Genomic DNA, 144,179 nt, shown 5'->3' on the forward strand with positions numbered 1-144,179 from the left:
TCCAAACTTGTTGTCTCCCACTGTCTGATGTCTGTTGCATTCCATCGTGCCTGGTAGTGAGCTTCAGCACTGAGTGAACTGTTCTCTTGAAGATGTCAGGGGTTCATTGGTCATCAGAGGCTGGTAGTGCCTAAGCAGAAGCTGGTTGAAAGTTTGAGTAGAAACTTTCTGCAATTGGGTTTGGAAGAACTTCATAATGCAGAGTAAGAGGGTACAAGAAATATATTGAAAAATAACAGTTGTTGTTTAACCATAGTTTAACCATATAACCAGCTTACACAAACCTTTTTTATCACTTACTTAAACCCTCTTAATTACTTAATCACATAGACTCTCTTATCCAGAAACACATTTTCCCTCTATTAAATCCATATCTAGAACCTTTTAGTTTCTCTTTTCCATCTGTTAACCTCCTTCTGTTCACATTTTGAAACAATATCTGTAAATTTCTGAATTTAAGCAGATTATTTTATAGATATCAACATTTTATTAGGGTCTTTTTGAACACCGAGAAAAACTTATAAGCTTAATTTTAAAGACATCTTTACTTTTATCTGTTTACCCAATTTAAATTGAACCATTTGAATCACGTGAATCAAAGATATTTGGATCCATTTTTTTAATTTTTTTATGAGCACTCCTCATATATCTGCCAATTGTCATATAACTGCATGATATATGGACATACACACATACAGACATACTGACATACAACACATAACACAAGTGTGCACACATACACAAGGCCTTGTAGCTGTTTTTTTTTTTTTTTCCAGGTGAAATCTCCATTGCAATGTTTAAAAACTCCACAGTTGATCAAAAATAGAACTGATCAGAAAATATTAACCCATCTGCAGGATCAAAATCATGAGCTCAAAAAAATACAGAATCTAAGAAAAAGCAAGAGTCCTAAAAAAGGTGACTGGCCATTAATTAGTAAATATCATATAATTTACTTTTTGGTTGGGGTCTAGTTTGAGTTCAGGTAAAAAGACACTTTTACTCTTCTTTTTTCCTTGGGCCTGAGATCTGCCTCCTGCTGAGTGCTGCAGGCTTCTTTTATTTGCATATCAGCTTAAGTCCTGGCTGAGGTCTGGAAGGAACTGGGAAAACTGGAATTCTGAGCAGAAACCTCATGCCTAAGGCATTTTAACCATAAGTCACAATTTCCAGGTTTGGATGTTGAAAATTATGATGCAAGTTTAAGATACAATTTATAAAATTTCATACCTTTACATATTCCTACACTAGAAAAACTTGCTCACACAAAACTGAAAATAGGATCTTAATAATAAAAAAGCTACCACAGAAGAAATTTCTTCAGGATCATTAAGACACTTTCTTTGTTCTGAAGTTCCTAAAAGTAGTATTAAGTTACATTAAATTACCTGAAAAATTTTAAAAAGAACCATACACTACCATGTGTATCTAAAATTAAGCTTTAAAAGTTCCCAGGACTGTTGTTAATTAATGTCATTTCAATAAGCCAGAACAACGTTTTAATTTATTACCTTTTTTTCCCTGAATCTTACACACTGAGGGGAACAGATATCATATCATAATTTATTATCTTTGCCTAAGTTAATGAACTGGAATAACTAGTGAAATCTTCTCAGGCTACCCAGTTCAAAATTGAAACTCTTTAATTTTTTTTATCCTAAGGATTTAAGTTTTCTAGCATGAACTATCTGAAATCATGCTAAACAATTGCTTAAACCCAACTTTTAACTGTAAGATAGTGCAATGCTTTAGAAACCCACTCAGATACCAAATTGTTACAATTAAAAAAATCATCTTTTAGATACACATTCAGCCAAGATCATCCCTAAGAAACAATCTATAATATCAACACATTACTGCATTCATTGTCCCTTTTGTTAAGTAAACAGAGGTGGAGTAATCCTTAAAGTGCAGGTAAGGAATAAGGGAGTTCCCCAGAGCAAAATGGCTCTGGCAGCTGCTGGGAGTCTCTCAGCCCCACCTTTTACTTCCAAGATTAGTTCCTCTGGTTTGGTTTGACCCCAGGCACTAGGCATTTTTTTTTACATCTCCTAACTTTTCAGTAGTCAGCTCCCAAAAAGCTGATCCTCTGTTTGCAGTTGTTTAAAATGCTAGGCTTCCCCAAGAAAGCAGAATGGGGACTCCTTAAAAGGCCCCTTGGGGGTGTCAAAATTTGTGACTGAAAATTTGGTTCCTATCCCCCAAAGCCAATTAACACCAATTTAATAATGAGGACAGGGCTTTGAGAAAAGTCAAAGCGAGATGTCAAAGTTGTTAAATCCCCAGTAGGCATCTCCATTTGTACTCAAGCTGATTACGTGAGGGAAAGAAAACAATTGCTTTCCTAATCTCACTTAGCAAAGGGAAGTAAAGTTTACCACCCGGTTTGGGCTGCATTTCCAAGCAACCCGACTCTGGGAAAACCCGTTCGCTTCTTTGGCCCCGGGATTTGGTGATCTCTGCTGCAGGGGGGGGGCAGTCTCCCGCCAACTCCACCTCTGACCCCGCCCGCCCGCTGTGGTGGAAATACGCCCAGTGGCAGCCTGTTGCCGGCCAGGAGGAGGGGGAGGGGCGGTCCCCTGCCAACCTTACCCCCACCCCTCCTGCCCGTCCCTTGTGCCCGCTGGAGCAACCCCCCCTCTGGAGACGGGAGACAGCGAAGGGGCGGAGAGGACAGATGGGTGGAGGGGCCGGGAGGAACGGGGGCCAGAAAGATCCGCAGTGCCGCCGAGTTGAATCCTCCGGGCAGACTGCGTGGACCCCGCCCATGAAGGAAGAGATTCGCAGGGTTCCTGCCAGGTTAAAACACATGGCTGTAGATCTAGATGGCCACGTGGCCCGGCTGAAAGACAATGTCTCTGACTTTGTGGATTAGAGGGAGTTACTCAAACAGAGATGATACAAACCTGACATGGACACACAGTAAACATTTAACTTAAGTTCAGAAGCAAAGATTAAAGACAGACAGTGAACTCAACCTGAGAAAAAGAATAGCTGGCAAGACCTGACAGGTTGGCAGCAGAATCCCTTCTCACTGAATGAGGGCCCATCCATCCCTCCCCGAGTCCTCCAAGGTGTCCCTTGCAAGGACGTGGCCTGTGGCTTCAGGACACGTCTGTCCACCACTGCCAGGGGGAGCTCACACTCTTCACTGGCAGCCACTCTGCCAACCCAAACCGAAAAACCGAACCCGAACAAAAAAGCTCTGAGAGCTCACGCTCTCCACTGAGCCAAAAACAAATCCTGAACCAAAAAGCTCTGAGCCATTGCAAAGGAAAAACAAGAAGGAGAAGAAGGAGGAGAAGAAGAGAAGGAAGAAGAAGAGGCGCCTTACTTACCCCCTAAAGGAGTCCGTTGGGGTCTCCTTGTCCGGCGATGCACAGTTCCCAGCCAACACACCAAATGTAAGGGTCCGGAGAAGTGTCGGAGAAAGAGACCACCAAGGGACCATGACTCATGCAACAGCAAAAGGGGTTTATTGAGATTCCAGCATGCTGGGGCTCCATGCCCACTCAAGAAGGGAGAACAACCCGGAGCCCAGAACAGGGGTTGTTCAATGTTTAAGTACACTTTTTGGGGAGGGTGGGACTTTACATACATCACAGTCTCCTTTAACAAGTCATCATACACCGTGGGAAAGTCAAACAACAATTCTTAGACTTGATTAGTACATACATTGGTGGGAACAGGTCGGGCGGGGGTGATAGGTCAGTTCTAAAGCGGGGTACACATTCAAACTGTTTGGTTTAGGCCCTGCGATGCCTACGTGCAAGACCACACATTGCCCTTAAGTTATTAAACAACCAGGCAGTCAGGGGAAATATTTACTGGGTGGTTCCAAGCATTGTCTTAACAGCTACAGGAATTTCAGGTTTTGCATGTAGCATAGGAACTTAACAATACCTAATCCTTTACATTTTAACTCAGGCCTTGAAGCTTAGAAACTTTACAATGCCCAGTCTTTTACCCTTTAACTTTTACACTTTAACTTCGATTTATTTTACCCTTACAATTTAAATAATCTGGTACCTTTTTAATAACAATTGCTTCCCTGAATGCTGAATATGACACTAAAGAAGCATGCCCAGGCAGTGTAGAGTATAAAGTAGAAAGCTTTATTAAAGGATAGCAGAAAAGACTTGCTCCCAGAGGAAGAAGGGGACCAGGAATACATGGAAGGAGGAGGTCTTCCTTTTTTTTTTTTTTTTTTTAGCTAAGGTCTTCTTTTAGTCCTTCCACATTTCTGTCCTTTGTTTTCCTCTATCCTGCAGAGATAGAATACAGATGGGGAGGCCTAAAGGTGCGAGCAAGGTGGTCTGTAGGAGTAATCTGGGCTGTAAGAGCCTGGGGTGGTTTGATTAGCACCTTGCTGTTTTCTGGGAGCTACTTCATTAACAGTTCTTTAGGATGCATTCCAGACCTTGGGGATATTAACATTTCAATATCCCCAGGTGTTCTTCCTAGGACTCCCTTCTGGATAATGGTCTCCAATTTCTTTATCTTACACAATATTAGACCCAATTTACCTAACTACACTAACTACCTATCTTTAAATCTGACTTCACTGTTTTAACATTAATATTAACCAGTAGCTTTAATACTTTTTAAAATATATGTTTGGATTGAATCAATAACCCAAGAATCATTGAAGCAGAGAATCTAATATTATCTTCAATTGCGGTTTCAGTTATCACAGAGTATGAGTTAAAATTCTGCATTGAAGAATTTACTGTGGGTTGTGTTCTCATTCCAACCTCCCATATTTGTTCAGTCCTTAGTTTTAGAACAGTCTAACATAAGGTGCCCACAGATACAAAAGTCTCTTGGAATAATTAGAAAATATCAGTTTCTGAGTCTTGCCTTCTAGACATAAGTTTGACTATAAGTGTGTAGCCTCTAAGTGGAGTAGTTGTGAAAGACCTAGGCAACTTCTCTTTACTTGGGACCCCATTTTGTTCTGAAACTTAACCCCTGAACTTCTGCAGTAATAAAGCCAGGAAATACCACAGAAAGCTCAGCTCAAAGAGTTCTCAGAAAAGCCACAGTTTGTGATTGCCTAAGATAAGCCAAGATATCAAAGTATCTGAAATTCCAGACAGCCCCCACCTAGGTGTGGTGACCAATATTTAAACCAGAAGCCCTGCAGCTCAGCACATACCTTCCTTGTGACACCTTCATGGTTTAAACCAATCATTTTTAAGTGTGTCAACCCCTGGAGCTAAACAATAATCCTTTCCAGATTCTTTCCCACCACTTGATACACTAATCATGTTTTAGAGTTGTTTTTTGATTTTCCCCTGGTGTGATTTGCTATGATGTATGTAAAGTCCCTGCCTTTTTCAAAGAGTGTATAAAACTGCTGCAAACCCTCAGCTTGGGGGCCCTCAGCATCACCAGTTTCTGTGTGTGCAGAGGACTGAGCTAGCTCACAATAAAAGGCTCTTTGCTTCTTACATCAATCTTGGTCTCTCGTGGTCTTTTCGGGGTCCTGAACTCAGCATATCAGTTGGATGTTGTGAAGCTGGAAGAAATTTTCTGATGTTTCTTTCATCTAAAAGGAAGTTCATTATGGGGTGACAATACCAAGAATTCAACTCAGAGGCATTCAACTACTTAGTCACATCAACCGCCCTTGTTAAGCTTGAATTTGGACAGGACCCCCAAAAGACCACCAGAGACCAAGATCGATGTAAACAGCAAAGAGGTGTTTATTGCTAGCTAGCTCGGTCCTCTGCGTGCACACAGAGCAACTGGTGATGCTGAGAGGCCCGGAACCCAGGGTTTGCAGCAGTTTTATACATTCTTTTGAGAAGGCAGGGACTTCACATACATCAAAGCATCTCTTAGCAAATCATCACACACCGCTGGAAAATCAAATAACAACTCTAAAACATGATTAGCACATCCACTGGCGGGAACAAGTTGGGTAGGGGTGATTGGTCAGTACAAAACGCGTATTCATTTGAACTGATTGATTTAAGCCAAGAGGAGTGTACGTGCTGAACTACATTATTTCCCAACATGTTATCAACCACCATAAACTACTGGGAGGGTCATCTGGCATTCCAGTTATTTCCCTGTCTCATGCTGATTGGTGGCTGCTAGGGGGTCGCTATGGATCCCCACCTAGCCTGACTGAGTCAGGGACACCTGGCGCAGCATATCTCTACTGTCATTTGTAGATAAACAACTTAGCATGGTGGGAATGTGCCTAGGAGTGCTCTGTGGGTCTTTCCAAGGACAAAGGTGATGTCCCTTCCTTGGATAGGCTTTGCTCTGAGGTAGAGGTTGGTTTTTCACCCTATTTTACATTTTATTTAGAAACAGTTCATTAGTGCCTCACTATTGCTGAGGCTGCTTTGAACTCCCCATCCTCCTGCCTCAAACTTCCAAGACCCAGGGATTACAAGCATTCCCACCATGCGTAACTGAAATTTCATTTTTTTCAAAATTAAATACTGTGAATAAAGCTACAATAAAAATTTAACTGCAGTTATTTCTTTGAGAAAAGTTTCCAAATTAATTAACTTATATACCCAGAAATATTATTACTGGAGTTTATGGCATTTTTTTAAACCCAGGTTTATTAGTATTTCTTTTTTTTTTTAATTTTTTATTGTTGGCTGTTCAAAACATTACATAGTTCTTGATATATCATATTTCACAATTTGATTCAAGTGGGTTATGAGCTCCCATTTTTACCCCATATACAGATTGCAGAATCACATCAGTTACACATCCATTGATTTACATATTGCCATACTAGTGTCTGTTGTATTCTGCTGCCTTTCCTATCCTCTACTATCCCCCCTCCCATCCCCTCCCCTGACCTCCCCTCCCCTCCCCTCTTCTCTCTCTGCTCCCTCTACTGAGATTCGTTTGTCCCCCTTATATTATTTTTCCCATTCCCCTCACTTCCTCTTGTATGTACTTTTGTATAACTCTGAGGGTCTCCTTCCATTTCCATGCATTTTCCCTTCTCTCTCCCTTTCCCTCCAACCTCTCATCCCTGTTTAATGTTAATCTTCTTCTCATGCTCTTCGACCCTACTCTGTTCTTAGTTACTCTCCTTATATCAAAGAAGACATTTGGCATTTGTTTTTTAGGGATTGGATAGCTTCACTTAGCATAATCTGCTCTAATGCCATCCATTTCCCTGTAAATTCTATGATTTTGTCATTTTTTAATGCAGAGTAATACTCCATTGTGTATAAATGCCACATTTTTTTTATCCATTCATCCATTGAAGGGCATCTAGGTTGGTTCCACAGTCTAGCTATTGTGAATTGTGCTGCTATGAACATCGATGTAGCAGTGTCCCTGTAGCATGCTCTTTTCAGGTCTTTAGGGAATAGACCGAGAAGGGGAATAGCTGGGTCAAATGGTGGCTCCATTCCCAGCTTTCCAAGAAATCTCCATACTGCTTTCCAAATTGGCTGCACCAATTTGCAGTCCCACCAGCAATGTACAAGTGTACCCTTTTCCCCACATCCTCGCCAGCACTTGTTGTTGTTTGACTTCATAATGGCTGCCAATCTAACTGGAGTGAGATGGTATCTTAGGGTGGTTTTGATTTGCATTTCTCTGACTGCTAGAGATGGTGAGCATTTTTTCATGTACTTGTTGATTGATTGTATGTCCTCCTCTGAGAAGTGTCTGTTCAGGTCCTTGGCCCATTTGTTGATTGGGTTGTTTGTTCTCTTATTGTCTAATTTTTTGAGTTCTTTGTATACTCTGGATATTAGGGCTCTATCTGAAGTGTGAGGAGTAAAGATTTGTTCCCAGGATGTAGGCTCTCTATTTACCTCTCTTATTGTATCTTTTGCTGAGAAAAATCTTTTTAGTTTGAGTAAGTCCCATTTGTTGATTCTAGTTATTAACTTTTGTGCTATGGGTGTCCTATTGAGGAATTTGGAGCCCGACCCCACTGACTGTAGATCGTAGCCAACTTTTTCTTCTATCAGACGGCGTGTCTCTGATTTGATATCAAGCTCCTTGATCCATTTTGAATTAACTTTTGTGCATGGCGAGAGAAAGGGATTCAGTTTCATTTTGTTGCATATGGATTTCCAGTTTTCCCAGCACCATTTGTTGAAGATGCTATCCTTCCTCCATTGCATGCTTTTAGCCCCTTTATCAAATATAAGGTAGTTGTAGTTTTGTGGATTGGTTTCTGTGTCCTCTATTCTGTACCATTGGTCCACCCGCCTGTTTTGGTACCAGTACCATGCTGTTTTTGTTACTATTGCTCTGTAGTATAGTTTGAAGTCTGGTATCGCTATACCGCCTGATTCACACTTCCTGCTTAGCATTGTTTTTGCTATTCTGGGTCTTTTGTTTTTCCATATGAATTTCATGATTGCTTTCTCTATTTCTACAAGAAATGCCGTTGGGATTTTGATTGGCATTGCATTAAACCTATAGAGAACTTTTGGTAATATCGCCATTTTGATGATGTTAGTTCTGCCTATCCATGAACAGGGTATATTTTTCCATCTTCTAAGATCTTTTTCTATTTCTCTCTTTAGGGTTCTGTAGTTTTCATTGTATAAGTCTTTCACCTCTTTTGTTAGGTTGATTCCCAAGTATTTTATTTTTTTTGAAGATATTGTGAATGGAGTGGTTGTCCTCATTTCCATTTCAGAGGATTTGTCGCTGATATACAGGAATGCCTTTGATTTATGCGTGTTGATTTTATATCCTGCCACTTTGCTGAATTCATTTATTAGCTCTAATAGTTTCTTTGTAGACCCTTTTGGGTCTGCTAGGTATAGAATCATGTCATCTGCAAATAGTGATAATTTAAGTTCTTCTTTTCCTATTTTGATGCCTTTAATTTCTTTCGTCTGTCTAATTGCTCTGGCCAGTGTTTCGAGAACTATGTTGAACAGAAGTGGTGAGAGAGGGCATCCCTGTCTTGTTCCAGATTTTAGAGGGAATGCCTTCAATTTTTCTCCATTCAGAATGATGCTAGCCTGAGGCTTAGCATAGATTGCTTTTACAATATTGAGGTATGTTCCTGTTATCCCTAGTTTTTCCAGAGTTTTGAACATAAAGGGATGCTGTACTTTGTCAAATGCTTTTTCTGCATCTATCGAGATGATCATATGATTCTTATTTTTAAGTCTATTGATGTGGTGAATAACATTTATTGATTTCCGTATATTGAACCATCCTTGCATCCCAGGGATGAATCCTACTTGATCATGGTGCACAATTTTTTTGATAATTTTTTGTATCCGAGTGGCCAGAATTTTATTGAGGATTTTTGCATCTAGGTTCATTAGAGATATTGGTCTGTAGTTTTCTTTCTTTGAAGTGTCTTTGTCTGGTTTAGGTATAAGGGTGATGTTGGCCTCGTAGAATGAATTTGGAAGTTCTCCCTCTTTTTCTATTTCCCGAAGTAGCTTGAAAAGTATTGGTATTAGTTCCTCTTTAAAGGTTCTGTAAAACTCTGCTGTATACCCATCCGGTCCTGGGCTTTTCTTAGTTGGTACTCTTTTGATGGTTTCTTTTATTTCCTCAATTGATATTGGTCTGTTTAGGTTGTCTATATTCTCCTGACTCAATCTGGGCAGATCATATGACTTAAGAAATTTATCTATGCCTTCACTATCTTCTAATTTATTGGAGTATAAGGATTCAAAATAATGTTTGATTATCATCTGTATTTCTGAAGTGTCTGTTGTGATATTGCCTCTTTCATCCCGTATGTTTGTAATTTGAGTTCTCTCTATTCTTCTCTTCGATAGCATGGCTAAGGGTCTGTCGATTTTGTTTATTTTTTCAAAGAACCAACTTTTAGTTTTGTCAATTTTTTCAATTGTTTCTTTTGTTTCGATTTCATTAATTTCAGCTCTGATTTTAATTATTTCTTGCCTTCTACTTCTTTTGCTGTTGTTTTGCTCTTCTTTTTCTAGGATTTTGAGATGAAGTATGAGATCATTTATTTGTTGGTTTTTTCTTTTTTTAAGGAATGAACTCCAAGCAATGAATTTTCCTCTTAGAACTGCTTTCAATGTGTCCCATAGATTCCGATATGTTGTGTCTGTGTTTTCATTAATCTCTAAGAATTTTTTAATTTCTTCCTTGATGTCTTCTATAACCCATTGATCATTCAGTAACCTATTGTTCATTCTCCAAGTGATGTATTCTTTTCCCTTCCTTCTTTTATCATTGATTTTCAGTTCCATTCCATTATGATCAGATAGGATGCATGGTATTATCTCTACTCCTTTATATTGTCTAAGAGTTGCCCTGTGACATAATATATGATCTATTTTTGAGAAGAATCCATGTGCTGCTGAGAAAAAAGTGTAACTGCTTGATTTTGGGTGGTATATTCTATATATGTCAATTAAGTCTAGGTTATTAATTGTGTTATTGAGTTCTATAGTTTCCTTATTCAACTTTTGTTTGGAAGATCTGTCCAGTGGTGATAGAGGTGTGTTGAGGTCTCCCATGATTATTGTATGGTGGACTATTAGACTCTTGAACTTGAGAAGAGTTTGTTTGATGAACATAGCTGCACCATTGTTTGGGGCATATATATTTATAATTGTTATGTCTTGTTGGTGTATGGTTCCCTTGAGCAGTATGTAGTGTCCCTCTTTATCCCTTTTGATTGACTTGGCTTGAAATCTATTTTATTTGATATGAGTATGGATACTCCTGCTTGTTTCCGAAGTCCATATGAGTGATATGATTTTTCCCAACCTTTCACCTTCAGCCTATGTATGTCTTTTCCTATCAAATGCATCTCCTGTAGGCAGCATATTGTTCGGTCTTGTTTTGTCATCCATTCTACTAGCCTGTGTCTCTTGATTGGTGAGTTTAAGCCATTAACATTTAGGGTTATTATTGAGATATAGGTTGTTCTTCCAGCCATATTTGTTTATTTATGTTACTAAACATGGTTTGTTTTCCTCTTTGATTATTTGCCCCCCTTTAGTGTCCTACCTCCCACTGTTGGTTTTCATTGTTATTTTCCATTTCCTCTTCCTGTAATATTTTGCCAAGGATGTTTTGAACAGATGGTTTTCTAGCTGCAAATTCTTTTAACTTTTGTTTATCGTGGAAGGTTTTAATTTCATCTTCCATCCTGAAGCTTAATTTTGCTGGAAACACAATTCTTGGTCGGAACCCATTTTCTTTCAGTGTTTGAAATATGTTATTCCAGGATCTTCCAGCTTTCAGAGTCTGTGTTGAAAGATCAGCTGTTATCCTGATTGGCTTACCCCTAAATGTAATCTGCTTCCTTTCTCTTGTAGCTTTTAAAATTCTCTCCTTATTCTGTATCTTGGGCATCTTCATTATAATGTGTCTAGGTGTGGGTCTCTTATGATTTTGCACATTCCGCGTCCTGTAGGCTTCTAGGATTTGGGGTTCTGTCTCATTATTCAAGTCTGGGAAGTTTTCTCGTATTATTTCATTGAATAGATTGCTCATTCCTTTGGTTTGAAACTCTGTCCCTTCCTGTATCCCAATGACTCTTAAATTTGGTCTCTTGATGTTATCCCATATTTCTTGGATGTTCTGCTCATGGTTTCTTAACAGTCTTGCTGAGCTGTCTATGTTCTTTTCGATTTGAAATACTTTATCTTCATTGTCTGATGTTCTGTCTTCTAAGTGTTCTACTCTGCTGGTAGTATTCTCAATTGAGTTTTTAAGTTGACTTATTGCTTCCTGCATTTCTAGGATTTCTGTTTGTTTGTTTTTTATAACCTCTATTTCCCTGTATAGTTGATCTTTTGCTTCTTGGATTTGTTTATGTAATTCATTGTTGAAGTGATCTTTCATTGTCTGATTTTGCTGTCTGATGTCTTCCTTGAGACTCCAGATCATCTCAAGCATGTATATCCTGAATTCTTTATCTGACATTCCATCTGCTGCAGATATTACCTCTTCTAAAGTTGAGTTGACCTGCAATGACTGTGGTCCTTTCTTTCCTTGTCTCTTCATACTGTTCGCCTTCCTTTCTACTTGGTGAAACTGTTGTGCTATTGAATTTTCCCCCTATATATTTATATTGGTCTTGTATAGTTGCAAAGTCTCCCTCGCAGGCGCGGGCGGCGTCTCTGTCCCTCTGCGGGCCGCTAGGCTTGTTCTGTCGGTGGTCACAGTTCTGTCCACTTTGCAGGCGCAGGCAGCGGCACTGCCCCTCTTCAGGCCTCTGGGGCTGTACTTCCAGTGGTTCACAGGTCCGCCTACCTTGCAGGCGCGGGGGGGGGTGGCTCTACCCTTCCTCAGGCCACTGGGCCTGTTCTGTCTCTCGGTTGCAGGTCTGGCCTGTTCTGATGGTGGTCACAATTCCCTCTACCTTGCCGGTGCAGGGGGAGGGGGCGGCTCTGCCTCTCAGCAGGCCGCTGCTCCTCTTCTGCCGGTGGGTCGCAGGCCCGCCTACCTTGCAGGAGTGATTGGAAGCTCTGTCCCGCCTCGGGCCACTGGGCCTTTTCTGTCCGTGGTCACAGTTCCACCTACCTGGCACGCGCGGGGGGTGGGGGCTGGCTCTGCCCCTCAGCAAGCCGCTGGGCCTGCTCTGTGCGTGGTCACAGTTCCCTCTACCTTGCCGGTGCAGGGGGGGGTGGCTCTGCCTCTCAGCAGGTCGCTGCTCCTCTTCTGCCGGTGGGTCGCAGGCCCGCCTACCTTGCAGGAGTGATTGGAAGCTCTGTCCCACCGCGGGCCACTGGGCCTTTTCTGTCGGTGGTCGCCTGGCAGGCGCGGGGGGTGGGGGGTGGCTCTGCCCCTCACCAGGCTGCTGGGCCTTTTTTAGTATTTCTTATTATTTTAATTTATTTATGTACTCGAGATTAACCCATGGGCACTTTGTCACTGTGCTATAGCCCAACCTGTTCCCCTTTTTTGAGTCAGTGTCTCACTCATTTGCTTAGGACGTTACAAAGTTGCTGAGACTGGTCTTCAACTTAAGATCATCTTTTCTTATGCTCCTGAGTCACTGGGAGAACGGGCATGTGCATCCTTGCTCTGCTACACAAAATTATTATTAGTGGAATATATGTCATTTTTATCTTAAGCTTTTGAAGAACCTTTACACTTTTTTCAAAAATATATTTATTAATTTTATATTTCACCAATATTTTTGCATGTATATGTATTCTGGCATCCCTGTAATCTTTCAGATATTTCTGTAATCTTTCAGATATTTCTTTGCTTTTGTTTGGTTTGGTACTGGGAACTAAACTACATCCCCAGTCCTTTTTATGTTTTATTTTGAGACAGGTTTTACCAAGTTGTTTAGAGGTTTGCTAAGATTCAGAGACTGTCTTTCAAATGACAGTTCTCAACCTTTGGGATTACATGCTTCTGCCACTGCACCTGTCTCACAGGTTTTTCCTAAAGCCATTCTAAGAGCCCTGAAGAGGGTGTAGCAAACCTATTGGACTCATGCATTACATCTCCCAGTCAATTTATGTGAAGTAGCTATTGTAAGAGTGTTCTGCAAAGATTTGTTTGAATAAACAGGGATTTCTTGTTTCTAACCACTGTTCTAAACCACTATTGGGTATCATAGTCCATGAAGGTGCTAGAAAAACAATGTACACTCATTGGTTTTCAATCTATAGATTAGCATAAGCTCAGTCACCTTTCCAGAGCTTGGAACTTCAGTACATAGTAACTTAAACATAATATGTTCAAGTTGAGAAACTCAGTGTACAAGCAAACTCTTTTTATGAGTAATTAATAGTTCTGGCTTTATTACTGGGGTGAGCATGTTTGGGGCTGAGCTCATGAATTGCTAAACTCACTCAGGGATCCAGTTTTTTATTGTATTTCTCCCTATTACATCCACAATACAAACTCGGGAGAATCTTTTCTGACAGCAACAGCAATTGGGAAAATACATTGGCAAACGTCTTTTTGAGATAATCTCACAGCTCTGATATTTGGCTATTTCTCCTGCCTTGAATTCAGCTCATAAAACATTTGCAGAGGCTTTTATGGCTCCTAGAAATCACCATATTTTCTGTGGCTTAGACACTTGTATATCACTTCTCCTACACATCTGTTTTTCTGTGAGTGATGCTGGCAATAGAGATTTGTTCCCAAATGCAGTGCTTTGCTCAAGAAAAGACTAATATTTAGTGTACCCCAGCTTTTCATTCTGATGGAAGGTATATATTTTCTAAATTGTCAAATGTACTTAAGTCTCTCTACTCATTTATAACTTTGGTAAAGAGACACTCAGAACATGAGTAGCTTTTTATTAACTGTATTCATAGATGGAGGCAGAACCCAGAATTTTAATATTCTGCTTTATTTTCAACATCATCCCCCCTTAACATAAGCCTTTTATTGTGTTTCTAAGTTTGGAATGGAATACCTTGCACATTCTGCATACACACTCTACTAGTGAACTGTGCTACTAGTCCAAACTTTCAACATCAGATTGGATAATTTCCCCATTCATGTCTAATATTATTTTTTAAATGAATGGTTTTCTATAGGCCTTTCTATTGCTCTTAACAATGCCAAAAACAACAGATGTATGTATTCACATTTGGCTAATTTATGATTCATTGTTTGTATTATTGCACATAATTTCATAATACACATTAATGTAACATAACAATAGTAACTTTTTGGTCTTCAAATTGGAAGTTTTGAGCTAATTTACATATTTTTTTCCTAGATAAATTTCAGAAAAACAATTTAAATATACAAAAATTTTAATGGGGTATATTATTCATTAAACTGAGATAAATAGTTTTCTTTTTAATTATGAGTTTTATTTACACACATGGTGGGCATAATGGAGCATTTTATGTCCTCTTTAAATTTTTTGTTTTCTATTTAAGTTGCACATTTTGTTTTTAAAAGCTTCTATACATGTGCTGTGTTACATAGATATCACTTGTATGCAATACTTATGTAATATTTTGTTCTGTCAATTAAACTGGATATAATGATGTTGTAGAAACAGAAAAGGCAAGGCACCGAAGATAGCAGTAAACAATTTTATTTGGCTGCAGCCAGGTTCAAAGGGCACAGCTTTTGCTGTAATGAAGCTATTCCCTAAACCCTGAATTCAGGTAGTTTCAGAGTTTTATACCCAGCATGTAAAGGGAGGGGCTCAGAAGTTCACAGTCTACAGAAGTTCACATAAAAGCATTTTTTTTTCTTTCACTGTTCTGGACAAGTTAACCCTTCAAGGACAGCACCCGAGAAGAAGAGAGCTTCTTCTCCCATTTCTTCCCTCCTCTTCCAGCTATTAATTACCATGGAGCCCAATTGGTAACTTCTCTTATCTTAGAAATGTAGACATCTTTGTGAAGCCCCAGCTCAAGGCTAGAGGCCTTGCTTACACATTTTTACAAACTACTCTACTGGATACATGTTTGTGAGAGACTAATAAAGGGGTGCCCAGCACCTGGAGTGCTGATTTTTCCTGGCCAGTGGTCAAGTAAAACAGGAAAACATGCAAATTAGAAGTTTATCTACATTGCACTCTTTTGTTGAAACTCTTGCTGATAGTCCTAAAATCAGCCAAGGTGAAAATTTCTGGAGAAGCCCAGTTAAGACTTTTCTGTGGAGAAAAGGGGTGCAACTTCAATAAAACTAAAAGTGTTTTTCATCAAAAAAAAAAAAAAACATTTTTTTCAAACTATAGTATTTATTTATTTTGAATGTACCTCCTCTTTGCACCTATTTTTCTGGTTTCAATTGCTTGGGCTAACATATCTGAAACCTTATGCTATCAAGTAACTATATATTATCAAGGTTCAGAAGCACAGAAATTTCTATAGGCTATGCTACTGGCTAAGGAATATCTTATATATTAAAATATTAGCAATTTACATTTCTTCTCTAATTCAAGATAATTTTTTGTCCTAATCAATACTGTGTAATGTTTTTTGTATCTGATTTTAGTTTGTATTTTTATAATTTGTTAAGATGTTGAGAGGTTTTAATTTTTGAACATTTTTACTACCAAAAGTGTCATTTCCGTTTTTATTAAACATGCTTAATTTTATGTGAGATAATTAGTTTCCCACTTTGTCATTTCTCTTTATACTTTTTTTGTAGTTGTTGCTGTTGTTTTGAAAGACCTAAGCAATATCATTCTACTTGGGACCTCATTTTGCTCTGAAATTTAACCTCTGACCTACTGCAGTCCTAAAGTTAGGAAAATACCACAGAAAAGCTCTGTGGAAACAGTTCTCAGAAAAGCCACAGATGGTGATGACCTAAGATAGGCCAAGATATCGAAATATCTGAAATTCCAGATGGGCCCCACCTAGGTGTGGTGACCAATATCTAAACTAGAAGCCCGGCAGCTTGGCATGTACCCCCATTGTGACATCCTCACGGTTTAAACCAATCAATTTTAAGTGCATCAACCCCTTGAACTAACCAATAATTCTTTCCAGATTCTTTCCCGCCACTTGATATGCTAATCATGTTTTAAGGTTGTTATTTGATTTTCCCGTGGTGTGTGATGATTTGCTAAGAGAAGCTATGATGTATGTGGGGGTCGCTTCCTTCTCCAAAAAATGTATAAAACTGCTGCAAACCCTGGTCTCGGTGCCTCTCAGTATCACCAGTTGCTGTGTGTGCATGGAGGACCGAGCAAGGTCACAATAAACACCTCTTTGCTGCTTATATCGATCTTGGTCTCTGGTGGTCTTATGGGGGTCCCGAATTTGAGCATAACAGTTGTTGTTGTTTTGTTTTTTTTTCATTTTGTATTTAAATATTTTATAATTTAGTGGTGGCTGGACAAAATATCCTTATTTTTTTTATTTATTGATATGGGGTGCTGAGGATGGAACCAAGGGCCTCAAATGTGCTAGGTGAGTGACCTACCACTAATCCATCAACCCAGCCCAAATTTGTACTGTTTAATGAACAAAATTTTTGTTTTAATGTTGCCCAAATTATAAGTTTTTAACATATTTGTTTAACTTTTTGAAAATAAATAACTGCTCTGTTTTGTGGTTCTTGAGATTTAAACCAAAGCTGCTATTACACTCATCAACATCCCCAGTCTTGTTTTTTTAATCTTACATAGAGATAGGTTGTCAGCAAGTGGCCCAGGCTGAACTTGAAATTTTAATCCTCCTGCCTTAGTCTCCCAAATAGATGGCATTAGAGGCATGCACTATGGCATATTCAATATAAATTCCTTTTATTCATGCTGGGGTTTGAATACAGGAGCACCTGACAAATGAGTATTTTTTTTTTTTATATGTTATTTAGTGACAGGGTCTCACTGAGATTCATAGTGACTCATTTTGGTGAGGGTTGCATTGAAATCCCAATCCTCTTGCCTGAGTCTTCAGAATTTTGGGAATTAAGGGATGTGCCACTCCATCTAGCACAAATTCCTTGTTATAGTTTTGACAGGTATGCATTAGGTATTGAAACTAGGGGTGGTATACCCTTAAGCTACAGCCATATATACAGGCCATTTATTATTTTATTTTTATACAGAAACTTTCTCATGCTTGTCATAGACTTGCTAAGTTGTTGAGGCTTTCTTTGAACTTTTGGTTCTTCAGCCTCTACCTCACAAGTCGTTGGGATTATAAGTGTCGTACCATTCACAGCTATATTTTATTTTATATTGAAGTATATATTACTTCTGAAAATGATGTTTTTTTTTCTGGTATTAAGAAAGCATATAATATACTTTCCCTTAAAAATCCCTTCATCCCAATGGTTTTTCTTTGAAAATAATGTCACATATATATTTCTGCAAAGCCCTGCAAAATTTCTCTAAATTTCAACTGTTTTTTTTTCTTTTTTTCTCAATAAAAGTTCTGTGTTACTTACACAAGTATATTTATTCATATTATTATAAGGTATATACTTTTTTCTGTAAATTTATAGTATACAAAAATGTGTTGTAAAATCATCTGTTGTTCAGTGATGTACTTCAAGTAAAAATAATATGTAGCCTAAACATTCACTAATACAATAATCTAGATGTCAGTATTCACTATGACATTATAAAAAATTTAGAGTGCATTTCTTGCAATGCTTACCCATCATTTAATGAGGCATATTTTGCATAGGTACATGCATATTACCATTATATATAATTAATATTTTATTGCTATATCTCAATTTAATCATATGTCTTTCAAACTAATTTGTCATTTGGAAGCACCCACACATGACACACTGTGCATATGTACCTTTTGTGTGTTTTGAAAATTTTTGTTTTGCTTAGTATGTTCTGTCCTTTACTCTCCTTTTTATGAATTGTGTTTTCAAAATTATTGGTTTTCATGAATTTTAGACCTTTTATTTTATCTAAAGAAGTCTGTAGATTTTCTTTTTATCCTCAGTGTTAGATACATACCATTATATATAGCTTTAATGTTGTGTAATCAACCCCTAATATTTTGCATATTTTACCCCAATTCTGAGCACTCTGGACAATTAATGTCGAATGGAGGGGATCTTAAAATTATTCATGCACAAGGCAGGAAATGGATGGAGCAAGATGTAAGACTGGTGGATGCTGTGTTTGCAGGTGGCATTTATTTTTGCTGGGGGTTTGGCTCAGCTGGGGGTTTGGCTCAGCTATAGAGTGCTCACCTAGCATGTTAAAGGCCCTGGGTTCAATCCTCAGTGCTACATAAAAATAAATAAATAAAATAAATGTATGTGTTCAACTACAACTGAAAAATAAATATTTCAAAAAATTGTGAAATGTATGGGGGTAGGGAGGAAAAGAGCAATAAAAAATAAAGAAAAAACTTGAGCAGTAGAAGGGTTCATATGCATCAAGTCTACAATGGCTGCATGAGGGTAGAGGGGTAGTCTTCTTGGAAGCAATAATAAAATTTTGGGAGAATGAAAAAGGTAACTGTTGCACAGTTCCCAAGTGAGAGAGCCAGGTGAATGACTTATCTGTTTAACTCTTCTTTTCTATAAGTGGAATTGGAGTTCACAACATATTCCTCAGTAAGTAGTAAAACACCATTTCCAAGTACTTTTACACTTTTTCAAGGCAACAAGCTCTCTTTGACAATTCCAGGCACATTACATCTGTTTACTTTTTAGTTATTCATTTATTCATTCCATTATTTATTTGTTTATTTATTCACTTTTCCTTAGTTGTCATTGTTTTGATATTCCTGGTGATTATATAATGGTATAAATATCATGAATGTTAACTTATCTAATATTGGTTTATGTATTTATTTATATACTTGTTATTTGAACATTATCCCCTTTGCCAAGCCTGATTTATATTAGGTCTTAATCTTGTTTTATGAATACTTGATAAAAACACATTATTTCAAACAGCTCAAGGATCTATCACCTGAGCATAATTCCAATCACAAACTAAAGTGGGCCTCTGGGTCAACTAAAAGCTGTGTCAAAACTCCTCTTTGTTCCTATACATACCTTAGAATAGGACTCCTCTCTCACTTGTATTCACTTGTATAAGTTTGAGAGCAGACTAACTTCCCAAAAGCAGCATTTAATAAACTTAGATGAGTTTCCAATGACTAACCCACTATTATTTTTAAGTTGTTTAAATTCTTGACCTTGAAAGTGTCAATGATTACTTTTTTATTCTCTCTCTCTCTCTCTCTCTCTCTCTCTCTCTCTCTCTCTCTCTCTCTCATATTACAGGTGTAACACACAAATATTTTTCTGGTAAGAAACATCCTCAGCCCTTTATAAAATATTTTATATAGAAAAAAGGTTTTTTTTGAGTTTCTTAGAGCCTCACTAAATTGCTGAGAATGGCTGGCTTTGAATTATTAATCTTACACCCACATCCTTAGAAGACTCCAGGATTACAGGCATGTACCACTTCACAGAGGTTTTGATACTCTCTTTAAAATACTCCATCACAACTCTAATAATTAAAATTGCATCACTGTTTTCTAATGCAGTAATATATTATTAATTAAAATACTTTTGAAACAAATTTATTGAATGACTACCATTTTATTCCCAGAGTTTATTCTGTTACCTCTTTAGGACTTGGTAAATGGTCTTCTTTCTTCTTCTAAGAATATGGGTATCTCTTGTTATCAAATGGGTTTATTATAAGTATGTTGAAAATTATTATTCTTAACCTATCACCAATCCCCACATTTCCAAGAGTATTGAGGGCAGAAAAAGAACAATATTCATAACTAATGAATTACTTTCTGTGGAAACATAGTTCCAGTGTCCAAGGTGGATTGCAATCAAGATGCTTCAGTGGTAATGTGGTGTCAGAACCACCACCCTAGATATTTGGGAACCTCTAAAGCACCATGTACATCTCAGAATCTTTTACTCACCTTTTAAATACAATTACTGCTGCTTGCATAAAAAAATAAAACACTATGTATAAGAAAGGTAAATGAGAATTAAATCCTCTGGAGGCACCGAGGTTGACCTTTAATTCTAGTTGATAATTAGTCAGATAAGAAAAACCTTGAAATTGCCCCATCTTTCCCAACTACATGAAATAGAACATTTAGATTACTGAACTGAAATAACAAAAATGCATTTCAGGGATGTGGTATCAAAGAAATTTTAATGGCAGAATCTTGGAAATGTGGGACAAAATTATACACACACATGTATAGTCATATAGAGAAAAAGATAAATGATAGTTCATAAGTGCAGGGGTAAAATCAGTGTGCCGCATGATTTGTATGTACAAGGTAACATCCAAAAGATAAAGATAGTAGCAATTGAGGTGATTTAGAACTCTATAATTGTGGAAAATAATAATAAAATTTTAGTAAAAAAAGATACTGTTACATCGCTTTGGATATGCCTCTTTCCTCTGCTGTTCATCTGAATTTGATTCTCTCAAATGAGCTTAGGTGAGTAAAGTGCTTTCTGATTTATGGTTTTCTTTTACTTTCAGGATTTTGTTAGCTATGTCTTGTGATGCCAAGTCCTGAACTCACTTTTATGGCTCTTTTACAACTTACTCAATAATTTTGTTCACTGAACTGACTTTTCTCTATTTTTGCAAACAATATTTGTAAGAGCCAGTCTATTGGAAGGTCTTCCATATCATATAATATGGTTCTCAGACCCTGTGGGTTTTGAGGGTAGTTCCCTGCTGTGTTACTACCATCTTTCCTATGAAATAGGGTTACCTCTCTTCTGTGTTTTGAGTGCTCCATCAACTCAGAAGAGAGTTGTGGTCACAAGCTAAGGAATACTAGAATCCATGACATTTGAGAAAATGAAAGGAATAATGTTCTGTTAGAACTTTTATAGGTAGTATGGCTATTTCATCACTTCAAAATACTTTGAAATTTGTACATTCACAGTCAGTCACTCACACTGTGAAAGTCTTTTGTATTTAAATAATCCATAATTGTAAGAGATAATTCCGTGTTATTTCATTCCAATAAGTGTCTAATTCTTTTTTTAACCATATTATAAATCTAAAATTACTGTAAATTCAATCTATGTATTTAAATTTCCATCATAAAATGGGATCAGCATTAAGTAGGAATTAAGAGTACATTGAATAATGTTCTGATAAAACATGATTGAAACTTCCCTGCCTTCTCTGAGTGTCAGAATCAGGTTGATCAGGCAGCTTTAAATTTTAAAATAGTATGTATGTGTATTTGTGATTCATTTCTCAGTATAAGTTTCTTGGGCTGGGGATATAGCCAGTTGGTAGAGTGCTTGCCTTGCATGCACAAAGCCCTGGGTTCAATCTCCAATGACACACACACACACACACACACACACACACACACACCAAAAAAATAAAGAAAAAGAAATACAGGGTTTTTTTGATGTAACCTATTGGTGTTCTTTGATAAACTATTCTTTTCATGCTAGACACTCACATGTTCTCTTTGCTTTTGGTTACTTCTGGTAACCTCTGCCTTAATTATTATTTTCTTATCAACCTAATAGGGATACATTTTATTATTTGGAACTAAAAATAAACCCTGATTTTCAGAGAAGGAGGTTTCTACTGTTATACATATCCTGATCACTCTTGTTTTATATTTTGGAGATTGGCTGATGTATTTTCAGCTTTTTAACCTACTCAATTTAAATATGGTCAATTTGTTGGCTAGTTTTCTATCATTTGTTTTATTGAGTGAATGTAGTTTGATCAATTTTAGTGTCCTATTCTCTACTATTCTATCTCATTGATATTGATTTCTTCAAAGTTTCCCATCAAAGTTGCTGATTGGTTGTAGGTATATCTAGCAATTAAACTCAGGGCTACTGAGCCTCATACCCAGCCCTATTTTGTATTTGATTCCGAGACAGGGTATCACAGATTTGCTTAGTGTCTTGTTGCTGAAAATAACTGTGAACTTTAAATACTCATCCTCAGTCTTCAGTGCTACTGGGATTATAGGCATGTGCACCTTGCCCAGCTACATCTTGCATCTTTTAATTTGATGCTATTTTAAACTTAAAAATACAACTATATTGCACTTAGAGAAATATATTTCCATTTGGTATATAACTATTATTGTGGTAGAAATTTTTGGGGGTAATATTTCTCTATGATTTTTCCATATTATTTATTAAATTAATTATATGATATATCATTATGTTAGTGTTATTTCCTTGACAGTGTTTTACAACATTTAGTATTTTTGTAGCTATCTTGTAAGTAAAAATAAATAGGCTCATATTTCTTCAATCTTATGTGACCCTAGTCTAGCTACTTTCAGCCACACTTTTTAGTGTTTGTACTCAAATTTGTCATTTTATGATGAGTAGGCCAATGACAAAATTTGGATTTCTCCAAGAAATAAACATTTAATTGTATTTATTCACGTAATCATCACATCTGATAAGCCTATAAGGAACATAGTATTGTAACTTCTTCATAGGTGATTGTGAGTTGTTTTAGTTTAATTCTACCTAGTAATTAATGTGTTACTACAATGTGTCCCTTAGGAACATAGCTCATAATTTACTCAGTATACATTAATTAAAATATGATTTTTGAGAGACTTTAGCATGACAGCATTAAGATATCCATGAAAGTTTAGCCCAGCAAAACTAACTAACAGGAAAACAAACAAACAAACAAAAAACAATTCAAACTATTTATAATTGCTGCTCCTGAAATGTAGATCAAGAAAATATACAAGTAAAGATACAATCAAATGTATAGAAATCAATAGAAATACACATTTTTCTACTTTCTTAATGGATATTGAAAACATATAAAACTGCATATTTAGAATATATGTCCTTAATACCACAAAATTTTTTTAAAAAAAATCTCACACTATGTGGGAAGCATTCTCAGTATTCTTCCTTATATTCTTTGGCACATATTTTGGGGTTTCTAAAGAAAAACATGTAAAAAATATGGAGTGTCTGCAGACTGAAGTGTTTAACATTTTTATTCATCACCCATACACATACATTTGTCTTGGTACAAAATCCTGCTTTAATTTTATTAATTTACACTTTTTTTCAAGGTGCAATCAATAGCTTCAGGATGAGTATCTTGCAGTCAACCATGTGCTCAGTGTCACATTAGTTATTCTTCAATGGATAGTCCTCATATGAGCTGAGGAAAAACTATCATTCAATTTCAGTCAATCCAGTTTTTCTTTTGTTGAATATGCAGGAGCAACTCTGTTGTAAATTCTGTAAGTCTACCAACTTAACTAAGGCACTGATTAATTAATTGATTAATTAAAAAAATTACTGTGGAATCGACTTAAGTAAATGTGTGATTCTTTATTTTATTCTTCTTATTCTTGCTCTTCTTTGTACTGGGGATTAAATCTAGCAAAGTTTTATAATTGAACAATATTATCTCTGCCAAAGTTGCCCAATTAGTTTTATACTATAATTAGTATCAGGAATTAAATCCAGAGGAACTTAACCACTGAGTAACATCAGAAACTTTTGTTCTTTAGTTTTTTTTTTCTTTATTTTTATTTTTGGTACCATGCACTGAAATCATAGGTGCATATCAACTAAGCCACATTCCCAGGTTTTTTTATGCTTTATTTTTAGGTCGGGTCTCACTACATTGTTTATAGCTCTTCTAAATTGCTGAGGCTGGATTTGAACATGCAGTCTTCTTGGTTAAATCTCCTAAACCACTGAGACTACATTCATGCACCACCATACACAGTTTTTTTTTTGTGTGTGTGTGTGTGTGTGTGACAGGAAACCTCTAATTTGATTAAGGGCTTACTAAATTTATGAGGTTGTCTTTAAACTTGAGAATTTCCTGATTTTGCTTACTGAGCTGCTGATATTACAGAAATTCATCATCATGACTAAGAGACATGTCTTTATTTAGTTGGCCTCACAATCCCTACTTACTAAAATTATAGATGTACACCATCATGCCTGGTCCTTGCTGAGCAAGTGTGAGGTAGTGGGTTCAATTCTCAGCACCACATATACAAAAATAAATTAAAAATTAAAGTCTATCCACAGTGTGTGTGTGTGTGTGTGTGTGTGTGTGTGTACTATAATTAGGCTTCATGAAACTGGATAATGAGCTAAAAGTAATGTATATGTCCTGATCTCAGTGGATTACAATTCTTCAATAAGTTAAAATATATATCATGTACCTTTGATTTGCAACTTTAAGTTATCTCCTTCATGTAGAAATGAAAATTGAGGCTAAACCATGTGTAGGTTAGATTTTTTTCACTAAAGAACTAAGTGCTGGATTTTGTAATTTAAAGAACTATTACATAATTTGTTAATTCATTTTTAGTAAATTGCACATATTTGGACTTTTTTAGGGGTTTTGGTGATTGACCCCATTGACACTTTACCAATGAGTCACAGCCTGAGCATTTTGAATTATATGATGTGGTCTCTCTATGTTGCATAGGACCTCACTAAGTTGCTGAAGTTGAACTCCAACTTGCAATCCTCCTGCCTCAATTTTCAACATTTCTGTGATTATAGTAGTGTGCCACTGTCCCCCTACAGTTATTAGATTTTAAGAGAGCATAACTGGAAATAGAATGACCTTGGTTAGGTGGCTTTGTATTTGTAATCCTCTGGCTTCAGCCTCCAAAATTGCCAGTTTTACAGATGTATGATAAATTGTATAATTTGCATCTTTTTAAATTACTCATATAACTAATTTGTAAATAACATATGAGGGAACTTTAGTCTCAGGATCTTATTTCTCGGGTTTCATTTTGTCTTTTAGTAAATGCCTTCTGACTTCCTTTTCATACATATGACTGTTCTTATTATCTTCTTCTGTTTGAAAACGTGGCTATGAAATGAAGATGATTTTTTTTTTACTTTAGCAAAGACCTGTGCCTGCTATGTTAGAGTAAGACCCAGGACCTATGCACTAGCATAGGTAAGAGAGGTTGCCAACACTTATCTAGAACAAAAGCAGGAGTGAGGAGGCTGAGGAGCCCAGTGAACTGAGGAGAGTGTGAGACTAAGCACATTAATCAGCAGGGAGATAAAGTTTATATTCTATATAAAATAAATAGGTAAGACAAGAAAGCACATGAGTGAAGTAGTAGAAGATAGTGGCTTATCATGTGAAATTTTTATTCATTCATAAAACAACAATCAATAGAATAGTAGCAGAAGGTTAATTAGAACATGATAAAAGTTTATTTTAGCAATAAGAAATATATACAATACAAAGTTAAAAATTGGCATGAGATATTCTCTCAAAAAGAGATAAATAGACAGACATGGCAAGACATTCCTATAATCCCAGGACTGAGGGCTGAGGCAGCAGGATTATAAAATGGAGGCAAGCCTAATACACTTAGAAAACCCTCTGTCACTAAAAAATTCAAAAAAACTAGGGATGTAAATGACCTCTCGGTGCCATCTGTGTTCCAAAAATACAAAACAGGGAGAGTGAGAGAAAGATAGAGAGAGAGTGAGGGACAGACAGAGAGAGACAAAGAGAGCCAGAGAGAGACAAATGGAGAGAGAGAGAGAGAGAGAGAGAGAGAGAGAGAGAGAGAGAGAGAGCAGCTACAATTAAAATGCACATTTGTACATGGGTTGTGGCAAAACAGTGAAACACCTGCCATATAATTCTTTATCATTTAGTATATTCACATGTATACCATCCCCAAAATTTAGTTCCACAAACTATTTTAGATGGAAAGAAATTAGTGCCCACTAGCAATTTTGTTGTTGTTGTTTGTTTCTTTTTCACATAGCTCTTGGCAATGACTAATCTTTGTTTTGGCTTTATGAATTTACTTGTTCAGAAAATTACATATAATATTAATTATAAAACCAATTACAGTTTTTCTGCTTACTTTCAATTAGCTTAAGGTTTTCAAGTACACATTCATTGTAACATTTAGTGCTCTCATGAAACATATTTCTCAATGTGGCTGGGATAATGGCTCAGAGGTACAGTGCTTTCTTAGCATGTGTGAGGTCCAGAGTTCAACTACTAGTAACATAAAAATAATATTTCTGAGTAGTATTCTACTGTGAGGATTTACATCTTTCCATTTATCTATATACCTTGCATTGATTTTACAGTTTAGTTCTTATGAATAGTTCAGCAATAAATATTCCCATATGAATGATTATCTCAACACATTTCCAGTTACTTTTGGTATATTTCAGAGGTAAATTCTTGTTCATCTAGTAATTATTTATTTTACAAAGAAAAGATCAAGATAATTTTACTTTTGTATTAAAGAGGCATGGAATTTTCAATTTTCAGCATACCACCATTTTTTCTTTTCCATATTGATCCATTTTAAGGTATTTTTTGCAAATGTTAATAATTTTTGTTTACATAATGTAAAACAGTTTCATTTGGATAGGCAAAAGTAACAAAAGTATACTGTCAAAAATAAACACATAGTGGTTTATTCAAAGGTTTAACAAAAACAAATTAGAACTGTGGCAGTAATTGGTACATGTCAAGTGCTTTGAAGTCATCTAGATTTTAGGACTTATCATTAATTTAACAGCTTGAAAATTTTGGGGGTCTCTAAGATGTATAACATTTTTCAATGGTTGAGTCTTTTATCATGGGGTAATTATGAAGGGTGCATTTTGGCACTGGAATATGAGAGCCTTAAAAAAAAATATTCGGGCTGTGGGCTCAATCAGCTTCTTAATAAGGAGGATTGATTGCCCTCTAGCCAAGGTTAAAAATTGGAACAAATAGTTTTTTGAAAACAAAAAGAAAAATTTCATAATAATGTCTTCACTTTAATGTTGAGGTTATTTTTTGTACAGAAGTTTTTTCAAGTCCAATTTATTATTTATTTATTTTTTTGGAAGAATAACTACGAATTCACAGCTAAATCTGATTTATAAATATGTAATTATTTTCTTTATTTTTACAATTTTAACTCTTATATTATAATGTAAGATACATTTCATGTTAAATATTGTACATAATCTCATCTAAAATCGAATAACATAACATGAAACATAAATATTCATTTACATCAATTTTGCTTAAAGCAGAGTCTATTAATTCTCCATTTAGTTTTTCTGACAAAATTGTCAAAATTAAATTGATTAGAGATGTGGAGTTTACTTATATACTTTCAATTGTTTTTCTCATTATTGTATTCTCTAATCTTCTTCATATATATACTACCCGAATATTCAAATAATTATAATGCTTAAGGTGATAGGATGTGTCAATGTCAATAGGATACACTATGTAACAATAAATATTTTTTACTTAATTTTATGAGACATAAAAAGAACAACTAGTGAGAAAAATTGATGCACAATTTTTTTAAAGAAAAAAAAATTTTTCTTGTGCCTGGGATTGAACCTAGGGGCACTGCACCACTGATTCACATCCACATATACTTTTTTATTTTTATTTAGAGACAGAATCTTTCAAAGTTTCTTATAGCCTCAATAAGTTGTGGATACTATCTTTCAACTTATTATTTTTCTATCTTAGCCTCTTGAGCCACTGGAATTTTAGGTTTGTGCTACCATTCTTGGTTAGTTTAAGTATTTCACAAACATGAAGTATCATTCACCTGTATTACTGTAAATTATTCTCACTTATTAACAGAAATGTTAGTAATCAGAAAACTTTAGGGTAAATGTAGCCTCTTTAGTTGATAGCTGAAACTGAATTTTCATCTCTATATCAGGGACCACTCTTTTGACAGGAGTGGCTTTACTTACATCAGGTGTGTCTTACAAGTGATTTTTATTTAAATTGTTAGTTGTTTTCCATTAGTTTTTACTCATTTTTTTTCACTAAAACTCATATTTGGATTTCTTTATATTAAATATTTATAATAATTATTGCAAATAAATTTAAGATGGTGTCCTATCAATGCATATATATCATAATTATGGAATGTACTTTCCATTTATGTCTATTATAAATCATTTGTATTGACATAAGTTTCATGTAGCTTCATGTTTTTATATAGAAAGGCCTAGATGATATTTTCATCAGAGTTCTAGTGCATTCTTTGGTATCTTGTTTAAAAGTGCTGTGTTCTTCTACACTCTCATTTATGCGTTTTCAAATTCTTATTTTTAGCACTTTTGGGAAACAAATGAAGTATTCTATTTCTAGAATTTCCAAAGAATATTTTATCATCATGCCTTTTGAATGCATTGTAGTATTTTCATAAGAATGTATTATTTATCATGATGCACGATCTTTTTGATATGTTTCTGTATCTGATTTGCCATAATTTTATTGAGGATTTTTGCATGCAAGGCTGGTTCAATATTCGAAAATCAATGTTATTTACCACATCAATAGACTGAAAGATAAGAACCATATGATCATCTTGATAGATGCAGAAAAAGCATTTGAAAAAGTACAGCATCTCTTTATGTTCAAAACACTAGAAAAACTAGGGATAACAGGAACATACCTCTATATTGTAAAAGCTATCTATGCTAAGCCTCAGGCTAGCATCATTATGAACGGAGAAAAATTGAAGGCATTCCCTCTAAATCTGGAACAAGACAGGGATGTCCCCTTTCACCACTTCTGTTCAACATAGTTCTCAAAACATTGGCCAGAGCAATTAGACAGATGAAAGAAATTAAAGGCAAAAAAAAAATAGGAAAAGAAGAACTTAAATTATCACTACTTGCAAGTGACATGATTCTATACCTACCACACCCAAAAGGGTATACAAAGAAACTACTAGAGCTAATAAATGAATTCAGCAAAGTGGCAGGATATAAAACCAACACACATAAATCAAAGGCTTTCCTGTATATCAGCAACAAATCTTCTGAAATGGAAATGAGGACAACCACCCCATTTACAATATCCTCAAAAAAAAAATAAAATACTTGGGAATCATCCTAACAAAAGAGGTGAAAGACTTATACAATGAAAACTACAGAACCTTAAAGAGAGAAATAGAAGAAGATCTTAGAAGATGGAAAAATATACCCTGCTCATGCATAGGCAGAACTAACATCATCAAAATGGTGATATTACCAAAAGTTCTCTATAGGTTTAATGAAATAGATAAAGCAATCATGAAATTCATAAGGAAAAATAAAAGACCCAGAATAGCAAAAGCAATTCAAAGCAGGAAGTGTGAATCAGGCGGTATAGCAATGCCAGATTTCAAACTATACTACAGAGCAATAGTAAAAACAAACAAACAAACAAACAAACAAACAAACAAAAAAAAAAAAACAGCATGGTACTATTACCAAAACAGGCGGGTGGACCAATGGTACAGAATAGAGGACACAGAGACCAATCCACAAAATTACAACTATCTTATATTTGATAAAGGGGCTAAAAGCATGCAATGGAGGAAGGATAGCATCTTCAACAAATGGTGCTGGGAAAACTGGAAATCCATATGCAACAAAATGAAACTGAATCCCTTTCTCTTGCCATTCACAAAAGTTAACTCAAAATGGATCAAGGAGCTTGATATCAAATCAGAGACTCTGCATCTGATAGAAGAAAAATTTGGATCCGATCTACATATTGTGGGGTTGGGCTCCAAATTCCTTAATAGGACACCCATAGCACAAGAGTTAATAACAAGAATCAACAAATGGGACTTACTTAAACTAAAAAGTTTTTTCTCAGCAAGAGAAACAATAAGAGTGGTAAATAGGGACCCTACATCCTGGGAACAAATTTTTACTCTCATACTTCAGATAGAGCCATAATATCAAGAGTATACAAAGAACTCAAAAAATTAAACAATAAGAAAGCAAATAACCCAATCAACAAATGGGCCAAGGACCTGAACAGACACTTCTCAGAGGAGGACATACAATCAATCAACATGTCCATGAAAAAATGCTCACCATCTCTAGCAGTCAGAGAAATGCAAATCAAAACCACCCTATGATACCATCTCACTCCAGTAAGATTGGCAGCCATTATGAAGTCAAACAACAACAAGTGCTGGCGAGGATGTGGGGAAAAGGGTACACTTGTACATTGCTGGTGGGACTGCAAATTGGTGGGGCCAATTTGGAAAGCAGTATGGAGATTCCTTGGAAAGCTGGAAATGGAACCACCATTTGACCCAGCTATTCCCCTTCTCGGACTATCCCCTAAAAACCTTAAAAGAGCGTACTATAGGGATACTGGTACATCAATGTTCATAGCAGCACAATTCACAATAGCTAGACTGTGGAACCAACCTAAATGCCCTTCAATATATGAATGGATAAAAAAGTGGCATTTATACACAGTGGAGTATTACTCTGCACTAAAAATGACAAAATCATGGAATTTGCAGGGAAATGGATGGCATTAGGGCAGATTATGCTAAGTGAAGCTAGCGAATCACTAAAAAAACAAATGTCAAATGTCTTCTTTGATATAAGGAGAACACTAGAACGAGTAGGAGGAGAGCATGAGAGAAGATACATTAACGGATGAGAGGTGGAGGAAGGGAGAAGGGAAATTGCATGGAAATGGAAGGAGATCCTCATTGTTATACAAAATTGCATATAAGAGGAAGTGAGGGGAAAGGGAAAAAAAACAAGGGGGGAATGAATTACAGTAGATGGGGTAGAGAGAGAAGATGGCAGGGGAGGGGAGGGGAGGGTGGATAGTAGAGGATAGGAAAGGCAGCAGAATACAACAGTCACTAGTATGGCAATATACAAAACTGTGGATGTGTAACCGATGTGATTCTGCAATCTGTATATGGGGTAAAAATGGGAGTTCATAACCCACTTGAATCAAATGTATGAAATATGATATGTCAAGAACTATTTAATATTTTGAACAATAATAATAATAAAATTTAAAAAATGTATTATTGATTTTCTAAATTGAGACATCAACCATTACCAAAATTACTCCAAATCCTTTCTAGAAGCCTCAGAAGAACACTCTTGAGTATATTATTCCCACCAGTGTTGTACACAATATGGACACAGATCCTGCTTTTTTGGTATGTCTCTATCTAAAACCTCAGAGAGTAAGAGAATTTGCATGTATTGCATGGTTTAGAAGAAACCTTTGGGATTTGGAATCATGCATATTTGATTCTGAATTCTACCTAGTCTGCTTAATAGCTGTGAATATTTGAACACATTTCTTTCCTTCAAACCATTATATAAGCTTCATGTATTAAATAGGTTAGTATGATATAGAGTGCATGATATCAGCATTTTTTCCTTCTTTTCTGTATTTATACACTAGGTATTGTGTTTTTTATCTTCACCTGTTAAAATGCAGAATCTGGTTCTAAGTCATTAGATCTAATATTTCTTTCTTTTTTTTTTCTTTTTAATTTTGGTGGGGGTTTGGAGTACGAGGGATTGAACTCAGTGTAACTTGAATACTGAGCCACATGCCCAGCTCTATTTTGTATTTTATAATAGGTAGGGTCTTAATGAGTTTCTTAGTTTCTCGACATTGCTGAGGCTCAGTTTAAATTTTTTACCAATACTCCTGCCTTAGTCTCCTGAGCCACTTGTATTATGATCATGCACCACTGTGCTTATCATTTTTTATTTATTGTGGCTCATAGAAACCTGTAAAGATGAAAGTGAATAGTATAATACCTACTTTCAAAAGGTCTTGATTTCCTTTGATTTTGCTTTTCAAATCCTGTTGTGTCCAAAATAACAAGCCCATATTAGAGGAGGAATTATCAAAACAGAGAATTAAGGTGCCCCTGGTGAGGATGATAGCTAACTCTCTGAAGTTCAGCACTTATCAGGTAACTATTTCAACCAGAAAAAAAAAAAAAAAAAAAACAGAGAAGACCAGCATGAATTAATAAACAGATCATTCATGATCTAATAAGCTCTAGAGTGACTCATTCATCAATTATAATTGGAAACCAGGATTCTGTCACATACTTTGAGAAAATTCTGTGGAAAACAGCAGTTGCCTTATTGGTACTGTTTTCCTTTTCCCCCACATTCAGTCTGGCCCATTATTGAGGTGATATTAGCTTATGCACACATGTATACATCATATCGATGCTAAAACTCTCACAGTACCTCATACCAAGTGAGGAAATAATATCACAGCCTAGTCATTATGTCAAAGGCTAAGTTTCAAAATAAGATGTTTGTCTTAATATATTTAAGTTTTAGAGTAAAGTCTGTAAAAATATATACCAAAATGAGACATACAACTCTTGAAACTCTCTCTTTTATGCTGTCTGACATCTAAAATGGGAATAAGTCTGTGTTCAGCATCAGATAGGAAAAAAAAAATATTATCTTTTGGGCCCTGTCTTGTTTGGTCTTCCTTCTCTTTCTGAGGGCAGTGCCACTCTTGCTGTTTGGTTTTGTGGAAAAGAATTGATGAAAAAGTGTATTTTCACACCTCTTGTATGGAATGAAGGTGTCCAGGCTCTTTGAATCCTCAAGGTCAGAGAAGCCATATTCTCTGGAATGTGACCACTATGAACAAAGATGTGCTAAAGCATTAAAATAGTGGGAGTTGTGAGGATGCAGTTCTAAATACATATATTTTTTGTTAGTAATTTTATATTTTCACATAATAATAGTATTCTTGGTATATTCATTTTTTGATTAAATAAATTTCAACTATGTCTTTTTATTGTGTATGCTAAAATAGTATACTACACCTGTGCCTAACATATTATTTGTATTGTACATTAGGGGAGTGCTTCACAGTTTAGAGCTCTAACTGGCTTTTTAGTAAATGCACACAAGAACCTGAATATCTTGACTTATTCTAGCCTCATTCATTGCTAGAGTTGATGCCATTTACTGTCATTTGAAGAGTAGGCTCAGTGGATTCAAACTAAGAGGGCAGCAGTTTCCAATTAGATGCTCTTGGGTGATAATTGTTCAATCAAACATATGATAAGTACAAAAGGTATGACTTACACTATCTGATCAAGTTTTAATTTATGGAGCTTGCCATTCTTTCAGATTCATTTTTAGGCTTTTTTTCTCAATGTTCAGAAAACCCAGGTTCTGCTTCCACTCAGATGATAAAATATCTATAGGGAGAATGCAAGGAACCCTGAAAGCCAGGCAATAGTGACTGCAAGGTATTGAGACCATATCTGTACACTGGAAAGGGAGACCATCTGAAAGAAGTTTCAAAGGGTGGTTGCTATGACTAAATATGTTTTTGGTAGATGGAAACTAAAGTTTCAGTACATGAAAAAATGGCTCATATTATAGAGAAGTTCATTCTCAGTCTTCTCTGGTCAGTTCAGTGGGAAATATGTCAGTAGCTGAAATTCTGGACATGGTGTGAAACGTATGTGGACAGTTTTGTTCTGGAAGCCATGCCACCTAACCAGATTTTGTGGTACTAATTGGCATGATCATCAGGAGAGAATCACAAATCTAGATGTATTGTTTTTTCTCTACATGAAATTGTTTCTGGTATATAGGTGACTGAATTGCTTTTTTCTCCTCAGCTTTCTATATGTCTGAGAAGCAGAACCTCAAATTCAGAGTGCTGGACTTTTTAGTTAGTTTTATTTTTTTAGGGTCTCAGACTATAATCCTCTATTTTCATTTTTTTCTGCTTGTATTCCCAATGCCAACTTTATTACATCACACCAAAATAAACTGTTTCTAATATTTCAAATAGACACATTATTTTGTAACTATTTTTTCTAACACTAGATGGCATGGTTTTCATAATATTCATTTTATTTTTTTAGTTTTAGGTGGACACAATATCTTATTTTATTTTTATGTGGTGCCAAGGATCAAACCCAGTGCCTCACATATGCTATGCAAACCGTCTATCTTAGAGCCATGACACAAGTTCTAGGTGGCACTGTTTATGAGACTTTTATCCTCCTGTTTGTGAAAATTTAATATGAGAGAGAGAACAAAAGAGAAGAATCACTTGATACTTTGTAATAAAATGTTTGTTCTTGTCCTCTCTTTTTCTTCCATAGAGAGAGATACCTTACTGGAATGTATTGAAGTTGGGATTCCCCATTGTAGACTTGGCAGGATGATATGTCCTCATGTCATTCCCATACTTTCTCCTGGGTCACTTGTTTCTGAGGTATCCACAGCTGTCATGTCTATATAGTTTTGGAGTTTATAGCCCATTTGAATCTCTGTGTCCTCTCCTACCAAGAGGAAGCAAGCTAAAATACAGTGTGGAGATTATCTGGGGAGCAGTTGGATGCCCTGCATCTGAAATAAATCTCATGAGATACCTTTCACTTAAGTCTTTTTTTTTTTTTTTCATTGACTACTGGCTATATTGCTACATGATAATGGGTATGCAGTCATTTCTTTGATTACTCATTTTAACTCTTTGAATTTACACCCAGAATTAATTTAGCCATGTTATATGTTATTTCTGTTTTAAATAGTTCAAGAAGTTTACATTATTTTCATAAATAACTTTTTTAAACTTACATTTTCATCAACAGTGCGCAAGGGTTTTCTTTTCCCATATCCATAGTGTCTTGACTCCTTTTTGGTATTAGATTATTAACAAAACTATTCTCTCGTTTTTTGGGGGGTAGGCACTGGGGATTGAATCCGGGGCCACTCAACCATTGAGCCACATCCACAGCCCTCTTTTGTATTTTATTTAGAGAGAGGGTCTCAATGAGTTGCTTAGTGCCTTACTTTTTCTTAGTCTGGGCATTGAACTCAAGGTTATCCTGCTTCATCTTTCCAAGCTGCTGGGATTACAGGAAAGTGCAACTGTGCCTGGTGACAAAAGTTACTCTAACACCTGTGCTCAGTATACAAGTGTCTACTATTTGACTTGTGTATCAAATATGTCAGGAAAGGTTGTGGAGTCCAGTTTCTCAAGTGTCCACAGATAGAGTGTGTGAAAACATTTTCTGGGAATTAACAAATATATGTGCCTTCTAACCCTTGCTTTGAACTACTGCTTGGGATTTTAGCAGCTCATGAGATACTGGCAAATCAATGGAAAAACATTAGTTTGTAATCTAGGGGAGATTTGCATGTGATCAATAAGTTTCATTCCCAGAACTTGAGCATTTGAATGGTTTTCTATTTGGGTTCCTCTGCCTAAGCCTCCTACGTTTCTTTTCCACAGTGTTTTGCTCTATGTGACATAACTAGTTTTTTTCTATTGAATGGAAGATGTTAAGAGATTACATCAGCCAGTGAAGAAAAATTTTCCTGCTGGGAAACAAATTGGCTGTCATGAAATTTTTAGAGGGACTAACTGGAGACTGGAGCTCTTTGTATGCTGAACACCCATAAATGCATAAACCAAATTATTTGTGGTTTTAATTCTCTGTTCTAATCCCAGGGTTTTAAGCCTATGGATGCCCTTGCATGAACATAGATAACTATCATTTTTACTGTGTTCTTAGTCGTATGAATGTGAAGATTCTCCTTTAGCACAAGCAAAATTAAGATCTAAAGCACAGAACACTATTTAGAGGTAGGGTGTAATATATATGGTGCCAAGATGGGGTGTTATATATATGGTCCCAGTATTCCTCTTCTCAGGGGGGTGACACTGGCTATTGTTAATTCTGTTCCAATTACATAGTACTTTGCCTAAGTATGGACTGAGACCCAAGTCTACCCTAGCATTTCAAAATCATCAAGTGACAGATATTTTCCCCATTGTACAGTTTATATAAATCTTTCAACTCATGTTTATTTGCCTAAGAGTAACTTGAAACATAATATTTCATTTTAATGTATTCATGGATGGAGATAAAGTCAGGAGCTACTATTCATTTATATTCACAAATTGCCCTAATTTAAGATATACCTTTTATCATTGGGCTGGAATTTTAACCCAGTGCTTTGCAGATTGTATACACAAACTATACCAGTTAATTCTGCCCCCAAGTCAGTCGAGTTTTCTGTAGGTTTGGCCATGTCAACAATTCAAATGTGGTGTTTTTCTTGAGATGTTTAGATTTATGGTGACCTTTCAATTTCTATTAAGTGTAAATAAAGTTTTACATACATATACATTTATCTATGGATTTTGTTTTGTATTATTATGCTTGGTTTTATTATTGTAAAATAAGTTCTTCTTTTAATTCAGAATTTGGGGGCTGTTTTCATGTATAACATATAACATTCCAGATAAATTTTAGAATTTTTTCTCTGGTTGCTTCTCTCATTAAAAGTAAAATATGCTAACGTTTTAATGAGGTGATATTATAGATTTAGAAGAAATTTTACAATTTGGTAATGATGTGTTTCATATGGTGTGTATGTATGGTGTGTATGGTCAAGTCTTTTATGTTCTTTTATATATTTTTATTTTCTCAATATATACTTATTTTTAAACATGCATGAATGCAAAATGTCACATGTATGTGACATCTACATAAAATTATGTGATGACTCACATATTTGTCAAACTGGATATAATATGATGAAAATGAGTTCTGGAAATCATTTTTCACTGTATTCCCTTTGTATTTCTAACCCTATTCTCTTTATATCTTTGTCAATGTTCATTGCCTTTTCTCCATGTCCTGGATTTCTTCTGTTTGACCCAATATTGCCAAATCTTTGTATGTTATCATGGTTCAGATATGCAGTAAGTTTAGAAAGCATATGCTTCTGCTGGGGAATGAACATATATTTTCAATAGCCATTTCTTGAAAGAAATAACAAATTTTACTCTCTCTTTAGTTCCTGAGAATTTATTTGCTCCATGTGTTTACTGATATTATTTGATTTTGTCTCACAGATATGACTTTATTTGCCATTTTGAAATTTATAAATCTAATGAGCTATTTTATAATTATTGAACACTTATGTTTCCTTTTAAAAGGTGGCTATTGAAGTCTCTTCCCTTCCTTTCATTGGTACTTGGGATTCAATTCAGAAGCACTTTAACACTGAACAACATCCTAGATCTTTTTTTATTATTTTCTTTTGATACATGGTATCACTTAATTGTTTAGGGCCTCAATAAATTGCTGAGACTGGGTTTGAACTCATATTCTCTTTCTTAAGTATCCCACACTGCTGAGAGTATAGAAATCTGTCACTATTCATAGCACTTACCTTATTTTTTGGGAGTGTCTCTTTTTGACTTTTTTAAAAAAATTTATTTACTTTTTTTTTGGTACTCAGTTTTAAAATAAGGAATTCTTCACTACTGTGCAACATCGCCTGATCTTTTTACTTTTTTAAGTTTGAGACAGGGTCTAATTTGCTTATGGGCCTGGATGAGTTGCTAAGTCTAGCTTTAAACTTGGGATCCTCTTGCCCTAGCTTCTATTACAACTTTATTATATATGAGGCATACATTTTGTCATATATGAGGCAATTAGGTTTTTTCCCCAATTTGTTACTTCAGTTTGTACCCTTCAATGGTATCATATTCTAAATATAAGTTACATTTAAATATTTTTCTGTTTTGTTATAAAGGTACCATTTAACTTTGAAGACAAATAAACATATTCTGTCTTTTATATTATTATTATTTTATTATGTTGGATGATTACAGAAAGGTGTGCCATACTACTCAGACACATTCATAGTCATTTTTATAGTTCATTTTGTGTAAGCATCTCACTCAGATACTTAAGCTGATCATAATTTTGTAATACTTCATTATTTTTCTTCCAAGTAGATGGTATTACAGTCACCAACCACTATGTACACTGTATAAATCTCTTTCTTGTATAAACTTCTCATATCTTATATTTTTCTTTTATATTAAAGTATTTTTTTTTACCAGTAAATGATTTATTAAGTCATCATGGAAATGATACAATGGAATTTTTGTTATGGCAATACTCCATTGTTTCAGCAGCTTTCTTTGGAATGGTTGTAACTTTTTCTTCTTTATGGTAGTTCAGATTTTGTGTTTTATCATTGTCTAAAGTGCCAGAGTCTTTTCACATATTCTGTCTTTAGTTAATCATTCACAGGGCTAATAATTCACATCATTATGAGATCTATATTGGTTGCTTAAATGTTATATTCTATAGTCATATGTAGTACAATGTTTTCATTAATGATATACTTTATTATTTTAATATCTAAATTATAACCTAGGTTTGTGGTGGTATATAGCATTTAGAATTTCGTAAGTACTATGCATCATTAGAAAAATAACAGAATCATCTTATGGTGCATTTTCCATAATGCATTCACATCATTATATGAGGCATCTTTAGACATACTATACATTTTACAAGTATATAATATATATATATATATATCATAAACATTTTACTTGTGGAATTTACCAGAACTCTTTTAATTTTAGTTGTGTTATCAGTGCAACATTTGTAACTACTGAAACTTTCTATGCTATATTCACTGTTAATATGTTTAAATATTACTCCTTTGTTAGTATTTTCTCTCTAATCACTACCTATAAAAATTGCCTTTCACAAAATATTGAAGACAATATTTAGCTAAAAAATTCTTACTTTTATTTTGAATGAATCATTTAATACTGTAATTTCTGATACTCTAATTTTTTTAGTCTCTCCAATATGCTCTTCCCCACCACCTTTTATAAAATTAATTTGATCTTATTTAACAGTGCAAATACTTGATCAGCATCAAACTTTACAGATCAATGAATTATTACAAATGGAATATACTATGTAACTATTATTTATATTAAGAAATAGAACATTAATGATGCTACAGAGAATAGCTTCATGTCCACTTATTTTCACTATACCCTCCAGTCACCCTAGTGGTAGCTTCAACTTGTTTTTTCCAAATAGTTCTTTAAGTATTATTCTTAAAAAAGTAGTGGGATTATTTATTTATTTAATTATACAAAAATGAGTAAAATATGTAGCTCATTGTGTATGAAGCAAAATCTTACAACAATTATGCTTGAAGTTTTTTTTGGTGGAGCAAATCAGAGGATGATCTAGGTGTCAGAAAACAAGATGGGTAGCTCAAAATGTCAGGGATGGAGCATTAAGAGTTCAAGTATGAAAGGTTGCCAGAGTATAAGGATTGGTGTGATGGGTTGAAGAAAACGAAAAAAAAAAAAAAAAAAAGATTGGGTATGAGTTACTGGAGACAATCTGAGGGAGCTCAGATGGAAAAGATCAAGAAGTGGATCAATAGCAGATTTAAGTTGGATGAGCAGTGCCTGGAGGGGGAGAAATTAGAATTCTTTAAAGAGTGTGATATCTCTGGTAAAGCTCTAAAAGCAGGAAACCAGGACTGTGACATTCTTGTTTGATTACACGATTAAGTTCTGGTTTTAAGAAATTTCCAAATTCAAGGCCACTGGTGTAAGTATCATGCTGTCACAATACTTCTCCTATTTGGGATCTATCTTCTTCTCATCTAATACCCAGTTATCAGTTTATTCTTCCTCTTCAGATCCATTCTTTTACTCCTTTACCACTTTTTCTTCTATTGATTCCAGTTTGTCTTTTTTTCCATTGTGTCTATGTTCAGATCCTTGATTCTCAACTATGCCACATTCCTTATGCTTTACTCTGACATTGTTGTGGGACTGGGCATAGGATCATGGAAACTTTGGTAACCAGGGCCCTGACTTAGGGAACCTGGACAGTGAAAGGTGGTGGCAGATGCAGTCTATTTTCATGGATAAAGCAGCAGTGGCAGCTACCTGTTGAAACAGTCAGAATATTTTGGATTCCAAGAGTAGAAGTGATGACTTGTTAAGGTGTACCTATGTAGGCAGTACCAAATCAATTTTCCACAAGGATCTAAAGTTTTTCATGGCAAAGAATAGGATTTGACAATTCCAATAAATTAACATATTTGTAATTTCAGTCTTTTTTTCTTTCTATTTCATGTTTTTCTTCCTGGTTGGCATGCAATTTTGAATTTGCTTTTTTTTTTAACTTGCCTCAGTAGTAGTGACTTATACTCCCTTTTGTAAATTTATGTAATGGTTGAATATTTCCTCTTTTACTAAGTGAATTTAGAAATATTTTGACTGTAACATACTCTTTTGGTATGCCTTCTTCTCCTCACAAATATAACATCACTTTCATTCTGTCGTATCAACTTTTTGCTACATATGAACTTTAAAAGTTTATATTTTACCGACTTAATATTTTACCTATGATAACTGAGTGTTCCTCATTCTAAAATATTAAAAATTGGACTCCAGATACATACATCCATGGAAATATACAGGGAAGGGTCTTAAAAATTAAGTAACACAGATCACTGATGTAGTTTCTCCTTTCCCAATATTCAAATAAGTACCATGCACATTTATTGTAAGAGGATGACCAAGGATAGACAGAAAGAATAAATAGATATTAGTTTGAATAATCCCAAACTCCATGGGATTGAGAGAGTTTCCAGGTTTCAAAGAAAAATAAGATCTCCACTCTGGACATGGCTCTGTCCTCTGCACTGCATCTGGAGACAGTGTATGATGTCACATTTTTACCCATCACACTAACTTTTGTGCATAATTAACCTGTCTTGCTACATTCTCCTGGCTCAGTGTCCCATCTCTTTCTTCATCCACTGTGCATGAAATTTCCTTTTGTGTGATTCTTTCAAATACTCTGTGCAAAAATAAAAATAAGCTCAATGGAGGATCTCCCTTCTATGTTTCTATAGTTCTCAGATTCTATGAGGCTTTATATTGGATATCTTCATAACAATGTGTCTTGGCGTTGGTCTATTGTGATTTGTATGCTCAGTGTCCTGTATGCATCTACAATTTACATATCTGTTTCCTTCTTTATTTCTGGAAAGTTTTCTATAATTATTTCATTCAGCAGGTTGCTCATTCCCTTGGATTGAACCTCTATACCTTCTTCTATCCCGATGACTCTTAAGTTTGTTTTTTTTATGTTATCCCATATCTCCTGGATGTTTTTCTCATGATTTTTTACCAGCCTTTCTGAGTTGGCTACATTCTTTTCAAGATGATATATTTTGTCTTCATTATCTGACGTTCTGGTTTCTACTTGCTCTACTCTGTTAGTGATACTCTCATTTGAGGTTTTAATTTGGTTTATAGTTTCCTTCATTTCCAGAATTATTGTTTGATTTTTTTTAATAATCTCTATCTCCTGATAAAGATGCTTAACTTCTTCTTTTATCTGTTTATGTAATTCATTTTCAATGTGTTCTTTCACTGTTTGAATTTTCTGTCTCATATCCTCTTTAAGTTTCCATTCCATCTGTCTAAGGTATTCCTTGAGTTCTTTATTTGACCATTTTTCTGATGCTTCTAGGTCCTCCTGAATATTTAGGCTGTCCTGCATTGTTTGTACTCATTTTCTTCCTTGCTTTTTCATGGTGCTCATGTTACTTCTTGTTCTGTTTGACTGCTGAGTTACTGTTTACTCCTATAAATTTATTTGATGCTTGGGAGGAAATGTATTAGAAGGGGAAGGGAAGAAGTCACTAAAGAGAATGAGAGTAAGCAGGTAGAATTCACGGAAGGGGGAATAAGTAAATTGAAAAGAAATGAAAAGACAGAAGAAAAAAATAGAAAATAAAAAATACAAAAAACAATAAAAAAATAAAAATAGAAAAAAGCTGGAGGGAGGGAAGATGGTGGCAAGGGGAGTGCATTGCCCCCATGTGCCGTGTCACTGTGTGGGAGAATGATGAGTCAGGATGGCTAAAGTCTATCTTGTTAGGAATTTCCAGCAATAGTGGGGTGCTCCGGAAACTGGAGGAAGGATTTCCATCGCACGAGGATTGGCTACGGGGGCTCAAACACGAGAGATTTGTTAAACGGAGGGTCACACTGCTTATTCAGCAAATCGCCCCATGGCTAGAGTCTGCGGCGTGCGCTGGGAAACGAGGAGATAGCGACGCAGGGATACAGAGCTGCAGTTTCTGCCAGCCGTGCAAGCACCGTACTCAGTGCTGAATTCTGGGTTTGAGATGGGGGAAGGAAATGGTCCAATTCAGTTCTCCACACCAGTCAGACCACAGAGGAGGCCAGCAGCCACCATCTTGGAGAGCTGACTTCACCATTCCTGTTTTCGACTGATCGCAGCTTATTCAGCAATAGAACAGGTAATTTCAGGCTGCCATTTGCCTGCGGCTTGCAGACAAATTACTCAGGCTCAGTGCTAAATAACCCATGGAAACTGCTTCTTGGAACCTGCTCTTATCAGAGCATACACCGAGCATGGAGCAGCCGAGTTCCGGCTCCTGGAACTTCTCTGGCCCAGGGCTAAGGAGCCCGTGGAAACTGCTTCTCGGTCCGGGTCCTGCTGAGTACTGTGGAGGTAAATAACAACCGAGCCTTCATGGGCAGTGGCAACAGGACTGAGACGGGGCTTGTGAGGGCCGGTCAGGACTCACCCGTTGCTTTGGACACCCAGCAAAGGGAACGAAATGCTGCCATTCGCATAGGATACCAACATGGCAGAGATCTGATGTCATCAGAAGGCGGTGGAGGAGAGAACTTCATCAATACCAGTGGTGATAGAAACAGTTGGTCTCCTGGTAGGGAGGGTGAGTCACAGACATCTGAGTCTCTCTCGCTTTGTCGTTGAGCCAGAGGGGAGGAGCTGGGCTGCTGCCCATGCCCGGAGCAGGCCCAGCGGCTCGCCGGTGTGGTGGTTGCGTGACCCCAATAGGAGAGGGGGCGGAGCGGAGCCGCCACCCGCGCCCGCAAGGTGGGCAGAACTGCCACCGACTGGCAGGACAGGCCCAGTGTCTGCGGGGGGGTAGGAGTGGCAGGGCAGAGCTGCCGCCCGCGCCTGCAAGGTAAGCAGACCTGCGACAGACGGGCGGATCAGGTCCACTGGCCTGCCAGCATGGTACACACGTCACCCCAACTGGAGTAGGGGCAGAGCAGAGCTTTCACCCGCGACTGGATCAGGCCCAGTGGCCCGCCAGTGTGGTGGTCACATGACCCTAATTGGAGTGGGGGTGGATCAGAACCGCCACCCATGCCTGCAGGGTGGGCAGACCTGTGACCAACGTGCAGATCAGGCCCAGCAGTCCGTGGGCGTGTTAGGGGGGGCAGGGCAGAGCCGCCGCCCGCACCTGCAAGGTAGGCAGACCTGCGACCGACCAGCAGATCAGGCCCAGCGGCCAGCCAGGGTGCTAGGCACGTCACCCCAATTGGAGTAGGAGCAGAGCAGAGCCTTCGCCCACGCCCAGAACAGGCCCAGTGATCCGCGGGTGTTGTAGACAAGTCACACCAATTGGAGGGGTGGCAGAGCACAGCCGTTGCCCGTGCCTGCAGGGTAGGGAGACCTGCAACTGACCGGTGGATCAGGCTCGGTGGCCTTCCAGCGTGGTACACACGTCACCCCAATTGGAGTAGGGGCAGAGCAGAGCCACTGCCCAGGCCCGGAACAGGCCCAGTGACCGGCGTGGTAGTCACGACACCCCAATTGGAGTAAGGGCAGAGCAGAGCTGCCGCCCGTGCCTGCAAGGTAGGCAGACCTGCAACCGAACGGCAGTACAGGCACAGGGGTCCGCGAGCATGGTAGACACCTCACACCAATTGGAGGAGGGGCAGAGCAGAGCCGCCGCCCGCACCTGCAAAGTAGGCAGACCGCCGCCCGACCCTGCAAGGGAGACTTTTCAACTATACAAGAGCAATATAAATATGTTGGGGGGAAATTTTTTCAAAAACACAACAGTTTCACCAAGCAGAAAGAAATGCAAGCAGTATGAAAAGACAAGGAAAGAAAGGACCACAAGCAATGCAGGTTAACTCAACTTTAGAAGAGGTAACAGCTGCAGCAGATGGAATGTCAGAAGAAGAATTCAGGATATACACACATCAGATGATCTGGAGTATCAAGGAAGACTTTAGACAGCAAAATCAGACAATGAAAGATCACTTCGACAATGAATTACACAAACAAATCCAGGAAGCAAAAGATCAACTATACAGGGAGATAGAGGTTATAAAAAACAAACAAACAGAAATCCTAGAAATGCAGGAAGCAATAAAGCAACTTAGAAACTCAATTGAGAATACTACTAGCAGAGTAGAACACTTAGAAGATAGAACATCAGACAATGAAAACAAAGTATTTCAACTTGAAAAGAACATAGACAGCTAAGCAAGACTGTTAAGAAACCATGAGCAGAACATCCAAGAAATATGGGATAACATAAAGAGACCAAACTTAAGAGTCATTGGGATACAGGAAGGTATAGAGCTCCAAACCAAAGGAATGAGCAATCTATTCAATGAAATAATACGATAAAACTTCCAAGACATGAAGAATGAGACAGAATCCCAAATCCTAGAAGCCTACAGGACGCCGAATGGGCAAAATCATAAGAGATCCACACATAGACACATTATAATGAAGATGCCCAACATACAGAATAAGGAGAGAATTTTAAAAGCTACAAGAGAAAGGAAGCAGATTACATTTAGGGGTAAGCCAATCAGGATAACAGCTGATCTTTCAACACAGACTCTGAAAGCTAGAAGATCCTGGAATAACATATTTCAAACACTGAAAGAAAATGGGTTCCAACCAAGAATTGTGTATCCAGCGAAATTAAGCTTCAGGATGGAAGATGAAATTAAAACCTTCCACAATAAACAAAAGTTAAAAGAATTTGCAGCTAGAAATCCATCTCTTCAAAACATCCTCAGCAAAACATTACAGGAAGAGGAAATGGAAAATAACAATGAAAACCAACAATGGGAGGTAGGAGAGTAAATGGGGGGGAGAATAATCAAAGAGGAAAACAAACCATGTTTAGTAACATAAATAAACAAATATGGCTGGAAGAACAACCCATATCTCAATAATAACCCAAAATGTTAATGGCTTAAACTCACCAATTAAGAGACACAGGCTAGTAGAATGGATCACAAAACAAGACCGAACAATATGCTGCCTACAGGAGACACATTTGATAGGAAAAGACATACATAGGCTGAAGGTGAAAGGTTGGGAAAAATCATATCACACATATGGACTTCGGAAACAAGCAGGAGTGTCCATACTCATATCAAATAAAATAGATTTCAAGCCAAAGTTAATCAAAAGGGATAAAGAGGGACACTACATACTGCTCAAGGGAACCATCCACCAACAAGACATAATAATCATAAATATATATGCCCCAAACAATGGTGCAGCTATGTTCATCAAACAAACTCTTCTCAAGTTCAAGAGTCTAATAGACCACCATACAATAATCATGGGAGACTTCAACACACCTCTCTCGCCACTGGACAGATCTTCCAAACAAAAGTGGAATAAGGAAACTATAGAACTCAATAACACAATTAATAACCTAGACTTAATTGACATATATAGAATATACCACCCAACATCAAGCAGTTACACTTTTTTCTCAGCAGCACATGGATCCTTCTCAAAAATAGATCATATATTATGTCACAGGGCAACTCTTAGACAATATAAAGGAGTAGAGATAATACCATGCATCTTATCTGATCATAATGGAATGAAACTGAAAATCAACGATAAAAGAAGGAAGGAAAAAGCATGCATCACTTGGAGAATGAACAATAGGTTACTGAATGATCAATGGGTTATAGAAGACATCAAGGAGGAAATTAAAAAAAAAATTCTTAGAGATAAATGAAAACACAGACACAACATATCGGAATCTATGGGACACATTGAAAGCAGTTCTAAGAGGAAAATTCATTGCTTGGAGTTCATTCCTTAAAAAAAGAAAAAACCAACAAATAAATGATCTCATACTTCATCTCAAAATCCTAGAAAAAGAAGAGCAAAACAACAGCAAAAGAAGTAGAAGGCAAGAAATAATTAAAATCAGAGCTGAAATTAATGAAATTGAAACAAAAGCAACAATTGAAAAAATTGACAAAACTAAAAGTTGGTTCTTTGAAAAAATAAACAATATCGACAGACCCTTAGCCATGCTAGTGAAGAGAAGAATAGAGAGAACTCAAATTACTAGCATATGGGATAAAAAAGGCAATATCACAACAGACACTTCAGAAATACAGAAGGTAATCAAAAATTATTTTGAATCCTTACACTCCAATAAATTAGAAGATAATGAAGGCATCGATAAATTTCTTAAGTCATATGATCTGCCCAGATTGAGTCAGGAGGATATAGACAACCTATACAGACCAATATCAATTAAGGAAATAGAAGAAACCATCAAAAGACTACCAACTAAGAAAAGCCCAGGACCGGATGGGTATACAGCAGAGTTTTACAAAACCTTTAAGAGGAACTAATACCAATACTTTTCAAGCTACTTCAGGAAATAGAAAAAGAGGGAGAACTTCCATATTCATTCTACGAGGCCAACATCACCCTAATACCTAAACCAGACAAAGACACTTCAAAGAAAGAAAACTACAGACCAATATCTCTAATGAACCTAGATGCAAAAATCCTCAATAAAATTCTGGCAAATTGGATACAAAAACATATCAAAAAAATTGTGCACCATGATCAAGTAGGTTTCATCCCTGGGATGCAAGTCTGGTTCAATACACGGAAATCAATAAATGTTATTCACCACATCAATAGACTTAAATATAAGAACCATATGATCATCTCGATAGATGCGGAAAAAGCATTTGACAAAGTACAGCATCCCTTTATGTTCAAAACTCTAGAAAAACTAGGGATAACAGGAACATACCTCAATATTGTAAAAGCAGTCTATGCTAAGCCTCAGGCTAGCATCATTCTGAATGGAGAAAAATTGAAGGCATTCCCTCTAAAATCTGGAACAAGACAGGGATGCCCTCTCTCACCACTTCTGTTCAACATAGTTCTCGAAACACTGGCCAGAGCAATTAGACAGATGGAAGAAATTAAAGGCATAAAAATAGGAAAAGAAGAACTTAAATTATCACTATTTTCAGAAGACATGATTCTATACCTAGCAGACCCAACAGGGTCTACAAAGAAACTATTAGAGATAATAAATGAATTCAGCAAAGTGGCAGGATATAAAATCAACACGCATAAATCAAAGGCATTCCTGTATATCAGCGACAAATCCTCTGAAATGAAAATGAGGACAACCACTCCATTCACAATATCCTCAAAAAAAATAAATAAATAAAATAAAATACTTGGGAATCAACCTAACAAAAGAGGTGACAGATTTATACAAAGAAAAATACAGAACCTTAAAGAGAGAAATAGAAGAAGATCTTAGAAGATGGAAAAATATACCCTGTTCATGGATAGGCAGAACTAACATCATCAAAATGGCGATATTACCAAAAGTTCTCTATAGGTTTAATGCAATGCCAATCAAAATCCCAACGGCATTTCTTGTAGAAATAGAGAAAGCAATCATGAAATTCATATGGAAAAACAAAAGACCCAGAATAGCAAAAACAATGCTAAGCAGGAAGTGTGAATCAGGCGGTATAGCGATACCAGACTTCAAACTATACTACAGAGCAATAGTAACAAAAACAGCATGGTACTGGTACCAAAACAGGCGGGTGGACCAATGGTACAGAATAGAGGACACAGAAACCAATCCACAAAACTACAACTATCTTATATTTGATAAAGGGGCTAAAAGCATGCAATGGAGGAAGGATAGCATCTTCAACAAATGGTGCTGGGAAAACTGGAAATCCATATGCAACAAAATGAAACTGAATCCCTTTCTCTCGCCATGCACAAAAGTTAATTCAAAATGGATCAAGGAGCTTGATATCAAATCAGAGACACACCATCTGATAGAAGAAAAAGTTGGCTACGATCTACAGTCGGTGGGGTCGGGCTCCAAATTCCTCAATAGGACACCCATAGCACAAGAGTTAATAACTAGAATCAACCAATGGGACTTACTCAAACTAAAAAGTTTTTTCTCAGCAAAAGAAACAATAAGAGAGGTAAATAGGGAGCCTACATCCTGGGAACAAATCTTTACTCCTCACACTTCAGATAGAGCCCTAATATCCAGAGTATACAAAGAACTCAAAAAATTAGACAATAACAAACAACCCAATTAACAAAGGGGCCAAGGACCTGAACAGACACTTCTCAGAGGAGGACATACAGTCAGTCAACAAGTACATGAAAAAATGCTCACCATCTCTAGCAGTCAGAGAAATGCAAATCAAAACCACCCTAAGATACCATCTCACTCCAGTAAGATTGGCAGCCATTATGAAGTCAAACAACAACAAGTGCTGGCGAGGATGTGGGGAAAAGGGTACACTTGTACATTGCTGGTGGGACTGCAAATTGGTGCAGCCAATTTGGAAAGCAGTATGGAGATTTCTTGGAAAGCTGGGAATGGAGCCACCATTTGACCCAGCTATTCCCCTTCTCGGTCTATTCCCTAAAGACCTGAAAAGAGCATGCTACAGGGACACTGCTACATCGATGTTCATAGCAGCACAATTCACAATAGCAAGACTGTGGAACCAACCTAGATGTCCTTCAATAGACGAATGCATAAAAAAATGTGGCATTTATACACAATGGAGTATTACTCTGCATTAAAAAATGACAAAATCATAGAATTTGCAGGGAAATGGATGACATTAGAGCAGATTATGCTAAGTGAAGCTAGCCAATGTCTTCTTTGATATAAGGAGAGTCACTAAGAACAGAGTAGGGAGGAAGAGCATGAGAAGAAGATTAACATTAAACAGGGATGAGAGGTGGGAGGGAAAGGGAGAGAGAAGGGAAATTTCATGGAAATGGAAGGAGACCCTCAGGGTTATACAAAAGTACATACAAGAGGAAGTGAGGGGAAAGGGAAAAATAACACAAGGGGGAGAAATGAATGACAGTAGAGGGGGTTGAGAGAGAAGAGGGGAGGGGAGGGGAGGGGAGGGGGGATAGTAGAGGATAGAAAAGGCAGCAGAACACAACAGACACTAGTATGGCAATATGTAAATCAATGGATGTGTAACTGATGTGATTCTGCAATCTGTATATGGGGTATAAATGGGAGTTCATAACCCACTTGAATCAAAGTGTGAAATATGATATATCAAGAACTATGTAATGTTTTGAACAACCAACAATAAAAAATTAAAAAAAAAAAATAAAAAGATTTGGGGATGTGGCTCAGTGGTAGAGAGCACCTAGGTTTAATCCCAAGTACAAAAAGTCTGACTACCAGAAAACGCATGCTCGCCTGACATGCGTTTTCTGGTAGTCAGACTTCGTTTCTGCTTTGTGTAAGTCTGACCAATTGCATCTTTTTTTTTCCCAAAATGATAATAGCTACAGTTATGTGTGATCACTATAGTGCTAGAAATTACAGATACCTCCACTTACTTTTGTCGTCACAGACATATCTCCATGATAATCCAACAATACTAAAATGGTGCCTCTGTTGATGGGGGTTTTATTTGGTAGCATCTGGTCAATTACTTTCTTACAACAGGCGTGCCCTAAACCCCTGCAAGTCCCACTAACCCAGACTCTGTGAGCAGTAGCATACCCTGAACAGACCCCAAGTAGGCACAGGGACATCTATGCAAACTCCACTGCAGTTGTAGACTTAGCTTCGTGCCTTACTGCTTAGTAGTTCTCAGTCATGTCAGTGGTTACATCCAGTGGACATTGGGCCTTCTAGAGGCATTTCTGATTTTCAAAATAGGGAATAGGATTACTAAACATCATCATGATTGACAAGCCCCTTGCCAAAAACAAGTCGTTGGTCTCTAAGTTTAACAATACTGAGGCTCAGGAACCCTGGGGTAGATCATATATTCTTTTTTTTTAAAGAAAGAGTGGGAGAGAGAGAGAGAGAGAGAGAGAGAGAGAGAGAGAGAGAGAGAGAATTTTTTAAAATTTATTTTTTTGTTCTCGGCGGACACATCTTTGTTTGTGTGTGGTGCTGAGGATTGAACCTGGGCCAGGCGAGCGCGTTACTGCTTGAGCCACATCCCCAGCCCCTAGATCATATATTCCACACAAAAAAATTCACTAGAATTTTTCTAATTTATTATTTTCTCCCCAGTGTTTTAAGCACAGTGATTGTCTTCCAGTAGGTGAGGAAGGGAGGAAAGAAACAAAAAAAGGAGCAGAGAGAGACACACAGAATATTATCAGAAGAACCCTAAAGCCTGCATGCAGGAGAATTATTAATTTAGGCCTGATTGTGGTGCTACTAACTCTCTGTCAAAGAGTTCTACCACCCTTCCCAAAGCTTACCAGTCCCAGGTCAGTTTTCAATGTCGAGCCAGTTGCCCCTGTTTGAAAAACAGGCAAGAGTCTACCTTATCAGAAACCCATTAAGTAAGAAGTCTTTCCCCCTCTTCTATCCCAAGAATGCACAGTGAGTCATTGAGCACTTCACCTGCATTTACACGTACACACACACACACACACACACACACACACAAAACTAACATGCAGGCCATCAGAATCTGCAGCCCCACTTTGGACCTGGTGGCCTGGGACATTATCTTGCCATCTACAAGAAAAATCTTGACTTCTAATCCAGCACATTGCAGAGTATTCTGTACAGTGCTTCACTTTCCCCTTCCAAGGTGCCATCTGGGAAAACAAAATCCCCAGTGAGATGCAATGCTATACAAATGCAGGCGATTCTCTCTTCTCTCTTCCTGAGTAGTCTGTCCTTGTTCCAAACATTCTGATCTCACCACAGGCAAGTATCACCTGGTGACAAATTGAGGATCAAAGGACAGAGGAGAGAATGTAGAATAGCATCAGAATTCTCTGATCTGCTGGCCAATCTTTATGCCTCATTGGTAGATACTCCATTAAAACAAGGAGTCTTGCTGCTCTGCAGTCACCCACAAGGTTGCATAAGGTCCATAAAGCATGTGACCTAGAAGATCATAAACAGAAGTCCTTGCCTGAGGGAGAAGATAGAAGGCTGCTAGAAGCACCTATAGAGTCACTTTTTTTTTTCTTTCTGGAAATGGAAAGTACTTGTGTTAACAAGGCCTTTTACTATTGGGACTTTCTTTTTTGGACAATGGTGATTTGCTGACCATGAAAGGGATGACTTCTTATACTGCTTTTGTGTGTGTGTGTGTGGGGGGGGGCGGTTCTGTGTGTATATGTTGGTGTGTTGGTGGCAGGGGAAGGTACTGGGGATTTAACTCAGGGGCATTCTACAACTATTCTACTACACCTGAAAAAGATCCCTAGATGTGCTTTTTAAAAAAATTTACTGTGAGACAGGGTCTCACTAAATTGCTCAGGCTAGCCTTGAACTTGCAATCCAACTGCTTCAGTCCCCTGAATCACATAGTTTACAGGCATGGACCACTGCACCTGGGCATGGACCACTGCACCCAGTCTTGACCTTCTGGAGATAGCTAAATCTTAGAGATATTCAGCTATCTCCCCAAGTTGTTCACCATGTGCAAATTAACCAATATAATTTCCATACCACCAATATTCTCCCTATTGTGCTGCCATCATCCAAGATTAGTCTTTGTCTCATCTAATCACAGCATGTCCAGGTACCAGAATTCAAGGGATGGCCCATGCCTTGTAAAACTCACTGAAATTATAATAGTATACTATCCATAAACCTACTTTTGCTGTCTTATCTTTTCTTTTTTTCTTTAGAGAGAGAGAGAATTTTTTAATGTTTATTTTTTAGTTTTCAGCAGTCACAACTTCTTTGTTTGTACGTGGTGCTGAGGATTGAACTGGGGCCGCACACATGCCAGGCAAGCACGCTACTGCTTGAGCCACATCCCCAGCACTGTCTCATCTTTTCATCCTGCACAAATAGAAGAAAGTCTCTTTCCCATGTTCTCCACCATCTCCCACACCCTCATCTCCTGACCAACCCTGGAGCTTCCCAAATGGCTCTTCACTACTGCTTATAGAAAACTGTAGCACTCTGTGACAGTGCATGTGTTTATGTGAGTGTCGCATACATGATGAAAACAAACCCAAGGCTCTCTTACAACAATGTCAAACTTATAAAGCTTCTCAAAAGGGCCAGGACAACTTCATCTGTAACCTGTATCACTGGGTTTTGGTCATGGCAAGGCACCCAAGCCCCTTGGTTTCTTTTAGACCCTCCCCATATTAGTGCTGGGGAACACAAAGGGCTGCCAGAGGTGGGAGGGAAAGAAAGCCAGTGCATCAGGGATAAGGAAATGGTGCAGGCATTGTTCCTGTTGCATACAGTCTCTTCTGCCATTGCTTCAAACATGGGTCACAGAAGAAGCACAGCAGCAGGTAAAGCCCAAAATATTCTGGAGTAGAGCTAGACTTGGACCCAAGATTCAAATTTGAGTTATCTTCCCACCTTCTCAGTTACCTTCCCAATCAAAAGTTTAAAACGTGAAAAAAAGGCAGACCATATGTTCTGGGTGTTGATTGATTGTATATCCTCTTCTGAGAAGTGTCTGTTCAGGTCCTTGGCCCATTTGTTGATTGGGTTATTTTTTTTTTTGATGCTTAGCTTTTTGAGTTCTTTATATACCCTAGAGTGGTAAAAATGTGCTCTCAGGATGTAGGCTCCCTCTTCACCTCACAGATTGTTTCTTTTGCTGAGAAGAAACTTTTTAGTTTGAGTCCATCCCATTTATTGATTCTTGGCTTTAATTCTTGTGCTATTGGAGTCTTACTAAGAAAGTTGAGGCTGTATTCTTTATAGAGACTGTTTATCTTATGGCAAGCTTTCCCAGGCACTGATTACACTTTAACCCAATAAAACTTGTTATTGTCTTTTAAATTATATTCATTCTTGATTATCTAAAGTGATATCTCATTGTAGTTTTGATTTCTATTTCCTTGATGATAATGATGTAGGTAATTTTTTATTGGTTTCTCAAAATATTACAATGCTCTTGACATATCATATTTCATACATTTGAATCAAGTGGATTATGAACTCCCATTTTTACCACGTGTACAGATTGCAGGACCACATTGTTTACACATCCAAGTTTATACATACTGCCACACTAGTGTCTGTTGTATTCTGCTGCCTTTCCTATCCCCTTCCTATCCACCCTCCCCTCCCCTCCCCTCCCATCTTCTCTCTCTACCCCATCTACTGTAATTCATTTCTCTGTCTTGTTTTTTTTTCCCTTTCCCCTCACATCCTCCTATATGTAATTTTGTATAACAATGAGGGACTCCTTCCATTTTCATGCAATTCTCCTCCTCTCTCCCATTCCCTCCCACTAAATACAAAATTTTTATGTTAATTCTTGATAGTGCTTAGGATCAAACCCAGTGCCTCATGCATGCTTGTAGAACACTCTTCAACTGAGCCAAAACTTCAGCCCCTTTAAGCTCCTTAAACGGCAGATTTGGTATTACTTTCATCTCTGGAAGTGAGGTAAAAGTCAAAATATTTAGAGGTATTGGACCATTAGCTGTGGATGTTGTGGTTGTGGGTCTAAATTGGGACATTGCCAGAGGATTCCCTGAACACCTGATCAGTAGGGATCCATGCGCCAGCCCCTTGGATCTCAGGGTGTGTCCACCAGGGCTGCAACTAGAGAATTTTGGATGCAGGTTACTAAGGTTATTATATATATATATATATGAAAAAAAATCTTGTTCTTGGAGGAGAGACAAAACCAGAGTATAGATTGTCAGCCCCATGCATGCAACTGAATGGATTATGAAAATTAAGATTTGTGAGCCACTCTGAGTCTCATTTGTGGGCCACTCTGAGTCTCATAAGGCTGTGGTGAAGCCTGAGAATCCACATTTCTATCCAGTTCTCTGGTGAAACTGATGTTTGTCTGGGCCCAGTCTTTGGGACCAGGATCAACCATAGTATGACTTGGGTAAACTACTTCTTGCTAAATGGTAGAGGAAAATGTGAGTGGTTGGATTCTGAGGCTCAGGGACTAATTCTATAAAATGCACCCACTGTGTTGAACCTCACATGCTTTTCTTTTCATGAAGAAATTAACCTGCAGCCCTGTCTGACTTAAGTAGAGAAAGTATGTCACATTCATCAGCAAACTATTTGTTATCTGCAGGGAAAAATAAGGTAGGAAATAATTTCTATAAGAGGAGCCCATGTTACTCTGAAGAAGGAAACTTTTGTGACTCTTTCCACATACCAAATTCAGAAACCCATGGAGATGAAGATACTTATTCCTAACTCTAAAATCTGCAAAAAATTATGGCTAAGAATCCAATGAAAACGAGTAGCATTGGTCAAGGTGACCTAGTTATCAAGGCAGTTGGGACTGGACAGACTGATGTTATTCATCTGTCAGTTCAAAGTCAAGTGGTAGGCCTAGGTGGGACTGTTTGGAAACTTCTCTAGGATACCCAATAAAACTGGAGTGCAAGAAAAGCACACTCTTTCTCTCCCCTCTGAGAGGACCCATTATCTTCTTTGAAAGTGTCCCCTTTTCCTGTTTATTCTTTCAATAAATTTATGCCTGCTATTCTGAATGAAATGTTTGAAATCTTTTTGACTTAATTACAAGAAATAGGGTTTGAAGAGGATTCTTTTTGCTGTCTTAGTTTACCAGAAGGCACCAACCTTCTATCACTAAACATTTTAAAATTCCTCATTATCTACATTAAGCTTGCTCCAGCTACACTTTCACAATTTGCGGAGTTGTAGTTTCCAGCTGTTTCAGAAAAAGCAAAAAGATAGAGCTAAGATAAGCTAAGATAGAGTTAAATGCTGTGACTGCCTTTTTCATGACACTCTAGTGGTTAGGACCACCAGGAGAGAATGTTGAACTCATTTCCTGCAGCAAAGACTTTTTGTTCTCACTGCAGCATCCAAATGGTCAATGAGGTTAGGATGGTCATCATCCACCGTCTTTGAGGCCAGGTGTAAGATGTCCCCACAAGACATATGAAAATTTCCACCACTTTTCCATAAAATTTGCATGTGAGGTGTTTTATGCTAGAAACTTACCAAAACAAATGGTAAGGCTGTGCAATGAACAACCATAAAGATTTCATCAGAGGATCAGTTCCATCCTGCATCACCAGCACAAGGGGCTCTGGTGAATGCTTAGCCCAATAAACCACTCTTAGTTTAGACAAACAGAAATGAGCTGTGATCTGATCTCCACCATCAAATTCTGTTCAGCCTAGTAAAACCACTAGTACATGTAGCCAATCAGAAATTATCCCTACTCTGACACTCAAGAAACTGGAATCCATATCCTAGCTCTACCAGTTCTACTCACTCAAGAAATGTATCTCAGTTGATGTGGTTCTTAATATGCATTGTAGACCTAGTAATAAATAATTCACCTGAAACTAGAAACAAATTATTGGTTACAAATGTATATCCACTGACAAACATGAATATATAATACAGTAAAAAAGCTAGCATTTTCTTAGTTAATTCTTTCACTGAGCAACACACCCAGCCCTATTTTGTGTTTCTTTTAGAGACAGAGTTGCTTAACACCTTGTTATGGCTTTGAACTCAGGGTGCCTCTTCTAAGCCTCCAGATCTGCTGGGATTGCAGGCATGTGCTACTGCACCTGGCCCCAAATTTATTTTCATTTACAAGTAAAATATCTGTGGGTAGTTCTGACTGAAGCACAGCTGATTTCAGGAATTAGTGTCTTTTCATCTCTCACTTCCCATTTCATTTTCTGGCATTACCTGAAGCCATAAGTTGGCAATAAGCTTTCCATTTTCACTTCCTACAATTAGTTTTGGGCCTCTGGAGCAGACTGTCTGGACCAGCTAAAAACAACTTGGCAGGTTAAGAGCCTCTTGTTCAGGGGGATTCATCCTATGACTTCTAGGGCTGGGTATCCTATCTGACTCACCCCAAGTGGGGTGGAATTCAGAAGGGGAATCCCCAGAAACAACACAAGCAACCTCTGGAAGAAGAGAAAACAAATATTGGAGACAGATAACAGATCAGACTCAATTTTGATCTTCAGGGTAGCCATTGTCTATACTGTACAGCTGAGAAGTCTATCTATGTCAGTTCTTGACACTGTCTAAGCACTCAGGGTTCAGGACATCCCATCTCATAGGTGAGGAGACCAGGGCTCAGAGGGAGTTAAACTTTCTATCCAAGGCCACTGGCCTTAAAAGTGGTAGGCCTGAATATGAAGAGAAATCCAGACTATTTTGAATAAGTCTTGACCTTCCAGCTCACTGCTAGTATCCCTCAAGTACAAGAAGATTATCATTAACATAGAGGAGGAAGAGGGGAAGCACGAAGGATAAAGATTCCCTGAGAGAACTTCACAAAGACCTTGTGCTGGTAAGTTTGTTGCTGAGTTCAGGAGGTTTTCTGCCTACCAATATTTTCTAGTGGTTGATACACACATTTATTTCCACATCACCTTTGCAATTTTGGCATTAATATTGTTTTCTTGTGTACTTATATTTCTTAAGTCAACTTGCCTGTTATACTTACAGAAATGTCCTCAAAATCTTAAGTGTTTCTGGCAATTTTAAACCAAAATGAGTAATGCTTGCCTCTAATAAATATTAGTTTTAAAATCTCATAGAAGTATTAAATGAAAGGCTAGCCAACTGTTCACCATTCAGTATCATGCCACAACAGAGGTGGGGTCTTCAGACTCAGTTTGGAAAATTAGAGCAACCAAGTCACACCAGAACACAAATTACCCCTATGTTCCTTCTCCACATGCAGTTTTCCATTCCTGATATCTCCTCTGCACTCTGAGAGCAAGGCTAAAGAAGTAGCAGCCCCTGTAAACCAGGATGCCAGGTTGTTCTACCCCAAATGTGTCCAAGTCTCCACACCTCTAGCTCAGGCTCTAGATTCTGGCCACTGCACTCCTAGTTTCTGATCACAAACTTTTATAGGTGTATAAATTTAATCAGAGGCCTTGGTTTCTTCCAGCACTTTTTTTTTGCATGAACATTGAGTTATGTTATAACTCCTGTTTTACATTTTCTGTGATTATTGCTTTAAGTGCCCTGGGAAGAAGACACCAGATTTGCACAGCGTGCCGAAGAAGCCAGGAAGTGCTATGCTGTGCACAAATTTTCCCACTTTCCTTCTGCCTACCTGCTGCTCAAATATATCTGAGACAATTTCCAGGGGAAGACAGAGAGGTCACCAACTCCCAAAGCATGAAGGGTCTTTGAGAGTAGGGAGCAAATACAAGTCACTGTGTAGAGAAGGAAGTCAGTTCTAAGGGACCTGGTCTAACTATCTCACACAAACACCTGTGACAGAGCTTTATTGGATCAATATCTTCTGACTCCAGGCACAAGATTTTCTTTTATTAAAGTGAGATTATTTCTATCCCAAATGACATTGATCTTCTAGCTCAAAGGACAGAGCATGCAAACTTCCCATTCTAAAATTGTCTAGTCTCTATGTAACAGCCATGTTGTAATAGTGATTTTCTCTCACCTAAGAGATGAACCACATGACCTCCTAGAGGTTAATGATCCTATAAAATGAAATTTTAAAAAAAATTGGAAAAAAGCAAAAGGATCTAGAGATCCCCCACACAACTTGCTCTCATTATTAAAACTACAAGATTTTTATCCTGTGGATGGAGAAGGTTTGTGTGACTGCTTAAACCAGAGGCTGCACATAAAGTACATTACTCTGTCTCAGAAAGCAACATGAAGTCATTGTGTCTTCAAGATGGCAGATTGTGGCATGAGCTATTTTATCTCACAGCTGGCCACTCAGCTCCCTTCTGCTCAGCCCTGTTTCACAACTCGGTTTCAGTCTGTCCTCCTCTGACTCCTCTGTTAGTGCTTGCAGGGGTCTCCCTTGGGGGTTGTGCATTCCACCTGCTCAGACTCAGCACAATTACACCAGAAAGACAGAGAGGGATGAGAGACACAAAGAGTCTAAGGAGAAGAGGTCCAAACAATTTAAGGACAGAGCTTCTCCCCAAAATCTAGGATTCCAAGAAAGTGTGGGATTGTTGAAAAGGGATTAAAGAGAACAGAAATCATTCCCCAAATAAGAAGAGTTCCTCTAAACTCACTTCTTGTTTTATTGTTTAATGTTTATATTTTACAGATAATTTTTAGAATAGCTAAATCTATGAGGACCCCAATTATCCAAGATACCAATATGGCTGGGTAACTATGGTTCAACTGTTCTACAAGCTCTTATGCAGACCTCAGAATGATGGTTTAAAAATATGAATGGTTCAATTCAGATAATGTTCTGAATAGAAAGAAAGAAAGAAAGAAAGAAAGAAAGAAAGAAAGAAAGAAAAGAAATAGTTAATTGCATGTGTGATGAGATTACTACTGTGCTAATTGATGTTGCATTTCTTGAGCAAGATGTTTCAACCCATATACAACTATAGTGGTCCTAGTGAACTTCTGAGCCAGTGCATAGAAATATAGAAATATCTGGCCCAAGTATAATCCCTGTTTCCACTCAGAGTGGCCTGGGACACCCAACTCTAGCCTGCATGCCCTAAACATCTGTCCCTTAGAATTAATGCTAGGAAGCTCATCCAGGTGTGTCAAGTCTGTCCTGATGCATAGGAGGTGCCACACCAAAAAGAATGGCACTGTGTTTTGCAGAGTAAATGTGGTCTTGAGTAATATTTTTCTAAAATTTAATGCTTGGAGTGGACATTCATATGAGAATAAATGGGTCAGTGTTGCTTGGGGGTTGAGCCCTGACCCTGACCTCAGTGGGTTTACAATTCAGAGTGATTATTCACAGGTTGACTCTTTATGTCTTGTTCCTTCTCCAGTATTGTAAGAGACCTGAAGGTCATTAGTACCTGCCAAGTTTCATGGCCACAGTTCTCTGTCTGATTCTCTATCTTTTTCTGTGATTTCTACCTTTTCCAGCTGGATTCCACAGGGAGTTTCTTCATCAGCACTGTGCAAGTCCATATTTTGTCATGCTGCTTGTTAACACTGGGATAAAACTAGAGCTTTGGTCCCTTTACTTGTTGAGGCTGCTACCTGTACTTGCCAAAAAATACTAGGGTAGTGTGGGCCATGTCTGTGATGACCAAGAATCTGTGCCAGCATTAAGCTCATCTCTTGGACCAATGTGCCCAAAAGAAGTGGCTACATTAATTTAACCTAAAAAATTCAAGAGATTACTTACCTCAAGTTGTGACTCCCAGAGATACATGACACACTATAGCTAGGAGGATCTTGGGCACATTTCTACCATCTCAGCTTGGCTTAGCTAAGGAACTGGTCTTTTTGGAAATGGCCCATCCCTCTCCCCAAGATCTGAGGACCAGGCCTGGTTTCCATTCACCTACACTTCATTGGGAAAGATGTGGTTTTTGGCAGCGATATGCTTCTTTTCTTTCTTGCTCCCTCCTCTCTTTTCTCTTCCCTCCCCATATGTATTTTTTTCACAATCATGGGCAACACAACTGTGTACAAGTCATCCCTGGACTATGGTCATGTGCCTTTAACTTCCCAGTCAATCCTTCAAGTGAAATCTTGTCCCCACTTCATAAATAAAGCAAAACTGCTCCCAGAATATTATGGATGTTGTTACTGAGAAGCAAAAATCAAAAACACTGAGAAGTCAACATATCTAGCAATTAGATAAATGCAAATTAAAACTACATTGGGATACCATCTCATTCTAACTATAATGCCAATTATCAAGAACATAAGTAAAAGCAAATTTTGGTGAGGATGTGGGGAAAGAAAACACTCAAAAATTGTGGTGAGACTGCAAATTTGTGTAACCTCTCTAGAATGCAGTATGGAGATAAAAAAAAACACTAGGATATAAACCTGCTTTGAACCAATTATCACATTCCTTGGCATATATACAAAGGAATTAATATAAGCACACTACAGTGACACAGCCACACCAATGTTTATAGCAACACAATTCACAATAACAAAGCTATGGGACCAAGATAGATGCCTATCAAAAGATAATGAATAGAGAATTGTTGTATATACACACACAATAAAATATTACTCAGCCATAAAGAAGAATGACTCTATGACATTTCCAGTAAATAAATGGATATGGAGACTGATATGCTAAGTGAAAAAAGAGAATTCCAAAGAACCATAGGTGAAATGTTTTTGCTGGCATGTCCAGGCTAAACCACAATAAATGAGGGAGGGAAAGAAGAGAAGTTCAGTAGATTATCCAAAGAAGCATTCAAGAAAGGTAGAGTAGATAGGAATAGAAATGACAGTAGAATGAATCTAACATACATTAGATTGTATGCTTATAAAATATATAAATAACTACCACCATCATATACACCCACAACAATGAGATTCATAATTAGAATAATTATGAATAATTTTTTAAATGATCACAATATCTTTATTTTATTTTATTTTATTTTTTTATGTGTGGTGCTGAGGATCGAACACAGTTCTTCACATGTGTGAGACAAGCACTTTACCAATGAGCTATAGCCCAGCCCAAAATAATTATGAATCATAAATAGGAATTCTTATGCTTGTTTAATTTTATCAAAATAAATTCTGTCATATTTAATAAGAATAACAACTAAAATAACATAAATTAAAAAATAATGAATAGGAACACAGAAAGAAATTGATAGCATCATAGCCTGATGATGAAATGTCTTTAAGTTTACTCCAGAATTTTCTGAATCTCTCCCCAAGTGGAGTCTGCAAATTTGTTCAGGCCTGAAAGTAAGGTATAAGTTAAGCATGCTGCAAAGAGGAGCAGAAGGGACTGCACCCCTACTGCATTCATATACAGGTGAAGGGATCCAAGGAAGCAGGTAATCTCAAGGCAGCCCATGTTTAACTAGGGCAGAGAGGAGCAGGGTGCCATGAACAAGAGTTTGTGCTAGCACTAAGCTCAGCTATTTATTCATTGGCACATGTATGGAGTTATTCATAGAATTAGAAAAATCTAGAATTAGTTTTCCTGGATTCACAATGAAAGCCAAATATTCTTTTTTTCTTGCAGAGAGAGACCCTTGACCCTCTTTTAACAATAAGTCTTGTCTGTAATATGTGATTTTTTTGCACCCCCGATATTTGGGGAGCAAGATACAGAACGCTGTGTTGATCAGATCTGCCCTGTTTGCATCAAAACAAGCAGGCAGAGGTGAGCAGTTAATAATGTTATTTTTTTTTCTTTGTTAAGTGCAGAGTGTCCAGCTGCAATTATGGATGTACCCCTGGGCAGAGTATTTTTGACTTTTGTAGATAGGCAGGTGAGTGCCCAGGTCCCAAGATCCAGGTGAGTGGCGGGAGCCAGACAGAATTTCCAGGTTTGCCTTGGTCTGTGCAAAGCTGCCATCAAGTGGCCATCACAGGTATTTCTCTCAAAAATGCCTCACCAGAGAGCAAGGGAGCCCAGGGACAGCTGGGTTGTATAAATGTCTGGGCTCTCTGATGTCTCTTCTGTTCTGATCTTCTTTATTCTGCCTCCAGATTAAACATAGAAACAAATCAGGCTCTAATGTTGCCATCTAGGTCGAAGTCTACTCTAGAACACCTGCCAAGCCTGATGGAAGCCTTCACCAAAGTGAGCACATATCATTTTCAGGGTTGGTTGGGGACTTAATATTTCTTTTCTGTCGCTACTGTTTTTGTTTTAGCTCCCTCCCCCAGGTAGCCCATGTAGCAGTCAACTCCACTGAGCTTTTAGTCATTTTACAAGATGTACTGAGAACTTCCCAAGAGACTAATAGATCACATCAATTTGTGTATTTTTACACAGATAAAAAGATAAAAATTCAGCACTCTAAGGAATAATTTGTGGTGGTCTTATTATGGGAAGTGGCCAAGGTAATGAAACTTTGAAGAATCAACCTCAATTTTCTGCAATGAACCAAATAGAACTTAGAACTCTGGTAACCAGGCACACACATTCCAGAGAGGGTTCAATATTTAGCTCATTTATATGGAGATGCACAAGATTAAAATATGCTTTTATGATGTATGAAAACCTTCCAGGGTTCTAGGCACAAAAATGTCCTGAACATATTTACATGTTGTCTCAGCCTTCACACCAGGACCTATAACTATTTATCAGGAGGTATTTACAGGTAAAAGAGAGCAGTCCAGACAAGAGCAATCCTGGCAAGTCCTCATCTTGGATCACAGCTGGAAAGTCTTTTGACCTTCCCCTTCTGTGTGTGTGTGTGTAGGAGGGCAGTAATTGCAGGCATCTGCAATGGCAGAATTAGGTTATATCAGGACATGTTTGGTAGGGTGGATATTTAAATATTGGATTCTACTTTTTCTACTGAAATAATTATCCAAAGACCTTATTCTGTAATCCAATCTATGGATGTCTATGCATATATTCACCTATTTCTTATCTGTGTATGAAAATTTTCAGTGGAAGTGTCACCTGTGGAAACAGCCATGATGGTTAGTGCTAATTGTCGTACATGTAAGACAAACTCTTTGCAGAGCTTCTTGTAGACCATCAAAAAGCTACATTTTAATTCTGTCTCCTGTGGAAAGAGCAAGTGCACCACAAAACCCACAGTGATATTTGTGGTCTGAGGTTAGCTGAGCCTTCTGGAGAATTGTCTCCACAGAAAAAACCTGGAGATAACCAGAATATGCCAGAACAAATACCCAAGATGGGGAATTCTCTAAACTTTTAGAACTTTACCACTCGAATGACCTACATACCCTTTCCAAAATAATATGGACTGTATTATTTCTCCTGACAATATAGTAGGTGTGATACTCAGATTACATACATGTAGAAATAACAGAAAAATCACTTTCACATCATTCTCAGTATTTATTGGGCACTGAATATTTCTTTTGTGATGTTACTGTTTTTGTTTTAGTCACCTGCCTCAGGCAGCCCATGTACCAGTCAACTCCATTGGCCTCCTAGTTCTTTTCTGAAGATTATATACAAACATCCTCACCAGAAAAGTTTTGACACAAAGAAAAGTGAGAGTTACACTAAAGAAGGAGGTAAAATAGTATATATTTTGTATTACTGTGCCATACCACAAATCCACAAATCTCTATATCCCCATCGTGTAAAGAGCTGTGTTTTTGCATACTTTAAGAATATTCAAGTAAGAAATGTCTTTTTTTTTTTTTGTAGCAGGTCAGCTTTTCAATGCTGTTGAAAGGTGATGTGATCTAATTGTTCATTCATTCAGCCAGGGGGCAGGGACAGTGTATGTGTTTCTGTTAGTTTCACAGGGCTGTTGTAAGACAATGCACAAATGGGGTTACATAGAAATTTATTTGTCCTAATTCTAGAATTTGTATATCAAGGTAATTGCTGGAATAATTTCCATGGAGGTGCACTCTTTGACATGTAGATTGCCATCTTCTGTCTCCATGATTGTATGACATTTTCATGGGTTTCTCTGTGTCCTTAGAATTTAAGTTGCTCTAAACATTAAAGTTTGAGACACAATTGATTATACTTGCCGGGACCATTTGTATATTAAGTGTCCAAATTAAGTCTACCAATGATTTGAAAAGAATATCCTCAATAGTCCTAACTCAGTCTTTTTGTTTTAAAGACAGAGGAGAGAGAGAGAGAGAGAGAGAGAGAGAGAGAGAGAGAGAGAGAGAGAGAGAGAGAGAGAGAGAGATAATTTTTAAAAATATTTATTTATTTTTGATTTTTAGTTTTTGGCGGACACAACATCTTTGTTTGTATGTGGTGCTGAGGATCTAACCTGGGCCACACGCATGCTAGGCGAGCACGCTACCACTTCAGCCACATCCCCAGGCCCCTAACTCAGTCTTTAATAAAGAGCTGTTTTGAGAATAACTTAGTTATTTTTCACCCAGTGCCCATGTAATATTATGCTTCAATATGTTGCATACCCTGAACCTAAAAAAAACACTTGCCTTCTCTGCACAGCCCATTGTTCTATTCTTCAATAGATGTTTAGGTGTCATTCTTATACATGACTGGTGTCTAGCTTCTAGTACTTATTTGATCAGGCCTGTTCTTTACTTGTACAGCTGTGGGCTTTCCCTCCTTTTTTATTGAGCTGTGTTGCATATTACTTTCTCTGATGACAAAACAGTAATCATTGCTTATTTCTCTTTATTCTTTTATCTTTTCATGACAATTTTATTTACATGTGTCTAATAGTAGCAATCTAATACACAATCATCACTTTGTGATTAGTTAAGCATTATTTCAAGGCATTCTTGCCTATCTCACATTCAAGGTATTTGTATAATGCTAGACAGGTTTTCTTTATTTGGAGATTTAAGTTATTAACAAGAATATTTGGTATATATTTTAAAACTAGTTATATTTAATCTGAAGACAATATTCTGAATATAAAGGTATAATGGATGATACTTTCCAAAAAAATCATAAAATGATGTAAGCTTGGGGTAAAATATATTTATGCTGCCAAGTGGCTGCACTTATGTAAAGATTGATGAAGAATTAAAAAGAACCTTTTTTTGTTTTGTTGTTCAAAAATCATATTTCTAAGACAATTTGCTAAATAGACAAATCTTCTGAAAAGGAAATGAGGACAACCACCCCTTTCACAATATCCTCAAAAAAAAAAAATACTTGGGAATCAACCTAACAAAAGAGGTGAAAGATTTGAAAGATTTATATAATGAAAACCACAGAACCCTAAAGAGAGAAATAGAAAAAGATCTTAGAAGATGGAAAAATATACCCTGTTCATGGATAGGCAGAACTAACATCATCAAAATGGTGATATTACCAAAAGTTCTCTATAGGTTTAATGCAATGCCAATCAAAATCCCAACGGCATTTCTTACAGAAATAGATAAAGCAATCATGAAATTCATATGGAAAAATAAAAGACCCAGAATAGCAAAAACAATTCTAAGCAGGAAGTGTGAATCAGGCGGTATAGCGATGCCAGACTTCAAACTATACTACAGAGCAATAGTAACAAAAACAGCATGGTCCTGGTACCAAAACAGGGGGGTGGACCAATGGTACAGAATTGAGGACACAGAGAACAATCCAAAAAATTACAACTATCATATATTTGATAAAGGGGCTAAAAGCATGCAATGGAGGAAGGATAGCATTTTCAACAAATGGTGCTGGGAAAACTGGAAATCCATATGCAACAAAATGAAACTGAATCCCTTTCTCTCGCCATGCACAAAAGTTAACTCAAAATGGATCAAGCGGCTTGATATCAAATCAGAGACTCTGCGTCTGATAGAAAAAAAGTTGGCCCCCATCTACATATTGTGGGATTGGGCTCCAATTTCCTTAATAGGACACCCATAGCACAAGAGTTAATAACAAGAATCAACAAATGGGACTTACTTAAACTAAAAAGTTTTTTCTCAGCAAGAGAAACAATAAGAGTGGTAAATAGGGAGCCTACATCCTGGGAACAAATTTTTACTCTCATACTTCAGATAGAGCCATAATATCAAGAGTATACAAAGAACTCAAAAAATTAAACAATAAGAAAACAAATAACCCAATCAACAAATGGGCCAAGGACCTGAACAGACACTTCTCAGAGGAGGACATAAAATCAATCAATATGTCCATGAAAAAATGCTCACCATCTCTAGCAGTCAGAGAAATGCAAATCAAAACCACCCTAAGATACCATCTCACTCCAGTAAGATTGGCAGCCATTATGAAGTCAAACAACAACAAGTGCTGGCAAGGATGTGGGGAAAAGGGTACAGTTCTTCATTGCTGGTGGGACTGCAAATTGGTGCAGCCAAATTGGAAAGCAGTATGGAGATTCCTTGGAAAGTATGGGAATGGAACCACCATTTGACCCAGCTATTTCCCTTCTCGGACTATTCCCTAAAGACCTTAAAAGAGCGTACTATAGGGATACTGCTACAACAATGTTCATAGCAGCACAATTCACAATAGCAAAACTGTGGAACCAAACCAGATTCCCTTCAATAGATGAATGGATTAAAAAAAATGTGGCATCTATACACAATGGAGTACTACTCAGCACTAAAAAATGACAAAATCATGTCATTTGCAGGGAAATGGATGGCACTAGAGCAGATTATACTAAGTGAAACTAGCCAATCCCTAAAAAAACAATTGCCAAATGTCATCTTTGATATAAGGAGAGCAACTAAGAACAGAGCAGGGAGGAAGAGCATGAGCAGAAGATCACCATTAAACAGGGACGAGAGGGGAGAGGGAAAGAGAGAGAGAAGGGAAATTGCATGGTAAAGGAAGGAGACCCTCATTGTTATACAAAATTACATATGAGGAAGTGAGGTGAAAGGGGAAAAAAAAACAAGAGAGAGAAATGAATTACAGTATATGGGGAAGAGAGAGAATATGGGAGGGGAGGGGAGGGAAGGGGAGGGGGATATTAGAAGATAGGAAAGGCAGCAGAATACAACATACCCCTAGTATGGCATTATGTAAAAAATGGATGTGTAACTGATGTGAATCTGCAATATGTATACGGGGTGAAAATGGGAGTTCATAACCCACTTGAATCAAATGTATGAAATATGATATGTCAAGAGCTTTGTAGTGTTTTCAACAACTAATAATAAAAAGAATAAAAAAATATAAAAAATTTAAAAAATGAAAAAAACCTATTGCCCACAATAAGGACATAATATATAATAACAAGAAATAAACTTAAGAAGGAGTTTGCAGTAAAAAAAAAAAAAAAAAGAAATCATGAAATTAATCCTGAGTAAATAAGTAGACCCAGAATAGCCAAAGCAATTTTTAGCAGGAAGAGTGAAGCAGGTGGCGTCACTATACCAGACCTTAAACTATACTACAGAGCAACAGTAACAAAAACAGCATAATACTGGCACCCAAATAGACATGTAGGCCTATGGTACAGAATAGAGGACACAGAGACTAACCCACATACTACACAAAGGCACCAAAAACATACATTGGAGAAAAGTTAGCCTCTTCAACAAATTGTGATGCGAAAACTGGAAATCAATATGCAGCAAAATGAAGCTAAATCACTCTCTCTCACCATGCACAAAACTCATTCATAGTGGACCAAGGACCTAGGAATTAAGCCAAAGACACTATACCTAAGAGAAGAAAAAACAGGCCAAAAACTTCATCATGTTGGATTAGGCCCGAACTTCCTTAATAGGACTCCTAGAGCACAGGAATTAAAATCAAGAATCAATAAATGGATGGATTCAAACTGAACAGCTTCTCAGCAAAAGAAACAACCAGTGAGGTGAAGACACATACTACATCCTGGGAGCAAATTTTACCACACACACATCAGATAGAGCACTCATCTCTAGGATATTTAAAGAACTCAATCTTAACACCAAAAACCACCCAAATAAACCAATCAATAAATGGGCCAAGGAACTCAATGTGCACTTCTCGGAATATGATATACAATTGAGCAACAAATATATATGAAAAGTTCAACATAGCAATTAGAGAAATGCAAATCAAAATTAAGATACTCTCTCACTCCAGTTAGAATGGCAGCTACTTTGAAGACAAACAACAAGTGCTGGTTAGGATATGGAGGAAAATATTCACCTGCAGTGTATGAGTGTGACTGCAAATTGGTGCAGCCAATATGAAAAGAAGTATGGAGATTCCTTGGAAAACTGGGAATGGAACCACCATTTAACCCAGCTATTCCTCTTCTTGGACTATACCCAAAGGACGTAAAAACAGCATATTACAGGGACACAGACACGTCAATATTTATAGCAGCACAATTCACAACAGCTAGACTCTGGAGCCAAACTAGATGCCCTTCAATGGATGAATGGATTAAAAAATGTGGCATTTATACACAATGGAATATTACTCAGCATTAAAAAAAATAATACGATCACAGCATTTGCTGGGAAATGGATGGAATTAAAACAGATTATGCTAAGTGAAGTTAGCCAATCAAAAAACAAACAAACAAACAAACAAATTTTGAATGTCTTCTCTGATATAAGTGAGGTGACTCAAATGGGGTAGAGAGAAAGAGCATGGGAAGAAGATTACCTCTAGATAGGGAAGAGGGGTGGGAGGTAAAGGGAGGGAGAAGGGGAATTTGCATGGATGGTGGAAGAAGACTCTCATCATTATACAAAATACATGTATAAAGATGTGAATTTGGTGTAAACAAATCTTGTATCCAGAGATATGATAAATTGTGGTATAATGGTGTTTTAAGACTTGTAATGCTAAAATAAATAGACAAATTAAAAAAAGAAAAGGAAAGAAAAAATCTAGAAAAAAAATCTTGAAATCTAGAGATAATAAAAAGACATCTCAATATTTTAAACCTATCTATGCTAAGCCAATGGCCAACATAATTCTAAAATAAAAAAAAAATTGAAAATATTCCCTCTGAAAACTAGAACAAGACAGGGATGCCCTCTTTCACCACTTCTATTTAATATAGTTCTTGGAAATTTAGCTAGATCAATTAGAGAGACAAAATGAATTTAAAAACCACATGGACAGAAAAGGAGAACTGTGACTGGATTTAATTATACTGGTTTCAGTGGACAACTACGTATATATGGGTCCCATGATAGGCATGGTGGCTATCACAGGGTACCTTTTCAAGAAAAGGTAGCATATAGGGGGTCTAGACCAGCCAATCATACTGGACGCTGGGACTCTAAGCAATATGTCCAAACAGTTATTAAAATGGGACTTTCTCATAACAAGCCAGTCATTGCCACAGAATGTCTGTCAATACCTTACTGTCCTAATCATTCTGCAATAGAATTTGGCACCTTTCCTAAATGGATAGACTGTGCAAATGTCTTGCCAGTACAACAAAAAGGTTCTAGAAATAGTGGATATATTTTAGACTGGTCTCCAGGAATTGACAAAAGACAATCACATAAGGATGCCATGATAGCTGGAGGTTTTGTTGGTAATATCCTAACCTTCAGTGAAGGCGGTATCCAAAAGATGTTTGGTGCTTCATTGCAGCCTCACATTTCCTATATTACACTGAGAGCCCTATGCCTGACTTTGTAGGCAGGGGGTGTTAAGAGGGTTCCTGGTATGGCCTGCAGGCCTGGTTCAATCTCCTTATGCTTTAATTACTGGAAATGTGAGAGTTAAGAGAAAGGATGATAAATATCTTGTAGCCTATAAAAAGTGCAATTTACCTAATTGCATCCTTAGATATGCCATCTGACTATGAAGGTCTGTGTTACTGTAGCCAAATATAAGCATTTCCAATGGGATTTGGAGAAGGTTAAATCATCTAATCAGCATTTGGCATAGCAAATAATAATAGCCTGGATCTTATGGAGTTACATCACAACATCCAAGATATTCAAAAAAGAAAATTCAATCTTTTGTATCCTACCTCTCTAACTGGAAATACTTCAAGAATGGAATGGCTTTAACCCTGGAAACATGCTGAAACACTCTGCATGGTATATTATTGGAATGAGATGTTTGCTACTAGGTATTTTTTGTATTGTGATAATAGGCTGTCACACACTTAGAATAAGAATCCAGGAACTTAAAATAATGGCTCATAATTTTCTATTGCATAGTAAAAAGAGGAAATATGCAGGGTGCCACCGTGAATTACTCTAGGGTCTTCTCTGGGTATGGAGCCATGGAGATTTAGATCTAACCTTGGGAACTATCCGCAGCTCCCCGGAGTGCACTAGATTGTCCAAGGCACATGACCCTATCTCTGCTGTACCAGGAAGAACCCTCTTATAGCTCTGAAGTTGGGCATAACCCATTGGGAACTGCAAAGCCCACCTTCTACATTATTTGGCAAAGAACATTCCATGGATATCCTTTGATATTCCCTGATATAAATAAAGCAAATATGGGCTCCATTTTGCTCTTTTGAGTGTGGAAGCTTCATCTCTAAGATCAGCTAGCCCATCCCACCCCCACTTTTAAAATTACTTCCTGTATCCTGTGGGTTTTTTTCCCCTGCTTTACCTTTTTTAGCTTTTATTTTGCATCCAGACCATTCCACCAAGAGGAACTCTATTTTTGCCACGTGCAGTTTTGAATTCACCATCCCCTTGCTTCAGCCTCCCAAGTCACTGAACCACAGTGGTGGGCTCTTGATTGCAACTTTATATATTTTTATATTTATCATTTATTCTCATTCCATCTTTGTTTTGGAAACTAAAGTGAATGTGATGTAGACCACAGAATAATTTTGTTGGATTCTAGGTCTTATACCCAAGGGTGTAACACTGGGCTACATCCCCAGCCACTTTTTAATATTATTATATTTTATTTTCAGACAGTGTTACGCTAAGTTGCTGATGCCAGCATCAAACTTGTGATACCCTAGCCTAAATCTCACAAGTAGCTTGGTGACAGCATTTCGCCACTGTGCCCAGATGATGATGACTTAGGCTCTCCATAAGTCACCGAGTTTGCCCTCAAACTTGCAGTCCTCTTACCTCAGCCTCCTGAGTTTCTAGAGTCATAGATACATGCCCAACTTGATCAATATATTTTCTAAATTTGGAACAAATTTGATATATGTGTAGTAATAGTAATGAAAAAAGTAATAGTAATGAATCAAATGCTTCTTCTGTGTTGTCACCTATTTTCTACCTATATATTTTTGGTTCATCATTTTTCCCATTATTGCCTATTAATGATTCATTTTTCTTGTGTACCATTTTTATTTTATTTTCTCCTTTTGGCACATGTTTTAGTTTTTACTTAGTGACTGTTCTGGGAGCTCTAACATCTTACATTTATGACAATCAGTTTTTATTCATGCCAAATAAGTTTCAATAGTGTAGAAGAATTTTGCTGATCTTACAGATTTGTCCCTCCATCCTGGTTTTTATCTTTGTCATAGACTATAACTTCATGCATTGTGTGTCTTCTATGGCTTGATATAATTTTTCCCCAAACAAGCTAATGTTTTGAACACTTGGTCCTCATTATGGTAGCACTGATGCAGGGGGACCTTTCAAATTTGCTGTCTACTCAAAATTAATTCAGTCATTGGGGACACCACCCTCAGGAGAATTGGATGCTAGTCTGTTGGAATGAGCTTTTGAGAAAATGAGTTGTTATGAAAAATCAAGAGTGCCCCTCTCTGCTCTGTGGCTCGTATTGCTCCATGTGATTTTTCCTCTTCCACTTGTCCTCACTCTGATGACAGCCACCATGCTAAGAGCAAAGTGGGTACTCCCCAGAAGCCACGTGGATGGGATCCTTTTATGTTGGACTCTCAGCCTCTAAAATTCTCACCTAAATGACGTTTGAATCACAAACTACTCAGCCTTAGGTATTTCCTGATAGTAATGAAAAATAGAGTCTTGTAGTCATTCAGCAACAATGTTTGCTTCGGTCTTTTTTGTGTTCTAAGTGTTCTAAGTTTTATTTTGCACTCATATTGATTTATTTTTTTAATTTTATTTTTTTAAATACACAACAGTGGAATGCATTGCAATTCTTATTACACATATAGAGTACAATTTTTTACACTTATATTTTTAAAACAAACAGAAAAGAGTTAGAAACTAAATACTCTACAGTAATGGCTATATTTAGCTACCATATTGAGCTACTGAGGTACATCTACCATTATTTCTCATTATTTTATGCGGGCTCAAGGTTCTGTCTTTTATCATTTCTTTTAACCTTGATGGCTCTATTGGTATTTCTTGAAAAGTAGTTTACTCACCACAAACCTTTTTTTGTACAAATCCCTCGTTATTTTTTGAAGCACAGTTTTGCAAGGTATAAAATTATTGATTGTTATCATGTTCTCCCACTGCCTTCCAGCTTCTTGGGTTCTCTAGGGAAACCCAACAATACTGTCTTGTACCTGATTGACTGTTTCTCTCTGACCACTCATGAGATTGCCTCTTGTTATTTGTTTAACAGCAATTCGACTCTCATAGTTCCTCTTATCTATGGTTTCCCTTTCTGTAAGATATAGAAAATTCCAGAATGAGCAACTCATGAGTTTTAAATTGCAAAGTGTTCTGAGTAGCATGATGCAATCTCATCCCACCCCAGCCTTCCAGGGGCATGAGCCTCTGCCTTCTCCAGCAGTTTCCCAGTTGATATACAGTTTTTGGAATACTTTCCTGTTAGTGGCTAGTTCCCATCTTTGTTGAGAGACTGACTATAATGATAGTGCTCCCCTTGTGTAGAAGGGAATATCTCTTCAAAGACTCATGCACCAAATTCTGTTTGTGCCCATGTTGCATTGTTAGCACCTTGGAGCTTAAGAATAGAAGACACGCTTTGACCCTCTCCTAATGGAAAACATAATTTCCCATAAGACTATGACCCAAGAAGTTGAGATGTGTTTAATAAGTTTAGGATGAACCTCTTTCACAAATAACCTCAAGAGAAAGTACCAGTGACTAGGAAGTCTATTCTACTACATTGTAATGCTAAAATGTCCAACCAGGAAGGAAGTTGAACCTTGTTTCCATAGAATATGTTTCTAACATGCCAAAGTGTCCTCAAGGATGGCTCATGTGTAACCAAGGCAATCTGGTGCATTCTAAACTCCCAGGATTGAACCTGATTTCATCTGACAATGTAAGGTACCCCCCCCACACACACACACAATGCCACCATGATCTGAGGGATGAGGTATTAAACCCTGGACATAACAAGGAGCCAGTGGAGGCCCTTTTTCTCTCCAAAAGTAAAATGCTATAGTCGTCATCCATGGAAGATTTTAAGCCCCATTCTCTTACCATGTAATGCATGCAGAAGTATATATTTCTCATGATCCTGAGATAACATTTTCCAGCCTCTACAGAGTACTAGGCTGTGAGAGTTTGAGAGCTTCTTAGAAGGAATTTCAGTAGTCAATTTTGCTCATTATTTATTTATTTACTTTTGGCACCAGGGAACCCAGGGCTGCTTAACCACTGAGCCACATCCCCAGCCCCCCTTTTTAATATATACTTTATTTAGAGACAGGATCTCATTGGGTTGCTCAGTCCTGACTAAGTTTCTGAGGCTGACTTTGAACTCATGATCCTCCTGCCTCAGCCTCCCAAGTTGCTAAGATCATGGGCAGGCACACTCTGCCTGGCTCAGTTAATTTTCCTTAATGATAAAAATAATGATTCTTTTCAAGGATAAGGGATGAAGTCAAGAAGTCAGAGAGAAGTTGTTTTTGTTTTGTCCCCCCCCCCCACACACCAGTTTAAGCAAGAGTCAGTAAGGGACTGTACCAGTGATGGATGAGAAGAGAATTACAGAAAAACTTCCATATAAAGTTGATTGCAAGTAATAGAATGTATAGGTGGCCAAGGACAAGGAGTCAAAGGCTACTTCAAAGGTCTTGGTGACAAAATGTGAGAACCTAGATAAAAAACAAGTTTGTGGGAGGAGAAAAATGAAGACTGAGTCCAGAAGTAGAGATGTCTTGCAGTTTTCATTCACCATAGGTGGGTGATTTGTTCCAGGCCAGGAATACCCAAAGGATTGCAAAGTGCATCCATTTATGTATACAGTTTGCAGACAGCTTGCTCACCTCCTCCTGTAAGTTAAATGATCTCTGGATTACTAATAAAATTTGCTACAGTGCTGGGGCTGGGGCTGAGTGGCAGACTGCTCACCTAGCACTTGTGAGGCTCTGGGTTTGATCCTCAGCACCACATGAAAATTAATAAATAGAAAAAAGTATTGTGTCCATCTACAAATAAAAATATCTTTTAAAAAATCTGGTACAAAGTAACTGCTATGTAAGTAGCCATTATACCATTGCCATTACTTGGGAGAAAGTCTGTACTTTTACTTGGTACACGTGCAAATCATTTTCCAAACCTTCTCATCCACCAAAGTTTGAGACCTTGGGTGCAGAATCCATGCATATGGCCACAGGTTTTTCAAATCCCAGGAGAACACCCAGGGCAGGTTGTTTAGAAAAGGCTTAGAAATATGTTGTAGAAATTCCAATAACATCTGGACCAGAGAGAGAGGTCTGGGATATATTAAGAAATGGCTGGCATCCCTAAATGACACTTTAGAGGAAACAGGTGAGTGACAAGAATGGGACAGGAGGGGAAAGTAACATTTCTAGAATGTTTAATGAAACAAGCTGAAGGGAAAGAAGAGGAAGCTCAGTTCAGAAGCTAAACTTGGGGGTATTATCATGTGATTCCAGGAGGGGGATGTTGGTGGAATGTTAGGAATCCACAGAGAAGGAAGAGACTGTGTCTGGACAAATAGATGTGGCAAATAGAGGGTCAGAGATGACACCCGGGAAAGCAGGGGGGTGACAGGCGGAGCCATGAGTGGTGGGGTGGCAAAGAGGACAAAAAAAAAAAACAACTCTGGGGACACAGGGGCAGTGGGCAGATGTTGACATGTGGAAACGCTGAATGCTTGGGGAAGCAGAGGGAGAAAAATGATGTCACCATTAATAAAATAAAAAATGGGGACAGAATCAATTTAGAAGCTCAGGATGTCTTGACCTTAAACTCCTCCTCCATTCCAGAAGATTGCATTCCCCTTTCTGGGCAGAACACACAGTGGGTTTTTTTGTTTGTTTGTTTGTTTGTTTTGTTTTTTGTTTGTTTGTTTGTTTTTGTTCGTTTTAGAAAACTGGTAAAAGTGTTCACTAGTTTTATAAAATAATTTATGGCCCATGAATAAGGTTTTCTTGAGTTTCTGGTCACAAAGTATTGGTCTCTACTTTATTCCATTTTTGGTGAATATCTAACACCTGGCCTACCAGTGGATACTAAATTTTATAAGCCTATGTGTCGCGACCCCTTGCCCGCAAGGAATACGCAACTCGAGAATCTTCTTTCAACAGTTTATTCAGGTTCCTGGATATTTCTTCTTCTTTCTCTCGGGTGCCCCTCCCAGCCTTAATAAAGCATCCCAAGCCCCAATGCAAAGCTGCCGCGTGGAACTTTCTCACAGGGTGATGAAAAATCATGTGCCAACTTTCCCAGATAAGAAGTTGTTTGTCACAGACCACAGCGGAGCCAGCGCCATCTTGTAATGGCGACCATAATCTGCAGAAACGGCAGAAGCGGCTCACCACAGTTCCCCCTTTCTGTTTTATTAAAACAATACAGGCGAGAGTAGAGGTCCTATCCCACTGTGCAGAAGTGGCTGCATAGTATGGCTCAGTCCCAAGGAGGGCCCTTCCCCAGATCTGAGGCCATATCAGCCGACGCCTTTTTTCGTGGGGCGGGGCGTGAACGCGTCTAACCCGCATGCAATAGGACATGCTCTCCTTGAGGTCCTCTTCAAGGATCACTCAAGTGCAGTGCCTTGCCTCGCATCCTGTATCGTGACGATGGTGGACGAAGGGGGATAGCTGAGGCTGAACTGTGGCTGTTTCTAATGACAAACAAGTTGACAGCACCCTGAAAGAAAGGCACGGACTTTAAGACGATAGAAAAGCACTAGTGTGGAAACCCATCTGCGTGCAATGGCAGTAAGACCGGCAGAGTGCAAGGGCTTTCCAACACTAAGAGAATAACAAGGAAAGTCATGTCGATCCCAGTGCAATGTTATAATAACTTGGGGTGTAACGACCATGACAAAGGTTTACTGCTTAAGATGCGCAAGCCAGACTTGAGGCGAGTTGCCATTTTCTAAAGCTGCAAGAGCTTGTATGATCATAGCCTTTTCTTGTGCATGGCGAGTTTTAAGGCGACAGAGAAGCCACAAACAGAGCACAACACTGAAGCAACACATTGCACCAAAAATGCCTACTCCCACCCACTCTTTGAAGAAGGAAAAAGCAGAAGATATCCAATCGGTGAATTGACCCAAAGTCACTGGTTCGACACGGGTACTATTCAAAACAGCAATCTGAGTTAGTTGAGACTCGATCAAGTTTTCTGCTTCCATGGACCAGGTTCCGGATAGATACTCTCCGATGATGCGGGAGGCATTTCTGGAATCATTAAATCTGACAGAGGTTATGCATAAATGTGCACGTTGGTCAACACAACCCAAAAGCACCAAGTCTGCCAATTCTTCTACCTGAGCTTGGAGTAAATCTATTCTTTGGTTGGCAGCTAAAATCCCTGACAAAATATGTTGATTAATTGAATTTTGGGACTCAAGTATGGTAGAAGTTTGTTGAACAACTTGATTAATGGTGGCAGCAGTTTGTACTTGACTGGCCATGGCCACTCCGGCCGTAACCGCTGCAGCAGCAGACACTGCCACAGCTGTCACTATAGCTGCCGTAATTCCAAAATCCCTGCGGACTCTAAGTAGCTCAACAATGGGGAATTTATCTGGGTCCGCAGTGACTGGGATTGGGACAAAGGTTGGAATTTTCATAACCACTGCTACAGTCCAAGAACCATTCCAACACTCAGATAAGAGACAGGTAACACTAGAACAATCCAGCATCCCTGACGAGGTGTCATTAGTCAAAAGGAGCAAGAATGGGGATTGGACGCAGACCATCGCAGGGGGCAATGTGGCATTATATAGCAAAGAGTTGAACGAAACAGATGTAAGTCTATTACCCTGTTCACTCTCGCGAACAGTACCAGAAACATTAGCCAGCCAGCTTCTGACTCCCAGCAATTGAGCCAATGCAGAAATATCAGCTGAAGCCCCCTTCTCATTGGAAATCAGCCATTGAAACCAGGACCAACCTACTCCTGTAGAGGAGTTGGCACTATGGTTAAAGTTATAAACATACCTCTTAAGAGAGGGGGAAAAAGAGAAACCCTTAGCAACTTGAAGTCTCTCCCAAGAATGATCCTGACAAGGCGTAAATGTTGGGGGGAAACCAAGATTAGGGGTACAGTAAGGAGAGGCCTTGAAATGAGTGGCATTGTAAGTACTATTAGAAGAAGGAGGCACTGGGATTAGTACCTTGGAGATCATAGCCAAGGTAGTTATGTTAAAAGCAGAGCTATCTACAGGGGTCCCTGAACCTAATTGCTTCCCTGAAACTACTTGGCTCAGTACGGCATTAATAATACTCCCTGAGACCTGATTGGACCGCAATGGATCCTCCCAGTTAGTCAAATTTTTGATCTTAAGGCTGATGCAATTAGCGTTTCCAGGCTGAAACAAAAAACTCCTGTGAGATTAACCTGAGATTGATTAAAAATGCTCTCCACGTCCCCTCTAGGAGAGGCACAGGGAGCAGACATCTCACATGAGGTAGAGAAAAGAGTGGGGAGGACACTAGAACTACCATGAACCGGCATCGGCATTGGCCAAGCCCGTGCCACTGCCCACCACTGCATTGGTGTCGTCTGTGCCATCGGCACCAGCACCAGAACCAGAGCACGTAGCAGAGTGAAGATCCTCATCACAGGGTTGCTGTGGTATCTCTTGTTGTTGGTCGGTTGATGTCAAGACTCTTCTTGTCAGACGTTCAGGGACCCACAACGGCTCCGTGCGATCCTGGGAAAAAACACATACAGATCCTCGTGCCCATGTCAGCACGGGGTCGGGGCCGTTCCATTGGCCCGTAAGAACATCCTTCCACTTAACATAGCCAATCACAGAGGGCTGAGGGGACACATGTCTATCGGCCACAGAGTGACCATGAATATCCAAATTTAAAAAATTAATGGTAAAGAGAGCTAAGGACAGGCGTTCTTTAGGAGTGTGTTCAGCTCCTATTCCCCCTTTTTGTTTTTGTAAAGTTTCCTTTAAGGTGCGATGAGCATGCTCAACAATGCCTTGTCCTTGAGGATTGTAAGGCAGACCATGAGTAAGTTGCACTCCCATGGTAGAACAAAAGGATGTAAATTGTCTGTCAGTATAAGCAGGTCCATTATCAGTCTTAAGGGATGTAGGAGCACCCCATGCTGCCCATGTTTCTAGGCAATGAGTAATAACATTACGTGCCTTCTCTCCCGACAAAGTAGAGGCATGAATAACTCCAGAGCACGTATCAACAGAAACATGTACATACTTGAGGTTACCAAAGTCAGGTATGTGCGTCACATCCATTTGTCAGACAACCAATGGCTTCAATCCCCGTGGGTTCACTCCATAAGTAGGGGGATGAAGAAATGTGACACAATGGGGACATTGTAATACTATCTGACGAGCATCCGCTCTTGAAATGGAAAAACGCCTGCGCAGCGTTAAAGCATTAACATGGAAATTTTGGTGAAATAATTTAGCCCCCTCTAAGGAGGAAGCCAAGCATATCAACTGGCCTCTAGTGGCTGAGTCTGCACAGGCATTACCCTGTGATAACGGACCAGGAAGAGAGGTGTGAGCCCGTATGTGCATTGGATAAAAAGGAGCAGTGCGGCTACAGATAAGTTGTTGAAGCTGATTAAAGTAAGCAGATACATTATGGGCATTACTAATAGCTCCCATGGCCTCCAGGACTTTGAGTGCTTGTACCACATAAATGGAGTCCGAGATAAGATTAAAAGGAATAGAACATTGTTTAAAAACCTCAATAACAATTTGTAGTTTAACCCATTGTGGATTACCAGGAGCAAATTGATGCTGAACAGGGGGAGAATCATTAATTACATAAGCTCCCATTCTAGACTTGGAACCATCAGTGAAAATATTAACAGCCCCCGGAATTGGGTTGGGTGAAGTTACCTTAGGGAAAATGATGGGATGTTCTTTAACAAAATGGAGTAATGGATGGGAAGGGTAATGATTATCAATATCCCCTTGAAACGAGCAACATAGAATAGCCCAGTTGTCTAGAGTAGCACACAAAACATTAAGCTGAGCCTTAGTATAGGGTATAATAAGAGAAGAAGGTGATTGTCCGAAAAATTGAATGCTTTGGTGGATCCCTTTAAGTGCTAACGCTGCAACAGCATTAGGATAGTATTCTAAAGATTTTCCTGGGGATATATGTGGGTGGATCCATAGTAAAGGCCCATCTTGCCACAGTACTCCAGTAGGCTGCCGCATAGTGGCAAGCACACATAACTGGAAAGGTTTATCACTGCGGAGCCTGCATAGAGTAGCATGTTGTATAGCTTCTTCTACTGTTATAAGGGCTGCCGTGGCCTCTTTGGTGAGGCTACGAGGAGAAGCAAGATCTGGATCACCCTTAAGGGTAGCATACAAAGGCTGGAGCACACCATTAGGAATATGTAAATATCCCCTTATCCAATTAATATCTCCCAGCAGTTTTTGAAAATCATTCAGAGTTTGGAGATCCTGAGTTCTTATGGTGATTTTTTGTGGTTTCAATTTGTCATGCCCAATGATTGCTCCCAAATACTCAATAGAATTCCCCGTTTGAACCTTTTCAGGTGCGATATGTAGCCCATATTGAGCTAACAGCTTTACTAAGTCTCTATAGGCCTCATTAACTATCTGCTCTAACTTAGCGGCCAATAACACATCATCCATATAATGAATGATCTTGATGGAGGAATACTTATGTCTGAGAGGTGCGAGTGCCTTCCCCACATACATCTGGCACATCGTGGGACTATTAGCCATTCCCTGCGGCAACACTACCCACTCAAACCTAAGATCTGGCTCCTCGTGGTTACACGAGGGAAGGGTGAAAGCAAAACGTTGTGAGTCTTTAGGATGCAAAGGAATAGAAAAGAAACAGTCTTTAATGTCAATAGCAATAATATGCCAGCCCTGAGGAATAGAGGAGAGCAGAGGCAGCCCTCTTTGAATGGGCCCCATAAGTTGCATTTGAGCATTAACTGCTCGTAAATCATGCAGTAGGCGCCACTTTCCTGATTTTTTCCTAATAACAAATATGGGAGTATTCCATGGAGAAGTGGAAGGTTGGATGTGACCCAAGTCCAGTTGTTCTTTGATTAAATTATGGGCTGCTGCCAATTTAACCGAGGGAAGAGGCCACTGAGGCACCCAAACAGGCTCCTCGGTGAGCCATGTTATGGGTATTTGAGCCCCAGTGGCCCCTAGGAAAAACCCAGACCAAATCTGTTAAGCTTTTGATGACCTTGCACAGGATGCCTACGCCCCTGTAGATGTTTTCCTAGTCCTAGACCTGGCCTATACCCCATATTTTGCATAATCTGTTGAGACGCCGGGGAATAGTCATTACTAAGAGTGAACCCCATGTCTTTCATCAGATCACGACCCCATAAAGAGATAGGTAAATCAAGTACATAAGGCTGAAAAGTGCCATTGTGTCCTTCTGGGTCCTTCCAAGATAGATGTCTACAGCTGATTTGAGGGGCTTGGGCATATCCCAAGCCTCTCAGTGATTGATCTGAGAGCTGCACCGGCCACCCCTTTGACCAGTCCTTTTGTGCAATTATACTACGATCTGCTCCAGTATCGAGCAATCCCAAAATTGATTTGCCTTCTATGGTTAAGTTTAAAGTAGGACGGTCATTCATATCTAAGGACAAATAAACAGAATTCCCTCCAGTAACTCCAATCTCATCACTTGTCTTTGAAAAGGAATCAGCAGAAAAGCGGGTATGCAGGCTGGGTAGAAGTAACAATTGGGCAATCCGATCTCCTGGGGAAATAGATACAATGCCCCTTGGAGCTTCCACCATAACTTTTATTGTCCCTACAGTATCAGGGCTAATAACTCCAGGAAAGACATGAAGACCTTGCAAAGTAGAAGATGCACGTCCAATTAGCAAACCTACAGTGCCAGGCGGTAAAGGCCCTTTGAACTCAGTTTCCACCAATTGGACTCCCATCTTAGGTGTTAATACGAGTCTGGAGGTGGAACAGAGGTCCAATCCCGCGGCACCTGTAGTGGCTCTCCGCGTCTCATGGGATGGCGTAGAGATGGCCATGTCTCGGGTTTGGGTGTGACATTCTCCATTGCCCCATATATTTGTGGGCCCTGGGGTCGGGGGCCCCTTCGGCCGTTTTTTGGCCCAGCTGAAATAGGCTGTCCATGGATGTCCCTCATTGATCTACACTCTTTTGCCCAATGCTTCCCTTTTTTACATTTTGGACACAGCCCTGGTTGACGAAAGCCATTGGAAGGGCCACCGTGAGGGGGTCCAGTAAAATTATCTTTTTTAGGACATTCACGTCTGAAATGACCGGGCTGACCACAATGGAAGCATGTTCCGGCACCAGGATTGCCCCCTTTTGCCACCCGAAGGACAGCAGCTGTAAGACCTGCATTAGTTAAAGGTCCTCCAATCTCTCTACACACTTTTATCCATGCTTCTATGCCCTTATTTTTATAAGGAGTGATTGCCGCTTTACATTTCTTGGTGCATTGTTCAAAGACCAATTGCTTGATAAGGGGCATGGCTCTATCAGGATCCCCAAAAATCTTTCCAGCAGCATCCACCATCCTTGCTACAAAATCTGAAAAAGGTTTTGTAGGGCCTTGTAGAATCTTGGTCAAATTGCCAGACACCTCTCCTCTATTTGGAAGCGACTTCCATGCCCGAATACAAATATTGTTAATTTGATCATATGCCTCAAGAGGAAATCCTGTCTGTTGATTTGCAAATCTACCCTGTCCCAAGAGCATATCCTTGTCCCAATGGGGGTGTCCCACTGCATGGTTTTGGGCGGCCTGCTCTATTGCGCCCTCTAGCACGAATGCTCTCCAGTCCAAATATTTACCCGGGGAAACGCAAGCCCGAACAAGGCTAGCCCAATCAGAGGGAGTCATACAGTATCTAGACAGATTTTCCACCTGAGTCAGCGTGAAGGCGGCATCCACCCCATAAGTGCGTACAGACTCCGCCAGGGTCTTCACAATTTTAAAATCTAAGGGTTCATGGACTCTTCCCCTGTTGTCATCCTGAAAAACTGGATAAGCAAGACCCATCTCAGCGTGAACAGCCCTCCATGTTTGGGCATGGAAAGCTCTTCCCGAAACGCCCCCGCCATCCGGCGGTGGATCCGGGGGATCGCTTTTCTTGAGCCCTTGCTTATCTGTGTTCCCTTCTCCTACAGCTAAACTCCCTAGCTGACGAGACAGCCTCTCGAGCTCTTCCTCCTCATCCTCCTCCTCCTCTGACCCACTTTCGCATGGGGGTGTACGCAGCGTACTGAGATCTGGATACAACCGTTTCCTCCCCCGTCTCATGCTCCGCACACTCCCATCCTCCCGAGTCACTTCACTTTCTGCCATCTCCGATTTTTCCTCATGCAATCGCTCTAAAACCTCCTGTCCTTTAGTAAGTGCTTCCTGACATCTATCATCTGTAAGGCAACTACGGACCATTTTCCAAAGGGGTATCACCCCACCCTCTAATATGCCCTGCTCAGAAGCAAAGTCAAGATCTTTGCCTAATTTATCCCAACTAGGCACAGTAAGGCTGCCCGAAAATGCGAACCACGGTGCAGCGATATCTATCTTCTGTAAAAATCTCTGTAAAGTACTATGTTTCACTTCCAGTCCCTTGGAACGTAACAGGCCATCTAGGGCCAGGAGAAGCGGACTTGAAGATGCGGCACCCATGACACAACAACAAAGAAAGCACAAAAAAAAGAAAGCGAAAGTAGGAGCGAAAGTACACAGTGCAGCTGCAATAAAATGTAAGGCTCTCTCTTTCATTACAGAGGAGCTGTCCCGCTTTGGTCGCGGATCCCACTTACTAGGGACTAACCCCGCTTTGATCGCGGATCCCACTTACCTGGGACTAACCCCGCTTTGATCGCGGATCCCACTTACCTGGGACTAACCGGTGCACCACCCCTGACTGTTGAAAGTTCTGGTTCCCGGGTCTCGGCACCACTTGTCGCGACCCCTTGCCCGCAAGGAATACGCAACTCGAGAATCTTCTTTCAACAGTTTATTCAGGTTCCTGGATATTTCTTCTTCTTTCTCTCGGGTGCCCCTCCCAGCCTTAATAAAGCATCCCAAGCCCCAATGCAAAGCTGCCGCGTGGAACTTTCTCACAGGGTGATGAAAAATCATGTGCCAACTTTCCCAGATAAGAAGTTGTTTGTCACAGACCACAGCGGAGCCAGCGCCATCTTGTAATGGCGACCATAATCTGCAGAAACGGCAGAAGCGGCTCACCACACCTATGGTTGTATTTTTTTAAATTAAAATGATTACGAAACTCTACAGGGTGATACATGATTGGTTCTCAAAGATGCAGCTCATACCAGCCTTTATCTCTCTCTCTCTCTATCTATCTATCTATCTATCTATCTACCTGCCTACCTACTTACCTACCTATCTATCTTAAGTGCTAGTAGTGGCTCTACCAACCAGCTACATACTGATAGTGATGGATCGGTAGCATCCAGATGTGATTGATGGGATCATGCAGGTCCAGGAAGTCATTCTCTGATCTTGGCCCACTGTGCAGAGACCCTCACATGCGTTTTCTTAGAAGAGTAATTTACCTAGAGCCCTGTGTGGGCCAAGTCAATGTGCTATATTCCATTCCTCAGCCAAAAACCTGTGATTTCTGTGAGTAATATGTGTCTCAATACCTGTGAGAACACAAGTTACCCTGGAGGGGACAAGTTCTGGGACACTTTCACAGACCAGATTCCAGAACTCAAGGAGATAGGATGATTTTACCTATCCCTCAAATATGTAAGAACCGTTCCAGACCAGCGTGGGCCAATGCGACCTAGAGTTGTCCTGGATCTTTGGCATGCCATCTTCCTATTCCTGTCACCAGTGTGCATCTTCTAACTACTATTTCTATCAGGTGTTGGGAAAGAGGGACACTCTCATGCAGGAGTGTCCTCTCAGATAGTATGATGTGCCCATATTTTTCTACTGGTCCCAGAAAAGTTCCAGTTAGAACTGGTCAGTGCAGATCAAGGTAACTTAAGAGTTGTATTAAAATGTTTAGAATATCATCTTAAACATTTCATAAGTTTTTTTCTATTGTTTTTTTTTAAAAACTAAATGAAAGCAGAATGCATTACAATTCTTATTGCACATATACAGCACAATTTTCCATACCTCTGTTTGTATATAAAGTATGTTGACAACAATTTGTGACTTCATACATGTACTTTGGATAATGATGTCCATCACATTCCACCATCCTTGCTAACCCCCTGCCCCCATCTCCCTTTCCCTGTCACCCCTGTTCCCTATCTAGAATTCATCTTTTCCTCCAATGCTGCCCCTCCCTACCCAACTATGAGTGAGCCCCCTTGTATCAAAGAAAACATTTGACATTTGTGTGTTTTTTGGGGGGTGATTGGCTAACTTCACTTAGCATTATTTTCTCCAATGCCATCCATTTACCTGCAAATGCCATGATTTTATTTTCTTTTGTTTCTGAGTAAAATTCATTCATATATATATATATATATATATATATATATATATATATATATATATATATATCTCATATTTTTTTATCCATGCATCCTCTAAAAGGCATCTAGGTTGGCTCCAGAGTTTAGCTATTTTGAATTGTGCTGCTATAAACATCAATATGGCTGTGTCCTTATAGTGTGCCGATTTTAAGTCCTTTGGTTTTAAACCGAGGTCAAATGGTGGTTCCATTCTCAGATTTCCAAGGAATCTCCATATTGCTTTCCATATTGGCTGCACTAATTTGCAGTCCCACCAGCAGTGTATGAGTGTACCTTTTCCACATATCTTCACCAACACTTGTTGTTTGTCTTCATAATAGCTGCCATAATAAAAGTTTTATTACAGTAAATTTACACACACACACACAACAAACAAACAAACAAACAAACAAACAAACAAAAAAACTTGGGTTTTGCTTTGGTGTCTCTGGACAAGACCATGTGGAGTAAGAACCTACAAATAGGATGCAATCCTACTGCCAGTTAAGAACTAGGAATTGGTCCATGGGCAGGCCTCTAGAATCACCCACAGCATCTCCCATAAACTTGAGGAGCAAAGGGGGTGTGAGGCCTAGAGATGTCAGAGAAGCCTCACTGTTTCCTCCCTCCCTCTTGATAGTGATTTCTGGGCCAATAAACTTTCCTCTACTTTGACTATATTTTATGTATTATATAAAATCCTCTCTTGCTTTTTTTAATTTTTAATTTTAAAAATAGTTTTTAGTTGGACGGGATACCTTTATTTTATATATTTCTTTTTAATGTGGTGCTGAGGATCGAATCCAGTGCCTCACAGGTGCTAGGCAGGTGCTCTGTAACTGAGCCACAACCCCAGTCCCTTCTTTTTAATTTCAATATTTTTGTGGGCATTCCTGAATTCTGGTGATTTATGAACCATCTCCCTTGAGGTGCAGTGTAACTTTCTTCTTGGCATCCCAGTATTTCTGTCCTAACCAACCATGTTCCACAGTTCTTTATTGACTTCAAGTGTTGCTAGAGGAATGATTAAATGATCATTTAGTTATCAAAGTGAATAGGGCAGTTTTTCCAGGATGGAAGTCTTAAGAGAATGCTCATTATTAGATTTCTATTTTTACTTATGTATTTAGCCATTGACTAATATTGTTTTTGCAGTGATCCACAAATGTGGTCCAAAACCCAGCAGATTTCAGAAACTTTTTATGTTGACAGCTATTTTCAAATGGTTGCATTCTGATTGAGGCACATTCCATTGAGGGTAAACATTAAGATGGTTTTAAAGTGCACATTAATTTTCCTGGCTAGAATATTGCAGAGGGTTTTGCCAGTTTTTTCACCACTTTGTTTATCTCATTGGTGTTGAAAAACCTCCCAGATGCAAGGATTGCACCCTAGAGGCAAGCTCCTGCAGCTGGCCACACACAGACCCCCCCACCCACGGATCCAATTCTCCATCCCTCATTAATTGGGTGTCAGGTTCTGCTGTATTGTTAATTATTGGGTAAAACCCAGTGTCTTGCCCCCAAGTAGCCCAAGGTCTAGCTTGTTGGTTATTGGAACCACTGGGTTGGTTATTCACTTTTCCTTGCCTCTCAAGACAAATCTGGGCTCCATCCTGGGACCTATATCTAGTGGCACTGGTAGCTTAGGGAAATTTATCATTTTGGTTAAGAAAATTAACAGCAAGGATAATTTCCCTTATGGAAGAAGGAGGGGTTCTGGCTCCAAGGTGTCCCTGGCTCTTTAACTCTTCTCACCCACATAATCTCCTCTTGGGCAAGACAACCATGTATTGCTCATCCCTGGAATCCTGGTCATGCAACTTTACATTCTCCTTCAAGAGAAATGTTCCCATTTCATAAATGCAGCAAAACTTGTCCCCCAAATACCTGGGATGCTGTTACTGAGAAGGAAAAGTAAAAAATACTGAAATGGGGGCTGGGGCTGGGGCTCAGCCATAGAGTGCATGCCTAGCAAGTGCGAGGCACTGGGTTCCATCCTCAGCACCACAGAAAAATAAATGGATACAATAAAAGTATTGGGTCTGACTCCATCTGGAAAAAAATATTTTATAAATTACTGAAAAGGCAACGTATCTAGCAATTACAGAAATGCAAATTAAAACTCCCCTGAGCTTATCTTTCACTGCAGTCATAATGGCAATTATCAAAAATAGAGTAACAATAAATAGGTGAAGATTTGGGGGACAGGGAATGCTCACACCTTGTTGGAGAAACTGCACATTGGTGCAACCCCTCTGGAATGCAGGATGGAGAACCCTCAAGAAACTAGGACTGGACCCACCATCTGACTCAGTTATCCAACTCCTCAACATAAATCAGAGGATATAATCCAGCATACTACAGGGACAGAGCCACATCAATGTTTATGATAGCACACTTCACACTAGATAAGCTATGGAACCAGTCTAAATGCCCATCAACAGATGAATAGATAAAGAAATTGTGGTATTGAAAGGGTAAACTTTCTAAGCTGCAAAGCCTGAGTTAAAATGTAAAGGACTAGGTATTGTAAAGTTTCTAAACTGCCCTCAAAACCTGAAATTCCTGTAGCTGTTAAAACAATTCCCGGGACTCCCCAGTAGATATTCCCCCTGACTATTTAGTTGTTAAATAAGCTAGGACCCTGTGCAGTTTGGCACGTAGGCACTCAGGGCCCAAACCAATCAGTTTGAATATATCCCCTCCTTAGGAGTGACCAATCACCCCCTGCCCGAACTGTTCCCACCAATGAATGTGCTAATCATGTTTGAGAATTGTTGTTTGATTTTCCCGTGGTGTATGATGATTTGTTATAGGAGACTGTGATGTATATAAAGTCCCTGCCTTCCCCCAAAAGTGTACTTAAGCACTGCTCAACCCCTGCTTGGGGCTCTTGGCTGCTCTCCCTTCTTGAGTGAGCCTGGAGCCCCAGCGCGCTGGATTGGATCCTCAATAAATCCCCTTTTGCTGATTGCGTGAGCCAGGCTCTTGGTGGTCTCTTCCTCCGTCGCTCGCCGGTGTCCCTTACAGTATGTATACAAGGTGGAATATTACTCAACTTTAAAAAAAGGACAACTTCATATCATTAGCCAGTAAATGAATGGACTGGAGATTACTGTGCTAAAGTAAAATAAGGCAATCCCCCCAAACCAAAGGTCACATGTTTTCCTGGACATGTGGAATCTACATCACAAGGAAGTTGGGGGGGGGGGCAAGAAGAGAAGTTCAGTAGATTAGACAAAGGGAAGAAACAGGAAGGGAGGTGAGATAAGAACAGGAAAGACAGTAGCATCAATCAACCATAATGTTTCTTTTTAAATATATGAAAATACCTAAGTGAATCCAGCCAATCATGCCCACCCACAAGAATGGGGTCCTAAGGAAAATAAGGTATATTTTATGTTTGGATAATTTTTACCAAGATGGATTCTATGGTCATGTATATCTAAGAAGAACCAATAAAACAGAAAAAGATAAAACATAGTGAGAAGGACCATGGGACCAAATTGATAGCATCATAGCCAGATGAGGAATTGTCTTTAGGTACATTCCAGAATTTTCTAAACCGCTCCCCCATTGGATGCTGCCAAAGGTGTTGGAGTCTGTGGGAAGGTGGAGGTTCAGGGCGCTGCATGGAGAAGAAAGGACCCCCCCACATTCATCTGCAGTTGCAGGGGTCCCAAGGGGCAGGTAATCTCCAGTCCTCCTTGGTTAACAAAGGCAGAGAGGAGCCAGGTGCATTCCAGTCTATGGAGTTATTTACCAAATTAGGAAAACCTGGAATTGGCTTTCCTGGACTCCCAATCAAATGCAAATTGTTTTTCCTTAAAGAGAGAGACCATTGAGCCCCTCTTAATGAGAAGTATTCTCTGTATTATGTGACTTTTGCACCACTGAATTGGGGGGACAAGACCAGAGCTCTCTTTGGAAACTCATTGACTTTGTTTGCATCAAGACAAGCAGGTAGGGTCTGTCCTTTTTCTATTTCTTTTTTCTTGTGAAGTGCAGAGTATTCAGCTGATACTAAGGATGCACAACTGGGCAGGGTGTCTCTGGTTTTTGGAGGAGGCAGGTTCCCATTGCCTGGAATCCATGCAACTGCCTGGAACCAGGGAGAGCACCCAGGGTGGCCTTGATCTGTGCAAGGCTGTCATCCTGTGGCCACCGCAGGTATTTCTCTCAAAAAGAAAGAAAGGAAAAAAAAGTGTTCCATGCCTGTCATTCTAGCGTCTGGGGAGCCTGAGGCAGGAGGATGGCGAATTCAAAGCCAGCCTCAGCAAAAGCAAGGTGCTAAACAACTCTGTGAGACCCTGTCTCTTAATAAAATTCAAAATAGGGCTGGGCAAGGGGCTCAGAGGTCGAGTCCTCTGAATTCAACCCCCAGTGCGCCAGAGAGTGAGGGAGCCTCTGGTTTACAAAGGTCTGCACTCTCTGGGTCTCTTCTATGCTGATCTCCAGCTTCAACTTGGTCTCCAGATACATATTCAACTCAGCTGGAGGAAAATCAGCTCTAATGCTGCCAACCTGGTGGGAGCCTCCTTCAGGTCACCTGCCAGGCGCCCTGTGAGCCTCCACTAGCGTGGGCCATGAGGCACTGGGCAGTTCCCAAGGGGCGAAAGGTCAGTTCTGCTTGGAGAATTTTGCACAGATAAACAGAGGACAAGTCAGCACCCCGAAGACGCTCTGGGTGGTCTTATTATAGGAGGAGGCCCAGGTGGTGAAACTTTCAAGGAATGATTTCAATTTCCTAATATCAAAACCCAACGAAACTTAGAATTCTGGTCACCCTAACCCTAACCCAATGCCCAGACCTCAAAAGGAAAAGAAAAAAGAAAAAAGCCCTGCCATTCTGGTTTCCTCCTTGCCTGGAGCTGATATCAACCCCCTGTCACTCAGAAAGAAGGCTAGCTGGGCTCAGACTGGGGAGAGCGGAGACTGACGGACGTCCTGTCCAATCAGAAGCCCCCGTGCTGAGCGCTGTCCAATCCTGAGCGTAGCCAACGAGCAGGGGGCGGGCCTCCGCGCTGGGAGTGGGATTTATATCTCTGCGGTCCGCGGTTCCACTCAGATTCCTGCAGCTGGACTCCAGGCTTCGCTAGTGCCCAGGATCCCGCGTGGCCCTGCCATGCAGGGGCTGAAGCTCTCCACGGCAGGCTTGGCTCTTGGGCACCAGGAAATGGTGAGTGTGGAGTGGCGCTTGGTGCCTGGACAGGGAGGCTTGGGAGGGAGGCGGGGCAGGGAGGCGGTCCCACGGGTTCTGCTGTAGCAGGAGCCCCAGTTGGCCGACCTGGACTTCGGGCGCTCTCTGAATCCACAGGCCTGAGCCCATTGGGGACAGCGCCCCTCAGTCCCCCTGGCCAGCGGGTGGAGAGTGTGACAGTGGCGGAGACCCCTCACAGCCTCCCCATCCCCTGGGGCAGCCTCAGCCCCTGCTCCAGTCCTATCTATCTGGCAGGTGAGCGCGGCTGCCAGACATCTTCCTGGGCTGTGGTGATTGTCAGGTGGGACCAGGAGAAGAATCCAATTCCAAGCCAGGTGATGGCTCACACCTGTCATCCCAGTGCCTGGGGTGGGGGCTGATGCCGGAAGATTGCGAGGTCAAGGCCAGCCTCAGCAAGTAGGTGAGGCAATTAGAGACTCAGGGAGACCCTGCTTCTAAATAAAATGCAAAATAGGGCTGGGGATAGGGCTCAGTGGTCAAGTGCCCCTAAGTTCAATGCCAGGTACCAAAAGAAAAAAAAAAAAAATCTCCAAACACCGTTTTCCTGCAGGAGGGGAGCTGCGGTGTACAGGGACCTCGCTTATTCCTGAGCTAGTTTTGTGGAGTTTATTTGTTTTTGTTTGTTTGTTTGTTATGTTTTGTAGTTAACAGAAGGGTGCTTTACCACTCAGCTCTGACCCTGGTAGTTTTTAGTTTTTATTCTGACTATTGGTCTAGCTAAGTTGCTGAGATTTGCCTGGTTAGGGTTTGACTGATAATGACTTTTCCATTGCAATTAAGTGTATGATTTTTACACACTCATGTATTCGTGGATGGACTTTGTTGACATCGTGATTCCTTCATGACAATTGTAACAGTACAGCTTCTCAATGCACGTGTTAGGTAATGACTTTGTTTTTTCTCTTATAATTCAAAAGTTTCTTGGTTAAGTTTACATATACGAAAATTTGTGGATGAATTTTAGGACTGGATGCTTCTATTAAGAGTAAAGCATGCTGGATTGTTTGTTAGTGCATCATAGTTATACATAATACCACATGCATATGGCACCCGTGTAAAACTTACCCATGGTATTTTATACTATTTTTAAGCTGAATGTACCATGACTATTAATGTATTATCCTGGTCCTATGAACTGATTGCAGCAAGTTCCTGGAGTGGGGGTCTATCATGTGTCTTTAATGGCAAAACAGTTTCCAAAAATAGTTAAGAAGCACTTAAACTTTTTGAGTTTATTAGAATTCTTTTGTTTCCTATCATCATTGATACTGTTTAATTTTCTCTCTGATAGGGTTTTATTTTACATTTCTTGGGTTTCTAAAGATGTTGGATTCTTTTTATTCTCATTATTGAACACATGGGTACTTCCTGTACAAATTGGCAGCTCAAGACTCCTCCCTGAATTTCTTCTGTGGTGGATTTCAGAGTGTTGGGACCTTGAGAATCACCACTCCATGGGCCCTTTTCCTACCCAAGCGGGCTGGGAACTGCAGGGGTCTCAGGTTTTTCACCCCCCTGAGGTTTTCTTTCTTTTGGGGGGACATGGGGAGCATAGTGGATTGAACACAGAGGTCCTTTCCCACAGAGCTACATCCCTCATACTTTTTATCATTTATCTCCTGACAGATGCTGAGATGCTGAGTCTGGCCTTGAACTTATACCTCAGCCTCCTGACTGGCTAGGATTATAGTTGTGTGCCCTCCTGCCTGGGGCCCCCTTAATGTTTTAAATGTAAGGGAAGCAAAATGTCAGATCCACAACCCTGTCTCCCAGATGAAACCTGTACACATGTATCAATGAATTCCTCAAATTCCATTCCCCTGTCCCCATTTGCAGTGACAGTTTTTCCTCCCCACTGTAATAAAATAAGAAGCAATGGTTTAGTTTTCTGTTTACGAGCATTTAACATGAGAGAAAAGTACACCAAAAAGCACTTGACATTTGAAAAAAATGTGTGTGTGTGTGTGTGTGTGTGTGTGTGTGTGTGTGTTGGGGTATGTGTATTCTCCCTTTTTCTCCCAGGCCAGACACCTTGTCAGGATGTCTTTAGGCTGAGTGTCCCCCCTGTGGACTGCAAGTCCCAGGGGTCTTATGCTCTCTGTGATATTTTCCTTGTCCTGTTTTGGCTTTGCCTGACATGAGGATCCCACACCTGGCACATCTGAGGTCTCTTGAGCATCTGGTAAATATCAGCCACCTGTTCACTTATAAGCAGGTGCATTTAGGGGAAGTAGTTTCTCAGGGGAGCAGGTGATGGCCCTGTGGCTGGAAGGAGTCTCCTTATCCAGAAGCCACTTCAGAATTTCCCTCATCCTGGCTCCTGTGGATACTTGAACAGTGATGGGCATGCAGCCATTTATTAACACACTGGTTCAAGTTCCTTTGGAAATGCGTCCAGAGTGGTTGTTACTCTGTTAGCTTTTAACGAACTCCATGCTATTTTTAAAAATTGTCTGCACTAAGCTTATATTCTAGCGCCATGTCAGCATGTCTCTTGCTCCATATCTATGTCATTGGAGGACTAGTTCCTTCACCTGTTTGATAGGAGGCTTTCCCACAGCTGTGCTCAGGCTGCAGAAACTCTCTGACTTGGCTGGGGGCTGAATTCCTGATGCAGTTGGTTAGAACCCAGGCTGCCTGTGCTCACTGCAAGAAGGTGGTGTGAGCCTATTCTAGAAAGAAACAGGGAGCTGTGGTTTTTATCCTTTTTCTTCACTCCTGTGGGACGGGGGGGAATCGTAGTCCATGGAAGTGCTTGCAGCCAATGTGAAGCCCCTCCTTTGTGATCCAGGGAGATTTGCACATGCACAGTTGCCATTGCTCCCAAAGCTTGGTGGGTTAGGATGGAGTCCATGGAATGGGGAAAAATGTTGGGACCCTGAGTGCCTGGACATACTCCTTCCAGAAAAAAACTGGTCAGGCATGGAGTTATTACTGAGGTAGAGGGGAGAGGGCTCAGCCAGGGCTGCTGGGTGGACTGCATTTGTCCTGTCTACCCTTAGAGACTGGCTAGAGAGGAGTACAACTGTTAGCAACAACAGTTTGCAGATCATGCTGGCAAATTCCTTCTAGGGATAAATTGGGACCCTTGACCTCACTCCCCTTCTGCCCTGGTCCCATGGATAAAGCTCATGACCCACCACAGCCATAGAAAACCACCCATTTGTCTTGTCCTGGTACTTGTGTATATCTAGCTCTTTCCTCTATGAGCCACCAGACTAATTGCGTTTCCAGCTACAAGTCATTTAGTGTCCAATGTGTTCCATTTGTGACCCCAATCATTCTACCTCTACTCTGGGTGACACTGGATTGGGCTATTCTGTCCCAATTATGTGGCACATTGCTCAAGGCAGGACTAATGCCCAAGTGTACCCCAACTTTGCCTGCCCTTTGGATGATAGAGATTTTCTCAGTGGGCCAATGCATATGTCTCTCAATCCATGTATAACTTTATTTAAGAGGAACTCCAAACAGAAGTAGGTGTTTATTTGGTGTATCCATGTGTGGAGAGAATCCAGGAGCCTCCTATTCTGGTATAATTTTGAAAAATCATCCTCCTCAATATGTGCTTCTTTGGGGTGCTGGAGTATAATTCAGTACCATGCACCTCCTGCACCCAAGCCCTACAAGTGCTCTGCGCCTCCAGTTCCCACACCTCCCTTCATGCTGGATTGTCTTGTTCATTCACATCAAATACTCTGCTGGAGATGGTTGCATATACACAGGCCTTTTCATTGCATTTCATAATATTATGTACATACGGAGTCACCTATGAAATTTCTGCATTGTGATTTTTTTTGGTGCTCAAATTACTGCAATATGATAATTTTTAAATATATATTAGTGCCTGGTAATGATAGCTCCTGATTTTGCTCTTAGAGTTCAGAATTCTTGGCTAATTTCATATCAAGTTAACCTTCCAGGAGAATTTGCAAACTATTTGCCTTGGTCCCTCCTTCAATGAAAAGGAAATCATGGTGAAATTTTGATGGGGTGTTGTCATAGATGAACCTGAGGGAAGCAGTCCTCTGTATAATGAGGAGTCCTATCATTTATTCCCTGGGTGTTTAATTCAGTCTTTTATGTGCTGATCTGTATTTGCATTTTTTTCAATTCTGAACATGTACTTTGTAAGTATGAGTATGTGTTAAATACAACATTTATGTGACATGTATATAAAACTGACATGGGGTTTCATAGTATTTGTCAAACTGTATGCCAAATGGAAAACAAAATGTGGCTGATTGCCAGAAATGGTTATTTTCCATAGTTTATTATTTATCTATTCCCAAATGGACATCCTCTGTCACCAGGCCCCAGATCTTGGCTCTGGAGGAGCACGCTGTGTCCCCATATGAACAGGTGCTGTAGTGTTCACATCTGTTTCTGGGGGCCACGGATGCTCCTTAGCAAACAGCTTCACAAATGAATAGTGGGGGGCTCAGACTTCATCTTCCCTTCATGATAATACCACATGTTCTTCAACGCTGTCTCAATTTGTGTGTACCATGTGACTTTATTGTACAGTCCTTCCTTTCTAAAGATGTTGAATGCTTTGTGATGATGGGGCATTTAGATACCTGCTATTTGCAGGGGCTGTTCAGGGCTCTTACCTGCATTTCTCTCACAGTCTCTGTTCTCCTTTCTTTGAAGAGTTTGGTTAAAGGTGAGGCAATTGGTTTCTTTCATCTCTCACTTCTCCTTGCACCTTTAATGGAGTCATTTGAGGAATAGAATTTTTGTTTTCATACATACAATTTATAAATTTAAAAATATTTTTTTCTATAACTTTGAAAAAAAACTGACATTTTGTTCCTTTTTCCTTTAGTGAAATGGGGGGGGGGTGGAACCTGGGTGTTCTATTACTGAACTATATCCTCAGCCCTTATTAAATTTTTATTTAAATACACGACAACAGTGGAATGCATTATAATCCTTATTACCCATAGAGCTCAATTTTTCATATCTCTGTATATAAAGTATGTTCACATCAATTTATGCCATTAGACATACTATTTTGCATTTCAATTTATAACACACATATATATCTATTTTTCATCTCTCTTTGTATATAAAGTATGTTGACACCCAATTCAAGTCTTCTTACTTGTACTTTGGTTAATAATGTCCATCACATTCCACCATACTTGCTAATCCCCTGCCCCTTCCCTTTCCCTCCCATCCCTATGCCCTATCTAGAATTCATCTAATCCTCCCATGCTCTCCCTCCCTACACCACTATGAGTCAGCTTCCTAATATCAGAGAAAACATTTGACATTTTTTGTGGGGGATTGGCTAACTTTACTTAGCATTATCTTTTCCAATGCCTTCCATTTACATGCAAATGCCATGATTTTGTTCTTTTTTAATGCTGAGTAATATTCCATTGTGTATACATGCCAATTTTTTTTTAATCCAGTCATCTACTGAAGGGCATCTAGGATGGCTACACAGTTATTGTGAATTGTGCTGCTATAAACTCTGATCTGGCTGTGTCCCTATAGTGTGCTATTTTTTAGTTTTCTGGGTTATTCCAAGAAGAAGAATACCTGGGTCAAATGGTGGTTCCATTCCCAGATTTCCAAGGAATCTACATACTGTTTTCTATATTGGCTGCACCACAATATATGAGTGTAGCTTTTCCCCCACATTCTCGCCAAGGCTTATTGTTGTTTGTCTTCATAATGGCTGCCATTCTGACTGGACCAGATGGTATCTTAGAGTGGTTTTGATATGCATTTCTCTGATTGCTAGAGATGATGAGCATTTTTTCATATAATTGTTGATTGTTTGTATATCCTCTTCTGAGAAGTGTCTGTTCAGGTCCTTGGCCCATTTATTGGTTGGATTATTTGGGTTTTTTGGTGTTAACATGTTTGAATTCTTTATATACCCTACAGATTAGTTCTTTATCTGATGTATGAGGGGTAAAAATTTGCTCCCAGAAAGTAGGCTCTCTATTCTTTATTTTTTTTTTTAATAAAAAGCTTTTTACTTTGAATCCATCCCATTTGTTGATTCTTGGTTTTAATTCTTGTGCTATAGGAGTCTTATTAAGGAAGTTGGGTCCTAATCCCACATGATGGAGATTAGGGCCTACTTTTCTTCTATTTGGAGAGTCTCGGGTTTAATTCCTAGATCCTTGATCCATATTGAGTTAACTTTTGTGCATGGTGAGAGGGGTTCAAATTCATTTTGTTGCATATGGATTTCCAGTTTTCCCAGCACCATTTGTTGAAGATGCTATCTTTTCTCCAGTGCATATTTTTAGCACCTTTGTCTAATATAAAATAATTGTAGTTTTGTGAATTGGGCTCTGTGTCCTCTATTCTGTACTGTTGGTCTACCAACCTGTTTTGATGCCAGCACCATGCTGTTTTTGTTACTATTGCTCTGTAGTATAGTTTAAGATCTGGTATACCAATTCCACCTGCCTCCCTCTTCCTGTTAAGGATTGCTTTAGCTATTCTAGCTCTCTTATTTTTCCAGATGAATTTCATGATTGCTTTTTCTAATTCTATGAGGAATGCCATTGGGATTTTGATAAGAATTGCATTAAATCTGTAGAGTGCTTTTGGTAGTAGAGTCATTTTGATAATATTAGTTCTGACTATTCAAAATCAAGTTAAATCTTTCCATCTTCTAAGGTCTTTGATTTCTCTTTAGTGTTCCATAATTTTCATTGAATAGATACTTCACCTCTTTTGTTGATTCCCAAGTACCTATTTTTTTTGAGGATATTGTGAATGGGGTAGTTTTCCTCATTTCCCTCTCAGAGAATTTGTCAGTGATTCACAGAAATGCCTTTGATTTATGGGTGTTGATTTTATATCTTGCAACTTTGCTGAATTCTAGTTCAAGAAGTTTTCTAGTGGAATTTTTTGGGTCTTCTAGGTATAAAATCATATCTAGGTATAAAATCACCACTATTGCTAATCACCTGCCCCCTCCCTTACCACCCCTCTGCCCTAAATAGAATTCATCTATTCCTCCCATACTCCCCCTCCATACCCCAGTATAGTCAGCCTCCTTATATCAGTGAAAACATTCAGCATTTGTTTTTGGGGTTTGGCTAACTTCATGTAGCATTATCTTCTCCAATGCCATCCATTTACCTGCAAATGCTATGATTTTATGTTGTTTTATTCCTGAGTAATATTCCATTGTGTACAAATGCCACATTTTCTTTATCCATTCATCTACTGAAGGGTATCTAGGTTGGCTCCATAGATTGGCTATTCTGAATTGTGCTGCTACAATCATTGTGGCTGTGTCCCTGTAGTGTGCTGTTTTTAAGTCCTTTGGGTGTAGTCCAGGGAGTGGGATAGCTGGGTCAAATGGAGGTTCAATTCCCAGTCACTTTGTCAATTTTTAATTGCTTCTTTTGTTTCAATTTCATTGATTTCAGCTCTAATTTTAATTATTTTCTGTCCTTTACTGCTTTTGGTGTTGAATCATTTTTTTCCTAGGCTTTGAGATGTAATTTTAGGTCATTTATTTGACTTTTTCTTTTTTTTTTTAATATTTTTTTAGTTACTGATGGACCTTTATTGTATTCATTTATTTTTATGTGGTGCTGAGAATTGAACCCAGTACCTCACACATGTGAGGCAAGTGTTCTACCACTGTGCCACAACCCCAGCCCTTGACTTTTTCTTTTTTAAGTAATGAACTCCATGCAATGAACATTCTTCTTAGTAATGCCTTCATAGTGTCTCAGAGATTTTGATATGTTGTATCTGTGTTCTCATTCACCTCTAAGAATTTTTAAATCTCCTCTTTGATGTTTTCTGCAACCCATTGTCCATTCACTAGCATATTATTTAGCCTCCTAGTATAGGAATATCTTCTATTTTTATCATCAATATCTAATTTCATTCCATTATGATCTGATAGAATGCAGGGTAGTATCTTTATTTTTCCTTATTTGCTTAGAGTTTTCTTTTGGACATAATGTATGGTCTGTTTTAGGAAAGGATCCATTTGCTGTTGAGAATAAAGTGTATTCACCTGTTGAAGGATGAAATAGTCTATGTCTGTCAGTTAAACCTAAGTTATTGATTGTATTATTGAGTTCTATAGTTTCTGTCTGGCTTTTTTTTTTTGGAAGATCTATCCAGTGGTAAAAGAGGTGTGTTAAAGTCACCCATAATTATTGCCTTGTGGTCTACTTGGCCCTTGAACTTGAGAGGAGTCTGTTTGAACATAGATGCTCCATTGTTTTGGTGGTATGTGTATTTATAATTGTTCTGTCTTGTTGGTGTATGGTTCCCTTAAGAATTATGTAGTGTCCTTCTTTATCCTTTTTGATTAACTTTCACTTGAATTCAACATTATTTGGTATAAGGATGGAAACCCCTGCTTTCTTCTGCAGTCCATGTGAGTGGTAAGTCTTTTTAATATTTATTTTTTGTAGATGGACACAATACCTTTATTTTATTTACTTTTATGTGATGCTGAGTATTGAACCCAGGGCCTCACACATGCTAGGTGAGTGCTCTACCGCTGAGCCCAAGCCCCAGCCCGAGTGATATATTTTTTTCCAACTTGTCATCTTCAGTCTGTGGGTGTCTTTTCCTATGAGATGAATCTCTTGGAGGCAGCATATTGTTGGGTCTTTTTTTAATCCAATCTTCCAGTATTTTAATTGCTGAGTTTTGTAAATTAACATTCAGGGTTACTATTGAGACATGATTTGCATTCCCAGTTATTTTTGTTTATTTTTGGTATTTAACTTAACTTGGTTTCTCTTTGATAGGTTTTTCCTATTGAGTGATACTTCCCTTTTCTTTTTTTTTTATTGTTGTTCATTTCTTCCTCATGGAATATTTTGTGAATTATGTTCTGTAGTGAAGGTTTCTAGTTGTAAATTCTTTTAACTTTTGTGTGTGATGCAAGGTTTTTATTTTGTCATAAAAATATCATCTAAATCGAAATCTAATTTCTAATCAAAATTTAATTTTGCTGGGTATGATTATTGTTTGGCATCCGTTTTTTTCAGAGCTTGGTATATGTTGTTGCTGGATCTTGTAGCTTTCAGGGTCTCAGTTGAGAAATCAGAGGTCCTGATTGGTTTCCCCCATATGTAATCTGATTCCTTTTTCTTGTGGCTTTTGAAATATTCTGCTTTTCCTTTACACTAGGTGTTTTCATTATGATGTGCCTTGTTATGTATCTGTTATGATTTTGTACATTTGGCAGTCTGTAGGCTTCTTGTATTTGATTTTACATTTCAGTATTCATGTTTGGAAATTTTTCTGGTATTATTTCATTGAATTGGTTGTCCATCTCTGTAGTTTGGACCTCTAGGCCTTCTTGTGTCCCAATAGTTGTTAAGTTTGGTCTTTTCATGTTATCCCATAATTCTTTTTTTTTTTTTTGTTATTGTTGTTGTTGATCTATTTTTTTAAATATTTATTTCTTTTAGTTGAACCGTTGTTTTTATTATTAGCTGTTCAAAACATTACAAAGTTCTTTACATATCATATTTCATACATTTGATTCAAGTGGGTTATGGACTCCCATTTTTACCCTGTATACAGATTGCAGAATCACATGAGTTACACATCGACGTTTTTACATACTGCCATACTAGTGTCTGTTGTATTCTTGAATCTTCTCCTCATTATTTCTTTCTATCTTCACTGGGGTCAACTTTTTTTTTTCAACATTACATATTTGGCCTTCAATGTCACAGGTTCTGTCTTCCAAGTGATATATTCAGTGTGAGATGCTTCCTATTGATTTCTTAATTTGGTTTGCAGTTTCCTTCATTTCAAGGTTTTCTGTTTGTTTTTTCAGAATCACTATCTTCTTATTGAAGGAATCTTTTGCTTTTTATATTTGCTTATGTAGCTCTGTATCAAAATGTTCCTTTGCTGCCTGTATTTGCTCTCTTATATAATCCTTTAATTCACAGAATTAAATTAAATTCACATATCCTCCACTCCTTCTCTGTCATTTCTCCTGCTGTTCTGACCATGGGTTCTTATAATGTAGCATCTTTGTTTGGCCACATTCTTGCTTGCTTTTTCATGTTGCTCATGCATCTTCCCTGCCAGCTCTGTGTTTTAAAGGTGTTACAATTTTTACCCTGCAGGCTTATAGTGTCCCCAAAGGGTTCCAATTCCTTTATTAAAAAAAAAATATTTATTTTTTTAAATATACAACAACAGTGGACTGCATTACAATCCTTATTACACACATAGAGCACAATTTTTCTTATCTCTATATAAAGTATGTTCATGCTAATTTATGCCATTATACATGTACTCATTTCTTTCTGCATTACAACTTATAATACACATATATAACAATTTTTTTTTCATATCTGTTTGTATATAAGATATATTGGCACCAAATTCAAATCTTCATACATGTATTTTTGGATAATGATGTTGATCACATTCCACCATTGTTGCTAATCCCCTCCCCCTGCCATTTTCCTCCCCAAACTCTTCCCTATCTAGAATTAATGTAATCATCCCATGCTCTCCCTCCCTACCTCACTGTGAGTCAACCCCCATATATCAGGGAAAATATTTGGCATTTGTTTTTTTTGGAATTGGCTAACTTCACTTAACATAATATTCTCTAACTCCATCCATTTACTGGCAAACACATGCTTTTATTATCTTTTAGTGCTTAGTAATATTCCATTGTGTATATATACCACAATTTTTTATCCATTCATCCACTGAAGGGCATCTAGATTGGCTCCACAGTTTATCTATTGTGAATTGTGCTGCTATAAACATTGATGTGGCTGTGTCCCTGTAGTATGTTGTTTTTTAAGTCCTTTGGGTATAGTCAGAAAAGAGGAATAGCTGGGTCAAATGGTGGTTCCATTCCCAGCTTTCCAAGGAATCTCCATACTGCTTTCCTTATTGGCTGCACCAATTTGCATCCCCACCAGCAGTGTATGTGTTTACCTTTTCCCCCCACATCCTGTCCAACACTTATTGTTTATGTGCATAATAGCTGCCATTCTGGCTGGAGTGAGATGAAATCTTAGTTGTGATTTGCATTTCTCTAATTGCTATGTTGAATTTTTCATATATATATATATATATATATATATATATATATATATATATATATATATATATATTTGTTCTCTATTGTATATCATATTCTGAGAAGTGCTTGTTAAATTCCTTGGTCCATTTATCAATTGGGTTATTTGGTTGTGTTTTTTTTTTTTTTTTTTTTTGGTGTCAAGATCGAGTTCTTCATATACACTAGAGATGAGGGCTGTATCTGACGTGTGAGTGGTAAGAATTTGCTCCCATGATGTAGACTGTGTCTTCACCTCACTGATTGTTTATTTTGCTGAGAAGTTGTTCAGTTTTGATCCATCCACTTATTGATTCCTGGTTTTAATTCTTATGCTATAATAGTGTTATTAATGATGTTGGAGCCTAATCCCAAATGATGAAGATTTAGACCTATATTTTATTCTCTTAGGTTCAGGGTCTCTAGTTTAAATCTTAGGTCCTTGATCCACTTTGAGTTGAGTTTTGTGCATGATGAAAGAGAGGGTCTGCATATGGATTTGCAGTTTTCCTAGCACCATTCATTGAAAAGGCTATTTTTTCTCCAATATGTTTTTGGTACCTTTGGTATGAGGTAACTGTATTTATGTGGGTTATTCTCTGTGTTCTCTATTCTGTACCATTGGTCTACTTGTCTATTTTGGTACCAGTACCACACTGTTTTTGTTACTATTCCTCTGAAGTATAGTTTAAGGTCTGTTATAGTGATACCACCTGCCTTCCTCTTTGAAGGATTGCTTTGCCACTTCTGGGTGTCTTTGATTTTCCAGGATTAATTTTTATTTCTTTTTCTATTTCCACGAGGAATGTCATTGGGATTTTGATTGGATATGTATTCAATCTGTATAGTGCTTTTGGTAGCATGGTCATTTTGACAATATTAATTCTACCTATTCAAGGATAAAGTATAACTTTCCATCTTCTAGGACTTCTTTAATTCTTTTTCTTTAGCATGTTGTAGTTTTCATTGTACAAGACTTTCACCTCTTTTGTTAAATTAATTTAATCCCTTTCAATTCTCATTCCCTTATTTTTTCCCTTCATTACTTCCCCCCAATATTCTCCTCCATCTACTTTATTAATCTTCCATTTATTCATTTATGTTTGATGTTTTCTACATATACAGGAAGGGGGAATTCACAGTGGTATATTTTTGTATACCCATATGATTTTTTAAACTAATTTGATACTCCTTTCCTGTCACTCCCACCCAACCTCCTTATATTCCACTAATCTTTCCTATATATGTATGATATCCAATTCTCCTTTCCCTTTTTGTTTTGCTGTAGCTGTCACATGTGAAAGAAAACATTTGACCCTTGATCAGTCGGATTTATTTCACTTAGCATGGTGTTTTTAATTTCTGTTCATTTACTGACAAATGTCATAATTTAAATCTTCTTTATAGCTGACTAAAAACTCCATATTTTGTGTATCATACTTTATTAATCAATTCATGTATTAACAGGCATGGGAACTGCTTCCATAATTTGGCTATGGTGAATTGGGATGCTAGGAACAAAAATGTGGCTCTATCAAAATGTAGTATTAATTACAATTACAGATATCCAATATTCATGGCTACTCGGACATGCTTTTCTGATACAAATATAAATCAGGCATAAGAAAACAATCCACTGTTGATGATTATATATACACAGTAGCATATTCCAATAAATGTTTCTCATTATGGAAATAGTGTTATTTATTGGGGAAATATCACTTGCATTTCTGTTTGTCTTTTTAAATCTTATTTTTACGTAGTTTATTATTATTTTTGGTATGGTTTGATTTTTTTCTTGTGCCTCTTACACACACTTTTTTTTTTTCCTGGCAAAATATAAGTAAAATCTAATTTACCATTTTTAAGGTTACAATCCTATAGCTTTTACAGTAGTCACAATGTTGTAAAACGATCACCATTGTTTAGTTTCTGATATTTTTATACATAAAAAATCAGTTTCTTCTAACACCCATTTATATTCTCCCTAAGAATTATTTTTAATTTTTGCATCCCTTGACATTTTTAAATCTGTTTTCTCATATTTTTAGATTTTTGTGTAAATTTTAATACTGTTTTGTTCACTAGACAACAACCTTTAGAAAGATAAAAGGCATAACAATTTGTTCCTTATGGCTTAGACTTTTAAGAATGTACTGATGCATGGGCTCATCCAGGGCATGGCTATCAGTCTAGATTCCCTAAGGGGGAAGTTTGTACATTTCAGTTAGAGTTCTTGGAACCATGGTGATTAAACAGGAGGAATAACTTGTACTTTATGAACTCCAAAGTAAAAAAAGCTGGGCACTAAGTAGAAACATAAAAAAATAAAAAAAATGAAAGTTTAAATAAAAATTATGCTTAAGTTACACTAGTGTCATGATTGATTGTTTTAACTTAATGACATTAGAAATTAAGAGGAATTTGTAAAAAAAAATATTTCAAGTAGAACTCTTCAGACATTGAAGTTTCTACTAGAGATAGGAGACACAGAAACCCACTGAATTCTGTGGTTTCCCAAGAAAATGCCTTAGAGTAGAGTCATGAAATATCTGTCAACTGTCACTATGTTATCATGGCCTTACTGAAAACTATTGTATTTGCTTTTGTGCTGCTGGTAATCAAACCCAAGGTCTTGAACATGCTGAACAAATTCTGCACCATTTAACTACAACCATAGCTCCATAAATTATTATTGTGTGACTGTCTCTGTAAGTGAAAACCTTGAGGGTTATTCTGTATTTATGCATAAATTACATACAATGAGTCATTAATGAATGAATTATAATAAAGGATTTTTAAGATATAGTCTTAAACTATGTAAATATGCAGTATTTAATATATCTATAATTATAAATATAAGATATCTATAGAAAAAACAGATGTAGATAAATACATAAATCTTATCTCTATGGATCTGTATATATTTATTATGATTTCTAATTATATTATTCTTACTATTGCTCCTTGTGTGTTTCTAATACCATTATGTGATAGTGCCATTTTTAAACTGGTTGTTTTCTTGATCAGTGTTTTTTTAAAATATTATTTAGTTATCAATGGATCTTTATTTGTTATTAATGTACATGTGGTGCTAAAGATCAAAGCCAGTGCCTCATACATGGTAAAAAACTGCTCTACCACTGAGCCACAACCCCAGCACCTTTTGCTAAGTTTTAAGAGCTCATAGTATATTTTTTTATTCCAGATTTTTATTTTTTATATATATATATATCTCAATTATTTCATCCAGTTTCTTCTCATTCAGTTAATAGCATACTTCAAAATACAGAATAGTTTTAAACACGGTAAAAGTTTATTAACTTTCTCATTTATACATCCTGCTTCTAGCTTTGAGTATTCATGTCAAGGACAAAGCCATATAGAATTTCTACTATGTTGTCTGACACAAGCTACAAATTTAACATTGCCTTTCAGGTGAATGTTTTCATTTTTTAAAAGTTGTAAGTTCTGTGTCTAATTCATTTTTTCACATACAGATGCCAAGGTGTTCTTAATTCATTAAAAAGATTATATCATCTCCAGTGAAGTCCTGCCATCTCTTGTATGTTTTTTGAGTTTATTTCAAGGTTTTCAGTTCTATTCCACTAATCTGTTTGTATACTCCTTGCCACATATCTCACCTTTTGGGTTACTGTAAGTTCATAGTAAATATCAGTGTCAGATATTTCAGTCCTACAAACTTATTCTACAGAATTGTTGACCATTCTGTATGCCTGCCTTCTCCATATAGCCCTTAGAAGCCATTTTTTATATTTGGTGTGATTTTATCATGGTTGTGTTTAATTCATTTATTAGAGTTGTAGATAACTAATATCTTAATATTGAATGCTCCTTTCTGTGTTTGGTAGTTGTAGGGTCCCCCAATTTACAGGAAGTTGAACAGCAGTGTAGATGACATTCTGGGTCTTATAAGTGACATCAGAATGAGGTGAAAGACTGCAAGTTCAAGATCTGAACTAGTGATATTTTTGCCAACCAGTGTCAAAAATATGTTCTTTTTAAAAGTATTTTTTAGTTGTTGATGTACCTTTATTCTCTATTTATATGTGGTTCTAAAGATAAGACCTGGTGCCTCACACATGCTTGGTAAGTGCTCTGCCACTGAGCTACAACCCCAATTTGATTTTCTGCAAATTGATTTTCTGCAAATTCACACATTTTATTTTAGAAAAATATTTTTTAAAGAACATTATAGGTGAGGACCTTAAACGGACTCCAGCTATGTTTCTGTTAACTGGTAAGAATTGTGACTCTGGAAGACTAAGCATTTCTTTTCTTTGCAAAAGGGATCTGAGGTGTGTGGAATTTACAGAAATATTTTCTTATGTGCCCAGAATTACCTCACTCACTGTTTAGGAATGAGCCACAGAATGCTACAGTGTTACAGTGAGGGTGCTCCACAGTTTGGAAAAAAAAAAAAAAAATATATATATATATATATATATATATATATATATATATATATTATTGGTTGTTCAAAACATTATAAAGCTCTTGACATATCATATTTCATACATTAGATTCAAGTTGATTATGAACTCCCAATTTTACCCCAAATACAGATTGCAGAATCACATCGGTTACACATCCACATTTTTACATAATGCACTATTGGTAACTGTTTTATTCTGCTACCTTTCCTATCCTCTACTATCCCCCATCCCTCCCTTCCCATCTTTTCTCTCTACCCCATCCACTGTAATTCATTTCTCTCCTTGTTTATTTTCCCATTCCCCTCACAACCTCTTATATGTAATTTTGTATAACAATGAGGGTCTCCCTCCATTACCATGCAATTTCCCTTTTCTCTCCCTTTCCATCCCACCTCATGTATCCGTTTAATGTTGATCTTTTCTTCCTGCTCTTCCTCCCTGCTCTGTTCTTAGTTGCTCTCATTATATCAAAGAAGACATTTGGTATTCGTTTTTTAGGGATTGGCTAGCTTCACTAAGCATAATCTGCTCTAGTGCCATCCATTTCCCTGCAAATTCTATTATTTTGTCATTTTTTAGTGCTGCGTAATACTCCATGGTGTATAAATGTCACATTTTTTTAAATCCATTCATCTATTGAAGGGCATCTGGGTTGGTTCAACAGTCTAGCAATTGTGAATTGTGCTGCTATGAACATCGATGTAGCAGTATCCCTGTAGTATGCTCTTTTAAGGTCTTCACGGAATAGTCCAAGAAGGGCAATAGCTGGGTCAAATGGTGGTTCCATTCCCAGCTTTCCAAGGAATCTCCATACTGCTTTCCAGATTGGCCGCACCAGTTTGCAGTCCCACCAGCAATGTACAAGAGCACCCTTTTCCCCACATCCTCGCCAGCACTTGTTGTTGTTTGACTTCATAATGGCTGCCAATCTTACTGGAGTGAGATGGTATCTTAGGGTGGTTTTGATTTGCATTTCTCTGGCTGCTAGAGATGGTGAGCATTTTTTCATGTACTTGTTGATTGATTGTATGTCCTCCTCTGAGAAGTGTCTGTTCAGGTCTTTGGCCCATTTGTTGATTGGGTTATTTGTTTTCTTATTGTTTAATTTTTTGAGTTCTTTGTATACTCTGGATATTAGGGCTCTATCTGAAGTGTGAGGAGTAAAAATTTGTTCCCATGATGTAGGCTCCCTATTTACCTCTCTTATTGTTTCTCTTGCTGAGAGAAAACTTTTCAGTTTAAGTAAGTCCCATTTGTTGATTCTTGTTATCAACTTTTGTGCTATGGGTGTCCTATTAAGGAATTTGGAGCCCGACCCTACAATATGTAGATCGGAGTCAACTTTTTCTTCTATCAGACGCAGAGTCTCTGATTTGATATCTAGCTCCTTGATCCACTTTGAGTTAACTTTTGTGCATGGCGAGAGGAGGGGATTCAGTTTCATTTTGTTGCATATGGATTTCCAGTTTTCCCAGCACCATTTTTTGAAGATGCTATCCTCCCTCCATTGCATGCTTTTAGCTCCTTTATCAAATATAAGATAGTTGTAGCTTTGTGGATTGGTCTCTGTGTCCTCTATTCTGTACCATTGGTCCACCCTCCTGTTTTGGTACCAGTACCATGCTGTTTTTGTTACTATTGCTCTGTAATATAGTTTTAAGTCTGGTATCGCTATACCGCCTGATTCGCACTTCCTGCTTAGAATTGCTTTTGCTATTCTGGGTCTTTTATTTTTCTATATGAATTCCATGATTGCTTTATCCATTTCTACAAGAAATGCCGTTGGGAATTTGATTGGCATTGCATTAAACCTATAGAGAACTTTTGGTAATATCACCATTTTGATGATGTTAGTTCTGCCTATCAATGAACAGGGTATATTTTTCCATCTTCTAAGATCTTCTTCTACTTCTCTTTTTAGGGTTTTGTAGTTTTCATTGTATAAATCTTTCACCTCTTTTGTTAGGTTGATTCCCAATTATTTTTTTTTTTTTGAGGATATTGTGAATGGAGTGTTTATCCTCATTTCCGTTTCAGAATTTTTGTCGCTGATATACAGAAATGCCTTTGATTTATGCGTGTTGATTTTATATCCTGCCACTTTGCTGAATTCATTTATTAGTTCTAGTAGTTTTTTTTTTGTAGACCCTTTTGGGTCTTTTAGGTATAGAATCATGTCATCTGCAAATAGTGATAATTTAAGTTCTTCCTTTCCTATTTTTATGCCTTTAATTTCTTTCGTCTGTCTAATTGCTCTGGCCAGTGTTTCGAGAACTATATTGAATAGAAGTGGTGATAGAGGGCATCCCTGTCTTGTTCCAGATTTTAGAGGGAATGCCTTCAATTTTTCTCCATTCAGAATTATGCTAGCCTGAGGCTTAGCATAGATTGCTTTTACAATATTGAGGTATGTTCCTGTTATCCCTAGTTTTTCTAATGTTTTGAACATAAAAGGATGCTGTACTTTGTCGAATGCTTTTTCTGCATCTATCGAGATGATCATATGGTTCTTATTTTTAAGTCTATTGATGTGGTGAATAACATTTATTGATTTCCGTATATTGAACCATCCTTGCATCCCAGGGATGAATCCTACTTGATCATGGTGCACAATTTTTTTGATGTGCCTTTGTATCCGATTCACCAGAATTTTATTGAGGATTTTTGCATCTAGGTTCATCAGAGATATTGGTCTGTAGTTTTCTTTCTTTGAGGTGTCTTTGTCTGGTTTCGGAATCAGGGTGATGTTGGCCTCATAGAATGAATTTGGCAGAGCTCCTTCTTTTTCTATTTCCTGAAATAACTTGAAAAGTATTGGTATTAATTCTTCCTTGAAGGTTTTGTAAAACTCTGCTGTATACCCATCCGGTCCTGGGCTTTTCTTGGTTGGAAGTCTTTTGATTGTTTCTTCTATTTCATCTATTGTTATTGGTCTGTTTAAGTTGTGAGTACCCTCCTGACTCAGTCTGGGCAAAGCATATGACTTAAGGAATTTATCAATGTCTTCACTATCTTCTATTTTATTGGAATATAGGTTTTCAAAATAATTTCTAATTGTCTTCTGTATTTCTGTAGCGTCTGTTGTGATATTGCCTTTTTCATCCCATATGTTAGTAATTTGAGTTCTCTCTCTCCTTCTCTTCGTTAGCATGGCTAAGGGTCTGTCGATCTTATTTATTTTTTCAAAGAACCAACTTTAATTTTGTTAATTTTTTCAATAGTTTCTTTTGTTTCAATTTCGTTGATTTCCGCTCTGATTTTAATTATTTCTTGCCTTCTGCTACATTTGCTGTTGTTTTGATCTTCCTTTTCTAGGGCTTTGAGATGAAGTGAGAGCTCATTTATTTGTTGGTTTTTCCTTTTGTTGAGGAATGACCTCCAGGCGATGAATTTCCCTCTTAAAACTGCTTTCATTGTGTCCCATAGATTCCGATATGTTGTGTCTGTATTTTCATTTATCTCTAAGAATTTTTTGATTTCCTCCTTTATGTCTTCTGTAACCCATTGATCATTCAGTAACATATTGTTCATTTTCCATGTGATGTAGGATTTTTCCTTCCGTCTTTTATCATTGATTTCCAGTTTCATTCCATTATGATCAGATAAAATGCATGGTATTATCTCCACCCCTGTATATTTACTGAGGGTTGCCCTATGGCATAATATATGGTCTATTTTTGAGAAGGATCCATGTGATACTGAGAAAAAAGTATATCCACTTGATGATGGTTGATATATTCTATATATGTCAGTTAAGTCTAGGTTGTTGATTGTGATATTGAGTTCTATAGTTTCTTTTTTCAGATTTTGTTTGGAGGAGCTGTCCAATTGTGAGAGACGTGTGTTGAAGTCACCCATAATTATTGTGTTGTGGTCTATTTGATTCTTGAACTTGAGGAGAATTTGTTTTATGAACGTCGCAGCACGATTATTTGGTGCATAAATATTGATAATTGTTATGTCTTGTTGGTGAATGGTTCCTTTTAACAGTATATAATGTCCTTCCGTATCCCTTTTGATTAATTTAGTCTTGAAGTCAATTTTATTCGATATGAGGATGGCCACGCCTGCTTGCTTACGAGGACTGTGTGCGTGGTATATTTTTTCCCAACCTTTCACCTGCAGCCTGTGTATGTCTTTTCCAATCAGATGTGTCTCCTGGAGGTAGCATATTGTTGGATTTGTTTTTTTAATCCATGTTACCAGCCTATGTCGCTTTATTGGAGAGTTTAAGCCATTAACGTTTAGAGTTACTATTGATATATGGTTTGTACTTCCAGCCATGTTTGATTATTTATCTTCTTCTTTTTTTTTAATTTAGTTTATTTCTCCATGGTTAGCTTTCCCCCCCGCACTCTGTCTTTATAGAGGCACTTCCCACTGATGGTTTTGGTTATTGTTTTTCATTTCTTCCTCGTGTAGTGTTTTGCTCAAGATGCTTTGCAATGCTGGTTTTCTGGCTGCAAATTCTTTTAGCTTTTGTTTATCATGAAAGATTTTTATTTCGTTGTCATACCTGAAGCTTAATTTTGCTGGATACAGAATTCTTGGTTGGCATCCATTGTCTTTCAGTGTTTGAAATACGTTGTTCCAGGATCTTCTTGCTTTCAGCGTCTGTGATGAAAAATCTGTTGTTAACCTTATTGGTTTACCCCTGAATGTAATCTGCCTCCTTTCTCTTGTAGCTTTTAATATTTTCTCTTTGTTCTGTATATTGGATATCTTCATAACAATGTGTCTTGGCATTGGTCTACTGTGATTTTGTGTGCTCGGTGTCCTGTATGCATCTACAATTTGTATATCCGTTTCCTTTTTTATTTCTGGAAAGTTTTCTGTAATTATTTCATTCAGCAGGTTACTCATTCCCTTGGTTTGAATCTCTGTACCTTCTTCTATCCCGATGACTCATATCTCTTGGTTCGCCGCTGCACCTTCGGGCAGAGCCTGCTCTGGGGTCGTTCTGCACCCCCCTGCCAGGGGACCCGTGCTCCGGAGGAGGGGGACGAAGAGCCGCGGTGGCAGCCGCTTGGGCCCCAGGGGCCGGGCAACGGGCTGAAGAGCTGCAGAGGCCAGGGCAGCTCTGCTACGGTCGCAGACGAGCGCGGCGCCCATGAGCGCGGCCCAGAGATGGAGGTGATGGCGGCAGGGTTTGATTTCTAGAAATCTGGACTGAAAACAGAGGCAGCAGTTTGTATAATCCCAAGAACTTGCTTATGCCAGGAAGCTGTAAGGGCAACATGAATATCATTGAGGAGATCTAACATGGTGGCAGGTGCAGAGAGATCAAGTCTCTGACATCTTCAACTGCATGGGCATAGGGAGCCGTAAACTGTCTAAATGCTGTTTGCTCAGGATCACTAGGCAATGCTGAGCTGACGTGGATCTGGGGTGTACAGGCTGGGCCCCTCAGAACACACACACAGAGCCCGAATCGGAGGCAATTAAGCTCCGGTTCGCCTGCTTCATGTGACTCAGCACTAACAATCCCGCTGAAATAATTGGTCGGCCCTTAGGAACTTACAGAGGTAAAAGCCAACCAAGCCTTCATAGGCAGTGGCCACAGGACTGAAACGGGGATTGGGAGAGACAGTCAGGACCCACCCGTTGCATTGGTCACCCGGCAAAGGGAACGAATGGTCACCATTTGCATGGGATAGCACCATGGCAGAGAAATGGCATCACGGGCGGAGGAGATAACTGCATTGAAACCAGCGGGGAAACCTTAAGGGCCACTCCCAGCTCTCCTGTGAACGCAATAAGCAGACTGAGGGAATCAGGAGTGGTGCGGGACTCGCGGCGCGGAACTCCTGGCTACCGCTCCCACCAGTGCTGACAACTGAGGTATCTTGCACCAGCTACTGGGGGCATGGCTACAGGAGGGCAAGCAAATTCGCTGGGGGATCTCAGCCCCAAGCTCTACAAACTTAGGGTCTGAGGGAGGCAAACAGGGAGAGTGATCCCAGGTGTTCATGAAAACAGGGCTCCCAGGAGCAGCAGACCTGGCGTGTAGCCAGTATTGTGGTGAGCGCCACAGGTGAGCACGGCCTGGCTTGAGGAAACACAAGACAAGGCCCTAGACACTCAGGATTGGAGACCCGCCCAGTCTACGAGAAAGAGCTGCTGCACAGTGAATGGTTCCCACCTATTGAGAGGAGAAGCTTGGCCCAGTGGGCACAGCTCCACCTACTGGAAGAGAACTTAATAGAACTCTAGGACTGCATTTATTATTATTATTATTATCATTTTTTTTCTTTTTTTCTTTTTCTTTCATTTTCAATTTTTATTTGTTGTTGTTCTTTAACTTTTTTTCAATGTTTCCAATTTTTTTCATTTTTTTATTTTATTATTATTAATATTTTTTAAATTTTAATTTCATTTTTTTATTATCATTATTATTTTTGTTAAATTTTTTTCCATCTTTTCTTTCTTTCTTTATTATCTAATCTTTGTTATTTTTGTTTCTTTTGTCTTCATTTCTTTTCAATTTTCTTATTCCCCCTTCCTTGAATTCTACCTGCCTACTCTCATTCTCTTTAGTGACTTCTTCCTTTCCCTTCTAATATCTTTCCTCCCAAGCATCAAATAAATCTATAAGAGTAAACAGTAACTCAGCAGTCAAACAGAACAAGAAGTAACATGAGCAGCATAAAAAAGCAAGGAAGAAATGGAAAATATATTTATTCTAACATGTCAGGATTTTTATCTTTTTTGCATTTTGTGATCAGTGACTATAATCATCTACTAACCTGATTTGTCTTTTTGTTGTTCCTTTCATGAAATCTTGATACCATACAATTCCAATTGGCTCAAGTATTTAAATATTTGCTATTAAAGATTTTTAATTGGTTATTTGTGTAGATGGGGTGATTCTGCTCTGATGTCAAGGTAATTCTTCCAATAAAGTAACTATGTTTAAGTAATCAGGATCCATCCACAAGTGGAGTTCCCACGTGGAAAACCTGTGTGGACATTTCTGGTGTGTCTTACTGATCTCATCTTCCTTTTGCACACAGAGATGATAGTCCTGTGACTCTTTTATGACTAATAATTTTATGATGTATTTCTCAAAGCCATCATTCTCATTCATTATATTTCCTTGTTTGTATGAGTTTTAAGTAACTTGTTGTTACCATTATTATTCCATTACAATTATATTAAAAGGTCTTTTTTCTTTTATTAACCATTTCTTTGCTGCAGTCATTTGAACACATACATGCTGCTGTCTGGGCCTTTATTGTACCAAATTTATTCACTCATTGAACTGCTTATAGAACTTGAAATATTTCAAGGTTGGCTTTTCAAGAGGTGGAAGTGTCACTTTACATGTCTCCAAACATTGATATTATATGAATATTTTACACATTGGGAATGTGTCATGGATGATACTTGAAACTAACTGTTTTGGGAGCACAGTCTATCTCATGGATACAAAGCAGAGAGAATAGCAACTAGACTGTTTTCAAAAGCTTTTTGACAGCTCTTTTTGTCTCCCTTGGGCACAATCTCCTTATGAGAATATCTTTGACGAGTCTGATTTACATCTGGACTGTCCGCCAAACTTCACATCCACTGATGGCAGAAAAGTTAGGAGTTGGGCTTTTATTCAGTGCTTGGATTATGGTATATATCCTTCACTTCACTCTTATATGAATAAATATATGTATGTATGTGTGTGTATGTATGTATGTGTGTGTGTGTGTATATATATATATATATATACACACACACACACACACACACACACACACGCACACACAGTTTTTGAACTTAGGTATTTTCCTCTGAATTAGATAATGGAAAGATAATGGAAAGTATATTATTACATAATTAAAGTCACTCTCCTACATGACAGTCAGTTCCACTAACTCTTAATTCAAATTAAAATTTGAATAATGGTTTGGTCCATGTTCTATTGATCTAACAATTTTTATTTTAGGAGCCATTGACATTCGGGGATGTGGCCATTGATTTCTCTGAGGATGAGTGCGAATGCCTGGATCCTGCTCAGCAGAATTTATATAGAGAAGTGATGTTGGAGACCTACAACAACCTAGTCTTTGTGGGTGAGCATAACTTTTCTTCAAAATCCTATTTATCATTATTTAATTTTCTTCCCTTGAAGTATATATTTTGGGAACTTCACCATAAGAATAAGTTTCAGGTTTATGCTTTTAATAAAAATATGTCGTAGTTCTTGGTGCTGACAAGAAAATGTTAATGATGTTTTTTTCATCCTTAATATTTTCCTTTGTTGGCATGATATATATCCTTCACTTGACATATGGTTGACTTAGAGAAATGTAGTCATGTCAAATACTGTGGTCCACATATAGCAGAGGACATAGTTGAGATAGAGGAGGAAGCCTAAATTCAAAAAGATTAATTGAGACATTATCCAGTAGAAAAGATTTTTGAGAAGCTTTGATTTCTTTCTCTTGTTATCATAGAAGAACCTGTCCTGTGTTTTGTGCTTAAAATTATCTAGTCTCCTGCTTTTCCTCCAGTAATGTCTCTGTACATGCAAATTAACAACAAAACACTCCCCTTACATTGTGAGTGTCACTATTATCTGACAGCTCTTCCATAATTTTTTAAAATATTTTTTTAGTTTTTAATGAATTTCCCATTTATCCATATATGGTGCTGAGGATTAAACCCAGGGCCTCATACGTGCTAGGCAAGCACTCTACCACTAGTATACAACTCCATCCCCTCTTGTATTATTTGCAGAAAATTTTTGCACATTTCAGGAGACCTCTAGGTCAACCCATTGTAATACATCACTATCATAAGTCAGTTTCTCTGATCTTATTTATACATCTTTTCACTAAAATTTCCTTCTCAGTGTTCTTTCTGATATGTGTAACGGATTTTCTCTGAAATTATCTGCCATGGAATGAATGTCAAGAGAGAAAAAAACTGCTCTTTTTAGAGATGGTGTACGTTGTAGTTGAATAAGAGGATTTGTAAAATAATACATCTTTTAATATTTACTACTTGGTTGGTGAATTTTTTCTTTATTTTTTTATTGTGTACAATAGGTTCCATGTTACAGACTGGGTTTCCTCATATCAGTTAATTGCCTCACAAATTAATATATGAATGTATCTTGTTTGTATTACTAATAATGTTTTATGTGCTTTGGCTTGTATAAATATTAAGCCTCTTTTGACCATTACTTTTGTATTTTATCTTGATTGGGTTTTCATTCTGCCCATGTACGTAGAAATTGAAGTTTCCTATATGTAAATGTAATGGAGATTGATGGCAGTGATACTCTAATGCTGAACTATACCCTAAGCTCCTTTTCATTCATAGTTGGAGAGAGGTTCTCACTAAGTTATTGAGGATGTCTTGAAATTGCAGTTCTCCTGCCTCAGACTTCCTAGTAGCTGAGATTGCATGCATTCCCATCATTTGTATATTGATGAGTTTGCTCTTATTTGTAGGAAAATGACCACATCATTTTAAATGTAGCTTTGAAAAATGTAGCAATTCTCTTTTATATGTTGTTTGTAATTTTCATTGTAATCAAAACCAAAAAATAAAACTGTCTCCAAAATTTCAAATATACGGTTCAGTAACATTAATTCAAATTGTTATGCAATGTATCTCTAAAAAGTTTACATCTCAAAAAAAAAAAAAATCAATTCCTAGGAAGCAAGTGCTCATTTCGGTCTCCCCATCACAAAACAATTCTCTTTTGTTCAGAAAGCTGCTTCTTTAGTTTAGAGATGTCATGTTCCTAGAATTCTGCAGTATTCTTTCGGTGACATTTCATTTAACCTAGTGTACATAGATTTTGTAAAATATATAATTATAATCAATTCTTTGACTTCAAAGTTCTAGTTTCCATATTCTAAATTGGCTCATCATTCCTTTCAAGGGATATTTGGGTTGCATACCCTATGATGGCTCTGTTGAATAACATTGTAACAACACTGGTGTGCAATGTTTTTTAATTTGCTATTGATGTGAAAGTTATTGCCACACTCACTAAGAAGTCCATCTACCTAACTCCATGTCTGCATTTACAATTGAATGCTGTAAATTTTAGTATATTTTTAAGCAGGGAAATAGTCTTATTTGTATTTTGGGGGATATTCATACCATTTAAAGGATAGATTTCTCTGCCAAAAAAAAAAAAAATAACAACAGGAGTTTGATGAATACTACCTGGAGCCTCTAGTTAACTTTAAGTAGTGTAAACATCTTTTATTTTATTTTTAAATTCTTGAACAACAGCATGCTAAAGAGTGTTCAATAACTGACACATATTTAGGGATTTTTGAACATCTCCATCACTTTTGACTTCAAATTTTTATTCCATGTTGGTTACAAAATAACTATCACTTAAATATTTATTAACCTTTGTTTTATACATAAAATTGGTCTCTCCAACATAATATGCCACTTGTGATTAAGAACAGGGATTCTATAAGTCCAATAGTTTCAAAATATTTTCAAAGTCTTATTCTTTGCAGTTACCATTTTGCTTCACTGTATTTCCCTTTTCAGTAAGTGGGGATTGATGTCTCCTAGGATGACAGTGATTCTTTGTTTTAATTCAACTCTCTCAATCTTTTCTTTGTGTGTTTGGGAAGTATGATGTACATTGTGAATGTATTTACTCTTAATTCAGAACCTAGGGAAAGGTTCATTTTCTCTATTTTGCGTCTTTTCAAAGGCTTTTTTTTTTCAATTTAAAACGTATTATGTGTCCTATAACTGTCTTAAATCATGTTTTGTGAACTATAATTTAGAAATCCCAGGTTTTGTTCAGTCACTTTTGTGTGTGACATTCTTATATCCTTTTGCTTTCAGTATGTGTGTCCTCAGATTCAGAGTATCCGTGGACTACCTACATTTGTAATTTTTAGAGTTAATTCAGATAGCAAAGGTTTGTTTGATCAGAATTTTGTAATCTTGAATTTGCCAACAAAAAATATCTAAAAATGAAGAATCTCATACTCACATTTTGTATGAGTATCAACTTGACTTCACTTTTTAAAAATTCAAAATATTTTTGTCTTTTCAAAACTATATTATTGTTACAGGTATATATGCCTATTAACAGTTTTGTTTTTATGCTTTTGTTTTTCAAATTCTATTGCAAAATTACATGTTTTGTGACCCATCATTACAATAAAATAGAATTGTTTGTGCCAAGAAATTTTTAGAATTTCATATGACATATGTTGCTGTGCACACTTACATTTCAGTATGAAGGATTACCGTTAGTTCTTTTTGGAGAACAGATCTAGTGTTGATGAATAGGGTGTGTATTTATATCTTTAAATTCTTAATTTTCCTTCTCTTTTGAAAGATAGTAGCTGTGAATATAATTTCTTGGTTGATAATTTTATTGTTTCATCCCTTAAAAATAGCCCCGAATTCCTTTCTGTGTTGTGAAGTTTTGACAAAGGATTTCACAGGTATATAGTTACAAATTTCTAGGTGACCCATCTTTTTATCTTAGATGTTCTTAATATTCTCTGTAAGTTTTAAAACTTGGATTAAAACCTGCTTTGAGTCTTTACAACTTGGAGATAATTGAGCTGCTTGGATGTTTTATTTATTTTTTTATTTTATTTTTATTTTCTGAGATGCATTTATTAGTACTGGAAAGAGAACTACCACTTTACATTTTTTAGTTTGGCTGGCCTTGAAATTTTGATCCTTCTGGCTCAACCTTCTATGTTGCTATGTACAATCACCCCTGACTATTTCAGACATTTTCTAATGAAAGTCTTTAAACACACATTTTCTGCTTGTTACTATTAATCATTCTTGACTACATTTTGTTCTATTTTTTTGTGTGTTGGTTTAGTTTACTAAACTTCTTTTAAATGATAATTTTATATTCCCTTTGAGTAATTCATAACTTTCTTTTCTTACAGTACATTTAGCCATGTTTTTTTTTTTTCCTGTTGGTAAGCAGGAACATCTTTTTGAAGAGTCCCCAGATATTCACATGTTTTATATTTCTTTTTTAGTGAAACAAAAGAAACTTGGTAGATTTTTTAAAGTATATTTTGTAGGAGGAAAGGCTTTGTGTAACACAATGTATTTTTCTCTACTATATTACTCTTCATAGTAATGTAGTCATCGTGTATACTGTGAACAATAAGATGATTTGAAAGTTCTCAAAGTAATTTTCTGTGTACATTTTTATTTGATTTATATATATCTGCAGTACTGATGAACTTGGATTTAATAATCCACTCCTGTGCTGATGTTTCTTTATTGGTGTAATTTCCTATGTTTGAAAAATATACTCAGCCCAGTACAGTAAGGAAACATGATTGTTATTTTTATTTATTTCAGGCATGACTTATCATCCTCGAGAAATTTTACCCGAACAGGGAATAAAAGAGGGAGAGGGAAGATATGGAAAGTGTGACCTTGACTATTTACAACTAAGAAAACAATGGGAAAATATAGGTGAGAGCAAAGTTCAAAAATCTATTATAATAGACAAAACCAAGTAGTAGTCCCTATTAATGATAAAAATTTTATGGTCAAAAGATACCAGAAACAATTAACATATGAAAAAAATTCAATCTATTCCACTTACTTTTGAGGAGCTGTATATGTCTTTAAGAATATATCCACAGGCATCTTTAAAGAATATATTTCCTCTGAAAGTGAATGTGGAAAATTTGAAAAGAAATCTGGTCCATGCATCAGCTTTTAACTTGGCCAATTATAAATGTAGCACTGAGTTAAATATGTTCTCTGTGCAAATATTTGATGGGAAGTTTAAGAAAAATTTCCAAAAGGGATACTTTTGAGAGTTTCTCTACAAAATGTCCATTTTTCTGTAACAAAACACTAATTTCTCCTTTTGCCCAAATGGAAAACAATAAAAATTGTAGAAAGGTTTTTACTCCCCTAATGTTGCTCAATGGCAATTCTTATACAGATTTGCATAATGTGCACTATATAAATAATGGTATAAGTAACACCATTAGCCATGTCTGTACTCTGAGTAATTACCAGTATTTTTACATTGGTGATAAAAATTATGAATATAGAGAAACACCTAGTCATTTTCTAAAGGAAATTTACCAAGATGAAAAATGTGGGAAAGTCTTGCTTCAATGCTCAGCAACTATTACTAATCAAATTTCATAGTCAAGGCAAAACTTGCAAGTGTAAGGTATATGAAAGGTCTCCTAATCACATGGCAGAGCTTGCTCAATACAAGAGAATTTATAAAGAAAGAGAACCCTATAAGTTTAGAAGATGTTGAGCAAGTCGATATTTTGATATATGCTTTAAACAAAGCAGATACTATGATAGTGATAAACCCTATAAATTTAAGGAATGCAGAAAAACTTTTAGTGAAAGGTTACAACTTGTTAAGCATCACAGTATTTACACTGAAGAAACTACCTGTAAATGAAAAAAGTGTGGCAAAGCCTTAAAATAATTGTTCAACTCTTACTCAACACCAAAACTTTATTCTGCAGAGAAGACCTACCAATGTGAATAATGCAACACATTCAAGAACTTTACTCAACATCACAGGGTTCACACAGAAGATGTGGCATACAAAGAATGTGAACAAACTTCTAATAAAAGTTCCAATCTTATTTTTTACCAGGGGACACACACTGGAAAGATGACCCACATATTTAAACAATTTTGCAAAGCTTTTAGTAAAAAACCAAGCCTTAAAAATCGCCAGAGAATTCATACTGGAGAGAAGCCCTACAAATGTAAAGTGTGTGACAAAAGTTTTAATAGAAACTCAAATCTTAATCACCACAACAGGATTCATACTGGAGAGAATCCCTACAAATGTAAAGTGTGTGGCAAGAGTTTGAGTAAAAAATCATTACTTACATGGCACCAGAGAATCCATACTGGAGAGAAGCCCTACAAAAGTAAAATATGTGGCAAGAGTTTTGAAAGAAACTCAAATATTGATTGCCACAACAGGATTGATACTGGAGAGAAGCCCTACAAATTTCAAGTGTGTGACAAGAGTTTTAATATTAAATCATCACTTACTCAGAACCAGCGAATCCACACTGGAGAGAAGCCCTACAACTGTAAAGAATGTGGCAAAGCTTTTAATTGCATCTCACAACTTAAGTGTCATAAAAGGATTCATACTGTAGAGAAGCCCTACAAATGTAGAGAATGTGGCAAAGCTTTTAGTAGCATCTCAAATATTCATCGCCACAACAGGATCCATACTGGATAGAAGCCCTACAGATGTAAAGATTGTGGCAAAGCTTTTAATACAAAATCATCACTTACTCGACACCAGAGAACCCATACTAGAGAAAAGTCCTATAAATGTGAAGAATGGCAAACTTTTTAAAATTGAAGATCACATCTTACTAAACATTACAGATTTTATACTGGAGAGAAGGTTTACTAGGGAAAACATTGCATCAGTGTCTTTAAGGATGAATCATCCCTTATTTCACACCAGAGATATGATAGCAAAGAAATTATACAAGTGTAATATAGGTGTCAGAGTCTCCAACAGTTGTTCACACCCTACTCAGCATCTCAGAATTCATATGAGTGAGAGGACATGTGGAAAAATTTTTGCAAAGCTTTTGGCCATTGATCAAACATTTTTAAAACACTGGAGGACTTATAGCATATAGAAACCCAAAGAATGTGTCCAAGACTGTATTCAAATTTCAGACATTTTTCAATTTCTGACCTCATACATGTAGCTAATGTGGAATAGCATTTGTCCAAAGTATGTACCTTAGATAACAGCAAAATATTTACAAAAACATTTTGAGAAATATAAAAATTGTAAGCTTCTTATGTATAGCCCATTCCTTGAAGTATTTTGGACCTTAGAGGGAAAAATCATTTAAATGTAGAAAATGGGTAATTGCTTTTGACATTTGCTGAAAATTTTCTTAACACCTTCAGCTGATACTGTAGAAATGAGGAAATACTAATATAGAAGAATGCATCCCTAAAAGGATATAACTTTAGTATAAATCAACATTTACTAAATATTCTCATTTTTCACAACTGGAGAAAACATAATTCTCATAGTTGATTATTTAAGAAATGTCTTAAGATTTATATGAAATTAAAAATTTTTATTTTTTATTTTATTTTTTTTCAATTTTTTTAAAGAGAGAGAGAGCACGAGAGAGCACGTGAGAGAATTTTTTTAATATTTATTTTTCAGTTTTCGGCAGACTCAACATCTTTGTTTGTATGTGGTGCTGAGGATCGAACCCAGGCCGCACGCATGCCAGGCGAGCGCGCTACCACTTGAGCCACATCCCCAGCCCCTAGTTTTTATTTTTTTACTAAACTTAGGGTCACTTAATCAGTAAACCACCTCCCCAGATTTGTTTTTCATTTTTACTTAAAGATAGGGTTTGCTAACTTATTTAGGGCCTTACTAAGTTATGGAGCCTAGCTTTGAACATGCAAAACGCCTTCTGTAGCTTCTTAAGTCCCTAGGGTCACAGGCATGGAACACCATGCCTGTTTTACATAGCATTTTTATACATATTTGCATTACGTCTGCAATTTGTTACTAAATAAAAAGTGGGAATTTCTTAATGTTAACCTTGTCATGCATTTAATGACGTTATTAGATCACATACTTCCTACTATTCACTTTGCTAATGGAGCGATGCAATAGTAAAGCATTCTATTGGGTAAATAATGCTATAACATCTCCATTAATTATTTCATGTTTAATCTAGTTTTATTTGGGGAATATTATTTATGTAAATTATTTTCGTAATTATGGAAAATTTCCGACAGTTATAGGAAGGACCTAGGGATATTAAAATAATGCCCAGACATCCCTAGTTTGAATTATGACATTAACATTTCTCTTTTTTTTTTTAGAGAGAGAGAGAGAGATTGATTGATTTAATTTTCGGCAGACACAACATCTTTGTTGGTATGTGGTGCTGAGGATCGAACCCGGGCCGCACGCATGCCAGGCGAGTGCGCTACCGCTTGAGCCACATCCCCAGCCCAACATTTCTCTTTGTACAGTTGCAGTACTCCCAAAGGGATCTTCAACTCTGGAGAGTTGTACAAGCTCCCAATCAGGGAAAGGAGAAAGACCCAAGAGACTGGGAGCCAACATGCGTATTCAGATAAAAAAGGAGGTTTACTGAAGGAGGAAATAGTCTCAGTGTTTCCTGGAGAAACCACGTGGTCTACAGGCCCATCCTGACTCTTGGACTGAAGAAACCATGCAGTTCCTCATGAATTCCATGACGTTCATCACTGAGGAGACTAGACTGGCCTCAAGTGTAGGAAAAACATCCCAATATAGGACCACCTCTTTAGTCTTGGAAACCCAGTAGAAAAGTGTAACCAGAAACATGTAAAATGGTGACTGTAAAAAGAAAAATACACACTATAGGAGCATTTATGTCCTCACATTTTTTATTTCATTATATATTTTGATTTTGTAGACATTTTTCATTCTACTTAATAACTTACAATGTAATGATTGTTATACTTATTGGATTATATGATAGATAGCATGTGTCATGGTCTTCCAGAACCCTCTGCAACCCAGTAATTATAAGATAGTATAAACTAAACCTGTCCCTCTTCAGATCTTACAGCTCCAGGAGTCCATGACACTACAGAGAGAGAAACAAAATTTTGATTGAAATAAACCTCTAGATTCTCATCCACATGCCCTGATTAAAAAGTAAAATCACAATATTCTCTTCATATGTGAGCCTTTTGGGTCAACAAAATACCACCCACAAACATTTCATTTAATTTTATTTGGGAAAATTAATATTGAAATATAATGATAAATTCTAGGAGAATAATATTCACAGCATTGTTTATTCCAAAGGGTAAATCTCTAGGTTTCATGCTTATCTCCACATTATTTTATGTATAAAACAGGCTTCATTTTACATATCACAGTTTTAATTATTTATAAGGCCCGGAGGAAAGATTCAGTACTAGAGGTCTAAGGAAAATACAAAAGCTCTTTCCTTTTCATGTGACTGCATGATGTCTGCATATGCTTGATGAAACAGCTAAAGAATGCTGATTTCTCAATGCATCTGGCTCCATTGCTCACTCATTGGAACCCCAATTTATTGAGTCATCTCAAGGCTATCACTGCCTCCTCTAGGATCTGACCTGTTCTTGGGAGGATGTAGTGTTCTTCATGGGATCACTAGGTCATACAAGTTGTTAGAATGAAGCTTTCTTTGTTCTAAATTGTGTTTATTCAGCCTCACTTTCAATAAAATTTAGAACAAGAAGTCACACTCTCACCTGTGGCGAGAATAGTCTGCCCAGGACTTGCCAGTCAGGACCCTGAAAAGCTGTTTGGGACTCACTAGTACATAGGTTCAGTGTTGGGGTTTTCCTAGTCTGGCAATACAGTTGCCTGTGTCTGTTACTTTGGCTTTCTCTCTTGCTTTCATAGTATTACTCAAAGAAACACTGTCTTGTGTGAAGAAAGTGTCTTCCTTATCTATTGGACCTGACCTGCCAAGTTGAGCAGCTGCCCACATGCTTAATGTCACAAACACATGTATATGTTATCTAATCAGGAACTAGTGTATCTTTCAACTGCATGATTTTTTATTTCATGGGGGAGGAAATTGTGAATGCTTTCTTTGAGTGCACACGGCACTATTGATAGTATTCATAACACTGCTATGTAATGTTTCCTCTCTGCTCTACTTGTAAGTATTTCTCTTGTGCTGTTTTGTAAAACAAATAGAAAAGAGTTGTAAACCAAAAATTTTGTGATAATTGATAATTGCACAGACTGGCTTGGGCAACTCTATTTACCATTGTTTATTATTTTCTATGGGCTTAAGGTACTCTTTTATACTTTTATTTAACCTTAATGACATTAGAATTTATTGAGGAGATTTTCACTCACAAAACCTTCTCTCTATACAAATGTGTCCTTATCATTTTTAAAATTTTGTACTCTTTTTAGGTATGCATGACAGTAGAGCAAATTTTGACATATTATTCATGGAGTAAAACTTATTTTAGTTAGCATTCCCTTCTTGAGGTGTACATGGTGTGGACCTTCACTGGTTGTGTATTTATATATGAACATAGAAAAGCTGTGTTTGATCCATTCTACTCTCATCTGTATTCCCATTTCCCTTTTCTTCCCTTCATTCCAACTTTGTCTAATCCACTCAATTTCTATTGTCTCCTTCTCCCTTGTTGAGGGGTTTAGCATCCATATATATTATATATTATATGTAATGTCTGTTTCATTCTACTATCCTTCCTATCCCATATCCCCTCCCTGCACTCCTCTCTACTTAATCTAAATTAACTATTCTTCTCCACCCCGCATTGTGAAATTAGCACCCACTTATCAGAGAAAATATTTGGCTTTTGTGTTGGTGTGTGTGTGTGTGTGTGTGTGTGTGTGTGTATTGGCTTATTTCACTTAGTATGATATTTTCCAACTCCATCCATTTACCACCAAATTCCATAGTTTCATTCATCTCTAAAGCTAAGTAATATTCCATTGTTGGGGGGATATATATTTAACACATTTTATTTATCCATTCATCTGTTGAAGGACACCTAGGTTGGATTCATCTATTGAAGGACACCTAGGTTGGTTCTATGGTTTAGCTGTTGTGAATTGTGGTGCTGAAAACATTGGTGGGGCTGCATCCCTGTAGTATGCTGTTTTCAAGTCCTTTGGGAATAGTCCAGGGAGAGGGATATCTGGGTCAAATGATGGTTCCATGCTGGTTTTGCAAGGAGCCTCCATACTGCTTTCCATGGTGGTTGCACAAATTTGCAGTCAGTCCCATGAGCAATGTGTGAGGGTTCGTTTCCCCCCACATTCTCACCAACATTTATTGTTGCCTGTATTATTGATGATTGCCATTCTGCCTGAAGTGAGATAAAATATTAAATTTTGATTTACATTTTCCTAATTGCTAGATGTGTTGAATATTTTTTCATGTATTTGGTAATGGATTATATTTTTTCTGTGAAGTGTCTGTTCAGTTACTTTGCCCATTTGTTAATTGGGTTTATTGTTAAGTTTTGAGTTCTTTGTATACCCTAGAGATTAATTCTTTATCTGAGGTACTTGTGGTAAAGGCTTTTTACAAATCTGTAGGTTCTCTCTTCACATTATAGTTTCTTTTGCTGAGAAGCAGCTTTTTAGGTTGAATCTGTCTCATTTATTGATTCTTGATTTTTAATTCTTGTGCTGTAAGGGTCTTGTTATGGAAGTCAGATTCTGGATGAACATTCACCAGATTTTTAAATGGCATCTGAAGTTCATGAATATTTCACTTTTATTGTTTCTCTTACCATCTTGCCTTATAGAGGTATATGTTCTAAAGAGCCATGAAATGATCTAACTTCACATGCATGATTTTCTGATGACTGTTATTTTTCAATATGTAGCTGCAGATTATTTAAAATATATATCTACTATTTCAGACACTTTAATTAAAGCACATGCATGCCTTGTGTAGGAAATATTCCATCCATAGATCAACATCAAATCTATAATATATATAAAAGCCTTGATTCAAATGCATGCATATCCACTTCAGAGCTTTTCCTATCACACTTATCCTATGCTAGTTCCACATTTTAGGCCCCCCGTGAAAGAATGACACAGAAATTCTTTTTTGGGGTGGGGGATGATGAAGATGGAACTCAGGGACACTCAACCACTGAGCCACATCCCTAGCCATATTTTATGTAGAGACAGGATCTCACTGAGCTGCCTAGTAAAACTTTCAGTGAGGCTGGCTCTGAGTGCTCTTCTGCTGAGCTACAGCCACAGCCCCAGAGATTTTAATTTGTTGTTGTTGTTGTTGTTGTTGTTGTCGAGATTATGCTATGAACTTTGAAATACTTTGTTCATATTATCTATCCTTTTTTTAACTAAATAAATGTAAGTATTAATGTGCTAACACGGCTCTGTATGCAATCATCATGTCATAGATATCAAACTATTCTTTAATAAACGTTCTTAGTAACAGGTAGTAAAAACACACTATTGGGTAAATAGTGGCATAACATCTCTATTAATTATTAATTATTCAATTAATTATGCAATTTACTTGGAGAATATTATTCATATAAGTCGTATTTTTGTTCATTTTTTCTGCTTGTAAACATTGGAGAAATAAAGACAGGTGTAGATAAGGTATGGGGATATGTAAGTAAGCCCCAGATTTCTGTATCTTGAGTAACAAATTTTTAAATTTTTATCATGCAATTCTGGAGAGTCACACAACCTCCCAAACAGGGTAATTATAAAGACCTCAAAGGCAGAGAACAGCTGGCACCTATTCAGGGAAAAGGAGGGTCATTGGGGAGAAATACACCCAATATTTTCAAGGAAATGTGGTTAGTTACATGTTGATCCTTCCTGGCTCTTGATGCTTCATGTACAGAAACATTCTGAAAGAGTCAGGCAATCTCTTAAAGTAACCCCTGAGAATACTTAACTGACTTTAAAAAATGTAGGAAAATATTTTCCCCCAATATTGACTTTCTATTTATTCTTGAATCCTCAGCAGGGAAATATAACCAGGAATGTGTACAATAATGTGGATAAGAAAGGGACATACCCATGGAGCACTTAAACCTCCCACACAATTTACTTAAGAGTCTCATGCTCTACTGACTGAGCTAGCTGGGCACCTCACAATTTACTTAATTAAATATCTTTGTATTTTACTACATTTTTATTATACTTTATAATATATAATTGTAATTATACCCTTAGGATGGCAGGGTAGACAGTATATAGCATAGACTCCCCAAACTTCTCTATGATAGACTGTTTACAAGATACTATAAACTAAATCTATCCCTTTTTTGGTCTTACAGGGACAGGAGCACATATCCTCACACTGAGAAAAACAAAATTCTTATGCAGATAAGACGCTGACTATGTTCAAACCTGTTCAAAATTTAAAGCACATGATTACCCTATATTTTTTCATGTGTAAGTGCTTTGGCTCAAAAAATAATTCTACACATGTTGATTTAAGTTGACTGGAATATGTAAATCTTGCAATCTAATGATCAATTTGAGGGATAAGAAAACCAAGGTAATGGTAATGATGTTTCTGTGATCCTAGAGTTTCGGTTTCAGATATGGATGTACCATGGTCATTCTCTTTTCTTCCAGGGGTCGTGCCTGTACCCTTCCTCTTGTATTCACTCCATGTCATTTCACACAGGACAACTTAGTTCTGAGGAGTCCTTTTAATTTTTTCTACAGAAAGTGTACATTGTAATTTAGGAATAACTGGGGAGCTCCTGCATTTTTAAATTTTCAGCCTAACAATAAGCTGTGTTTTGGGGAGTCACACTGAAGGACCATGCCTTCCAGTCCTGAAGCAGGAGGCTCTGACCAGTCACTACATTTGTGGTGACTCATGGGCCATTACCCCCAAACCACAGGCCTAATTTTGCGATGAAACCATTTAAAAATGGAATTCAGGTACTGCCTGATTGATTCAAATTTTTGTGATGAGATTAAAATCGCTGTGCAATCAGAATATGCCATCTGGCTCTCTACAAGAGACTATTATGGAATTTTAGGTGCTTAATTAAGGGTTTACTCCTAAGGAAGTCGAGGGAGATTTACAGGAAGAGTATCTACCTGTAACCCAATCTTTCCAACAGAGATTAATTAATGCACCCAGCCAAAATTTTTGTTAGGGGCCCTGGCCTTATCCCTAGCCCAGAGAACAGCAAAAAAAATAATAATAATAATAATAATAATTGGCTAACAGAAGAGCCAATCTGGGTTTGTCAGTGACCCCTAACAGGGAAAAAAGTTAAAATAGCCCACATTTTAGTTGACGAACAACTTCAGAATGGTCATTTAGAGCCTAAGATCAGCCCTTGGAACACACCCATCTTGGTAATTAGGAACAAGTCTGGTAATTGGAGATTATTACAAGACCTACGGTCTATTAATTGTGTTATAGAGCCCATTGGAACATTATAATCTGGGCTTCCTCCTCCTACAGCTATTCTTTAGATTATTATTTGATAATAATAGATCTGAAAGATTGCTTTTTCTGTATACCTTTGCACCCAGATGACTGTAAAGAGTTTGCCTTTAGTATCCCAGCAATTAATTTTAAAGAACCAGTTAAAAGGTATTGCTGGAAAGTGTTGCCTCATGGAATGTGTAACAGTCTTACCTTATGTCAAAATGTTGTGACAGAGGCTATCACGCCTGTGAGAGAGAAATTCCCTGATGCACATATTATTCATTTTATGAAAGACATACTTTTAGCTCATGGTATCCCAGATGTCCTCTTAAAACTTTTTGCCCAATTAGAGACGTCACTCACAGCAATGGGTTTGTGCATTGCAGAGCAAAATGTGCTAAAGACATCTCCTTTTCAATATCTAGGTCATGTGATTAAAGGACATACAATCCATCCTCAAAACTTACAAATGAGGAAGGTCAATCTATTGTAAAACAAGCTCATTTATCTATTAAGCTACAATTACAAAAGCTAAAAGGGGGAGATAGGACTAGGACCCCTCAAAATAACCTCAATCATGCTTTTTTTTTTTTTTTAAATTTTCTAAGTTGTGACTCAGAAGGTCACACTGCAGCCGAGCAGAACGTCTTCCACAGCAACAGGCCTATTAGCCAAGTTTGGTTGAAGGACTTGCAGACTGGCCAGGAGAGGACCAGATCCAGTGATCATGTGGGGCAGAGGTTATGCTTGTATTTTCCCAGAAGTTGCGTTTCCTCCTATTTGGGTACCTGAATGAATCATCAGGCATGGAGGACATAGAACCAAGATTCAAATGACTGAAGAGTGACCCAGAGATGCCAGACCTCACTCCCCCCAACAAGAGGAATTCTCAAAGAAGAGAGGAATAAATATGGCCCATAGAGACCCAATGGTGGATCCACCCTCATGGAAGGACCTGAAGAATTTGACACTGCAGGTGAAAAAATGAACAGACAGAAAGGAAAATTTAAATCTCCAACCATGATGTTCGCTGCAGGAATAGCTCTTTTGAGCAGTCAGGTAAAGGGGAATTAGGGAGACACTGGACATATTTTCTAGATCCACCTCTAGTACACCCAGCAGTGTGGACTAGAGAATCCATCCCAGTGTTTGCTAATGACTCATTCATGATGGAGAATTTACAGACACTTCTATTGCTCCCAACCATGGGACTGGATTTAATTATTCTGGCTATAGTGCCCAAATACCCTTGTGTTGGTCCGACAATAAATATGCTGGCTGTCAAAAACTGTATTTGGGGAAAAGACAGCTGTTGGGGGACCAACTAATTATACTGTTCCTGGAGACTAAAAGCCTTAGATCAGATCAGTTATTAAAATGGGACTTTCTCATAACCAGTCATCTCAGCAGAACATCCATGTATACCTCCTTCTACTAACAATTTGGCAATAGAAATTGGCACCTTTCCTAAGTGGATGGATTATATAAATATTTTTCCAGTACAGCATAAGGTGTGTAGAAATGGTGGGTATATTTTGCACTGGTCTCCTAACATTTACAAAAGGTAGTTATGCAAGGGTAATGCCATGAATCCTGGAGGATTTGTTAGTAGCATCCTTACCTTCAGGGAAGGTGGCTTCAGAAAGATGTTTGGCACTTAATTGCTGCCTCAGAATTCTTAAATTTTACTGACAGATCTTTACCAGACTTTGTAGGCAAGAACTGTAACAGGAAGGTTCTTGCTATAGCTTATGGGCCTGTATTCAACCTTCTTATGTTTTAATTACAGAAAATGTAAAAGTTAAAAGGGAAGATGATAGATATCTTGTAATATGTAGTAAATGTAATTTAACTAATTTTATCACCAGAAATAATAGAGAAAAAGGAAAGATGGTGCTCCATCAGCCCTCTTTTGTCTTATTACCAGTAAATATTTCAGAACCCTGGTAGGCTGATGCCGGTTTTCAAGTCTTACAACAAATATACGCCCAGCTAGTGAGACCTAAGTGTGCTCTTGGACTCATAATAGTGGGAGTTGTGCTCTTGGTTTCTTTTATTGCTTCCATGGTCACAGCTTTGGTGGCCATATCTCAAATATTCAACATGCAAAATTTCTTAATAATTTGGCTCAGAATACTTCCAAGGCTCTTCACAATCAAATCAATGTTGATGAAAGGATTGAGACAAAGCTAAATGCCTTAGAGACTGCTGTCATGAATATAGATAATGAACTTTCCACTTTGAAATTCAAGGAAAGACTTAAATGTCATACTAGCTATAAGTATGTGTGTGTTGCTGCTGCCAAATGCAATGCTTCTTAATGGTATTGGGAGAAGGTTCAAAACCATTTGTTGGATATTTGGCAGAATAATGATAACAGCTTGGATCTTTTGGAGCTGCATCATCAGATTCAAGATACAAAAAGGTAAGATTGATTTTTCAGATCGTACATCTTTAGCTGATCAAATACTTAAAAAATTAAACAGCTTTAACCGTGGAAACATTCTTAAACACTCTGCATGCTATATCCTTGTATTGTTCTTATTGCTACTTATTCTCTCTTGTGTTGTAATTGTAGGATGTTGTGCCCCCAGAAGAAGAATTCAGGGACTCAAAATAATGACCCATCACCTGCTTTTACAAAGAAAGAAGAACAAATAATTATTAAAGGAACAAATACATTTCTTAATGTAATAGGCTTAATCTTGACTCTGTTGACACTTCTGTGAGTTCGGTGAAAATGAGAACCATTTTCATGATAATTCATAATTTGTTAAAAAATATGCCCACAAATTTATAAGATTTCTCTTTTTTGACTCAACATTACATTCATGACTACATGAAGAAGCCATAAGTATACAGATGTTAGTTTGGGGTCAGAAGTTAATTAGTTAATATTATTTGTTTGACAGCCCCTCAACTAATATGATTCCACTCAATACTATGGATCATTTGGCTCCAGAGGTATAATCTTTACTCTTGAGAAATTTCAATTTTATTTAAGTCTATAGATTAAGAAAAATGGATGTCCAGGTTTGACGTATACAAGGTAAATATGGTTGGAGTTTTTCAGATAGAAGTCCCTATTGGGGCCTGTGAAATTTCAAATAGTATATATGGAAGCCTAGATGAAGTCTATAGTTAAAAAAAAATCATAGTGTCTAAATTATATATATATATATATATATATATATATATATATATATATATATATATATATATATATTTTACCCTTACAAAATTTATTATGCCACATCATAAACCTCATATCTAAAATCCTGTAGATACTTTCCAAATATATGGCATTATAAGAAGTGTCTTTTGGCACATGCCTATAATCCTAGCAGTTTGGGAGGCTAAGGCAGGAGGATCACATGTTCAAAGCCAGACTTAGCAATTGGTCTCTAAGTAAAATTTTTAAAAGGGCTGGGGATGTTGCTCAGTAGTTAAGCTCCCCTGGGTTCAATCCCTGGTACCAAAAAGAAACAAAGAATAATTGTCTTTTCTAAGAATCTATTGTTCAATGAGATTTTTACATGTTATCTGCCAAGAATCTTGTAGGCCCAATTCTCATATTTACACTTTTCTTCCATTAAAAGTTAATTGTGTAAAATGTGAGATAGTGTTTGGGATCATGTTCCAATTTTATATGGATAGTTGTTCCAGATGATTTGAAAACATTTTTCCTATAATGTCTTGGCATTCACCATGAAAAATAATCGACCATAAATATAAGGATCTATTTCTAAATTCTGTTCCATTTACTTATTTCTTTTTGCAGTAATGAATTTGAGTCTAGGAACACTCTACCACTGAGATTTATCCCCAGTTCATTTTTTTGTTGTTGTTGTTTTGAGACAATATCTTGCTACATTCCCAAGGGTGACCTCAATGTGTCAATTCTCCTGCCTCAGTCCCCTGAGTTGCTGGTACTATAGGCATCCACAACCACACCTGGCAATATTATTCCATTTAATCATTTTGTAAGTTTGACAGTACTGATTACAATAACATTTTAAAAAATAACTTTGATGAAGATGTACTAAATATACATAATAAAGAGTCTCTGCATGGTATTTTAACACATATGCCACATCCACTGATGAAATCCCATTCTCATTTCCCAACTCCACTCTTTATCCTTTAAAAATCACCAACCTAAATTCAGGTTTAGCTTTCCCCACATGAGGGACAGCATGCAGTGTTTGCATTTCTGTGTCTGGTTTTATTTCATTTTACCATGCTATCCTCCAATTTCACCCAATTGATTGCAGATGGCAGGATTTGATTTGTGTGTGTGTGTGTGTGTGTGTGTGTGTGTGTATCATATTTTCTTTATCCATCTGTCACAGAATTTTTAGCTATTTCATATCTTTTCAATTGGGAAGTGCCTCCATAAAAATGGGCATCCAGGTATCAGATGTGGGCTTCATTGTTTTTCATTACATACCCAGAAGTGGAATACCTGAATCACAAGGTAATTCTATTTTAGTATTATTTAATTGAGATACTGAAGACTTAATCAAAGCCTAATATACTTGGCAAACATTTGACTGTAAGACTAAATCACAGTGCCTTATTTTTATTTATTATTATTATTAGTAGTAGTAGTATTAGTATTATTATTAATTACTGTGGTCTCCCAAGTTGCCTATTCTACAGGCATTTATCACCATTCCTGGCCCCCCAGCATATCTCTTTTTTATTGGAGACAAGGTTTTGCACTGTTTGATCTTGAACTCGCACAAGGTGGCCTTAAAATTTTAATCATCCTCCTTTAACTTCTTAAATATATGGGATTAGTCATGTGCCATGATCCCAGTTGTTGTTAGTTTTTTGAGTAATATGCACAGATTTTCATATCAGTTACCAATTTACTTGCACACACCCATGCATAAGTGTTGATTTTTCTCCACATCCACATTGGTGTTTGTCACTTTTCTGTTATCCATTTTGACTGCGTGAGATGATACCTCATGTATTTTTTTTTTCTTGTGGTGGTGGGGACTAAACCCAGGATCTTGCGCATGCAAGGCAAGCACTCTACCTACTGAGCTATTTCCCTAGCACTCCTCATTGTATTTTTTATTTGCATTTTTCTGAAGGCTAATTATATTGAACATTTTTCTATATGTTTACTGGAACTTTTTGTTTCTTCTTTTGAAACCTGTCTACTTCATTTGCCCACTCGGATGGCTTTACTTTTTTGATTGATTGTTTGGTGTTATAAATTTTTTTGTACTTTACATATAATAAATATGAAGCTTGTATCAAGTGCATACTGGGCAAAGATTTTCTCCCATTTATAGGGATTCCTCCTTTTTTATTTGCTGTACATTAGCTTTTTAGTTTAATGCCATTTTCTTTTTTTTTTTTTAAATTTTGAAATTATATCCAAAACATTTGTTGTCCTTACCAGAGTCTTAAGTTGCTTTCCCTTGTTTATTTTGCAGTTTCACAGTCCGGTCTTTTACCCCTTTTGAATTGATTTTGAACAGGGTGAGGAATAGGGATCCAGTTTCTTTGAGTACTGAAACTTTATACACAGCTTTAAAATGGGGATGTGTGGGTCTCCCAATTTTGTTCTTTATATTTTTCTTGAAAAAAAACTGTATTTGGTTTTTGAGGTTGACTGAACTTCCATATTCATTTAGGCTCACAGTTACATCTTTTTCAAAAATGACATGTGGGAATTTTGGTAAGGTTTACATAGGTATGTAAATCAACTTGCATTTTCCATTTCAGCAACATTAAATCTTATCAATAAATAGTGGATACCCAGGTAGTCTTTTAAACATTTTCTATAGTATTTTCTGCATATAAGACATATTTGTTTGTAATTTTTTGCTATGTATTTAATATTTGATACTATCATAAATGGAATTTTTAAAGTAATTTTGCTTTGATATTTATTGTTCAGCTAAAAAAAAATTATTGATTGATTGGTGCTATATCCTGCACAAATGCTGAACTTTTTGTTTAAATACTTCTTTCGTGGTGACCTTAGGATTTAATTCACACAATGCCATCTATCTGTTTTTAAAGTTAGATATAGTTTGATAGTTTCACTTCACATTTCTAATGTGGATTTTTGTTGTTGTTGTGGGATACCAGGGATTGAACTCAGGGGCCCTTGACTTCGGAGCCACATCCCCAGCCCTATTTTGTATTTTATTTAGAGACAGGGTCTCACTGAGTTCCTCAGCACCTTGCTTTTGCTGAGGCTGGCTTTGAACTCACAATCCTCCTGCCTCAGCCTCCCAAGTCACTGGGATACAGTTGTATGCCAACCATGCTCAGCTCTGATATGAATGTTTGTATTGTGTTTTCTACTGATTCAATCACTTGTTAAGTCTTTTAAAATTTTCTATGTCTAAATCAGTTTTGATGGATGTTTTATAGGAATTTGTTCACATTCAGTTGTTCATAATATGCCCTTAAAATTCTCTAATTTTTTTGTGGAGTCTGTTCGGAAGGTCTCACTTTTATTTTTGATATTTATTAACTGAAGTACTCTCTCTCTCTCTCTTTTTTCTCTTGGTTAATTGAACAATCAATTTTGTAAATCGTTTGAACAATAAAGTTTGTTTTTTAATTCTTTTGTCTATTTCTTTTATTCTTGCTCTATTCTTTATTAAAATGTATCCTCTGTGCAATTTGAATACAACTTGCTTCTCTTTGTCTAGTTACTGTGTAAATTTAGGTTTTTGTTTTGGCAGTTTTCCTTTTATAATGTAGGCGTTTGTGGTTATGAATTTTCTTCTGAGGGCTACTGCACCTCAGTAGCTACACCACATCAGTTTTGGCATGTTTGCTTTCATTTTAATGTTTGCTTTTCATTTTTATTCACCTAAACTATTTTCCTTTTTTATTTTTCTTCTTCCTAAAGAGTACCCTGTGTAATTCTTACACGTTTGCAATTTTTTAAATTTTCTGTTTTTTTAACTTAATTTCATTGTAGTTACAAAAGATACTTGTCTTGATTTCATTGTTTTTAAATTTATTGACATTTTTTGTGGCTTTAAAATGGCAACTTCCACACAATGTTTCCTACACACTGGAGTAAAATGTGTATTCTTTGGGGCAGAATATTCTATATAGTCCTCTAGACCTTGTAGTTATATTATTGTTCAAATTGTTTTGTTTTGTTTTACATGGACTTTTTGCTGGACATTTCATTCATTCTTGAAAATGCTATATCACAAATTATTCACCCCTTTTTGTAGAAAGTTTTTTTCCTTTAATCCTGATAGTTTTCACTTCACATATTTTGGAACACTCTTTTTTGACATGTATACATGTATAACTTTTTATCATAAATATGCATATATATTTAATATATAATTTAATATATGTAATTACAAGTATATATCATGTCTTGCCTCTATCTTACAATTTCTGTTACAGCTGATTTTGTCGGACATGTGCATAGCCCTCCAGCTGTTTTCTTTGTTGTTTTTTTGTTTTGTTTTGTTTTTACTTGTACTGGCGGTTTTTGCCAGGAGAACTTTACCATTGAGAGCTATCCCCAGCCATTTTTATCTTGTATTTTGAGGTAGGGCCTCATTAAGTTACAAGGAGCCACCTGTGAGTTACTTGGGGGTCTTCTCTTTATCTACCTAAACTATTTTCTTGTTTTTTTTTCTTCTTCCTAAGAGTACACTGTCTAATGCTACATGTTAGCCAATTTTTAAATTTTCTTTTTTTTAAAATTTAATTTCATTGTAGTTACAAAAGATACTTGTCCTGATATCAGTGCTTTTAAATTTATTGACAACTTTATGGATTTAAAATGGGAAGTCCTGCAAAATATTTCCTACACACTGGAGTAAAATGTGTATTCTACTCTTTGGGGCAGAATATTCTATATAGTCCTGGAGGTTTAGATTCAAACTTGGGAACTCTTGCAGCTCCCCAAAGCACGTTAAATTGCCCAAGGCACATGACCTCTAAAAGTAATTGGGTGATATTCATGGGCTGTGACCAAGTTTAAAACTCGCCACTGCAGATTTGTGTCCTTTGTTTCACATTGTACAGGGAGATCCTTCTCTACCTTCTCATCAACTTTGGCAGAAGAAAGGATTGCCATAACAATGATTGAATCTGCCATGAAGACTGCACAGCTTACTAGAATTAATCCACAATAGCCTATATATTGATTAACATTTCCCAATGTTCATACTCCCACAGGAGCAATATGATAATAATTGGGAATTATTGAGTGGCCTTGCCTACCTCATTCTCCTCAAATTCATCAACTCCATACCATGGCTTTATTGCTCAGTTAGTTACTAAAGGAAGAACACGAGTTTTGCAGATAGTTGGATCATAGCCTAATATTATTGTTGGCCCTTTTTCTACTCAAAAGCATGTTTGGCTTTGGCAATCTTCTAATACTTGGCAGATGGCTTTTGCTAATTTCCCTGGCCAAATGGAAAACCATTACTTTTATGAGAAAATTTTTCAGTTTACTCTCGTGACTACATTTATTTTTCCCAAAATTGTATGTGGTTAACCAGTAGTTGGAGCACTAACAGTTTTGCTGATGGATCGAGTTCAGGAAAAGCAGGTTTCTATAGCCATGTTCATATGGAGATAATACAGACATTATATACTTCTGCAGAATGAGCAGAAATTCAAGCTCTCATTTGTGCTTTAATTCATTTTACAAACGAGTCAATCCATATTTATTCTGATAGTTTATATTGCAGTTGGAGTCACAAAAAGTATTGAAACATCAACTCCTGGGAACACACCATTGCAAAAGTTATTTAATTTGTTTCAAACCTCAAAAAAGACAATTCAAATGTGTCAACATCCATGTTTCATTAGCCATATAAGGGCACATTCTAATCTTGCAGGTCCTTTAGAATCAGGTAATGATAAGATTGATAAACTTGTTGCCATTTGTGAATAAAATATCTATAGGATTGTGCACAAGCCTCACATTCTTTACATCATCAGAATGTTTCTACTTTACATAAAAAAATAATATTCCTGTGGAAAAACTTGTCAAATTGTTCATCAAATCTCACAATATTTTATACATATTTTATCTTCACCAACTGGGGTTAATCCCATGGTTTATGACCAAATCAGTTATAGCAAATGGATGTAACACACATCGGTCAATTTGGCAAACAGTGTTAACTTCATGTTATTGTTCATACTTACTCTGGATTTATTTTTGCCACTGCCTCTGTGAAAGAAAATACTCATGTTATTTCTCATTGTCTAGCTACTTTTGCAGCATTAGGAGGTCCTTTACAGATTGAAGTTGATAATACTCCAGCTTATACTAATTTTTCTTTTCAGCAGTTTTGCCATCAATTTTGTATTGATCATAAAACAGGTATTCCGTAGAAGCCTCAAGGTCCAGCCATTGTAGAAAGAGCTCATTTATCTATTAAGCTATGATTACAAAAAAAGGAGAGGGATATGGCCCCACAAAATAACCTTAATAATGCTTTGCTCTAACTTTTTTTTTAATTGTGACTCTGAAATTCACACTGCAGCTGAAAGACACATTTCTTCCAGTGCAGCAGGTCCCTTGAGCCAAATTTGGTGGAAAGATATACAAACATAACAACATAAAGGATCAGATTAAGTGATAATGTGGGGTAGAAGTCATGCTTGTGTTTTCCCATAAGGTGTCTCTCATCTTATTGGGGTACCTGAACATGCTATCAGACATGGAGGACCTGGAACCGAGGTTCAGATGACTGAATATTAATCCAGGGATGTCAGCCCTGACACCCAGCAGGAAGGGAAAGCTACAAAGGAGGAAGAGGACAAAGAAGGCCCTGAGAGACAGAATGTTGAATCTACCATCATGGAGGCAACTGTAGAATGTAACACTACAGGCTGAAAAGATACTTTGAATCAAGGAGGAACTAACTCTGCAGCCACAATATTTGTGGCCATGTTAGCTCTGTTGAGCTGTCCAGTAAATGGGGTCCAGGGAGAAACCAATTGGACATATTTTCCATACCCACCTTTGGTACACCCAGTGGTGTGGACTGGAGAATCCATCCCAGTATTTACCAATGATACTCATGTAATGTGTGGTTTTACAGATACTCAGATTACACCCATCCCTGTGACTGGATTTAATTATACTGATTACAGTGGACAACTACATATATATTGGTCCCATGATAATCATGCTGGCTATCTAGGGGTATCTTTTGAAGAAAAGATAGCATATGGGGTGTCTAGATGAGCCAATCATGCTGGACCCTGGGACTCTAAGCAATATATACAAACAATTATTAAAATGGGACTTTCTCATAACAAACCTGTCATTGCCACAAAACGTCTGCCAATAGCTTACTGTCCTAATCATTTTGCAATAGAATTTGGCACCATTGCTAAATGGATACACTGTGAAAATGTCTTGCCAGTACAACAAAAAGGTTCTAGAAATAGTAGATATATTTTAGACTGGTCTCCAAGAATTGACAATAGACAATCACATAAGGATGCTATGACCTCTGGAGGTTTTGTTGGTAATATCCTAACTTTTAGTGAAGGCGGTATCCACAAATATGTTTGGTGCTTAATTGCAGCCTCAGATTTCCTATATTACACTGACAGCCCTATGCCTGACTTTGTAGGCAGTTGGTGTAAAGAGGGTTCCTGTTATGCCCTGTAGGCCTGTGTTCAATCTCCTTATGCTTTAATTACTGGAAATGTGAGAGTTAAGAGAAAGGATGATAAATATCTTGTAGCCTGTAAAAAGTGAAATTTACCTAATTGCATAACTAGATATAACAGAGGAAAAGGAACATTAATCCTTCACCAATCTTCCTTTGTCTTACTAGAAGTCAACATTTCAGAGCCATGGTATGCTGATGCTGGTGTTCAGGTTTTACAACAGATGCATGCTCAGTTGACCAGGCTTAAGTGAGCTCTTGGACTCATAATTCTTGGTTATAATTTTTAAAATTTATTTCATTCATCACTTCTACAGTTACAGCCTCAGTGGCTATATCTCAGGATATTCAACATGCAAATTTTCTTAATAATTTGGTTCAATATACTTCCCAAACCCTCAATAATCATAAATATTGATGAAAATATTGAAAGACATTGGCTTTAGAAACTTCTGTCATAAATATTGGTAATGAGCTTTCTGCTCTCAAGTTTAAGGAAAGGTTTAAATGTCATCTGACTATGAATGTCTGTGTTTCTGCAGCCAGATATAATGCTTCCCAATGGGTTTGAGAAAAGTTTAAATCATCTAATGGGTATTTGGTATAGCAATTAATAGTAACCCTGATCTTATGGAGTTACATCACAACATCCAGGATATTCAAAAAAGCAAAATTGATCTTATGGATTCTACCTCTCTAACTGGAAATAATTCAAGAATGAAAAGGTTTAACCCTGGAAACACACTGAAACACTCTGCATGGTATATGATTGGAATGAGATGTTTGCTACTAGTTCGTTTTTGTATTATGATAATAGGTTGTCACACTGTCAGAACAAGAATCTGAGAATTTGAAATAAGAGCTCATCATTTTCTCTTGCAAAGAAAAAAGGGGGAGTATTCAGGGTGCAACCTGTGAATTACTTCAGGGTCTTCTCTGGTTATGGAGCCATGGAGATTTAGGTCTCACCTTGGGAACTATCCGCAGCTCCCCAGAGTGAACTAGATTGCCCAAGGCACATGACCCTATCTCTGCTCTACTTGGAAGACCCCTCTTCTAGTTCTGAAATTGGGGATAACCCATTGGGAACTGCAAAGCCCACTTTCTACCTTATTTGGCAAAGAATATTCCATGGAAAACCTTTGATATTCCCTGATATAAATAAATCAAACATGGGCTCCATTTTGCTCTTTGAGTATGGAAGCTTCATCCCTAAGATAGGCTAGTCCATCCCACCCCCACTTTTAAAATTACTTCCTGTGTCCTGTGGGTTTTTTCCCCTGCTTTACCTTTTTTAGCTTTTATTTTTCAGCCAGACCATTCCACCAAAAGGAACTGTTATTTTTCCTGCCTGCAGTTTTGAATTCATGATTCTCTTGCCTCAGCCTCCTGAGTCACTGAGATTATGGACCAGAACCACTGTGGTGGACTCTTGATTGCTATTTTTTTAGTTTGTATATTTTATTTTTATTCTCATACCATCTTTGTTTTGTAATCTAAAGTGAATCTGATGTAGACAGCAGAATAATTTTGTTGGATTCTAGGTCTTATACCCAAGGGTGTAATACTGGACTACATCCCCAGGCACTTTTTAATATTATTATATTTTATTTTCAGACATTTTATGCTGAGTTGCTTATGCCAGCATCAAACTTGTGATACCCTAGCCTCAGTCTCACAAGTAGCTTAGTGACAGCAATGTGCCACTGTGCCCAGATGATAACTTAGACAGACTCTCCATAAGGCACTGAGTTTGGACTTAAACTCGCAATCATCTTACCTCAGCCTCCTGAGTCTCTAGAGTCACAGATGTGTGCTGCATGCCCAACTTGATCAATATGTTTTCTAAAATTGGAACAAATTGAATCTGTATGCATTAATAGTAATGAAAAAGTAATATTAATGAACAAAATGTTTCTTCTCTGTTGCCACTTGTTTTCTTCCTATATGTTTTTGGTTCATCAATTTTTCCATTATTGCCTATTAATGATTCATTTTTCTTGTGTACCATTTTTATTTTATTTTCTTCTTTTGGCACATGTTTTAGTTTTTCCTTAGTGATTGTTTTGGGAGCTCTAACATCTTAAATTTATGGCAATCAGTTTTTATTCATGCCAAATTAATTTCAATAGCATAGGAAATTTTTGCTGATCTTACAGATTTGTCCCTCAGTCCTGTTTTTTATCTTTGTCATAGACTATAGCTTCATGCATCATGTGTCTTCTATGGCTTAAATATCATTTGTCCACAAACAAGCGTAGGTTTCGGACACTTGGTCCTCATTATGGTAGCACTGAGGTAGAGGAACGCTACAAATGTGCTGTCTACTGGGTGTTAATTCAGTCATTGGTGACAGCACCCTCAGGAAGAATGGATGCTAGTCTCTTGGAATGAGTTTTTGAGAAAACGAGTTGTTATGAAAAATCAAGACTGCCCCTCTCTGCTCTTTGGCTCATGTTGGTCCATATGATTTTTTGTCTTCCACTTGTCCACACTCTGATGACAGCCACCATGCTGGAATAGAACAAAGTGGGTACTCCCCAGAAGCCAAGTGAATGGCATCGCTTTATCTTGGACTCTCAGACTCTAAAATTCTGACCTAAATGACTTTCTAACCACAAACTACTCATCCTTAAGTATTTCCTGATAGCAATAAGAAATGGAGCCTTGTAGTCATTCAGCATCAATGTTTGTTTGGTTCTAAGTGTTATTTTTGTGTGCTAAGTGTTATTTTTGTGTTCAAAGTGTTATTTTTGCACTCATTTATTTTTAAAATTTTTAAAATTTTATTTTTTAATACACAACAGTGGAGTGCATTGCAATTCTTATTATGCATATAGAGTACAATTTTTTACACTTATATATTTAAAAAAATAGAAAAGAGTTAGAAACTAAATACTCCACAGCACTGGCTCCATTTAGCTACCATATTGAGCTACTGAGCTACATCTACCATTATTTCTCATTATTTTATGTGGGCTCAAGGTTCTATCTTTTATCATTTGCTTGAACCTTGATGGCTCTATTGGCATTTCTGGAAGAGTTGTTTACTCACCCCAAACATTTCCTTGTACATATCTCCCCTTATCTTTTGAAGCACAGTTTCGCAAGGTATAAAATTATTGATGGTTAATAAACAAGTTTCATCATGTCCTCCCACTACCTTCCAGCTTCTTGGATTCTCTAGGGAAACCCACTAATGCTGTCTTGTACCTGAACAACTGTTTCTCTCTGACCACTCACGAGATTTCCTTTTAGTATTTGTTTTACAGCAATTTGACTCTTATAGTACCTCTTATCCATGGTTTCCATTTCTGTAAGCTATAGAAAATTTAGAATGAGCAACTCATGAGTTTTAAATTGCAAAATGTTCTGAGGAGCATCATGAAATCTCACCCCATCCCACCCAGCCCTACAGGGGCACGAGCCTCTGCCTTCTCCAGCAGTTTCCCAGTTGATATACTGTTTTTGGAATACCTTCCTGTTAGTGGCTAGTTCCCATCTTTGTTGAGAGACTGACTATAATGATAGTACTCCCCTTGTGTAGAAGGGAACATGTCTCCACTCCAATTACTCATGCACCACATTCTGTTTGTGTCCATGTTGCATTGTTAGCACCTTGGAGCTTAAGAATAGAAGACACACCTTTAACCTCTCCTAATGGAAAACATGATATCCCATGAGACTATGACCCAAGAAGTTGAGATGTGTTTAATAAGTTTAGAATGATACTCTTTCACAAATAACCTTAAGTTAAAGTACCAGTGACTAGGAAGTCAATTCTACTTCCTTGTAATGCTAAAATGTCCACCAGGAAGGAAGTTGAACCTCTTTTCAATAGTATATGGTTGTATGCCAAAATGTCCTTAAGAATGGCTTGTGTGTAAACAAGGCAGTCTGGTACATGCTTAACTCCCAGGATTGAACCTGATTTCATCTGACAACACAAGGTAACCCACCCCCTCCCAATGGCACCATGATATGAGGGATGAGGTATCAGTCCCTGGGCATAATGAGGAGCCACTGGAGCCCCTTATTCCCTCCAATAGGAAAATGCTATAGTCGTCATCCATGGAAGAATACTTCTTCATTTATCAGGCACATGGACAGACCTATTTAGAAAAGCAGATACATATCCACGAAAGAAAGTGAGGGGCCCGAGATACAGTGAGGGCAGTAGCATACTTGCCTTGCATGCACAAGGTCCCAGGTTCAGTCCCCAGCATCACAAGAAAAAAAAAAGAAAAAATGTGAGAAACTCTAAAGGGAGAGACAGCAAATACAAGGTCTGAGGTGTTGATATTTGAAGAGGGACATTTAAGAGGGGCTGGACTAGAGATGGGGCCAGAGCAGACTTCTGTAATTTCGCATCCATGTTTTCAATGCTTGCTTATACCATGCTAGTATTTGGGGTCCAGGAAGCTGGTCTAGGAGAAATGCTGCATTGCAGCGAGTTGCTTTTTTTTTTTTTTAATAAATTGATCTTTATTTTTAAAAATATATTTTGGTTGGACAGGATACCTTTATTTTATATATTTCATTTTAATGTGGTGTTGAGGATTGAACTCTATGCCTCACAGGTGCTAGGCAGGTGCTCTCTCACTGAGCCCAACCCCAGTTTCTTGTTTTTCATTTCAAATTTTTTGTGGGCATTCCTGCATTCTGGTGATTTATGAACATTCTCCTTTGAGGTTCAGTGTAACATTCTTCTTGGTATCCCAACATTTCTGCTCCAACCAGATGTGTTCCACAGTTCTTTATGGACCTCAAGTGTTGCTAGAGGAATGATTAAATGATCATTTAGTTATGAAAGTAAATAGGGCAGTGTTTTCAGGATGGAAGTCTTAAGAGAATGCTCATTATTAGATTTCTATTTTTACTTATGTATTTAGCCATGGACTCATATGGTTTTTGCAGTCATCCACAAATATGGTCCAGAAACCAGCAGATTTCAGACACTTTTCATGTTGACAGCTCTTTTCAAATGGTTGCGTTCTGATTGAGGCACATTTGACTGAGGGTAAATATTAAGATGCTTTTAAAGTGCTAATGAATTTTCTTGGCTAGAATATTGCAGAAGGTTTTGCCAGTTTTATCACCACTCTGTTTATCTCATTGGTGTTGAAAATCCTCTCAGATGCAAGGAATGCACCCCAGAGGCAAGCTCCTGCAGCTGGCCACCCACAGACTCCCAGACCCACTGATACAATTCTCCATCCCCCATTAATTGGGTGTCAGGTGCTCTTGGATTGTTAATTATTGGGTAAAACCCAGTGTTTTTCCCCCAAGGAGCCCAAGATCTAGTTTGTTGGTTATTGGAACCACTGGGTTGGTTATTCACTTTCCCTTGCCTCTCAAGACAAATCTGAGCTCCATCCAGGGACCTATATTTAGTGGCACTGGTAGCTTAGGAAAATTTCTCATTTTGGTTAAGAAAACTAACAGAAATAATAATTAATCATTTCCCTCATGGGGGAATTGGGATTCTGGCCTCAGAGTCTCCCCAGCTTTTCCCCTCTTCTCAGCCACATAATCTTCTCCTCATCCTGGGCAAGATAACTGTGTACTGCTCATCCCTGGAATCCTGGACGTGTGGCTTGACCTTCTCAGTTTTCCTTCAAGAGAAATGTTCCCATTTCACAAATACAGCAAAACTGATCCCCCAAATACCTGGGCTGCTGTTTCTGACAAGCAAAAGTAAAAAAAAAAAATACTGAAAATGAGGGCTAGGGCTGCGGCTCAGCTGTCGAGCACTCGCATAGCATGTGCAGGTACTGGGTTCCATCCTCAGCACCACAGAAAAATAAATGGATAGAATAAAGTTATTGGGTCCGAGTCCAATAGAAAAAAAAATATTTGAAAAAATAAATACTGAAAAGACAACGTATCTAGCAATTAGGGAAATACAAATTAAAACTACACTGAGATTCTCTTTCACTCCAGTCACAATAGCAATTATCAAGAATACAGTAACAATAAATTAGTGAGGATGTGGGGGACATGGAATGCTCACACCTTGTTGGATAAACTGCACATTGGTGCAACCCCTCTGGAAAGCAGGATGGAGATTCCTCAAGAAACTAGGACTGGAACCACCATTTGATTCAGTTATCCCACTCCTCAGAATATATCCAGAGGATTTAAAATCAGCATCCTACAGGGACACAGCCACATCAACGTTCATGATAGCAAAACTCACAATAGCTAAGCTACAGAACCAGCCTAAATGCCCATCAACAGATGAATAGATAAAGAAATTGTGGTATGTATACATGGTGGAAAATTACTCAGTTTAAAAAAGGATGACTTCATAACACTGGCCAGTAAATGAATGGATCTGGAGATTATCACGCTAAAGTAAAATAAGGCAATCCCCCAAAACCAAAAGTCACATGTTTTCCCTGACATGTGTTATCTACATCACAAGGAAGGGGGGCGGGCACAAAGAGAAGTTCAGTAAATTAGACACAGGGGAACAACAGGAAGGGAGGGGAGATAAGAACAGAAAAGACAGTAGCATGAACCAACCATAATGTTCCTATTTAAATATATAAAATACCTAAGTGAATAGGCCCATCATGCCCATACACATGAATGGGGTCTTATGGAGAATAAGGTATATTTTATGTTTGGATAAGTTTACCACAATGGACTCTATGGTCATGTATAACTATGAAAGACCAATAAAATAGAAAA

The 144,179-nt window shown here is 37.7% G+C and overlaps 1 protein-coding gene across 1 annotated transcript; it reads left to right on the forward strand.

Annotated features, from left to right (window-relative positions):
• Nucleotides 1-3,375: 3,375 nt before the first annotated feature.
• LOC124106007 (zinc finger protein 519-like) lies at nucleotides 3,376-117,307 on the forward strand (the record flags this gene model as incomplete). The annotated part of the gene is made up of 4 exons (XM_046463490.1): nucleotides 3,376-3,404; nucleotides 89,089-89,308; nucleotides 112,800-112,926; nucleotides 117,191-117,307. Coding segments are annotated over exons 1-4 (493 nt in total), but the record flags the coding sequence as incomplete, so codon positions are not given.
• Nucleotides 117,308-144,179: the final 26,872 nt, after the last annotated feature.

This window comes from Marmota monax, unplaced genomic scaffold (genome assembly GCF_021218885.2).
Source record: "Marmota monax isolate L192 unplaced genomic scaffold, Marmota_monax_Labrador192_F-V1.1 WCK01_AAM20220418_F8-fsc00736, whole genome shotgun sequence".
NCBI classification, from domain to species: Eukaryota; Metazoa; Chordata; class Mammalia; order Rodentia; family Sciuridae; genus Marmota; species Marmota monax.